This window comes from Zingiber officinale, chromosome 7A (assembly GCF_018446385.1).
Source record: "Zingiber officinale cultivar Zhangliang chromosome 7A, Zo_v1.1, whole genome shotgun sequence".
In the NCBI taxonomy this organism is placed as follows: Eukaryota; Viridiplantae; Streptophyta; class Magnoliopsida; order Zingiberales; family Zingiberaceae; genus Zingiber; species Zingiber officinale.
The window spans coordinates 90,878,097-91,022,275 of NC_055998.1; the positions used below are offsets into that span (position 1 = coordinate 90,878,097).

The 144,179-nt window shown below is 39.0% G+C and overlaps 4 protein-coding genes across 6 annotated transcripts; 2 read left to right on the forward strand and 2 right to left on the reverse strand.

The window, feature by feature from the left end:
* Window positions 1-55,868: 55,868 nt before the first annotated feature.
* Window positions 55,869-84,877, forward strand: LOC122001762. 2 transcript variants are annotated; one of them, XM_042556667.1, is made up of 20 exons: window positions 55,869-56,266; window positions 56,344-56,592; window positions 57,753-57,831; window positions 60,590-60,668; window positions 60,743-61,059; window positions 62,650-62,871; window positions 63,325-63,452; window positions 72,390-72,464; window positions 72,657-72,728; window positions 73,395-73,460; window positions 73,554-73,671; window positions 75,630-75,726; window positions 77,663-77,822; window positions 77,891-77,939; window positions 78,026-78,108; window positions 80,132-80,340; window positions 83,140-83,226; window positions 83,296-83,388; window positions 83,499-83,555; window positions 84,421-84,877. In XM_042556667.1, the coding sequence occupies exons 1-19, from the start codon at window positions 55,946-55,948 to the stop codon at window positions 83,506-83,508; spliced, it is 2,514 nt and encodes an 837-aa protein (XP_042412601.1). In that variant the 5' UTR covers window positions 55,869-55,945; the 3' UTR covers window positions 83,509-83,555; window positions 84,421-84,877. The 2 variants fall into 2 exon arrangements, with proteins under 2 accessions (XP_042412601.1, XP_042412600.1); XM_042556666.1 differs by having other exon boundaries at window positions 83,313-83,388.
* Window positions 84,878-86,034: 1,157 nt separating this feature from the next.
* LOC122001763 (la protein 1-like) lies at window positions 86,035-92,493 on the reverse strand. Its single transcript, XM_042556668.1, has 10 exons — window positions 92,336-92,493; window positions 92,190-92,268; window positions 91,925-92,077; window positions 91,375-91,517; window positions 89,444-89,592; window positions 88,651-88,728; window positions 88,099-88,480; window positions 87,301-87,445; window positions 86,578-86,656; window positions 86,035-86,452 (listed from the first exon to the last, which is right to left on the reverse strand). The coding sequence occupies exons 1-10, from the start codon at window positions 92,387-92,389 to the stop codon at window positions 86,347-86,349; spliced, it is 1,368 nt and encodes a 455-aa protein (XP_042412602.1). The 5' UTR covers window positions 92,390-92,493; the 3' UTR covers window positions 86,035-86,346.
* A 25,961-nt stretch (window positions 92,494-118,454) lies between these two features.
* Window positions 118,455-118,987, reverse strand: LOC121999521 (indole-3-acetic acid-induced protein ARG7-like). Its single transcript, XM_042554192.1, has one exon. The coding sequence runs from the start codon at window positions 118,857-118,859 to the stop codon at window positions 118,455-118,457; it is 405 nt and encodes a 134-aa protein (XP_042410126.1). The 5' UTR covers window positions 118,860-118,987.
* Window positions 118,988-121,905: 2,918 nt separating this feature from the next.
* LOC122000254 (probable protein S-acyltransferase 6) lies at window positions 121,906-135,128 on the forward strand. 2 transcript variants are annotated; one of them, XM_042554722.1, is made up of 3 exons: window positions 121,906-121,987; window positions 122,057-122,352; window positions 134,794-135,128. In XM_042554722.1, the coding sequence occupies exons 2-3, from the start codon at window positions 122,248-122,250 to the stop codon at window positions 135,010-135,012; spliced, it is 324 nt and encodes a 107-aa protein (XP_042410656.1). In that variant the 5' UTR covers window positions 121,906-121,987; window positions 122,057-122,247; the 3' UTR covers window positions 135,013-135,128. The 2 variants fall into 2 exon arrangements, with proteins under 2 accessions (XP_042410656.1, XP_042410655.1); XM_042554721.1 differs by lacking the exon at window positions 121,906-121,987 and having other exon boundaries at window positions 121,995-122,352.
* The last annotated feature ends 9,051 nt before the right edge of the window (window positions 135,129-144,179 follow it).

A 144,179-nucleotide genomic window follows, 5' to 3' on the forward strand; every position in this document is an offset into this window, starting at 1 on the left:
CTTCGAGTCCAGCGGGCGAAGCCGCCTAGGCACACGCCAAGGCTTCCTTTAGAGGCTTCCAGCGCCTCCCGCCGCCCGTCCAGCGAGTCTCGACACCTCTCCCATACTGCCGGCAGCGAATGTCTCCGCCGGCCGCGACTTCCGGTGGCGGTCAGCGCCTCCCGCCGGCCATGTGCCTCCTCCATTTGGCGGCCAGCACCTCCGGTTTCTCGACCGCCGATTCCGACGGCGGTACAGCCGCTGTCCTTGCCGCGTGCGGCACAGATCTGATCCAGTGCAGTGTTTCCGGCCATCGAGCCGTGTGGTGTTTCGTTATTCGGATTGTTATCATGTAGTCGGACCGTGCTCCGTCCTGCGGATCTATATCGCGTCCGGCTTCGAACTACTGGAGCCAGCTACGCGTTTGGTGGACATTTATCTACTATTCGGGATCGCGACGACTCCGTCAGCTCACTGATCCATCCGAGGGCGCCCCCCTGGGCCAGGGTACGTTCTCGTACTCGATATCTGTTTATTTTACTACTATTCTGTTATTATCTGGATACTCATACATTTGTGGGATTCGCCTCGAGCACCGAGGTACCAGAGACCGGGGGGAACCCGGTCGCTGGATACAGGTACAGTTGACCGGAGGAGGACTTCTGACGATCTGGTCAACGCAGCGTGTTGGTGCAATATCCCTCAGGTCAAGGGTGACCTGGTTAACCAAGCTGAGTCTTGGTTAGGGTTTAGATGTTTGACAATAAGATATTGATTGAAGAAGAGTCAAGTAGATCAAGGGAGTGACTGGATACTTGACTGGAAAGTCCTAGTGAGTGAAGCTAGGCAGATGGAAAATCCTGGTGAGTGAAGCCAGGCGAAAGTCCTAGTGAGTGAAGCTAGGCAGAAGGAAATCCTGGTGAGTGAAGCCAGGTGAAAGTCCTAGTGAGTGAAGCTAGGCAGATGGAAAGTCCTAGTGAGTGAAGCTAGGCAGATGGAAAACCCTAGTGAGTGAAGCTAGGTGAAAGTCCTGGTGAGTGAAGCCAGGCAAGGAAGGAAATCCAGATGGATCAAGGATGATCGGACATCTGGTGTTGGGAAGTCCAAGTAGGTCAAAGGATTGACTGGATACTTGGCAAGGAAGGAAATCCAGATGGATCAAGGATGATCGGACATCTGGTGTTGGGAAATCCAAGTAGGTCAAAGGATTGACTGGATACTTGGCAAGGAAGGAAGTCCAGATGGGTCAAGGTTGACCAAACATCTGGTGGAAGTCCAAGTAGGTCAATGGAGTGACCGGATACTTGGCACGACGAGTAAAAGTCCAAGTGGGTCAAAGGGATTGACCGGACACTTGGTTGGGAGTCCTGGCAGGTCAAGGGAGTGACCAGATGCGAGGCATGATGTACCAACAGGTCAAGGTTGACCGGATGTTGGTTAGGGAGGTTTGGGACTTAGTTTTGGGCAAAAACCAAGTGCTGGATCGATCCGTGGATCGATCCGATCCTGGATCGATCGGTGGATCGATCCGATTCTTCCAATGACGAAGCCGGATCGATCCGTGGATCGATCCAGAGGTCCCGATCGATCAGCGATCGATCGGACGATCTTGTCGATGAATGCCGGATCAATCCGTGGATCGATCCAGCGCGCTTCTGCACGCGCTCGAATCGATCCGTGGATCGATCCAAAGCCTCGATCGATTCGGAACATTCGAATCGATCGGGATCCAACGTTGCGTCGGGTTTAAAGCCGCAGCGAGCGTGGTCTTCGGCATCTCTTTACGAGCTCTTCTCAGATTCATTCCAGCTCCTCCACAGCTCTCTACAAGCACGTGATCGCCAGTTCTTGAAGGTTCTTGGAGGCTTTCCAAGTCAAGAGGCGGATCTATTGCAAGAGGAAGAAGTTAGGGTTAGGGTTTTTACTGCACATCTTGTAAGCTTTTGCTTAACTTGTATTTCCCTTTCTTCTTCTTGTATTGAGAGTGTTGTAGGGCTTCTCCGCCTTTGGTAGTTACCATAAAGGAGTGTTATTCATAGTGGAGGGTGTGTGCGTTGGTGTGGATCCTTGGATTAGTCACCTCTTGTGAGGTGGATACCAAGTAAAATCCTAGTGTTAGCGTTTTGTGTTTGTTTCTGTATTTTCCGCTGCACATCCAAGAAGAAACAAGCAACACCGAGCAACGAGCACGCGACGAGCTATTCACCCCCCCTCTAGCTACTTTTCGGTCCTAACAAGTGGTATCAGAGCGAGGTTGCTCTTCACCGGAATCATCGCCGGAAGGGTCAAGCATATCAAGAAAAGCTAGAGGGTGAAGAAGTTGGAGCAAATTCTTCAAGTTCAAGACTTTATCAAGCTCAACTTCAAGATGCAATTCCAAGATGGGCTTGGATTTGACACAAGGGTGGCTCCACCATACACTTCTACGAGTTTCGATTCTTGGAAATCAAGAATCGAAAATTTTCTTATGATGGAGATAGAGCAATGGTTTGCTCTAATGGAAGGCTTCAAGGCTCCAAGAAATTCAAAGGGCAAAGTTCTAAAGAAAAGCAAATGGAGCCCTGAGCAAGCCCAAAGGTGCGAGGCAAATGACAAAGTGACCAAGCTTTTGGTCAATTTATTGCCAAGCACCATCCTTTGCAAAATTGGAGAGTTTGAAGATGCAAAGGAGCTATGGAGCAAATTGGCCAAGCTTCATGAAGAGATCCCCTCCACTGTACAAGATCATGAAGAATCCAGAGAGGGTGACTCTTTGGAGCAAGACCAAGAGGAGGATTCTGAGGTTGAGAAATGCTCAACCTCCGAAGAAGAGGAAATCCAAGAAGCTTCATCCTCAAGGGAATGCAATGAAGGGAACAAGGAGGGAGCATACTCCTTGTTTCATATTCAAGATGATGAAGCCTCCACCTCTAGGATTGAGGGGGAGCAATCCTTGGTGACACCGGATCAAGAAGAAGGAGAAGCTTCTACATCCGGGTCAAGAGAAGAAGAGGAGGAAGAAGCTTCTATCTCCACAAGTCAAGAAAAATCAAATGGAGGAGAATCAAGGTCCGATCAAGAGGAAGCTTCTATCTCCGGATCCAAAGAAAAAGATGCCACCCCTACAAGCAAAGGTATAAATATTTCAATTAATAATAAATATCATATTATATGCTTTGAATGTAGGGAACATGGGCACTACAAGAGCAAGTGCCCTAAATTAGCCAAGAAGAAGGGCCAAGTGGCACAAAAGGGCAAGGTGAAGCCCAAGGAGACCATCCCCAACACAAAGAAGAGCAAGGAGCATATTATATGCTTCTCTTGCAATCAAAAGGGGCATTACCGGAGTCAATGCCCCAAGGGGAAGAAGGTGGTCAAGGCTCAAGGAGGCACTAGTCAAGGGGGAGCCTCCAAGGTAAAAAGGAAGGTAACTTTTATTGAGCCTATTCCCTTGCATTATGGTAAAAAGCATGATAACTCTAATTTTTATCATTTTAATGCTATTTACCATAAAAATAGAGAGCATGGTAAAATTAAGGAAAATCATGTGGCCCTACATGCTAAGACTATCACTCCTAGGGTTAGGAATGTAGGTAAAAGTCTAGACAATAACTCTAAGGATTTTAGATACAAGCCGAGAAACCAAAATACTCATGGACTTAATGAAAAACCAAATTCTAAGGATTTAATGATAGAAAATCAAGTCTTGAGATCAAGACTTGATAAAATGAAAAAGACCCTAAAAAGGATGGAAAATATCCTAAAAGGGCAAAATGAGCAAAACCTAGGGCTAGGAAAGTCAAAGCCATCAAATAGCCATAGAGGTTTGGGATACAAACCAAAGGCTAAGAAGGATGTGCCTAGTTATCATAGGGTTCCATATAGTTATGGAACAAACCCTAGGTTTAATGGTCAAGTCAAGAATACTAGGGAAGTCATCCCTAAGAGTATTTTTGCAACCAAGTGACTAAGACTTCTAAGAAGTCTAAGAAAGTCACTAACAAGGTCACAAGGAGGCTATCCCTAGGGTTGACCTAGAAAATGTGACCAAGGCTTCTAAGAAGCCCAACAAGGTCACTAGGAAGGTATCTAGGAAGTTATCCCTAGTGAGTACCTAGAGCATCCAAGGAGCACCAATAGGTGTTGGGTTCCTAGGAGCATCTTCTCTACCCCATAAATGGGTGAGAGTGTCAACTCCAATTAGAAGGGTAGTTAACCCAACTTTGAGGAAATTGACACTCAAGGAGCATTTTCAAGGTTTGGTTAACCTTTGAAAATGAAATGGAACTATTATTTACTCCTTGAAAGAGTAAAATGTGCCTAGTGGTGAAAATTTGATTTTAATCTTAAAAGGCACATATTGGGAAATTCATAAGAGCTACCAAGTTGGGATTTTGGTATGTTCTTAGGAAATTTTAAGGCAATCCGGGCCTTAACTTTAAAGTGCTACTCTTGTGGAAAAATGGAATATGCCAACATTTGAGGATAAGCTTAATTTCAATTAGCATAAATTAATCAAGAGAATTAGAAATGCCCATTTAGGTTTTGGCACTCTCTTGAAGCACCTTGGGCAATCTAGGGTTTAAGTTTTAGGATTAGCTAAGATTAACGATACTTAGATAGGTAATCTAGGTATATTTTATTTATGCTAAATCTTGCCATGAGTGTTTGCTCATAATATGCCATGACATCATATTTTATCTTATTTGTATTTTGCATTCATGACTTATCATGAAAAATACAAAAATACCATGTCATGCCATACATACATCATGTAGTTATAGGAATCTTTCTTTTGAAAGCTATTTCCTTTTGATGTATGCCATAACATAATCATGCATTAAGTTTAATTCCTTGTAAATTAAGGACAAATGGCATTTAACATCACTTATTAACAAGTGACATCCTAGGTGGATGTTTAATATCTTTAAAATGCCTATATAGATATGCATGATCCCTAGAATAGGTTAAAACCAAAATCTCACATCTCACAAGGACTATAAGGTGACTTGTATGTGTTTAAGTGCACATTAGATACAAGTGAGATGTTAGGAAGATGAACAAAACTCAAGATGTTGATTTAGTGCATTCTTCTGAGTTTTAGGTTCATCAAAACACATAGTTATGTGTTTTTCCATCATTGGGAAAGCTAATGTACAAGTCATGTGCATTAAGCCCAAGGAACATGGTGGGATATTGGTTTTGAAAATGTTTTTAAAATAATTTTGGAAAACCTTGGTGAAGGCTATCTTTTGATAGTAATCACCATTGAATAGTTAGACACAAACTTGAAGAAAACACTAAAGTTTTTGCAAGTTCTCAAGTTTGTGTAAATCTTTGAAAATATGATGTATTTTCATAGAAAACTATTTTTCCATGATTAAGTATGCCCTAAATAATGTCTACACGAAATTTCATGATTTTTGGATTTTTGTAGAATTTTCTAGGGGTTTCTGAAGTTGACTGAAATGGAATTTCAGCAACTATCAGAACTCCGATCGATCCATGGATCGATTGGAGTTTCTGAATCGATCCGTGGATCGATTCGAAGGTAATCGCGAGCAGAAGCTCGCTGGATCGATCAGTGGATCGATCCACACATACTGAATCGATCAGTGGATCGATTCGGTTGGTTCAATCGATTGGATCCCAACTCCAATCGATCCAAGTTGCTGATTTTGGCTGGGAAGGCCTGACTTCAGCATCTTTGAACCATGGTTAGTCTATGTAACCATTCCAAACCCTTAAAATACATTTGTATACATAAAAAGGGTGTTTTCGTGTTGAAAACAAGGATGGAATGGTTAAGGAAGACTTCATTGAAGTTTAGGTTGAGGTTTGTTTCAAATTTTAAACATTTGAACCTCAAAACTTCTAAATCTGGGTTTCCTAAAGGTTTAGGGATTCCAAGTCATTGTTGGTGCAATGACAGAAGTTACCACCATGTCTTTAGGGGGAGGGACTCTTTAAAGGCATGAAAATTTTTTTCATGAACCTTGGAAGGTGGTTAACCTTCTTTAAAGAAAATGCTCATGGTTGAGCATTTAAACTTGAAATGGGGATAAATGGGGAGTGGATATCCTCATCATTTCAAGTGGCAACTCAAGTGGTTGAAAATGCTCAAGGTTGGGTATTTATCAACATTGAGGGAGAAGTTTAAGGATAATGAAGGGTATGGGACCTTCAATATTGAGTTGATCACAATGAGTGAAATTGTGATCACGATGAGCAACTCTTCAGGGGGAGAGTCTTCAACAAATGGATTTGTTGAAGTGTGCCCAAAATTGGAGCATAGGTTGATGTGTGTCCAAAGACGGGTTGATGTGTTTTATTAGTAGGGGGTTGATGTGTGCCAATAGGGGGAGAATGAAAGGAAGTAAGTTAGGTTTTCATTACCTAGAGGGAGTTTGCCCTCTTAGGGGGAGAATGAAAAGCTTAATTTATGGGTTCATTACCTAGTGGCATGAAGAAGGAGGCTATAGGATTAGCCTAACTTACATGTGGGATTGTAAGTGTTATTGTGGTATTGTCAAACATCAAAAAGGGGGAGATTGTTGGTGCAATATCCCTCAGGTCAAGGGTGACCTGGTTAACCAAGCTGAGTCTTGGTTAGGGTTTAGATGTTTGACAATAAGATATTGATTGAAGAAGAGTCAAGTAGATCAAGGGAGTGACTGGATACTTGACTGGAAAGTCCTAGTGAGTGAAGCTAGGCAGATGGAAAATCCTGGTGAGTGAAGCCAGGCGAAAGTCCTAGTGAGTGAAGCTAGGCAGAAGGAAATCCTGGTGAGTGAAGCCAGGTGAAAGTCCTAGTGAGTGAAGCTAGGCAGATGGAAAGTCCTAGTGAGTGAAGCTATGCAGATGGAAAACCCTAGTGAGTGAAGCTAGGTGAAAGTCCTGGTGAGTGAAGCCAGGCAAGGAAGGAAATCCAGATGGATCAAGGATGATCGGACATCTGGTGTTGGGAAGTCCAAGTAGGTCAAAGGATTGATTGATACTTGGCAAGGAAGGAAATCCGGATGGATCAAGGATGATCGGACATCCGGTGTTGGGAAATCCAAGTAGGTCAAAGGATTGATTGGATACTTGGCAAGGAAGGAAGTCCGGATGGGTCAAGGTTGACCAAACATCTGGTGGAAGTCCAAGTAGGTCAATGGAGTGACCGGATACTGGCACGACGAGTAAAAGTCCAAGTGGGTCAAAGGGATTGACCGGACACTTGGTTGGGAGTCTGGCAGGTCAAGGGAGTGACCGGATGCGAGGCATGATGTACCAACAGTCAAGGTTGACCGGATGTTGGTTAGGGAGGTTTGGGACTTAGTTTGGGCAAAAACCAAGTCGGATCGATCCGTGGATCGATCGATCGTGGATCGATCGGTGGATCGATCGATTCTTCCAACAGAAAGCTTCTTGATCGATCCGTGGATCGAGGTCCCGATCGATCGGCCGATCGATCGGGACGATGCTGCTGCGCGTGATAGCCGGATCAATCCGTGGATCGATCCAGGCGCGTAAAGCACAGGCGCTCTAATCGATCCGTGGATCGATCCAAAGCCTCCCGATCGATTCGGAACATTCGAATCGATCGGGATCCAACCGTTGGGTTTAACGCAGGCGAGCGTGGTCTTCGGCATCTTTTTACGAGCTCTTCTCAGATTCATTCCAGCTCCTCCACAGCTCTCTACAAGCACGTGATCGCCAGTTCTTGAAGGTTCTTGGAGGCTTTCCAAGTCAAGAGGCGGATCTATTGCAAGAGGAAGAAGTTAGGGTTAGGGTTTTTACTGCACATCTTGTAAGCTTTTGCTTAACTTGTATTTCCCTTTCTTCTTCTTGTATTGAGAGTGTTGTAGGGCTTCTCCGCCTTTGGTAGTTACCATAAAGGAGTGTTATTCATAGTGGAGGGTGTGTGCGTTGGTGTGGATCCTTGGATTAGTCACCTCTTGTGAGGTGGATACCAAGTAAAATCCTAGTGTTAGCGTTTTGTGTTTGTTTCTGTATTTTCCGCTGCACATCCAAGAAGAAACAAGCAACACCGAGCAACGAGCACGCGACGAGCTATTCACCCCCCCTCTAGCTACTTTTCGGTCCTAACACAGCGGACAGCTCACCCCCGGGTCATGAGGATGCGGTCCACATTCCAGACACGTCACACCGGCAGGTTCGTCTTCTCAGCTTCCAGACAGGATCAATCCCGATGATTCAAGTTTGGGGATTCTCTAAATGTAAAAAAGTGGAGATGGGTGTGGGGATGTGACAGAGATGAAATTCGGAGAGAGGATGGGGATGACAAACTCATCCCCACCCAGTCTCATTACCATCCTTATCTGGAAATCTAAGGAGGGGTTAGGGCTTTCATGCCGAGACAAAGCATTATAAACTATGATCATATGTATACTTGGCACAGCGGACCATAAATTAAAGAAAAAAATTTCACATATATCTAAAATTAACACATGTACTTTCTTAAGTTATAAAAATTACATCAATCTATCCATCTTCCTCAATCAAGGTAAACAAGATGCATAACAAGAAATTTATTTCCCTTTCCATTCTCTTCCCCTGCCCCTAATGCTTTGTTTACTCCAAAGCACGGATGAGAAAGGGAAAGAAATCTATGGTGAAAAAGTATTCTTGAGAGAGAAAACAAGCTGAAAAAATCTCTTCCTTTCCATGCTTGTCTACCTTGATAAAGGAAGGTGGAAATATGGACATAATTTTATAAATAAAAAATAATACATGAGTCATTTTTTTGAGTACATAATATAATTTTATGGATTAAAAAGGGTGCATGTATTATTTTTTAATTATATGATGCAATTTTATGAATGAAAAGGGGTACATGCATTATTTTTTTTTCCATCAGTTGCTTCCCGTTCGATTTTAGCTCTAATACTATGTTTACTCTCAAGCGTGAATAAAGAAATGAAAGGAATATATGGTGGGAAATTATTCTCGGGGGAAGAGAAGAGAAAGGATAAAAAAATCACTTCCTTTGAATTATTGTTTATCTTACTATTTTATTAAAAATCTTCCCCCTTTATTAACTAATTTTGGTGAAGCCTAAAATACATTTACGTTAATGCCCTTTTTTCTATTTACACTAAAAATAATTCAAAGGTTTATTAGTAATTCCACAAGTGAAACAATCACTGATCTATAGTTCGAGACTCAGCTACAGCGTATTATTATGAATTTTTCTCATCATTAATTTTCTCTGGTTGTTTTATATAAAAAAAATATAGTTCTTTTTAGTCCCATATCTTAGAATTGAACACTATGATCAAAAAAACTTCTATAAATATTTTAGGCCGACGATATTAAAAAATATATTTTTCTTAGCTTTTTTTTAAGTAAAATAAGTATAATATTAAATTAAAATAATTTTTTTCATAGGGAAGCCTGGGTCTGATGAATCATACCCAAATAATTAATTTTTGGTTTATAAGGGTAATACAAGAAAATCTAAATAATTCAGATTTTCAAAGACCCAAATAATTTATATATTATTATATTGCACACGCAACGCGTGTGCACGATGACACTAGTCTTCATTGAGGAAGATAGATACATGCGACGTAATTTTATAAATAAAAAAGCGTCATTTTTTGTACATGGTGTAATTTTGTAAATTAAAAAGGGTACATGCGTCATTATTTTTGGGTATATCGTGTAATTTTATGAATGAAAAGGGGTACATGTGTTATTTTTTTCCCATCCGTTATTTTTCGTCCGATTTTAAGGTAATCAATTTTGGCTCCAAAATCATCCGTGGATGGATTGCGTTTCTCTTCCATCTAAAAATTTCAATGAAGTAAACGGTGGAAACTTTTCCTTAGTTTTATTTTCCGCTCTCTAAAGTAAACAGAGCATAAAACTATCTGTTGATAAATTGTATTTCTCTTTCCTCTAAAAAATTTAAAAAAGTAAACAATGAAAACTTTTCAACTACTAAAATTTTTCTTTAGTTTTACTTTTCATAAATTTATTTCGTCTATCTATCATTCACTCCTTATGATAAACAAAGCATAAGGACATCCAAGTGGAATCTCTCCATAAACTTTTTCATCACCACATCATAAAAAATCTCACATATCTCTCTATTAAATCTATTAACAACATTGTTGTACATTTTTTATTATATATATTTTTCATCTCTCCCTCCTATTTTATACTGTATATAATTAAATTGTTATAATATTTAAATTCATAAATTATTAATATGGAAAACATTAACAATTAAAAAAATTAACTAAATACTACGCCAGGCCATTAATTCTTTTTAATATTTTATTTTTTTAAAACATAAATAAAATCTATTGACATAGATATTTGTTAAGAGGTCATTTATCTTCATATGCTTGTCACGTCAAAAGCTCTTTTATCGTCACATACTTGTCATGTCAAAGAGTAAAGTATCTCATATATCTTTTCATTATAAAATATCTCTTAACAAATAACAATTCCTTCATATATCTGATACTTATTCATTATATATATTTCTTATATCTCATTTATATTTTATCTTAAATATAAAAAATATATTTTAATAATAAAAAAAAAATCAAAAAATAGCTCCGTAAATAAGGACCCACATCCTAATAATGTTAGCGTCCTCCACGTCATAGTGGGAGCTCTAAACATGAGAGAACTCCTTCGATGCATCCATATTATAGTGGGATGCTTATTGAATTATATTTTTTATTTTTAATTTAATATTTATTATTTTTTATATTTAATATGGGATGCTAGTGTTTGTTATTATAATTTCTCGTTTTTTGATTTATCTAATTTTTTTATATTTTTTATCCTTTATAAAATATATTAATATTTTACTTTATAAAATACTTTAAAGCATTTTCAAGTTCAACTATGTTTTAGTACTATAATTTAAGCCCTGAGCACGGTGTATCAGCAAAAGTGTTTCAGTAAATTCTCATGCATTCATGCTCGTAATTCTACTACAGCGGTCTGTACGGCATTTTCGTCGAACTAGTGAAATTTATCAATTTAACGGGTTTAAGTTATGCTTTGTTCAATCGTTTAACAACCTAAAATCAATGGTAGAGCTTTATTAGAGCATAAAGAGTTTTAGGTCGTAAGATATTAAGGATAATGTGTCCAATGGCTTACCACCCTAAAACAAGTAATGGAGCATTAGTGCAATTCGGACTCATCATTAACTACTTCATTTTCATTTATTATTTTATAATTATAAAAATATTAATTTCATCTTAATAAAAATACATGTTCTATAAAACAGAATTTATAATTTACTATCCTCTTACCTAATAGGCAAAGATTTACCACTAACAACTTGCTCATTCAATGACTTTGACATTGAACGTTCTCAAAATGAATCTGGGTATAGATGAATTAGAGAATAGAGGGCATTCCAATTTTCCTAATCTGACTTATCCAAAAGATAATTCAGTATATCTTAATCATGAAGATTTGAATAGGAGGCTTCAGAACAAATCAATCCATAGAGAATCACATGACATATGGAATGAGTTTAAGAAGTTTGGTGCATTTTAATGACTGGCATAGCTTGGATATATTGGCATATTGCACTAGTCGAGTGGCGTATAGGGAATACCTTGAAGATTTTAAGGTATAATTAAGAGAGTAATGCATTGAGAGACTAATTAAGACAGTAATACAATATTAAAACTATAGTCTTTAGGTCATCCTAACAATGTGGGACCTATCAGTTAGTTAAAAAAAATTTTGAAGGATTACATTGAAGGATGGAAAAGCACATTAGAGAGGGGTGAATAGTGCTATTTTTTTTCTACTTTTTTCATAAAATTTAGAAAAAATAATGAAGCAGAATTAAAATAAAGAAGGAAAATAATGCTAATGATTTTCTTTTACTTAATTTGAAGCATGTGACAATTCTTATTTCAAGGCTTGTGATCATTGATCACTTTTATTGGTAAATTTACTATCAATTCAAATATTATAAAACTTGAATACGAAGATATAATTTTTGTTAAAAAAAATATACCGACAAATTAATTATCTGCAATGAGGGGTAGTTATCAGAGCTACATTGAGGCATCGTAGTTGAAGTTCAGATCAACGCGGAGCTTATTTGATTATTGTTAGAAGTTGTGATTTGGCTACTACTTGTGACCTCTTTATATAGGTCAATCTAGGTGCATCTATGTCTTTGAGGCGCCTCAATCAAAACTGATCTGATTCGGACTTGTCGTAACTTTTCGACTTCGAGACGCCTCAATCCTTTTGAGGCACCTCAGTCATTGAAGTGGTGAGTGCTGAGTGAAACTCTCCTTGGTCGCCTCTTTCTTGTCCCAAATACCTCAATTCCTTTGAGGCGTCTAGATCTGACGTGTGCTAACCAACCAAAAGTTGTCACCTCATCCTGTTATGTGTGCCGAGGTGATAGAGGCACCTGAATACCTTGCAGGCACCTAGATCTTTCCAGGCATCTGGATCTTTCCAGGCACCTGGATTAACACTTCCAGACTAAAGAGTATTTTGCATCACAGAGTTAGCATAGAAAAATAATATAATATAAAATAATATTATTTGATAGTCTTGGACTGTCTAGTCCTGATTTTTAGGTTTTCCATGAAATCCTAGGTCGGACTGACTCCTACTATTCCCTTAACGAGGAACGGGTCCTCACTTTATTCCTCTCAGGAGAGTTTACATTTTGCCAAATACTTGTTGACTTTTGAGCAATATCTGATTTTGACCTCTGAGACTTCCACTAGACGTTTGATCTATGACCCACCTTGACTTCCGCCTAATGTCTATGACCCAGGACTTCCGCTCGATGTCCTCAATTCGCCAAGTCTTCTGCTCAGTCCAATCGACTAGGAATTCATGTCGAATCCCTTGACCAAGACTTCATGCTCTATCTCTTAATTAGAACTGCGTGCCTAGCCTCAACTAGGACTTACCTGCATACTCAGGTAAGCTTGTTAAATCACAACAACCCTTAATTTTGAATATTTGTCAATATTAAAATACAAGTTTTATTAGTTGGTGCTTTCAACACTAACAATCTCTCAATTTTTATTTATGACAATATAGTTCAAAGTTAAGTAAAATATAGCATTTGAATATAAGTGATCCGGCGGTAAGAATGGGGGGCCCATAGATGGGGTCCCGTCCGAGCGGAACCAGAGATTACCCAGCCAAAGGTTTGGGGTTTCCGACGCCAAAGCAGTAGAACCGGAGCCGAGTGGCCGAGCGGCCGGAATCATGGCGAGGAAATAGTGATTAGCCGAGCGGCCTATTCGCTCGGCCCGGGATATGGTATGTCAGCAAAGGCATGATGATTAGACTGTACGCAAGATGGCACTATTAAAGGCCCTACCTGTTGGAAATGGGGATAGTGGGGAACGTGGCCCATGTTCCCCACTACACATAATGGAAAGGTCCATTATGCCCCTAGTGTATTTCCCTATATAAAGGGGGTCCGTCCAAGGCTCAGGGGGTGTGATATCGCGATCGTGCGACGAGAGTAAGAGGAGAACATCCAAAGTGGCGGGATTTGGTTTGTGGAATTGCGGAGGGCTTTCTGATCCTGTGATCGCTCTTCCGATAGCGAGCTTCGTCATTGCCGATTGCGGATCTGCGGGAGATCGCTGTAAGTTTTTATCGCATTTAATTAATTCGTCTATCATGCATTTAGAACATATTTTTCAACATTGGTATCAGAGCGCGTAGTTATTTCTAAATGCTTAGAGACGAATTATGAAATCTCTATTTGGAAATTTTCTGTGTCGTTTTATCATTTCCCGTCGTTGTTTTGCACGACTAATATGTCGTAGCATACACGTTGTGCCAAATTTGTAAAATCGCTACCGTTGAATTTGCCAACGACGGCAGTCTTTGGCCGTTGTTGGCGTCCTGGCTAGCCGACTATGTGTTGGTGGCTAGGATGGGTAGAACTACCGTCGGCGATCTTGTCGAGCCTATAGATGACTGGTTTATGGTACCGGAAAGGATCGATAGCCACCGGCAGAAGGTAGGCATGACCGGCGACCGTGTTCGTCGCGGCGTGGGCGGTTTCCGCGGTGTGATTGAAGAAGGCAGCGTGGCAACGTGCACAACATTCACAGAATGCGTGGCGTGCGTGCGTGCGTGCGTGCGTGCATGGGGACGTGGTGGCGATGAAAACGGACAAAGATAAACATGAAGTTTTTTTTCTGTTTTGAATTTTTCTCAAAAACAAAAACGAAAAAAACAAAGGAAGTAGCGGGCGTGGGCAGCGTTCGTGAGGAAACATTTCATGAGGAAAAGTTTGATTTAAATAAATCAAAAATATATATATATATATATATATATATATATATATATATATATATATATATCTAAAGATGTTGCATGCAATTAAAAAAAAAATCGAAACCTTTTGATTTCGAATTGCTCTTCATGCAAAAAATTTTTTAAGCTTATGTGTTTAAAATAAAAAAATATTTATGCATGTTAAAATTAATTAAAATTATGATTGTTAGTCTAATTTTAATTAATTAGTTGGGTTTAAACTGGTTGGTCCAATTAGACCCAGTTTAGATTAAACCATTGGGTTTAATTAAACCAATTTGATTCAACCCCAAATTAATTTGGGTTGATTAATTAGAGCTTAGACCAAATATGATCAAATGACCAGATTTGTTCTAATAGGTCAGATTTGATCATAACAATTAGATTTGTTCTAATTGATCGGACTTAAACCAATGGGCATTGGTTTGATCAAACGGACCTGAGTTTGATCAATAGGTCTGAAATTGGTAGAAATGGACTTAGAAAAAAAAATAACAGAACATAGGTACAAAAATCCCTGTCCAATTAGATTAGTTCTAATTAAGGACAAAGGACTGAGCTTAGGATCTGGATCCCTAATCAACCGATCCAATGGATATAACTAATTAGATTAGTTCTAATTGTCGACTTAACTCCTGAAAATCGAGAAGATTTGTTTTTCTTGATTTATTATGTTGGTACTATGCATGTATAAATTGAAATAAGCCGGTTTTGTACTGGTTAGTCGATTTTGTACTGACTTATTTATTTTCAATTTTTCAGATGGCTAGTCGTGATTTACGACAACATGAGCTTTGGGAGGAGATTAAGGAGCTTGATTTCGACCCTGTTCTAGGACTCGGATGGCTTATTGGTCGGCTCGATCGGTTGTTCTGGAAACTCGAGCGAGAAGAATTCCCAGTAGAAGACACACACAGAAGATTTGCTCTAGTCTATTCACTGCCAGAAAACCTTAGGCAGATAGCATTCCAACTTTGGGATGATTATGATGGACACATCTCGTATTCAGAGATGTGCAGACAGTTGCTTCATCTCTATTGGGGTCCTGAAGACCCAGAGGAGGATCCAGATGAATCTGAAGAGGATTCAGAAGATCCTGAAGATCCTCCAGAGGAGGATCCAGAAGAATCTGAAGAGCATTCAGAAGAGCCTGAAGATCCAGAGGAAGATCCAGACGATCTGGGAGAGTGTGTGTGGGAACCAATTGAAAATCTTGAAGCTGTCCTGCCTGGGATTACCGCAAATGAGTCCAGGCTGAGAGGGATTATTTTGGCCACTGCACTAGTGTCTGTCCTAGTGGGAGTGGTAGTTGCCTATCTAGTTTATTAGAGTTCTGTTATTGTCATTTTGTATGAACAATAGTTAGTCCATTTCATTCATGTCAGTTGGTTATATGTTAACAATTTGCAGCATAATTTTATATTAATGATATGTTCATTTATTTATGCTGTTTGCTTGACATGATGCATGATTAGTTCATGATATATTAAATGATTAGTTCATTTAATTAAAAAAAAATACATGATATGTTAAATGATTAGTTCATTTAATTAATGAATTCATGATATTATAAATGATTAGTTCATTTGTTGGGATGTATGTAATAGAATTGATTAATATTAATTTGATTGGTCATACGGATGATGAGTGAAAACACAGTTGTCACTTGATTTTGTAAACCAACTCAAAGTAATATTAAGTCAATCATAAATTGCATACATATGATTTACACTGAATACTAAATAATGTGTTTATTTATGATAGATTATGACAACAAAAAACATAATAGCTGAACTCAACAAAGGTGAAAAACTTAATGGGGATAACTACAAAATCTGGCACCTCAAGATATAATATGTACTTGAGAAACAAGAAGTTCTAGAGGCTGTAAATCAGGTTATGGAAGTACCTGTAGATGGTCCCACTGCACAACACAGACGAGATCTTGATGCCTATAAGGCATGGAAGAAAAAGGACTCCACTGCAAAGGGTATATTGATTAGTTCACCTAGCTTTTGAATATGAGTCATATCTTACGGCTCATGAAGTCTGGGTTGCCCTTAAAGAAAAATACAGTGGAGTAAGTATGAGCAAGCTTCGACAGCTGACAATTAAATTTGACAGCTACAAAAAGCGTCCGAATATGTCAATGGTTCAACACCTCAGGGAGATGTCGAACATGATTCGGGAGCTTAAAACTGCTGGTCATGAGTTGACTAATGAACAACAGGTTCAAGCAGTTATTCGTTCACTTCCAGATTCTTGGGAGACCATGAAGCAGACCTTAACTCACAGTGAGAGTATCAAGACTTTCACTGATGTCTCACGCCATGTAGAATTGGAGGCGGAGAGAGTTGAATCCGCAAGGATTTCTGGACAAGCCTATGTGGCTGTAAGTTCTGCTGGATCATATGGATCCAAGAAAAAGAAATGGTTCAAGAAAGGGAAGGGAAAGAAGAGGGAAGCTGCTGTTGTGGGACAAGGCCCAATCAAGAAGATAGTCAAGAAGACTGGAAAGAAACCTAAAAACAAGTTGACTTGTTTTAACTGTGGCAAAAAGGGCCACTTTGCTCGGGAGTGCACTGAGCAGAAAAAGGTAAATCCAAGTGTGTCTTCTTTTCAAGAGCATTTTGTTGCTAGTTCAGTGTTGTTAGCTGATTCTTATCCTTTGTGGATTATAGATTCGGGAGCAACCAACCATGTAGCTCGGGAACAAGTTACATTTGTTGAGTATCGTCGGGTACCAGCTGGCAACAAGTGGATCTATGTGGGAAATAATGCAAGAGTTGAAGTCAAAGGAGTCGGCACTTGCAAACTCAACCTACGTGGTGGTAGAGTTTTATTTCTACATGATGTCCTGTATGCTCCTGAAATTCGACGGAATCTTGTTTCCGTTACATGTCTTCTTGATTTAGGGTATTGTATTAATTTTTACAATCGGTCTGTTGAACTTAAGATTGACTCAGTGTCAATCGGATATGGTTTTTTAACAAATGGTTTTATGGTTCTTGATGTAGAAACGTATGTCAATTATGCTATTGATGGTTGTTTTTCAAACATTGCTTTAACTAGTGATGCAGATATAACGATGAGGTTTGGCATGCTAGATTAGGACACATAGGACAAGAACGTATGAATCGATTAGCTAAAGAGGGTCTATTGGGCACTCGAGCTAAGATTCAATTGTCTATATGTGAGCATTGTCTTGCTGGAAAAGCAACTAGGAAACCATTTGGTAAGGCTATTAGATCTGAATCAACATTGCAGTTAATTCATTCGGATATTTGTGGTCCAATGAATGTGAAGGCTAGACATGGAGCTTCCTATTTCATTACATTTATTGATGATTTCTCTAGGTTCGGTCATGTGTATTTGATTTCTCACAAATCTGAAGCATTAGATTGCTTCATTCGTTATATGAACGAAGTTGAGAATCAAACGGAACGTAAAGTTAAGACTTTACGCACTGACCGTGGTGGGGAGTATTTGTCTGATATGTTCAAGACAATATGTAATGATAGAGGGATTATTAGACAGCTGACAATCCCTGGAACTCCACAGCAAAATGGGGTAGCTGAAAGAAGAAATAGGACTCTTCTTGAAATGGTTAGGTCTATGATGGCGCAAGCTAATTTGCCAATTTCCTATTGGGGAGATGCATTATTAACTGCAGCCTATATACTTAACAAAGTGCCTTCAAAGTCAGTTCCAAGACCCTGGGGGTCAGCTGCTTATGTTCATGATAGTTCTCACAAGTATGGAAAACTGGGGCCTAGAGGTAAGAAATGTATCTTTATAAGATATCATGAGACCTCCAAAGGTTATGTTTTCATAGGTGAGCAACTAGATGGAACCATCTCCGAAATAGACTCGAGAGATGCGACTTTTCTTGAAACAGAGTTCCCAATCAGAGGTGATGTTGATAAAAATGTTCCTCTATTTGAGGAGGATGAAATATTATCAACAAGAGAGGTGTCAAAAGGGATACCTGAGTCTAGTCAACCGAGTGGGAGTGATATGCCAAGTCATGAGTTGACTTCTCAACAGCCCAACTTACGGAGAAGTGTTCGTAAGATCAAACCTAAGAAGAGGTTTGATATTGAGAATGAGGCATTGGTTACACTTCCAATTGACGACGACGAGCCTCAATCCATTGAGGATGCATTGGGATGTAGAGTTAGAGAAAAATGGAAAGCTGCAATGGTTGAAGAGATGGAGTCCATGATTCAAAATCATGTTTGGGACTTAGTCGATCTTCCTCCGGGCCGAAGGGCTATTGGGAATAAATGGATTCTCAAAATAAAGAGGAAAGCAGATGGATCGATTAACAGATACAAAGCTCGTTTAGTTGCAAAAGGATATACTCAAATGGAGGGTATTGACTTTGAAGAGACATTTTATCCCGTAGTGAAATTTGTATCAATAAGAGTTATTTTGGCCTTTGTGGCACATTATGACTTAGAATTACATCAAATGGATGTAAAAACCGCTTTCCTTAACGGTGATCTTGACGAAGAAATCTATATGGTTCAACCAGAAGGTTTCATTGCTGAAGGTCAAGAGCAAAAAGTATGTAGACTTAGAAAGTCTATATATGGGCTAAAGCAAGCGTCAAGACAATGGAACATAAGATTTAATGAAGTCGTTTTATCTTATGGTTTTGAAATGATCAATGAGGATCATTGTGTTTTCCTGAAACAGGAAAAAGGAAAGTATGTCATTTTATCATTATATGTTGATGATATGCTGATAGCTGGAAATGACATAGGATATGTGAATGAAGTCAAGAAGTGGCTGTCATCACAATTTGATACAACAGATATGGGAGATGCTGAATATATCTTAGGGGTGAAGATCATAAGAGATCGTCCTAAAAGACTTTTAGGTCTATCACAAGAGTCTTATATAAATAAGATGTTACATCATTTCAGCATGTCTAATTGCAACATAGAACATACACCTATTGTGAAAGGTATTGTGTTGAGCAAGAGTATGTGTCCTAAAACTCGAGAGGAAATAGGTGAGATGAATAAAAACCATATGCCTATTAGTAGTTTGATGTACACTATGTTGTGTACACGTCCGATATCAGCTATGTTGTGTGCTTGGTCAGTCGCTTCCAGTCAAACCTAGGAAGGTAGTAAAAGGATATTCAGATATCTGGCGTGATTATTGTCTCTGTTTCAAGGATCGAGATATGAGTCGAAAGGTTATTCGATCTGAATGGAGACACGGATGATAGAAAATCCACATCGGGCTATGCATTCTTGTTGAATGGTGGCGCCATCTCCTGGAAAAGAAACAAGCTTGTGTAGCTTTGTCGACTATGGAAGCTGAATATGTGGCATGTGCAAGCGATCTGGTTGAGAAGATTTCAAGCATCGAAAATTGCGAGGATAGTGGGAGTCGATGGCTCTCGTGATCAGTACAATAGCTTTTCAAGGATCCCAAATATCAGCAAGCATATAGAAATTAAATATAATTTTGTAAGGGATATTGTGGCTAAAAGAAAAGTCATTCTTGAGTATGTCCCTACACGCTTGCAGATCCTTTTACTAAGCCAATGACTAAAGAGTCATTTAAAGGACATGTAAAGTCTTTGGGACTTCGTAGAATGTAACAATATTGAAATAACAATCAGACTTTGTGTTATGATTGTGTCATTTGCCATAATTTATTCAGTGTATATGTTGTATGTGTTACATTCATGTAAGATCTCATGTTGGCAGGTGGAGATTGGTCCACTCACATGGACAATCATCTCATTTGTTAAGTACAAATAGGGTAAGACCGTTACTTATGAAACAACTTATGTAGCTGAAATTAGAGACAGATTCATAAGTTGAGGTCACCTTGATAATTGTGTCAAGATGAGATCATTTATGTGTAAATAATGATCGAAGTAAATGAACCCACTATTTACTGAACCTGTTGAAAGCCAGATTAGAATTCATATGTTGAATTCAGGATTAGACGTTAAGTATGTCTAGATCGAAATCTGTACGATATTAAATTTGAAGACAACATGCACTCTTTTTAGTAAAGAGAATAACATCGTAGCATGTGATTCATACCACATGTGCTATTGCGACAATAAAGGTAGTAGGAGAATGAATCTCTGTTTCTCTACTATGTGAGACCTTTGAGATTATACGTTAATCTCAATTTTTGCCTTAGTGACTATTTAACTGTTTACTTGAAGTTTTAATCAGTGACTGCTACTTTAGCGTGTATCCTATGACTATGGATGATTCGGTCTATGGAGCATAACTAGGAAAGCGACTGATTAAAATAAATTGATTCTAGCTAAAAAGGAAGATTAAATATATTTACATCTTTTGTTGTTATTCACTGGTCGACCCATTTCTGTTATGTACGGAAATGATTGTGAATATTGGATATGGAACATGCTCATGACATAATGGTCATTATAAGGGATTAGAGATGTTCATATCGATGTAAATGAAAATTATTTAATCTGGGTAAATAGCAAGACATGGATATCTTCAAGATAATGACTGTGTGTCATTTAAAGATTGGATGGATCCTGAATAAAGGCTATGTGCCACCAGGAAAGTGGCTAAGTGCCATAAAGAGTGTGTCTCTAACTTATTTGAGCAGCTAAGCAAAGTGTAACAACTTTATTAGCATTGATTGCTCAACGAGCGGCTAAGTCAAGGTGTAACAATCTTCTTAGCAACTATCGCTCAGTGTGCTTGCTGTCGCACGAACCATTTTCTCTAAGTATGGATTGGATGTTCTCATATGGTCTATGTGACCAAACTCTCTAATAGTCTATGTGACTTATTAAGTCTTTGTGACTTACCTGAATGAACTAGTCTTTGTGACTTACCTGAATGAAAAAGTCTTAGTGACTTACCTTGGACGAGTGGGAGATGTTGGAAATGGGGATAGTGGGGAACGTGGCCCATGTTCCCCACTACACATAATGGAAAAGTCCATTATGCCCCTAGTGTATTTCCCTATATAAAGGGGGTCCGTCCAAGGCTCAGGGGGTGTGATATCGCGATCGTGCGACGAGAGTAAGAGGAGAACATCCAAAGCGGCGGGATTTGGTTTGTGGAATTGCGGAGGGCTTTCCGATCCTGTGATCGCTCTTCCGATAGCGAGCTTCGTCATTGCCGATTGCGGATCTGCGGGAGATCGCTGTAAGTTTTTATCGCATTTAATTAATTCGTCGATCATGCATTTAGAACATATTTTCTACACTACCATCATGTCACGGAAAGGTTGATACAGTAGTGGGATGGCCTTTTGGATGCCCTTCTGACAAGCCCACACCTAGGCATGGTCGAGAGCAGGCGATTGTATCAACAGTATGGTCTTATGGATGCCCTTCTGACAGGCCCACGCCTGGGCATGGTCGAAAGCAGGCGATTGCTTCGATTGGTGTGCCCAGGCTCCTTCGAGAGGTCTATATAAGGCCTCCACTTCTTCAACCGGAGGTACGCGAGTCTTCATCCTGTAGCCACCTTCTTTATCTATTCCCTCGCCTGACTTGAGCGTCGGAGGGCCGTCGCTGGGACACCCCCCCCCCCCGGCTCGGTTTTGTTGCAGGTTCGACGGAGCACTCGAGGATCCAGCAGGGAGCGCCACATCCCCAGCGTTCGTTGACCCCTGGTTCGGACAGGATCAATTTGGCGCCGTCTGTGGGAACGCTCCTGCATCCGAACGGGAACAATGGACGAGGTTGGACGACAACACACGGTGACGCTTTCCACGGAAGAACTCGACGCTCTGGTCGAGATTAGGGCCGCCAAACTTGTGGAGCAAAAACAGAAAGCAGCAGCCGAGCGGCCGGAGCAACAAGCAACGTCTGCGTCGGATGGCCGAGCGGAAGCACCTCCAGCCACCGTCGCATTCCATCGAGCCTTATTTCGCACCCCTGAAGCCGTACCAGCTCGAAGAGATAGAGGATCTTATTCAGACGAGATGCCTAGGCGAGATAACAGAAAGGGGAAAGCCCCCCGAGCGGACTCATCTCCCGAGCGGATCAATCGCCAATTTTCGGAGGCTATACTACGAGACCCTCTGCCCAAGCATTACGTGCCTCCAACGATCGGCGAGTACAATGGAACAACAGACCCGGATGATCATCTGGGTAAGTTTGATAACACATCTATGCTCCATCAATACACAGATGGAGTAAAATGCCGAGTTTTTCTTACCACTCTCTCGGGATCGGCTCAACGCTGGTTTCGGAGGCTGCCGGACGGATCTATCACCAGCTTCAAAGACTTCCGAACAGTTTTCCTCCACCACTTTGCAAGCAGTCGGCGATATCAAAAAACTAGCGTTAGTCTGTTCGCTATCAAGCAAGAAGCCCGTGAATCGCTCCGAGCTTATATCCAGCGATTCAACCAAGTGGCGATGGATATTCCAACGGCCACATCAGAGACCATGATGAATGCCTTCACACAAGGCCTAGTGGATGGGGACTTCTTCCGGTCGCTCATCCGAAAGCCGCCCCGAGATTATGATCACATGCTACGTCGGGCCAACGAATACATAAACGTGGAAGAAGCGCAAGCCGCCCGGAAAAAGGAAACTCCAACCGAGCGGGCACCTATTCATGCCGAACGGAAACAGCACGCCGCTCATCAGCCGCCCAGAGGACCGAGGGCCGAAGCAATCCGATCCCCCCACTCCAGATCACACGTACAAGAGGTGGCTGTCGCTCGGCCCAAGCCAAAGAAGAGATGGACCCCTATGTTCTGCTCCTTCCACCGGACGGATACGCACAACACGAGGGATTGTCGAAATCTTCCCTTCGTGGCTAATCCCGTTCCCAGGAGAGCTCTCCTCCCATCGACGGAGACAAAGGACCCATGAAGCCGACCGGACCCGCACCGAGACCCGATCGGCGCCGATCTCCAAGACAGGAGAATAGTCGGGCGTCTAGAGAACGGTCCCGACCGTCCACTCGGGAAGAGGAAAAGCAGGAGCAATACTTCCGGCGAGATCAGCGTTATTCGGTGGGCCGGAGGAGACTCAACCGAGCGAAAGGCGGGTGTCCGCGACTCGGATCCACGCGATCGGTTGCGACCAGGCGGGCAAGTGGACCGGAAATCACTTTCGCCGGGGACTTAGAAGGAGTTGAAGTGCCCCACGACGCTCTGCTCATTAAAGCGGTAATAGCAAATTACACTATTCACCGCATATTTGATGACAGGGAGTTCGGTCAACATTATATTCAAGAAGGCGTTTGACCAGCTGCAAATTCGAGCTGCTTCCATGACAACCCCGCTCTACGGGTTTACGGTATGAAGTTCGGTCAGACAGATCCGGTGGCTACCGGGAGAGGAGCCGCTCGGAGGACTAGGACAATAAATTTCGTGGTGGTCGACTCTCCTCGTCCTAACGTCATTTTGGGACGGCGCTCGGCGAATTCCGGGTCGTCTCAACCTTCCACCGAAGATGAAGTTCCCGTCGAACACAAGGTGGGAGAAATGCGGGAGATCGATTCGACTCGGCGATGCTACATAGAGATGGTCCGGGCAGAATCCAACTCCGCTCGGAAGGCGCCTCGAATCGAGGTAAATGCCATCAGAAAAGTCACCCTCTTTAATTTATGAAGAAAAGAGGAAGTGCAGATTCACCGGACCGATCGGAGGCCACAACTTTTGTTGCCTCGATCCGGGAGAAGCGAAGGAGGAGTTGATCCAATGCCTCCGATGAAATCATGATGTATTCATCGGTCGCATGAGTTGCGAATTTAGAGCATAGCGGACATGAGTTGCATGTCCGGGACCTCGGCGATAAAGAGAGAAAAGAGATTTGGTCAGAGCGAGAACTCCATCATCAGGCGGAGGTCGAGAAGCTTCTAGAGGTCGGCCATATACGGGATGCAGTTCCGAGTTGGTTGGCTAACGTAGTATTAGTCTCCAAGCCGGCAAGTGGAGAGTCTGCATTGATTTTCGGGACTTGAACAAAGCATGCCCCAGGACTTTTATCCCGGATAGATCATTGGTGGACTCTACCGCATTGCGAATTAATTTGTATGCTCGACGCCTACCAAGGCTATCATCAAGTGCCGCTCGCCCGGGAAGATCAAGAAAAAGTAAGCTTCGTAACGGCCGACGACACATATTGCTATAATGTGATGCCGTTCGGATTGAAGAATGTCGGGGCCACCTATCAACGCTTGATGAACAAAGTGTTCAGAGAGTAGATCGGGCGGAATCTGGAAGTTTATGTGGATGACATTCTTATCAAATCCGCCTGAGCGACCGATCTCTTTAAGGACATGGAAGAAACCTTCCGAACGCTACGCAAATATGGAGTCAAGCTAAATCCCCAGAAGTGCCTGTTCGGAGCAAAAGGAGGGCGTTTCTTGGGGTATATAGTGACCGAGCGGGGAATTGAAGCTAATCGCAGCAAGGTGAAAGCTCTACAAGACATGCCGCCTCCAAGAAATACAAGGGAAGTCACGTTTGCCTTGACAACCATTGTCCCGATTCATCTCAACTCCGAGCCTCTCCTTTCTTCAAAATTTTCAAGACCACTAAATTTCACTGGGACGAGGAATGCGATCGAGCATTCAAGAATTGAAGACATATCTTAATTCTCTGCCTATACTAGCCAAGCCGATCGGGGTGAGTCACTTTATATTTATCTGTCTTCAACCGAACATGCTGTAGGCTCGGCACTTGTAAGGTCCAGCAGGAACAACCGGTGTATTTTCCGAGCCACATTTTAAAAGATGCCGAATCTCGTTATCTGGCTCGAGAAGTTGGCCTTTGCTTTGGTTCTAGCCGCCTTCGACTATATTTCTTGGCTCACACCATCATTGTCCGGACGAGCAGTCCACTAGGAAGAGTATTGTTGAATCCCGAAGCGTCCGGACGGCTCATCAAGTGGACGATAGAACCGAGTGAATTTGACATCCAATACCAGCCCGCTCGGCGATCAAAGCACAATCCTTGGCTGATTTTGTGACCGAAGTGCAAAGGCCCGAGCCGGAAGCTATGTGGAAAATATATGTGGATGGGTCTTCCACTCGACTCGGAAGTGGGATTGGAATATTGCCTCTCACCCCAAGAAGAAAAGATGCACTTATCCGTCCTACTGGATTACAAAGCTACCAACAATGGCGGTATGAGGCCCTCATGGCGGATTATGAGCGCACGGCATGTGGGGCGGTCGGGTGACACTCTATTCGGTTCACGGTTAGCTCGGCAACTTTACGCACCTTTGAAATCAACGACATTTGGCTTAAACTCTCACGAGGCCTTTGAAAACTCAAAGCTACTTTCCGAGAGGTTCTTATTAGAAGATCCCGAACGGAGAACCAGCCGCCGATGAGTTGGCAAACTAGCAAGTTCTATATGGCGGCCGCCATTCGGAACCAATTGAAAAATCTGCTGGTGGCGCACGTCGGCCGGATGGAAGGCCTTACGCTTCAAGCGGGAGGACACCCATCATAGAGTACCTCCGCTCGAGCTACATCACCGACCGGAATGAAGCCCAACTGCTCGGGAGGAGGGCGGTCGGTTCACACTCATCGCGATCAGCTCTAGAAGGCTTTCTCACGTCCATTGTTGAAATCGTGAGCTCGGAAGACTCGACACATTCTCCAAGAAGTACATCAAGGATCGTGCGGAGGGCATCCAGTGGACGATCACTAGCTAAGAAGATCCTGCTATGGATACTTTTGGCGACCTTACAAATAGACGCCGCTCGGACAGTATCTCACGTGCCTTCGTGCGAAGTATCACAACTTCTCCCACCTAACGGCGGAGGAGATGAAGGCATCTTCCTGTCCGTTCGATCAATGGGAATGGATATTGTGGGTCCATTTCCGATGGCGGCTTTTATTGGTGGCGGTCGATTATTTTTCCAAGTGGGTGGAGGCGGAGCCACTAGCCGGGATCACCGAACGGATGGTCAAAAATTCATCGGCAACACATCATCTGTAGGTTCGGTATCCCTCGCCGATTGGTTTCCGACAATGGGCGGCAATTCACGAGGAAGGTGCTAGAAGATTGGTGCAAAAGCTACGGCATCGAGCAACACTTCACGTTCGTAGCTTACCCCCAAAGGGCAAGCCGAAGTAGCCAATCGGAAATTCTCCGTGCGCTACCGGCTCGACCACTTGGGAGGAAGTTGGCGGATGAAGTCAGGCGTTTTATGGCCATCCGACGACCTCTAAGGAAGGCAGGCGTCACACCTTTTCATCTAGTGTACGGGGAAGCGGTCATTCCGGTTGAAGTCGGCGTCGAGTCCGGGTCCAATGTTATGATGAAGGCAATGCCGAGCGGAGGAACATGGAGTGGATTTGGTTGATGAGGGCGGGAAGCATCCGCTTACGGTGATGGCGTGCCGTCAACGGATGAAGCAAAACTACTGACCGTGGCGTCATTCCTAGATCATTCGGTGGCGATCTTGTGCGAAGAAAGTCAAGCGGTCGGCGTAGGCAAGCTTGAAGCTCGTAAGCCGGCCCTTCAAAATCATCGAAAAGCTCCGCTCGGGCGCGTATTATTTGGAGGATGAGGATGGTCGGCAGCTAGATAGGCCGTGGAGCGCGAACCACCTCCAGCCTTACCGGGCGGGGTGAAAGGTGTGCCAATGTAAATCATCCTGTGTACTTTTTTCGACTGAATACTTGAAATGTAGAAATGAAAAATCAAGAGAACAAATATAAGGCATCGTCAACGAGGAACGAAGGCCCCGCGCCGTTCGGCCGGAGGTAAATTGGTCGAGCCGAGCGCTCGAGGATCGAAGGCCCCGTACCGTTCGGACAGAGGTAAATTATCCGAGTCAAAATGCTCAGTGCTGAAGACCCCGTGCCGTTCGGCCAGGCGTACGATACCCAAGCATCAACACAAAAATCGAAGGCCACATGCGGGAAGTAAAGTGGTGTAATATGGCGCTAATTCTTTGTATATTTTCTGTTAGCCTATATCCTCATAATGCAGGAAGCAAAAGTGATAAAAAGGATGGCAAAAAGCTTCACCGAACGGAAGCGTCAAAATTAGCCTTAAAGACCGTCTAGTCCAGACGTTAAACCGTAGAGACGAGCCGACGTCTATAAACTCTCCGAGCGGAAGACCGTCTAGCCCAGACGTTAAACCGTAGAGACGAGCCGGCGTCTATAAACTCTCCGAGCGGAAGACCGTCTAGCCCAGACGTTAAACCGTGAATACTGAGGTGTTTGTAAACCCTCGGCGGAAGACCGTCTAGCCCAAACGTTAAACCGTAGAGGCAGGCAGGCGTCTATAAACTCTCCGAGCACCGTTTCTAGCCAGACGTTAAGCCGAGAGGCAGGCGTCTATAAACTCTCGGCGGAAGACCGTCTAGCCAGACGTTAAACCGTGAGGCAGCCGGCGCTCATAAACCCTCCGAGCGGAAGACCGTCTAGCCAGACGTTAAACCATAGAGCAGGCGATCATAAACTCTCCGGCGGAAGACCGTCTAGCCAGACGTTAACCGTAGAGACAGTGGCGTCTATAAACTCTCCGAGCGGAAGACCGTCTAGCCAGACGTTAAACCGTAGAGGCAGCCGGCGTATAAACTCTCCGGCGGAGACCGTCTGGCCCAGACGTTAAAGCGTAGAGACGAGGCCGACGCCTATAAACCCTCCGGCGGAAGACCGCTCTAGACCCGGACGTTAACCGTGAGGACGGCGTCTATAAACTCTCGAAGCGGAAGACCGTCTAGCCCGGACGTTAAGCAGTAGACGGCGGCGTCTATAAACTCTCGAGGGCAAGACCGTTCAGCCCGGACGTTAAGCCGTGAGGCGAGGCGTTTATAAACCCTCCGAGGGAAGACCGTCTAGCCTGGGCGTTAAACCGTAGAGACGAGGCGTCTATAAACTCTCCGGCGGAGACCGTCCTAGCCGGACATTAAACCGTAGACGGCAGTGGCGTCTATAAACTCTCCGGCCGGAACCGTCTAGCCCAGACGTTAAACCGTAGAGACGAGCCGGCGTCTATAAACTCTCCGAGCGGAAGACCGTCTAGCCCAGACGTTAAACCGTAGAGACGAGCCGACGTCTATAAATCCCCGAGCAGAAGACCGACGACCGACGAGCTCCGTCGTTAAAAATCGAGAGCCGCACCGACCGACTATAAATATCCGCGCCGACGAGCTCCGTCGTTAAAGATCGAGAGCCGCGCCGATCGGCTATAAATATCCACGCCGAACCCGCGACTGCGAACTTACTGGACGGAACTAAGGACGCCAAATAATGAGCGTTCGCAAGTACTAAATTAATTAAGTCCGATCGGCCATCGGTTTGCCAATACTTCGCATTCACTGAATGCAAACAGTATAGCCAATCGATAAACGATTTCAAGGAAATCGAGTCAATTGATTGACCTGATCGGTCGTCTAGTGGGAAACACGTGGAGCTTAACTGACTCTACGAATAAGCACCAAACAGACAAAAGACGGCAATGAAGGGCAAACAAAAATAGAGGCAAAGGAAGACAATTACGCCGATCGGCACATGCAAAAATTTTACATCAGCAGATGAAATACAGAAAGTACTTGGAAGAACTCGCTTCACTCCGGGTCCTCAAAATTAAAAAAGGCGTCCGGGATATCGTCAATCATAGCCGCCAGATCTGAAGAGGGAATGCTCAGGTCAGCAGGAAGGTGCCCCCCCTTCTTCAAGTACGCCATGGTGACCTTGACCGCCTCGGCGAAAGTTGAGGAGACGTTGCCGTCGAATTTTGCGCCAAACCGTTCCGAGCGGAGGTATTCTTGGCGCGCTGCGGCTAGGCGACTCAGCTCTCCCTCCTTATATTTTTTGAGTACCGCCCGGGAAGCGGTTAAGGAATCTTGGACTGCCTTCAAGTCCACCTCAGCCTTTGTACGTTCTGCCGAACGGTCCTCCCGCTCGGCGTTCAGCTGGGCCTCCAGATCCTTGGATCGCTGATCTAGCGCACGGACATCTATTTTCATCTTGTCCAGATCAGCTATCGCTCGCTTCTTCCGGGCAGTAGCGCGTTTGGCATCCGCTTCGCGCTTCTTGACTTGGCCCTCTAGCCGAGCCACCTCTGTAGCCAGGTCGGCGGCCTTCTTCTGTTCGGCCTCGAGGGCTTGTTTCCCCCGCTCGGCCGATGGACCCCCCGAGACTTGGAGTTTTTCCATGAGATCCTCCAGCTCGGCTAGCCGATGGCTAGTGGCGATTTGCTCGGCCCAATGCTGTAAGGGAAATAATAAAATCAGGAACCTAACAGTAGCATGGCACAGGAAGAAAAATGAACCTACCTGAGTGGCCTGCTGCATGTGGTTATCGCCGACTTGCTTGGGCGTCATGAGGGCCACCCGAATCTGGGCGTCCTCGAAAAGTTTGGCGATCGGACCCGTCAAGGTTATTTCATGAACGGGGCTTGATGGCCGATCGGCGGACAATAAATATTCCTCCGATGGGAATCGAAGGGTAGTCTTGATGGTCGGGTGGCCGACATCCGCAGTCGCCTGGCCCGAGGACTCCCCTATGGTTGAAGTTTCGCCCAACCGTCGTAAGCGACGACGAGTCCGTGGAGGAGAGCCAGAGGGCTGTGCGGTGGGCGAGGCCACTGGGGTCCCGATCTTCGACGGCGTGCGACCTGGCGAAGCGATGTAGATCGGCGCCTGTGGTTCGCCCTCTTGGGTCAGCGGAAGGCTGGGGTCTTTTCGACGTTTCCGCCGAACTTCCAGTGGTGAATCCCCGGCCTGGGGGACTCCCAGCTCGGCTGGAGCAGAGGAAATAGGATCCGCCTCAACCTCCGTTGAAGCGGATTGGGTAACTCATTTGAGGATGCGTCCCCTCTCCACTGCATCTGTAGGCGGTGAGGATAAGACCCCCGCGAGTTCTTTTTGGTCGCCTCAATTTCCGGCCTTGACAAAGATCGGTTAGACTGAGGTCGCCAACCGTGAATAGTGCGATGGAAGAAATTAAAATAGATCAAGTGGGAGGTAACTGGGTGGGAGATTGTCGAGCATAAGGATAATGTACAACACCTTGAGAAAGTAGAGGTCTGACACCATTCAACCGTTTATGGCATGAAGCAGTTGTGAATTTGCCGAGCTCCGGCTGGGTCGGCACAACGGTCTGCCATTTGGTTCGGAATGCTGGCCGCTCGGGAAGTCGTATATAGAAGAAGAACTCCTTCCAGTGCTTGTTAGAGGTCGGCATATTATCAAAAAATTTGAAGCCTATTCTACTTTGGAAAATAAAAGTGCCCAACTCGGATTGTTTGGGGTAGAAGAAGTAGTGGAATATCTTGGGGTCGAGGGGGATACTGTGCAGCCTAAAGAGGACGACCACCCCGCTCAGTAACCTAAAGGAATTCGGCACAAGTTGGCCGAGCGGGATGCAGAAATAATTACAAACTTCCAAAATAAACGGATGGGTAGGAAATCTAAGGCCGCCCTGAAATTGGTCTAGAAAAAAACAAATGGTACCGATCGGAGGGTTATGGGGCCGGTCGGTCGGGTCGGCTATGACTATTTCATGGTCGTAAGGGATCCCGTAGGTCTTAACAACGCGCCGGGCGCACTCCTCATCGAACCTACTTTCCATACTCATATACCATGGACCGTGAACATGGGTAGCGGGTTCGGAAGAGCTCGCCATCTCGAAGAGACAAAAGGATAGCAACGAAAGAGAGGTAAAACGAGTAGGGAAGACCTGGTAAGCGAGGAAAGAAGACTCACTAAGAAGGAGATGGGCGGAGAAGATCACCGGTGAGATGGTAGCCGCCGAAAAACAGGAACTGGATCGCCGGAGGCCGCAGCAGCAGAAGAGTCAGGAGGACAAAGCACGAACAAACGTGCGACTGAGGAGGGGGACTGAGGCTTTATACGGCCGAGGCCGATGGGCCTCCACCGTCCGATCCAGGTCGCGAGAAACAAGGACGCCATCGGGCCGTCCATTTCAAACGGTGGCGTCCCATCATAAGTAACGCTGCTGCCACGCAATGGTCGACACGTGGCACTGAGTGATTCGGCGCATTTAATGTGCACCATACCACGCACGCGTAGCCTTAATGGAATAGATTGCCGTCGTTCCCGAGGGGATTCGGACAGCGGCAACGACGGCAGGCCGCAAGTCACATCTGAACGAGCGCCAAACGGCTTATTTCGGCGCACACGCCGAGTGACCTGGGGAATACTTTTAAAACAAAAGGCGACGAGCACCCGCTCGGACATACAGTCTAGTCAGTCGGACTCGCTGCCTCCTTCGACTAGACTTGAAGAGGAGGCAAGTGATCCGGCGGTAAGAATGGGGGGCCCACAGATGGGGTCCCGTCCGAGCGGAACCAGAGATTACCCAGCCAAAGGTTTGGGGTTTCCGACGCCAAAGCAGTAGAACCGGAGCCGAGTGGCCGAGTGGCCGAGTGGCCGAGCGGAGGTGTCCGCTCGGCCGAGGACAGAATGGCCGAGCGGGGGTGTCCGCTCGGCCGAGGACAAAATGGCCGAGCGGGGGTGTCCGCTCGGCCGGAATCATGGCGAGGAAATAGTGATTAGCCGAGCGGCCTATTCGCTCGGCCCGGGATATGGTATGTCAGCAAAGGCATGATGATTAGACTGTACGCAAGATGGCACTATTAAAGGCCCTACCATCACGTCACGGAAAGGTTGATACAGTAGTGGGATGGCCTTATGGATGCCCTTCTGACAAGCCCACACCTAGGCATGGTCGAAAGCAGGCGATTGTATCAACAGTATGGTCTTATGGATGCCCTTCTGACAGGCCCACGCCTGGGCATGGTCGAAAGCAGGCGATTGCTTCGATTGGTGTGCCCAAGCTCCTTCGAGAGGTCTATGTAAGCCCTCCACTTCTTCAACCGGAGGTACGCGAGTCTTCATCCTGCAGCCACCTTCTTCATCTATTCCCTCGCCTGACTTGAGCGTCGGAGGGCCGTCGCCGGGACACCCCCCCCGGCTCGGTTTTGTTGCAGGTTCGCCGGAGCACTCGAGGATCCAGCAGGGAGCGTCACATCCCCAGCGTTCGTTGACCCCTGGTTCGGACAGGATCAATAAGTATAAAAAAAAATTAAAGTATAATGTAAGGAATTTTTGAAAGAGAATTTTTTAAAAAATGCCCCCTCTTATAATAATAACTCTTCCCCTAAAATTAAGGAATGCTCCCCTTTAATAATAACTCTCCCCTGAAATTAAGGTCTTTTAAAAAATACTTAACTTTTAACGGTAAATTAGAGAAAAATCCCCCATCGCAACTTTAACTTTACATGCAATCTCCAATCACAAAAAATTTTGTTTCCACTCCCTACATGTAAAGTTTTATTTGCTTTAATTCATGCAAATATTGTTACCTAATTGACCCTAAGATTTTTTAGGTCCAAAAGGTCCAAAAATGAGTATAATTCCTCTTAAAGTCAGCACTTTACACTAGAATTGAGTATATTTTCTATTAAATTGAGCACGATTTTTTTCATACTTAATATATTTTCTCCTAAATTCAGCACCATTTAAAGAAAATATAGTATATTTTTTCATCCAATTGAGTACCATTTAAATAAAATATAGTATATTTTTATATCCAATTGAGGTGGAAAATGAATCGTGCTCAATTTGATAGAAAATATACTAAAACAAGTATAATTCTTAAAGTCGCCACTTTATACTAGAATCAAACCTATTTTCTATGAAAATGGCCCTCATATTTTTCAGGTATAAATAGTCTAAAAACGAGTATAATTCCTATTAAATTCAGCACTTTAAATTAGAATCGAGTGTATTTTTTATTAAATTGAGAATGAGTTTTTTCCTGCTTAATATAATTCTTTCTAAATTCAGCATCATTTAAAGAAAATCTAGTATATTTTTCATCTAATTGAGTATCATTTAATGAAAATCTAGTATATTTTTCGTGGAAAAAGAATTATATTCAATTTGATAGAAAATATAATATATTCTAATTTAATCTATTGAATTTAAGAGCAATTATACTTATTTTTAGACTTTTTACCTAAAAATATCAAGGGTAATTAGGTAAATATGTCTAGCTAGGGAGTAGAAATAAAATTTTTTATCAATGCGGACTACATACAAAGTTTTGTTTGCTAATGGGGGCTACATGTAAATTTTTCCAACTTTTAACTCATCTCTCCTCGTTTGACATGTATCAAAAAAATAAACACAGGGCTTAAAAAAAATATAACAAAGTTGGATTTGAACATGCTTAAGGGTTTAAAGAACTATTTCTAGTTCTTGAAAAAAAAACACTTAAAATTTTATTTTAAAACACATATATAATGTTCAAGCAATTTGTTTCAAATAAACAATGAGTTTCAACAATATTTTAAATTTAAACATTAGTTTTTAAGAATATTTTTAAATATATTTTGAAATTTGAGTAATACTTTTTAAAGGAGTTTTCAAAAATATTTTAAAATTCAGAAATAATTTTCAAAGAAATTTTTAACAATATTTTGAAATTTAAAATATTGTTAAACAGACATTTACAAATTTTAAGTACAAAGCATGTCTTCAATTTCAAATAAGATTTTAAAATAATTTTGTATGTAAGACTTATTTTTCAAAAAATATTTTTCAATTTAGAAGCAAGCTCCAAAAATATTTATCCTAATAGATTTTTCAACGTATGTATATAAGTGTGACTAGATCTTTATTACGCAAAAAAATAACATAATTAAAATATGACATAACTAAGCAAGTTTAATTTGGCCCTTAGAGTCTAAGCATATATATCATTTTTGTTTTATAAGCATATTTACATTATTCATTCTTTTCATAATTTGTCATTTCTCTTTTTCCTTAATTTTCACAACTTACTAGATTATTTTTAAAAAAAACTTACAAAGCATTATTAGATCTATTTATTTTTAACTTAGTCAGTGTAATGTTTAAGTATAGAGTTGCCATGATTATTAATTAATTTCAAGTTAATTTAGTTAATTAGAGCTATTCAATTTTAGTTTATCTTGATTAACTAATTTTCATTAATTAAATTAATTGAGTTAGCTAATTAGGTTGAATTAATTAAATTTTGGATTAATTAAATGAGTTTGATAAATTAAGTGGAGTTGATTAATTGAGATATGTTCAATTAATTAGATTAATTGGATTAATTAGCATTATTTTAATTGAGTTAAATGAATTTGTTAAGTTAGATCCACGGTCGGATTAATTAAGTTTTAATTAAATTAATTTAGTTAGTGATTTAGATAAATTTAAATTGATTAGAATTTAATTTCAATTTTGGGTTTAATCTCAGTTCATTAATTATTTAGTTTACTATTAATTAATTAAATTTGATTGATTAAAAGAATTTCTGATTAATTAATTAAGGTAGATTAACTAATTAAATTTGATTAATAAGTTCGATTAAATTATTTTTTTTTGAATTAGGTAAATGTACACAAATATGCATTAAGAGGTAAAACTCTCATACATCATACAAAGTATTAGGGGTGAGCAGTCAACCCGCCAAACCGATCAACCCGGTTATATCGATCCGAACCGAACAAAAAAAAAAAATCCGCCGGATATAGGACCGGATGTACAGTCCTGATATTGCATTATCTGATTTAGTAGGGCCGGATAATTTTTTATCCCAATAACTGAATTAATCCGATCCGCGATCACCCCTACTTGTAGCAACTACTGTCGATAAGTTGCTACACGTTGTAGTAGTTACTGCCGATAAACTGCTACACGTTGTAGCAGTTACTGGTGATTAGCTGCTACAATGTGTAATGAATAATGTCTATTATCATTTTAAAATATTTTATTTTTTTTGTTGTTTTATATTTATATTTTATATTTAATTGGATATATGATCGGATATCCAAATAACTGACAACCCGTCGGATATCTGATACATAATAACCGTCAGATATAGGATCGGATGTAGGTCCTGATATTGTATTATCTAATCTAGTAGGGCCGGATAATTTTTTATCCTAATAACCGAACCAACCCGATCCACGATCACCCCTACAAAATATCAAATAACTTAAACCTTAACAGTTGAGTTAAGCTCCACAATCAACACTCAAATCCTTATTACAATTATGCATCTTATGGGCACATGTCACCTATTGAGATGTCCACACTATCTATCTTGCATGCAACAACATAACCAATTCACAATTGACATTACACGGACATAAGTCCTCATCTGACTTTGCATGCACGCCTTAATCACCAACAATGCATCTCACGAACACAAATCAGACACCACGAAGCTTACAAAAACATATGAGCGACAATTGCATCACAACACTACAAAACATGCACGTTGAATTCCGGCAAAACACGGTGAATTCCAGCAACACATAACCGCTAGATTACAGGAGTGGCTACCTTTCCATGTAAAGATATGTGTTAGACTAGAGGTAAGTCCACGAATCGGTGCACATAAACCTGGATTTTGTAGAAAATCCAATCAATATATGGAGCAATCCCTTGATATTGGCTCTTATTATGAGCTTCCCATATGAAATGGATCATGCTTGAGATGCCTAGGTATCTAGCCTTTGTTTTTCAACTGCTACATTTGTAATTCCGGCTATGGACCTGCTGTAGTTTATCAAAAGAGTGAAAAACTTAATCTATGTCCCGTCATTGCTTCACTTTACTCCACAATCCACAAGCTATAGAGCATTCAAAGAACAAGTGATGATTTGATTCATCTTGATACCGACTCAAAACACATTCTTTGTTTGGCTCATATTCTATTCTATTCTTGGTTCTTAAACTACCATTTGCTAGCATCTATAAAATGAAACGATATTTTGGCATAATTTCCAATCTATACACCATCGAATTCCAAGCCACCTCCGAACCTCTTGGCATAAAAAATTGATAAGCATTTGTAACTCCTTTTGCTTCTCCAATAAACCAATCCATTATTGTCATGTTTGCCCTACCAATTCCATTTGAGGCTCTTAAGGTATTGTTCCAGATTTCTACAAGTCTCTTGATAAAGGGTAAATCCAAAACTTTGGTTTCCCATTCTCCAAAATCAACACCTTTCATATAATATTGATGCACCCATTTGACTCATAAGGAATCTATTTTGGTATTGATATCTCATAATATTTTGGTCACAAAGCCTTATTCCATGCGAGAAGCTCCCTAAGTCTATATCCTCTATCTTGCTTTGATAAACAAATCTTTGACCAAGATATAGGTGAGTGTTTTAAAGACCAAACAAACATGTGACAAATGACTTTGATATTGTCAATTACACCACCAGGACTCGAAAGCATTAAAAATCAAAAAAACATTAAGAAATTAGATGAGAGAAGCTACAACTTCTCTTTAGGATTTCTTGGTGCTCCGGTGAAGAACCTATTGTGGGCAACCACCAACCATGGGCGGAAGTGGCTTCCTCCCATTTCATCTATAGTAGGAGGCTAGGTGTTGTGTTCTGAGTGCTTTCACCTACTGTGAAGGTCACTCTTGGAGGTTTTCTAAGGTCTAAAGCTTTATGGTAAGTGCTTCTAGTTTCAGTTTCTCGTAATCAGTGAAGTTTTTGGCAGATTCTAGATCTCTCGGCTATTGGAAGTGTTTTCTGGCAACCTTTTGCCTTCTCCTATGATCTTCACTAGCCAAACACTAGCCACATTACCCAACAACTCAGTGACAAGTCTCAAAGGATCCTAGGCAGCAACCCACTACCTTGGGGCTAATAAAACATTAAGTGCCAAGTGCATTCATTAGATAAGTTAAGAGGTGGACTAATTCTCTAGGTCTAACTCGCTTCTTCTCATCCAACATGACAAAAAAGAAAAGAAAAGAGAAAGACAAATCAGGTCAAAAGGCTTCTAAGGAGGTGGCAAATCATGATGATGTGGCAAATCAAGTTTCATATGTGGCAGAAACGGTGGAACAAATGGACCAACAAAGTCACATTGACCTGGACTAGCAAGATGAGGTGGATAAAGAGGCTGATGTGGTTGACTTGTCACATGGAACAACTGAAATGCATCCCAAGATCAAACCCAAGGTGTGTCAAACCCACCACTGATGGTGGAGGAGAAGATACTACTGGAAGAACATCAACCTCCGACTAGAAACAATATGTCGGATGTAGTCAACATTACTGTTGGGAATAGAAGAGACAAGCAACCTTTATAAAAGAAAACTTGGGCCAACCTCTTCAAGGGCAATCGGAAGACGAAGAACACCATGAACTTGGATCAGTATGAGGCCAAGGGGGAAAGGTTAGCTTTTGATTTTGAGGATATTGATACTATGGAAGATGTAATGAGTTTTTATCTCGTTGGTTGTTTCATGGGCTAACACCCGGGCAGAAATGGAGTAGTTGCAATAACGTCTCAATGGAAAGTTCACTACAAGTTCTTCATGCATAAAAGTGGGTGGGTTGTGTTTTCGTTTGAAACAAAACAAGATATGAATATCACCTTACAAAGAGGACCATACTTTGCTTTTGGGAACCCCATCTTCTTGAAGGTCATGCCATGTTACTTTCTATTCAATGAGGATGAAAGGCTTGTCCTTACCTGGATCCAAATCCATGGCTTGCCACTGGATTGTTGGATGCAAAAGGTATTGAGCATGATTGGATCGGAGGTTGAAAAACCATTGTACATGGACAATTTGATAAGGACAAGGGAAAGGTTGGAATATGCAGACATGGTGGAAGTTCTGGTCGTGGGAGAAAGGGTTAACGAGGTGTTGATTACATTGCCCATAGGAGTACAATTAGAGCTCAAAATATTTTATGAAATTGTGTCAGATTTTTGTGAAGTTTGACGAAGAATTGACCATCATAAAGAGAATTGTCATAAAGGTGCATCCCCTATTGGACAACCCAACTGGCCAGAATAGAGACCTTTAGCAGCCCCAAATGTCTAAGAACCTAGTAGACCAAGGTCTCAATCAATGAGGGGTAGGGAGAGAATAAGAACGAGGTATAGAACTCATTCGAGACAACAATAGAGACCGACACAACAGAGAACAACTGTGGAGGTTCCGGAGGCAACAAATGATCTGACAATTATGGCTGTCAATAGTCGCATTCTGGTAGTTGTGGTACCTCCCTTGAACATGAAAGTGAGGCACATAGAGATGATGAAGCAGCAAATCAAAATATACCACAAGAGGAAGAGCCAAATCAAGAGGCAAATGCAAACATACCAAGCCAACCGGAGGATGGTGTAGACTAGTCTACATCATCTGAGTTAGGAAGCTCATCTTCTTCCTCAAATATAGTAGTAAGTGTAACTATATACTCCACATCAGAGACCTCAACATCCTCCCTTGCTACAACAACTTATTCAGGTGCAAAAAAATTGATAGAAACAACAATTCCTGTGCCTAGGAGTATCAGACAACCACGAGTGTGAGCAGCTCACAATGGTCATAAATGAAAATTGCTTCTTGGAATGTGAGGGGCTTTCACAAGTCCCTAAAGCATAGAGGGTATGGGTCATGCATATAATTTTGGATTCTCTAACCATGGTTGCATACTCATTTCTTTGGGACCTACAGAAAATTAATATGAATATTATTAAGACCACCAATCAGTATATACATTGTCATGTCCGATGTCACATTTCTAGCAGAAGCTTCTTGGTGACATTTGTATATGGGCTACATTCGATTGCTACAAGAAGGCCATTATGAGAGGCACTCAAATTTAGGAGGCACCATTTCTGATACATAGATGATTATGGAGGATTTCAACTCTTATTTATTTATTCATGAAAAGTAAGGAGGTTCTCCAATTACAACTCATGAAATGAGATATTTCCATATTTTTGCACAAGCATGTGGTTTAGTTGATGTTTAAGGGAGCTAAACAAGAATCACTTTGGACACATTTCGGAGAAAGCAAAAAGAGTAAAGGTAGAGTTAGAAGAAGTGCAAAGAGACATCCTAGATGGTAGTTCAACCCTTATGGAGTATAGTCATATAAGAAAGAAAGTTAACTTATTAGCAGAAACTGAAAAGCAATTTTATCAATAAAGAGCAAAGAATGCCTACTTGAGAAGTGCCGACAAATGTACAAAATTCTTCTATGACGTGGTAAAAAGGAACAACAAAAGAAATACGATCATTACACTCAGGAAAAGGAATGGAGAACAAACCACAAGCATATGGGAAGTAGAAGAAGAGTTTGTTGATTATTTTCATGGTTTGCTTGGCGAAAAGGACACATGCAACACCTTGGGCAACAATAAGCTCACTAGTAGGAAGCTCACCATGGATCAATCTAAAAACTTATGCAAGCTGGTTGACCTTGAAGAAATAAGGGCTGCTCTACATGATATTGGATGTGGGAAGGCTTTGGGACCGGATGGTTATGATTCGAAATTCTTTATCTCCTCTTGGGATATTGTTGGTAATGATTTCATTGCAGCTATGCAAGAATTCTTTCAAAATGATGAGCTACTCAAGCAATGAAACCACTCTTTGATATCACTTGTGTAGAAAGGAGATCATGTTGTGGGTGTCTCGGACTATAGGCCAATTTTGTGCTACAACCTGTATTACAAAGTTATTGCAAAGATCCTTACTGGTAGGTTATCTGAAATCTTGGATTTCTTATTAGATCTAGCTCAACACGCAAAAGGATATCCCCTAAATGCATGATCAAAGTAGACTTGAAGAAAGCTTTTGATATGGTTGATTGAGATTTTCTCATGTCGGCTCTTGTTGGTTTTGGTTTTACCCAACAATATTGTAATTGAATCAAGGAATGTCTCATTATGGTATCTTATTCAATTTCTTTAAATGGTGACATATATGGTTTCTTTAGTAATAAAAAAGGACTTAGGCAAGGGGACCCCCTCTCTCCCTTGTTGTTCGACCTATGCTTTGAAGTGTTGTCAAGGGAGCTTAAGACCACTGCTACATTGTCATCTTTCCATTATCATCCAATGTACAACGAGGTGGACATTATACATCTTGTTTATACGGATGATTTAATATTGTTTTGTCGAGCGGATAGATCATCTACACAACACATAGTGGAATGTTTGGACTTCTTTGGAGGGATCTCGGAGTTGTGGGCAAATCCTTAAAAGACAAGTTTACATGGTTGGTGTGGATGAAAGTTTAAAGAGCCAACTTCTCGGTCTCACAGGGTTCCAAGAAGGTTCATTTCCTTTCTGGTACTTGGACATTCCATTGGCTACGGAAAAGTTAAGGATTGCCAACTATAGGTCTTTCCTAGATACTATCATAAGAAAGATAAATGCTTGGCCTAAGCATACCTTATCATAAGTATGATGTTTGGATTTGGCGGGTACGATTCTCCAAGGTATGGGGTGTTTGCCAACTATAGGCCTACCCTAGATGTTATCACAAGAAGGATAAATGTTTGACCTAAGCATACATTATCATACGTCAAGCATTTGGAATTGGTGGGTACGATTAAATTAACTTAGCTTGATAACAAATTGAGTTTGATTAATTAAAGTTTAATTTTGAGTTTGACTAATTAAAGTTTAAGTTTGACCTAAGTCAATCTCACTCTTTTTATAGATTTTTAAACAAGGAACTTTATAGGTTTTGTGATATGGTTATTAATTTTATCTTTCTTGATTTATTTTAATATCTAAGGATTACTTGACATTTAAGTTAGATTCAGATTTAACCATTAATTAGTTAAATACATATTTTAAAAATTAACTTCTAGGTTGTGGCGAGACACAAAGACCTTCTTGGGTATCAGAGCAACGACTATTTTTAGACAAAGTTTTTTTTAATAAATTATATATTTAACCTTCTCATTGAAAATTTTTGATCTAATTAGTTTAAGATGTGGCGAGATAGCTTCGGTTAGTTTTACTTAACTAAGTAGACCAAATAGGGTACATCTTACCTTACTTAACTCATAGATTAAGCTTTCCTAACATACTATCATCTTGTCCCACCCTGGTACTAGATTGAGCAAGTCTCAATAAAGCCTAAGTTCTTATCTAACCTTTCTAAGTTAAGCATAAAAGTAAGTATGTAAAGAAAACTGAAAATCAAACAAACATGCAAATTTATCTAATTAAGAAAATAGTTTTTTATTGGCTCCTTGAATCATAGCCTTGATAAGGTCTATCTAGGAAGTGAATCTGATTCTTGGAGATCCAATATTAGTTTGGTCCAACTTGATTAATCAAGTTTTATTTAGGGACCCATGCTTGGACTTGATTTGTAGTTATTTGATTAACAATTAATAAATATGATTTATAATGAGACTTAGCCGTATATCATAGTTCGGATTGATTGTATACAACCCTTTGTTTTCCAAGAATCATATCAAGATTTTTGGAACCTAAAGTGAACCATTCCAATGAATCCTTAAATTCTTTGACTTGGGTTTTCAAAGTGAATTTTCTTTCTTAAGTTATTGAACTTGAGTTGAGGTGTCACTTTGAATTGGTTTAATCAAAGAACTTGAGTTAGTCTCCTCCATAAGGGCATTTACCTCCTTTTGGAGTGACTTGACCCGAATATTGGACTTGACTAACTTACAAGTTAAATATGAAATCATGTTATACAATTTATTTACTAAAACGGGACTTACAACAATATTGGAGCCTTTTGAACCAGATACAGATCTGTGGCTTGACTCAGACTCGGCTTCAGATTTAGTCTCAGACTCGACTTTAGATTTGATCTTGATCACTTGCACTTGCACTAGTAGTGCTAGAAAACTCACTTGTTCTTCCTTGTCATATTCATTAGAAGACTCGGTCCATGTTGCTTTTAGAGCATTCCTTCTTCTTTGCCTTTTGTTTTCCTTTATGTTCGGACACTCCGGCTTGTAGTGTCCTTGCTGATTGCACTCATAGCATATCACTTATGACTTTGGCTTTGTTGTTTGACTTAGACTCGGTTACTTTCCCTTAGATTGAATCATCTTTTTTTTTCTTAAGAATTTTTCGAACTAGGTTGACTAGTTCGAAGATTATTTTCTCAGCGTCTTCTAAATCTGATTCGTCTTCGGATTTAGGTTCGGTTCTAGGCTTGGGCTTTAACTCCTTATGCTTGAAAAATTTTTTTGGCAATCAAAACAATAACTTTCTTGGTCAGAGAAGTATTAGTTTGTTCATGTAATTTAAATTTAGAAAATAACTCATCTAATATAATAAATGAAATGCCCTTAGAAACACTGTAAGCATCTACCATAGATGCCCGTAATGTATTCCTAGGAAAGGCTTTAAACACATACCTTATAATGTCACGATTTTTGATTTGTTGGACAATTATGAAGTTTATTTAGGAGGTCCTAGATTTGAGCATGTAGCTGGTTTATCGACTCTCCTTCCTGTTGTGCCCAAAGGATGTCCACATATCTCCACAATAGTTTGATATTGTCCACTTTGGGCTACACCCTCATTGCTTTGCTCTTGGGCTCTACCCAAAAGACCTTATACCAATGAAGATATCCTACATCCTTTTAAACCCATGATCTTTACTAAATCTTTTCAATGTGAGACTTTGATTGAATCCCAACAATCCTCCGCTCAAACGAAGGACCACAATTACTCTCATAGTTTAGGCCCCCCATGAGCATTCAATCACCTTGAACTATTCTGGGCCTCCGCAAGCAGCTAGATCCGGTCACTCTTGACCTGTTTCGGGCCTATCCACGAGCATCCGGTCACCCTGACCTGCTTCAGGCCTCCCTGCAAGTATCCGGTCACCCTGGCCTACTTGTCTCCCCGCAAGTAATCGATCACCCTGACCTGCTCCCAACCTTCCCGCAAGCATCTGGTCACTTTGACGTACTCAGGGCTTTCCTTCAACTTTATTCAAGGCCGCCCCATATGACATCTGCTATAAACCATGAGTCTGATATCATTTGTTGTACCCAAAGGATGCCCACATATCTTCATGATAGCATGATATTATTCACTTTGGGCCTAGACCCTCATGACTTTGCTCTTGGACTCTACCCAAAAAGTCTCATGCCAATGGAGATATCCTACCTCCTTTGAAACTCATGATCTTTACCAAATCTTTTTAATGTGGGGCTTTGTTTGAATCCCAACACTTCTTACATTTTTATATTATACAATTTATTGAACAATAAATCACGTTTACATACCTCTGTGTCGGAAGTGCCTTCATGTAGATCGATCAACTTCTCCTATAGGTCCTTTGAGCTGATGAAGGATCATACTTGGTTTAACTCCTCTTTGGTTAAGCCACACTGGAGAGTTTGAGTCATTTATGAGTTGGCCTCAATTTTCTTTATTATTTGTGGGTCCCAGTTCTTTCATCTTGTCGGTACTCCATTTACGTCAATTAGGGATGTAAACGAGTCGAACCGAGCCAAACAATATTAGGCTCGAGCTCGACTCGTTTAAGTTATATTCGGGCTGGAGCTCGAATTGAGCATTTATCACAAGGCTCAAGCTCGGCTCATTTTAGAATTATCAAGCTCGCGAACAGTTTAAGCTCGGGCTCGTTTAGAGCTCATTTTTGGCTCGTTTTAGAGCTCGTTTTTTGTTCATTTTAAAACTCGTTTTAGAGTTCATTTTTTTGGCTCGTTTTAGAGCTCATTTTTTGGCTTGGTTTAAGGCTTGTTTTAAGGCTCATTTTTTTTGCTCGCGAACTTATAAACGAACATGTTCGCGAGCTCACGAGCCAAATATCTTTAAGCTCGAGCTCGACTCGATAAAACTGCCGAGCTAGAAATCGAGCTCAAGCTCGGCTCGATAAGATAAACGAACAAACTCGAACGAGTTTTTTACCGAATCGAGCTCCGAATAGCTCGCGAACCGTTTGGTTCATTTACATCCCTAACGTTGATAGGTAGCTTGAACCCTATTTGGATGATTATCCACATTTGCACCTAGGTCTTTAGGTGATATTCCATTCAATTTTTCCAGTAGCCGAAATCCTTGTTTGAGAAAAGAGATGGGCGGGCGGGTGGGCGGTGTTATAACCTTCTTGATGAGCCTTAAAAAAATCTCACACAACAAAAACATAAAATAAATGTACCAAAACTTGATCTTGAATTAGTAGTGCGGGAGAAAAGAAAACTGTAAAAAAATGGCTTGAGTAGTATTGCACCAACTTCAAGAAATTTAAAAAAAATAAAAAATTTGTCAGAAGAGAAAATTACACCAATTTTGACTCAAGACAAAAAATTGAAAATGAAAATCTAGAAAAAAAGTGTAAGAATATTTTTTCCTTAAATAAAAATTGAAAAAGCAGCAAAATGCTTTTATGGTGGTTATACCAATTCAAAGCTCCCCCACTATGATACCAATTGAATGATCGAAAAGCATGCGGAGGGGTTAATAGTGCTTGTGACTTTTTCACATTTTTCATAAAATTTAGAGAGAATAATGCAGTGAACTAAAAACAAAGAAGGAAAATAATGCTAACAGTTTTCTTTTACTTGGTTCGGAGTCTGTGACGACTCATACTCCAAGACCCACGATCCATGATCAATTTTGTTGGGTAATTCACTATCAATTCGAATATTATAAAGCTTGAATATGAAGATACATTTTTTTAAAAATAAAATATACCAAAAAATAAATTATCTGGAATAAGGCTAGTTATCGAAGTAGCATTGTAGTGTCATAGTCGAAGTTTGGAGCAGTGCGAAGCTTGTTTGATCATTGTTAGAAGTTATGATTTGGCTACTGCTTGTGACCTCTTTATATAGATCGATCCATGTGCCTCTATGCCTTTGAGGTGCCTCAGTCAAAACTGATCTGATCCGAGCTTGTCGTAGCTTATCCGCTTTCAGGTGTCTTAATTCCTTTAAGCTGTCTCGGTCACTGATGTGGCAAGCGCTGAGCGAAACTCTCCTTAGTGTAGAATTGGTGGGGTCGAGAGAAAGGGGGTGAATCTCGATTAATTACTTTCTTTGGTTTCATTGTGTGTTTATTCTATTAGAATTACTGTGCAACGAAATATATAAATAAAATAATAAGATAGAACATGCGAGATTTACTTGATTGCCAACCCTCTAGGGTCAGTACATCCAAAACCTAATCACAGGAGACACCCGTCCACTTTGTTGGAGCAATCTAAGTGTCATATGTTTTGATGTTTGGGCAAAGGTTTAAATTATGTTTATTGTTGTATTTGATATGCATTGTGAGTGTGCATGATACATGTGTTAGGACCAAAAGTAGCTAGAGGGGGAGGGGGGGGTGAATAGCTCGTCGCGTTCGCTCGGTGCTCGGCGTTGCTTGTTCCTTCAAAGATGTGCAGCGGAAATACAAAGAAACAAATCACACAACGCTAACAAGGTTGGTTTACTTGGTATCCACCTCACAAGAGGTGACTAGTCCAAGGATCCACACCTACGCACGCACCCTCCACTAATAAAACTCTCATTTATGGTAACTACCAAGGGCGGAGAAGCCCTACAAGACTCAGTACACGAAGAGAGGGAAAGGATACAAGAAATACAAGCTTACAATCTTACAATGAGTACAAACCCTAACCCTAGCTTCTCTTCTTGACTTTGATCCGCCTCTTGACTTGGAAACCTTCCAAGATCCTTCAAGAACCGGCGATCCGAGCTTTGCAAGTCTTGTGGAGAAGTGGCGAGATCCGGTGAATCGGTGAAGAGTTCGCACCAACGACGCTGCGGCTCAAATACGACGCAGCGGTGGATCCCGATCGATTCGAATATTCCCAATCGATCGGAGGCTTTGGATCGATCCACGGATCGATCCAGCGCCTATCGCGGCGCCTGGATCGATCCACGGATCGATCCGGCGCTTATCGCAACAGCGTCCCAATCGATCCATCGATCGATTTGGACATCTGGATCGATCCACGAATCGATCCGGAGGCTCGTTCGCTAGGAAAGGCTTGGATCGATCCACTGATCGATCCAGCACTTGGTTTTTGCCCAAAACCAAGTCCCAAGCCTCTCAGGCCAACATCCGGTCAACCTTGACCTGTTGATACATCATGCCTAGCATCTGGTCACTCCTTTGACCTGCTAGGACTTCCCACCAAGTGTCTGGTCAATCCCTTTGACCCACTTGGACTTTACTCGTCGTGCCAAGTATCCGGTCACTCTCTTGTCCTACTTGGACTTCCACCAGATGTCTGATCATCCTTGATCCATCTGGATTTTCCTTTGCCTGGCTTCACTCACCAGGACTTTCACCTGGCTTCACTCACCAGGATTTCCTTCTGCCTAGCTTCACTCACTAGGACTTTCACCTGGCTTCACTCACCAGGATTTCCAATCTGCCTAGCTTCACTCACTAGGACTTTCACCTGGCTTCACTCACCAGGATTTCCAATCTGCCTAGCTTCACTCACTAGGACTTTCACCTGGCTTCACTCACCAGGACTTTCACCTGCCTAGCTTCACTCACTAGGGCTTTCCAATCTGCCTAGCTTCACTCACTAGGACTTTCACCTGGCTTCACTCACCAGGACTTTCTTTCTGCCTAGCTTCACTCACTAGGGCTTTCCTTCTGCCTGGCTTCACTCACCAGGACTTTCACTTCTGCTGCCTAACATACCAGTTAGGACTTCCTAGTCAGGTATCCGGTCACTCTTGACCTACTTGACTCTCCTTCAATCACACTGATCAATCCCTGATCAGAATCTCCCCACATGAACAACTGCACCTGCATTGTCCATGTGTCTACATGTATTGTCAAACATCGAAACTATGACCAAGACCCAAGCTTGGTCAACTCAGTCAACCTTGACCTAAAGGATATTGCACCAACAATCTCCCCCTTTTTGATGTTTGACAATACCTTTAAGTTAGGACCATTCTGAGTTAAGCTAGTCCCATAGCCTTAACTCCATTCATGCCAAAAGTATGAATGTTGGTTCCCTTCATTCTCCCCCTATGAGCTCCCCCATAGGTAATGAAAGCCTAGCTTAAACCACACATTCTCCCCCTATTGGCACACATCAACCCATCTTTGAGCACACATCAACCCATGCCTCAATTTTAGGCACACTTCAACAAATGCCCCATTGTTGAAAACTCTCCCCCTGAAGAGTTGCTCATCGTTGTTCACAACTTCACTCGTTGTGGTCAACACGATAATGAAGGTCCCATACCCTTCATTAATCTTAACCCTACATTCTCCCCCAATGTAGGCAAATGCCCATCCTTGAGCATTATCCACTTGAAGCCACTTGAACAATGAGGATATCCACTCCCCATTAAAGTTCAAACGCTCAACCTTGAGCATGTTCTTAACGGAAGGTTGACCACCTTCCAAGGTTCATGAAAAATAATTTTAATGTCTTTAAAGAGTCCCTCCCCCTAAAGACATGGTGGTAACTTCTGTCATTGCACCAACAATGACTTGGAATTCCTAAACCTTTAGGAAACCCAAATTTAGAAGTTTTGAGGTTCAAATATTCAAAATTTGAAACAACCTCAACCTAAACTTCTACTTAGTCTTCGTTAACCAATCCATCCTTGTTTTCAACATGAAAACACCCTTTTTATGTATACAAATGTATTTTGAGGGGATAGGAATGGTTACATTGACTAAAATAGGTTTAGAGTGCTGAAATCAGACCTTCCCAGCCAAAATCAGCGTCCTGGATCGATTGGAGTTGGGTTCCAATCGATTCAACCTATTTGAATCGATCCACTGATCGATTCAGGAAGTGTGGATCGATCGGCTGATCGATCCAGTGAGCTTCTGCTCGCGAGAATTGCCTTCTGGATCGATCCACGGATCGATTCAGGCACTCCAATCGATCCATGGATTGATTGGAGCTCTGATAGTTGCTGAATTTCAAATTCAGCCAAGTTCAGAAACCCCTAGAAAATTCTACAAAAATCTAAAAATCATGAAATTTCATGTAGACATTATTTAGGGCATATACTATCAAAGAAAAATAGTTTTCTATGAAAATACTTCATATTTTCAAAGATTGACACAAACTTGAAAACTTGCAAAAACCTTAGTGTTTTCTTCAAGTTTGTGTCTAACTATTCAACGGTGATTACTATCAAAAAATAGCCTTCACCAAGGTTTTTCAAAAACATTTTAAAAACCTTTTAAAAACCAATATCCCATCATGTTCCTTGGGCTTAATGCACATGACTTGTACATTAGCTTTCCCAATGATGGGAAAACACATAACTATGTGTTTTGATGAACCTAAAAACTCAAAAGAATGCACTAAATCAACATCTTGAGCTTTGTTCATCATCCTAACATCTCACTTGTATCTAATGTGCACTAATCACATACAAGTCACCTTATAGTCTTTGTGAGATGTAGATTTTGGTTTTTGCCCTAATCTAGGGATCATGCATATCTATCTAGGCATTTTAGAAATATTAGACATCCACCTAGGATGTCACTTGTCAATAAGTGTTGTTAAATGTCATTTTGTCCTTAATTACAAGGAATTTAAATTTAACGCATGATTATGTTATGGCATACATCAAAATAAAATAATTTTCAAAAGAAAAATATTCTATAACTACATGATGTATGAATGTCATGACATGGTATTTTTGGATTTTTCATAATAAAACATGAATGCAAAACTAGACATGATGTCATGGCATATGATGGGCAAGCAATCATGGCAAGATTTAGCATAAATAAAATATACCTAGATTAACTATCTAAGTATCCTTAAAGTCTTAGCTAAACTTACAACTTAAACCTAGATTGCCCTAAAGTGCTTCAAGAGAATGCCAAAGCCTAAATTGGCATTTCTAATTTCCTTGATTTAATGTATGCCAATTGAAAATAAACATGTCCTCAAATGTTGGCATATTCCATTTTTCCTCAAGAGTGATTACATAAATCAAGGCCCGGATTGCCTTAAATTTCCAAGAGAATACCAAAATCCCAACTTGGTATTTCTCAAGGTTTTCCCAATTTGTGCCATTTTACGATAAAATCAATTTTTCACCATTAGACACATTTTACTCTTTCAAGGAGTAATCAATAGGTCCATTTCATTTTCAAAGGTTAACTAAAACCTTGAAAATGCTCCTTGAGTGTCAATTTCCTCAAAGTTGGGTTAACTACCCTTCTAATCGGAGTTGATACTCTCTAACCCATCTATGGGGTAGAGAAGATGCTCCTAGGAACCCAACACCTATTGGTGCTCCTTGGATGCTCTAGGTACTCACTAGGGATAACTTCCCTAGATACCTTCCTAGTGACCTTGTTGGGCTTCTTAGAAGCCTTGGTCACATTTTCTAGGTCAACTCTAGGGATAGCCTCCCTTGTGACCTTGTTAGTGACTTTCTTAGACTTCTTAGAAGTCTTAGTCACTTTGGTTGCAAAGATACTTCTAGGGATATCTTCCCTTGTATCTTTGACTTGACCTCTAGACTTAGGGTTTGTTCCATAGCTATATGGAACTCTATGATAACTAGGCACATCCTTTTTAGCTTTGGGTTTGTATCCCAAACCTCTATAGCCATTGGATGACCTTTGTGCTCCTAGCCCTAGGTATTGCTCATTTTGCCCTTTAAGGATATTCTCCATCCTTTTTAGGGTCTTTTCTAGTTTGTCAAGTCTTGACCTCAAGACTTGATTTTCTATCATTAAATCCTTAGGTTTTGGTCCATGAGCATTTTTGATCTTGGGCATGTGTCTATTTTCCTTAGTGTTCCCGCCCAAGTGTCTATCTACCTTCCTAACCTTAGGTTGGGTAGTTTTGGCATGTAGGGCCACATGTTTTTCCTTAAAGCCCTCATGCTTTCTATTCTTATGGTAAATTGCATTAAAATGATAAAATTTAGAACTATCATGCTTTTCACCATAATGTAAGGGGGTAGGCTCAATAAAAGATACATTCTTCTTTACCTTGGAGGCTCCCCCTTGACTAATGCCTCCTTGAGCCTTGACCACCTTCTTCCCCTTGGGGCATTGACTTCGGTAATGCCCCTTTTGATTGCAAGAGAAGCATATAATATGCTCCTTGCTCTTCTTTGTGTTGGGGATGATCTCCTTGGGCTTCGCCTTGCCCTTTTGTGCCACTTGGCCCTTCTTCTTGGCCAATTTAGGGCACTTGCTCTTGTAGTGCCCATGTTCCCTACACTCAAAGCATATAATATGATTTTTATTTTTAATTGAAATATTTATACCTTTGCTTGTAGGGGTGGCATCTTTTCCTTTGGATCCGGAGGTAGAAGCTTCCTCTTGATCCGATCTTGATTCTCCCCCATTTGATTTTTCTTGACTCGTGGAGGTAGAAGCTTCTTCAATCTCTTCATCTCTTGACCCGGATGTAGAAGCTTCTCCTTCTTCTTGATCCGGCATCACCAAGGATTGCTCCCCCTCAATCCTAGAGGTGGAGGCTTCATTATCTTGAATATGAAACAAGGAGTATGCTCCCTCCTTGTTCCCTTCGTTGCATTCCCTTGAGGATGAAGCTTCTTGGATTTCCTCTTCTTCGGAGGTTGAGCATCTCTCAACCTCGGAGCCCTCCTCTTGGTCTTGCTCCAAAGAGTCACCCTCTCTGGATACTTCTTGCTCTTGTACAGTGGAGGGGATCTCTTCATGAAGCTTGGCCAATTTGCTCCATAATTCCTTTGCATCTTCAAATTCTCCAATTTTGCAAAGGATGATGCTTGGTAATAAATTTACCAAGAGCTTGGTCACTTTATCATTGGCCTCGCACCTTTGGACTTGCTCTTGGCTCCACTTGCTCCTCTTGAGAACTTTGCCCTTTGAATTTCTTGGAGCCTCGAAGCCTTCCATTAGAGCAAACCATTGCTCTATCTCCATCATAAGAAAATTTTCAATTCTTGATTTCCAATAATCAAAACTCGTGGAAGTGTATGGTGGAGCCACCCTTGTGTCAAATCCAAGTCCATCTTGGAATTGCATCTTGAAGTTGAGCTTTTTGATATCTTTGACTTTGACAATTTTTGCTTCAACTTCTTCACCCTCTAGCTTTTCTTGTTATGCTTGACCCTTCCGGCGATGATTCCGGTGAAGAGCGGCCTTGCTCTGATACCACTTGTTAGGACCAAAAGTAGCTAGAGGGGGGGTGAATAGCTCGTCGCGTTCGCTCGGTGCTCGGCGTTGCTTGTTCCTTCAAAGATGTGCAGCGGAAATACAAAGAAACAAATCACACAACGCTAACAAGGTTGGTTTACTTGGTATCCACTTCACAAGAGGTGACTAGTCCAAGGATCCACACCTACGCACGCACCCTCCACTAATAAAACTCTCCTTTATGATAACTACCAAGGGCGGAGAAGCCCTACAAGACTCAGTACACGAAGAGAGGGAAAGGATACAAGAAATACAAGCTTACAATCTTACAATGAGTACAAACCCTAACCCTAGCTTCTCTTCTTGACTTTGATCCGCCTCTTGACTTGGAAACCTTCCAAGATCCTTCAAGAACTGGCGATAGATCTGGAGTGAATCGGTGAAGAGTTGCTGCAGCCAACGCACGCCTGCAGCTCAAATACGACGCAACGGTCGGATCCCGATCGATTCGAATATTCCCAATCGATCGGTGAGGCTTTGGATCGATCCACGGATCGATCCGGCGCTTATCGCTCGAAACGCAGCGTCCCAATCGATCGATTGGGAACCCCTAATCGATCCACCGATCGATTTGGACATCTGGATCGATCCACGAATCGATCTAGAGGCTCTCTGTTCGCAAGAAGGCTGGATCGATCCATCGATCGATCCGCTCCGGATCGATCCATCGATCGATCCGACTTGGTTTTGCCCAAAACCAAGTCCCAAGCCTCTCAAAGCCAACATCCGGTCAACCTTGACTGTTGATACATCATGCCTAGCATCCGTCACTCCTTTGATCCGCTAGGACTTCCCACCAAGTGTCGGTCAATCCTTTGACCCACTTGGACTTTACTCGTCGTGCCAAGTATCCGGTCACTCTCTTGTCCTACTTGGACTTCCACGATGTTCGATCATCCTTGATCCATCTGGATTTTTCCTCGGCTTCACTCACGGGACTTTCACCGGCTTCACTCACCAGGATTTCCTTCTGCCTAGCTTCACTCACTAGGACTTTCACCTGGCTTCACTCACCAGGATTTCCAATCTGCCTAGCTTCACTCACTAGGACTTTCACCTAGCTTCACTCACCAGGATTTCCAATCTGCCTAGCTTCACTCACTAGGACTTTCACCTGGCTTCACTCACCAGGACTTTCACCTGCCTAGCTTCACTCACTAGGGCTTTCCAATCTGCCTAGCTTCACTCACTAGGACTTTCACCTGGCTTCACTCACCAGGACTTTCACCTGCCTAGCTTCACTCACTAGGGCTTTCCTTCTGCCTGGCTTCACTCACCAGGACTTTCACTTCTGCTGCCTAACATACCAGTTAGGACTTCCTAGTCAGGTATCCGGTCACTCTTGACCTATTTGACTCTCCTTCAATCACACTAATCAATCCCTGATCAGAATCTCCCCACATGAACAACTGCACCTGCATTGTCCATGTGTCTACATGTATTGTCAAACATCGAAACTATGACCAAGACCTAAGCTTGGTCAACTCAGTCAACCTTGACCTAAAGGATATTGCACCAACAATATGTATAACAAGAAAAGTCCAAGTGTGATATTGGCAAAGGAAAAGTCTAAGGGTGAGTCTTTGCGGTGTAAGTCCAAGTATGTAGTCTTGGCAACGTAAATCCAAGTGTGGCTTGGCAAAGGATGAAGTCTCGGAGTGTGGCTCTTGGCGGTGCAGACCCGACAACAATGACAAGGCCGATGGAAGTTTCGGAAGGTAAGATGTGAAGGATAGGGAGACATCCGAGAGATGTGAGGCTGAATGAAGAGGCTAGAAGGGTAGGTCTAGGTTGTGCGGACAAGGACGTGTGCATGAGAGACTGTACTCAGGGTAAAATTTCAGTGTTACTGTAGCATCACTGTAGCAGTCGACTGGTATTTTCATTAGTCGATTGGTAGCCGATCATTGGCTTGTAATGGTTGAATTTCACTTAGGACCAGTCGACTGGTGATGGAAAAATAGCTTGGTATTTTTCTTCCGAACTCTATTTAATAGAGCTCAAGGTGCTTGGGCATGACTGACGAAATAGAGGTGGTTAACCCTATTAGAAGTCTACCCAATCCCTCTTGTGTGTTCAAGTGTTCTTGAGCAAGATTGTGGTGAGGTTTTTCAACTACAAGGAGATTGAGCTAGCCAGAGGTTCTCCGGGAAATCATCCACCGACGGATCAAGATCATCCACCTTACGGACAGACGTGGAGTATGACCTCTATCTCCGAATCATGTTAAATCAACGTGTTAGGTTTGCTTTTTCTTGTTAGTATTTATTTTTGTATTTCGTTGTGCGTACTAACCATTATATGAAGCGATGTTTTGGGTAAGATGATATTCACCTCCCCTCTAGCGGACATTAAGGTCCCAACACACTTGTCGTCTCCTTTCCGGAATTTTTCGGAGGCAGATAAATCTGTCGTATAATTTAGAGTTCGAGCACAAATAAGATATAAAAAATAAAGCGTAACTTGTAAACAGAAAGTACAAACAAATTATTACGACCGATCTGGAAGTCCTGAGCTCAGCACATCCTTTCTGGAACTTCTCTGATCGTAAAGATTCCTAGCACGTTCATTTGAGTGTAGCGATGAAGAATAGAATAAAGAATGAATTCTTAAACGTAGAGCTTTCGACTACTTTTATAGAGTTAGATCAGATCTTTATCCAGATCAACTCTTATTTGGATGAAACATATCTAAATCAAGTCTTATTTGAATTAAGCCTTATCTTTATCCATATCATCTAGTTTATCTTTATCCTCATTCATACCATAAAGATGAACTAGATCTTTTGCCACGTCATCTTCCATGTCAATATTTTACAACTCAATAATTTAGACCAAACCCATTCAATCTACTGAACATGCGAGATTTACTTGATTGCCAACCCTCTAGGGTCAGTACATCCAAAACCTAATCACAGGAGACACCCGTTCACTTTGTTGGAGCAATCTAAGTGTCATATGTTTTGATGTTTGGGCAAAGGTTTAAATTATGTTTATTGTTGTATTTGATATGCATTGTGAGTGTGCATGATACATGTATAACAAGAAAAGTCCAAGTGTGATATTGGCAAAGGAAAAGTCTAAGGGTGAGTCTTTGCGGTGTAAGTCCAAGTATGTAGTCTTGGCAACGTAAATCCAAGTGTGACTTGGCAAAGGATGAAGTCTCGGAGTGTGACTCTTGGCGGTGCAGATCCGACAACAATGACAAGGCCGATGGAAGTTTCGGAAGGTAAGATGTGAAGGATATGGAGGCATCCGAGAGACGTGAGGCTGAATGAAGAGGCTAGAAGGGTAGGTCTAGGTTGTGCGGACAAGGACGTGTGCATGAGAGACTGTACTCAGGGTAAAATTTCAGTGTTACTGTAGCATCACTATAGCAGTCGACTGGTATTTTCATTAGTCGATTGGTAGCCGATCATTGACTTGTAATGGTTGAATTTCACTTAGGACCAATCGACTGGTGATGGGAAAATAGCTTAGTATTTTCCTTCCGAACTCTATTTAATAGAGCTCAAGGTGCTTGGGCATGACTGACGAAATAGAGGTAGTTAACCCTATTAGAAGTCTACCCAATCCCTCTTGTGTGTTTAAGTGTTCTTGAGCAAGATTGTGGTGAGGTTTTTCCACCCACAAGGAGATTGAGCTAGCCGGAGGTTCTCCGGGAAATCATCCACCGACGGATCAAGATCGTCCACCTTACGGACAGACGTGGAGTATGACCTTTATCTCCGAACCACGTTAAATCAACGTGTTAGGGTTGCTTTCTCTTGTTAGTATTTATTTTTGTATTTCGTTGTGCGTACTAATCATTATAGGAAGCGATGTTTTGGGTGAAATGATATTCACCTCCCCTCTAGCGGACATTAAGGTCCCAACACACTTGTGGTCTCCTTTCCGGAATTTTTCGGAGGCAGAGAAATCTGTCTTATAATTTAGAGTTCATGCACAAATAAGATATAAAAAATAAAGCGCAACTTGTAAACAGAAAGTACAAACAAATTATTACGACCGATCTGAAAGTCCTGAGCTTAGTACATCCTTTCTGGAACTTCTCCGATCTTAAAGATTCCTAGCACGTTCATTTGAGTGCAACGATGAAGAATAAAATAAAGAATGAATTCTTAAACGTAGAGCTTTCGACTACTTTTATAGAGTTAGATTAGATCTTTATCCAGATCAACTCTTATTTGGATGAAACATATATAAATCAAGTCTTATTTGAATTAAGCCTTATCTTTATCCATATCATCTAGTTTATCTTTATCCTCATTCATACCATAAAGATAAACTAGATCTTTTACCACACCATCTTCCATGTCAACATTTTACAACTCAATAATTTAGACCGAACCCATTCAATCTACTAAACCGGTTTGGATCTGATTCGATCTGAATCAAATCTGATTCACTAATTTATATTTGTATGATATCTATTTTACTTTTAGCTTCATGTTCCTATAAAATAATCAAACAAAATATAAATAAATAACTGTGCTCGTGTAACAATAATTAATAGAATGATATTATAATTAATAATTACGATCCTATATTAAATTATTATTTATATGATAATAATTATGAAAATAAGAATATTTTTAGAAATTTAAAAAAATTGACAAAAAAAATAAAAAAAATAAAAAAAAATGCATCTGACACCCTTTTATTTATGACGTAATCTAAACCCCAACCGATCAAGCCCAAGTTCATCGGACTCCTCCTGCCACTCTTCGTCGCGGAAGCGAAGCGCGGATTGCGATCCCCTTCGCCCTGATGGCAGAATCCCTTCCCCTCCCAGGCCTTGTCGCCGGAGAAGCCCTCCCTCCCTCCCCCTCATACCGAAATCCTGACTCCACTCCCAACCCTCCACCTCTCCCTTCTATTTCACGATGCTCGGCGGCGCCACCATGGGAGGCGATGGCCCGAGCTTGGCTCGCCTCGCTCCCGATTGACCACTACCCTTCGGCGTCCGAAATTGACAGCTTCATCGACGCCAATTCCGCCTCTTTTCCTGTCGACACCCAGCTCCTACCCCGTTCCCAGCTTCACCTCTGGATTCTCTCCTTCCACGAGGCTTCCTCGGGTTTAAATCAGGTACTGGAATCCATTAACATAATTCTTCATAAAAGCTTGCAAGTTTCTCCGAGCACTTAAAGCTAGTGCCCTTGTAGGTCTCCGTGAGCGATTTGGCGGAGTTTCCATACAGATTCCAACGCACCGACCTGTGGAAACCTGCCTATAGATGGCTGGAATCGTTGGACAGAGATGAGCTGGTTAACGCAAAAGAGGTATCAGAATGGTTGACAGCGAACCCAGAGGTCGCGGAGAGGTTGGTTACCAAACATTCTCGCTACCATACGATGCATTACATACAGAGAATGCATTTGAAGTTGCTCAAGAAAAAAGGAAAATTGCCAAAGGTATTGAATTCAACAACTTAATGTAGTTAAAGTTTCCTCTATAATTTTTGTTTATGTTCCCAACGCCCAGAGCAAATGTGATTATTGAATGTCGCATGAAAATCTGTTCACATTCTATATCCGTTGGTAATGTAGCTATTTTCTTCAATAAAAATACAGATAATCACCTCCATGGGTGCAGGTCTTATGGTATTACAAGCAAGCTTAAAATATGGTTCGAAGTCTTAATCTCCAGACGAAATGGTACAATTTAGGTACTCTTCTGTGGTGATAATCAGCGCGCCTAAAAGAGTTCGAAAGTCAACTAAAATTCTCCTCCTTTATCCGGGCTTGGGACCGCCCATGACTGGTTCGTCATGGGCGGAGTTAAATTAGTTTTGATCTATAATGCCCTTTTACTTGATCAATCAAATTTAAGTTTTAGAACAACAAATTACAAAAATATAACAACAAATTGGAGAATTGATTCTCGTAACATTCTGTTAAAATTTATTACATAATTTTTCAAGAGTCATTAAAGAATATTGCCAAGACATCACATATTGGAATTAGTTTCACTACATGTCCATAAATATGTTTATGGGTAACCACTGAGAGATGGACTCGGACTAACCTAATTAAAATTTAGAACAAGTATATGCATAGGATAGGATATGTCACTGTTTCTGTTTCTCTTTCTGACTTGGGCTTCATTCCTTTTTGCCAATTCTAGTGTTTTGGTTGATGAATCTTCTTTTCACTGGAAACACTTTTCTATTTCCATTTCCTCATTTTCATTTTCCATATTTTTATATAGTATTATTTTCTTGTTTGTGGGGAATATCAAGTTTTTTCTGTGTGAGAAAATAATTTTTAGCATATAAAGGTGTCACTAAGTTGATTGCAAACATTTTTCCTTTTTCTTTTTAAATTTTTCATTTCAATTTCCAAATTTCTTTTTTTTTCTTTAAATGAAAAGTAGATAGAGAAAACTGGATACTGTCTTCATTAATCACTTATTTAAATCTGGTGAACCCCCTTACTTTCTAAGAATCTATGTTCTCTTTATATTATTTTTGTGCAATTACTTCAATTTTTTTATAAACTGTCTTCTCTGAAACTTTAGAAGCTCTTTCTTTACTATACTTGTATAAGAATAGTCTTTGTTTTCATGTGAACAGGGTTTACAACTATCAGTTGCAAAGGCGTCATTGAAGTCTGCAAATAATGGGGTGACAAGTCAAGAATTTGTTCTTCCAGGTTTGGCTTTCACTTTCTTTGTAGACATATCTTCTTATTCCACTATAGTTGGACATACATATGCAATTTACTAGGAGATTTGCACTGGATCTATTTACAGCTTCTTCAGTTGGAAGGGTGAATGACCAATCTATCTATTTGCACGTTCATTTGAGCGGACATGTGTATGAAATGACCAATCTATTCATCCATCCTTTACCTATATAGTTTGAAGAATAGGTGGCAGGATAACTAACAGTGAAAAAAGAGATAATAATACCCTTTTCTTTATAACTATTATTATCTCTTCTCTCCCATTCCATCATATGTCTTTCACACAACAATTTATAACCAACAATTCATGAAATGAACAATTGTAATTAACCAATGTAAATAAGATGTTATTTTTTCTTTGCAGAATATTAGCCATGGTGATTAATTAATGTATTTTTCTTACTTATATTGCTTTGCCTATTGAGGTGCTATGATTTGTATAGCGGGAGTTGATTCACGATGGTATGATGCTTAGCAAAGTTGGTTCATGTGGACTGTGTCTTGTGGGTGGCGAATAACATTTGTAAGTGGATGACTTTGATGTTGTGGGAGGCGAATGTTGGTGCTATGGTACATGGGCGACAAACGACATTGATGCTTGTGAGTGGCGGATGCGATGATGTATGTGACAAATGACATTGCTATATATAGGTTACAAATGACACTGTCGTGGGATGCCGGTTTTGCAAAAGTGAACATTGGCACTAGTTTTATGAAGACAATGTTGGTGCATATGTGATAACGCATGAGGGAACTCCTAATGAATCTACAACAAGTAAAGCATGAGGGAATTTCTCAACAAATATGTGGTTAAGGCTACGTTTGGTAGGGTGTAATCTGTAATGTAATCAAGATTACATTACAAGGCTGATTATTTTGTTTGGTTTAACTTTAAACTTGTAATGTAATGTAATCTTGATTACAAAAGGTAGTGAAGTTTTATAATCTGGATTACAAAGTAAATAATATGTAATTCGATTACATTACGAGGTCATTGCTTAACTAAAATTTGAATGTCGAATATACCCTTAGGCTGCGTTTGGTAGGGCGTAATCTGCCTTGTAATGTAATCCTGATTACATTACAAGGCAGATTATTTTGTTTGTTTCACTTTTAAACTTGTAATGTAATGTAATCTGGATTACAAAATGTAGTGAAGTTTTGTAATCTGGATTACAAAGCAAATGCTATGTAATCCGATTACATTACGAGGTCACCGTCCCACCAAAATTTAAATACCGAATATACCCTTAGTCCACCGTCGGCCCCCGCCCCCCCACCGCCGACTGCCGCCGCCGACAGCCGGTAGCTGCCGCAAGCTCCGGCAGAAGTGCGACGACCGTCAATAGAGGTGGTAGGACATTTTTGTCATTTTATAATAATACAAATTACATTCCTGATAAAAAATAATAGATACCAAACAAAAGAATGTAATCATCCTTGTAATCAAATATTACATACATTACATTTCCAAACGTAGTAATGTAATCAAGATTACATTACATTACATTACAAATTTGATTACATTACAAGCTAGATTACATTACACCCAACCAAACGTAGCCTTAGTCAGTCGCCGCCCCCCCGCCACCGCCTGTCGCCCGCCGCCCGCCGGCCGCTTGCCGCCTGCCGGCGGCCGCTCGCCGCCCATCGTTGGCCGCCCGCCGCCAACCGCCAACCGCTGGCAGCGACAAGTGGTGACGACCGCTAGTTGCCGGTGGCTGCCGCAAGCTTCGACAGAGGTGTGGCGGCCTGTCGGTAAAAGTCGCAGGATAATTTTGTCATTTTATAATAATATGAATTACATTCCTTATACAAAATAATGGACACCAAACAAAAGAATGTAATCATCATTGTAATCAAAGATTACATACATTATATTACCAAACGTAATAATGTAATCAAGATTACATTACATTACATTACATTACAAATTTGATTATATTACAAGCTCCATTATATTACACCCAATCAAACGTCGCCTAATTGTTTATAAAGTGAATACTTAATTTAGTAATTTAGTACTTAATTTAGTAATTAACTAATTGTTCACATTCACTCCTCCCTTTGCACATGCAATTTGGGCGGGCAAAAGACAAACTATAAATCACAATCTTTATCCCTTCAGCTTATCCTTTTTAATTATCCTTTTATATTGATCCATCCTTCCAATTGAACAACCAAGCAAATAAATATATGAACGCATCCTTCCCCTCATTCATCCATCCTTCAACTTATCCATTCAAACAAATAGGCTCTAGATTTACAGGTATTTTACTGAAAATAAAAAATCTGCAAAAATGCTATCTAATAAATTTATTCAATTTAATCCTAATAACTAGCGTGATAAATTTGATTTATATCTCAGCTGTTTATTTGCAAGTACTTATGAAATATCTCTCAACCTTTGATACTCACTAACACCTGTGTTAAACATAAGATTGCCAAATTCTTGAACCCTCTTAAAAAGTTACAACACTATGGGTTTCTTTGTCAGTGGGAATTTCTGATGCGCGGTTACTCAATGATAACTAGCTGAAGTGATGAAGTCCATTCTTCAGCACTAGATAATGGAGCATTATGAAAATTTCTTTTTCACAATATTATCTTGATAAATAATACTTTATTACTTATTTCTTGCAATCTGCTATTTAGTAATGGAAAGTGATCTATCAGAGTAATTCACATCTAACACATGTCTCTTCACCTTTAATTTCTTTTTTAGGTAAAATTTTGAACTATCCAATAAGGAAGGAAAAAATGGTACTGCACAAGAATAAAGAAGCTTTTCTTCGATATGAACTGTAAGTGACCAGCTATACTCAATAACCAATCATATTGTGGCTCTTTCCTTAAATAACCTTTTTGATATTTTCAGTTTAACGGATTTGCAGAACCAGCTAACAAGTGTTCTGTTGAAACAAAAACAAGCAACTGACTCGAAGGAGTTTCAATCTTCTTTTTGTGTGAAACAAAAGCCTGAAAATGTTACTACTCAGTCATCTGACATAGGCAAAAATGACACTCGTAGCCAGATTTTTCCTGGAGGTGCATCTCTCCCTCATGGCGTGGTGAATGTTCATATAATGCAAGTGTCAAAACCTACGGCACTATCTGAAATGATGAGTGGGCGAAAAAGGAAGCGGAACCCTGTCATTGTGACTCCTGCTTGGTGTTACAGTGAAGCATCATCTGGTATATTCCTTACCTTCTGTGGGCTTATCAGCTTGAGCTTATTGCTTCCCAACAGAACATGTTTATCATCTTACACAAGAAACTGTTCTGTAGTTGGCTGAACTGCAATTTGTGCTTGAAATAATGACAAATAGTTTATGTATTCATCTTCTGTAGGTGTAAATCATATGTGAACATTTTCAAGATGGACTAGTAGGCTTTGCCCATTTTGTGGTATTTGTAGGAGAAAATAATATAATCCAACTATGATGGATGCTAGAATGCACTTTTTATAATCTAGTAATACATGCCATGAATCAAAATACTCAATGCTAGACACCGCCAGAAATCTATTACTAGATTAGTAGAAACTGAAATCAGACAAAAACATCTCATGAGCAAGGGCAAAGGGAGACAAGCTCGACACTAGGGCTATGTTACTTGTAGGACTCAAGATTGAATAGAAAGGAAAGGGGGGAGAGGAGGGGGAGAGAAAAGATAAAATCATATTCACTTGAATGAGGTAAGGAGTGGGAATGATACATTCTGTTCACACCCTCGTCTCTTACCTCCTTAGTCCTTCCATCCCAAATTGGGAAGGTGGCAATGGCAACGATGGTTGGCAAATGGAGATGCCTGGTGATTGTTGGCAATGATGTTCGACAATTGTTGGCCTATAATGGTAGCTAACAATGTTTGTTGAAGAAATAGCATAATGGTTTTCACTGCTTTCTTCCCTCTCCACCTTTAATTCATTTGATTTTGGATGGACCAAGTTTTGTAGAAAACAAAGGTTAAGGGATCCCTCCTCAGTTGCCACCCACCCACTTACCCACTCATCCATACATCAAATTTTAGATTGAAGAGAAAGAAAGTGAGGAGAAGAGGAAGAGTAGGGATAAATCATGTTCATCACTGCAATTAATGGTTAGCATTGGTGATCAACAATGTTCATCAAGGAAAGAGCTACGATCATCTCTTACCTCTTCCCTTTCCCCCCTCCTTTAGTCCTTCTAATTTAGGACAAATTGAATTCAGTAAAACGGAGAGGCTTGGTGATCCCTCTTTGGTTAGTTTCACTCTATCCATTGGTGCCAAGGAAGCATTATTTCTCCTTCCCCTCCCACTCCTCCATTTTGGATCCCTGTGCTCCAAGTAAACACAACCTAGGAAAAAGGGAACACAATAATGCTTACATAATTCACAAGCGTTATATTGAATACTAGGAACATGTGTCAATGATAAAAGAGGCATCATCTAGACATCCACTGAGGAAAGTGGTGACCAAGTTGATAGTGCCACTAGTAAGGTGCAATATTCTCAACTTGAAATGCAAAAAAGTAAGAGTACAAGTCTATCCCTATGATAGTTGACACTAGTATACTATGACTCTCACTACCTTCGCGTTCGTGCTGATCTTGAAAGATACCAAGGGTAACAAAATTGTTATCAACAATCATAGAATGCTCTCATTTGTAATTAATTCTTATGTTTTGTTATTTCAATATGATTTTGATTTTTTGTTCACTTTTGTCAATATATCACAATGTTTATGCTAGTTCAATTGTTATCCTTAATTCATGATTGGGTTTCAAATGTCCTAACTTACAGATGCATCTGAAATTGATCAACTATCCAATTCACGTTTTGAAGAAGGAACTACCAATATTTGGAAAGGGGATATGTATTCTTCGTTCTCACGAAGTTCTTTCCAAAGGCAAAACATTCTCATGTGTTTACAGGGGCGTGAACAAGGTTTTAGCTGGAGATCTGCTCATCCTCTAGGTGGTAGTCCAGGAAGAAACCGAGAAAAATGGATTCCATTTCTTGAAGGTAGGGCTCTTGATCATTTTCTTACAGCCTTCACTATGTTTATACCTGTGGCCAGCAATGACTAGAATGTTGTTTTTTCCTTTCCATAACTTCTCTGCACCATAAACAAGCTTGCCAGTATGCAGTGTGTAGATTAACTGGGGTTTCCCTCCTAAGCTATCTGAACATAAAGCACTAGTAACCTGTTAGTTTGGTTGTGTTCTACCTTCCAGTCGTAAGATAGACTGGTCAGACAAACTGGTGATATGTACTTTATTGGGTGAAATGGCTGAGAGGGAGTCTTGTCAAGTGAATTTGATTTGGATTATAGTCTATGGTTCGTGTAAGTTATTTAATCTTTAAGCTTTTGGTTGCTTATCTTATTATTTATTAATTTTTTCTAAACTCTTAATTTTAAAATGATGTTGTGCCCCTTTTAAAAACATATATGGCGTTTGCTTTGTGGATGGAAAGGTTGGAGATCTCTTGGTAAACAGTTTGAAGGGCCTGCTGCATGGCTTACCCATAGAAGCTATTCATCATGGGTTCCTATATGGAGTGCTTATACGTCAAGTGTGGCTGTTGTGCAACCTATTGGCAGGGTACTTATTTATATTTGAACACACAAGTATGATAATTTAATTTGTGAAATAGCATGAAAAATGCTTGCATCTTTGTTTTCTGTCTTTGATTTATTTTTTCTCTTATTTCTTGCTGTAACTTACATAAGTCTAATGCCCCAATTTGTCTTGGTCATTTATTTTTCTGATTCCTTATTTGATGGCCAGCAGTATGGTAGTAATCAATGTGCCATGCCATTATTGCTCATCTGTATGTTGGTTTCTCCATTTGTGAAATGATTAGGTGCCGTGGAACTGTGAAACAAACTCCATGTTGCTTGAAATAGCAATAGTATGACTCCCCTTTATATTGGGTGGAGCAGGCCGATAGTGACGGGGAGGCCTTTAAGATAGGAGACTCAATGAATTGATATATAAATTAGGAGGGGTTGATCTTGGTTCCTTAGAAGTTATAAGTCATCATGATAGGAGCACCACAATCTGAAACAGGATCTTGTTTGCCTTGTCCTGTTCCAAAAGAATTGGTCTGATGGTGCCACTGTTTTGTGGGGTTCCCTTGATGTGCTAGCGACACCACTTGCTATCTCGGGAAAATTTGAATGTGGATGAAAGTCATTCACCCTAGAAAATCATTTGAGTATTTAAGTCTTTATGCTTGTGTCCGTGTGCACAATCTATTACTATGTACTTGTACTGATATCGGTATCATAATAATTTATTTTTTAAAGGAAAACCTAGCTATTGATGTCTACCTGCTTTTAACTAGTTTTTTTTTTCAAATTCATACACAAGAAAACCTGAAGGGGAGCCTTGGTGCAACGGTAAAGTTGTTGCTTTGTGATCAAAAGGTTACGGGTTCGAATTCTGGAAACAGCCACTTGCAAAAAGCAGGGTAAGACTGTGTACAATGGATCCTTCCCCGGGACCCCGCATGGCGTGAGCTTCGTGCACCGGGTTGCCCTTTTTTTTTTATACACAAGAAAACCTCCAAGATATTATTACTGGAAAATAACTTGGTTTAATTCATTCTGATCAATCCCACTTAAATACTTTAACAGATTTAGTGTTAAGTCTTGGTCTCTTTGTTGAAACTCATTGTCAAACGTTAATACATAAACTTGAACATCTACTTATACTTTCTTTGCAACAACAAAAATTAACAGTCGAAGTTTTAAGAAATCTTGACTACTTAAAAAACTCAAAAACGTTAAAACCTGTAACAGAAACAAATACTTATCAACTTTTACTACAATCAAATGACTTGATTAATCATAACAAAAACACAAATAAACGAAAAATTAGATAAAATTAACCATTTATTAGAAGAACTAAAATATAAATGAACAAATTGAAATATGAAAATACTCATTATGATGATGCTGTAGAATATACAAGACAATTTTCCACCACAAAAGAAGACGGTTATTGCCAGATTACTTTTCCTAGCAAAGGAGGTCAAATTCAGATACAACAAAATAATATCATTTTAGCTCTCCTTGCTTCTCTTCATTATCGTTTAACTTTGATTGAATCAAAACTTCTTCAAGTAGATAATCATCTTGCTGGTAACTTTGGATCTAGTGAGGTAAAAGAAGCATTTGCAAAACTAAATAGAGATTTTAGTAACTTATCTTTAGGAAAACCTCTTCCTAAAACACCACCAGTCACTTTTAAATTTTTAACATACAAAGCCAATGAGTCTGACAAAAACTGAGTCTTTCTCAGGACCGTCTAGAGCTGTTAGATCCATGGAAGCAAATACTTCTTCTTTCTAGTTAGATACCATAATTAGAAGAAATAGTACTTCTACTTTAGGCCCTCTCCGCCTAGAAGAAGTTATAGATGTGGATAAAGATCTGACAATTTTCTCAAATGAACAATTAAATGCATTAAATCCAAAAAAACTTTATAGTCAAGGAATCTTAAATTTCTCCACCTTTGTCTATAGACATCGTAGACAAGATGCTGTTCATCTTCTAGATTAAGGAGAAGTAAAACTAGGCCTTATGACTGAGGAGGCTGCTAAAAGTCTGTATCTAAGAAAACATAATTATATACATCTTGGACTGATTGTATTTGACATCAGAGGCTTAACTCGAGCCAAATTAGGAGGAAAAGTTTTAGTCGTATTACATGATACTCGCTTTTCTGACACTGAAAAAACCATCATAGGACTTATTAGATATGAATGCTAATTTAGGCATTACATACTTATGCCCTAATTTTAATATGACTATACGTGATTTTGTAAAACATATTCAAATTCACATCCAAGCCAAAGGGTATGGTCACTTCCAAGGGGATAACCTCCAATTAGACATTATCTTCTTAGGAAAAACAATGAATCATATGCATAATCATTTTAAAATCTCTGTTACAGACATGATTGAAGCCTTAACAACAAAAGACATGCACTTTTTAAAACCAAGAGAATACACTTCAGAGACCTTAGCAGGATTAGAATGGAATATTAATTTACAGAACCATGATTCCACTCTAAAATCCACTATCTCACTGATGTATAAAGATAGAAATAACCAACTTTCGGTTAGATTTTCCGGATATCAACCATCTTTAATGGCACCTGAAATAGAAGCAGAAGAAGAATTAGTACCTCATGTAAATTTTATGAATCAAGCAATCATTTACCAAACACATTTAAAAAGGCAACAACAAGTACTTAAATTACTAGGTAATAAACATTTACAACTTCTAACAAAGCAAAGAATGGTTAACACTAATTTGATGAATCCAGTAGAATTATCAGCAACCTCTAAGCCATATGATGTAAGATTACTAGAAAGTACTATGAGGACTATGGACTATGGTCAAGGACATCCACCTAGAACCAGGATAGTACAACATCTTTTCCAAAGAAAGTCATTTCTGGTGGTCTAAGTTTTCCGGTTGTTCTGACTAAAGGGTTATTATTTGTATATGGTACTATCCTAGTTCTAGGTGGATGTCCTTGACTATAGTTCGTACTTTCTGGTAATCTTTGATCATATGGCTTAGAGGTTGCCGATGATTCTGCTGGATTCATCAAATTAGTGTTAACCATTCTTTGCTTTGTTAGAAGTTGCAAATGTTTATTACCTAGTAATTTAAGTACTTGTTGTTGCCTTTTTAAATGTGTTTGGTAAGTGACTGCTTGATTCATAAAATTTACATGAGGTACTAATTCTTCTTCTGCTTCTATTTCAGGTTCCATTGAAGTTGGTTGATATCCGGAAAATCTAACCGAAAGTTGGTTATTTCTATCTTTATACATCAGTGAGGTAGTGGGTTTTAGAGTGGAATCATGGTTCTGTAAATTAATATTCCATTCTAATCCTGCTAAGGTCTCTGAAGTGTATTCTCTTGGTTTTAAAAAGTGCATGTCTTTTGTTGTTAAGGCTTCAATCATGTCTGTAACAGAGATTTTAAAATGATTATGCATATGATTCATTGTTTTTCCTAAGAAGATAATCTCTAATTGGATGTTATCCCCTTGGAAGTGACCATCCCCTTTGGCTTGGATGTGAATTTGAATATGTTTTACAAAATCACTTATAGTCATATTAAAATTAGGGCATAAGTTTGTAATGCCTAAATTAACATTCATATCTAATAAGTCCTATGATGGTTTTTTCAGTGTCAGAAAAGCGAGTATCATGTAATACGACTAAAACTTTTCCTCCTAATTTGGCTCGAGTTAAGCCTCTGAGGCCAAGTACAATCAGTCCAAGATGTATATAATTATGTTTTCTTAGATACAGACTTTTAGTAGCAGTCATAGGCTTAGTTTTACTTCTCCTCCATCTGGAAGATAAAGAGTTTCTTGTCTATAGACAAAGGTGAAAAATTTAAGATTCCTTGACTATAAAGTTTTTTTGGATTTAATGCATTTAATTGTTCATTTGATAAAATTGTCAGATCTTTATCCACATCTATAACTTCTTCTAGGCGGAGAGGGCCTAAAGTAGACGTACTATTTCTCCTAGTTATGGTATCTAACTTGGAAGAAGAAGTATTTGCTTCCATGGATCTAATAGCTCTAGACGGTCCTGAGAAAGGCTCAGTTTTTGTCATACTCATTGGCTTTGTATGTTAAAAATTTAGAAGTGACTGGTGGTGTTTTAGGAAGAGGTTTTCCTAAAGATAAGTTACTAAGATCTCTATTTAGTTTTGCAAATGCTTCTTTTACCTCACTAGATCCAAAGTTACCAGCAAGATGATTATCTACTTGAAGAAGTTTTGATTTAATCAAAGTTAAACGATAATGAAGAGAAGCAAGGAGAGCTAAAATGGCATTATTTTGTTGTATCTGAATTTGACCTCCTTTGCCAGGAAAAGTAATATGGCAATAGCTGTCTTCTTTTGTGGTGGAAAATTGTCTTGTATATTATACAGCATCATCATAATGAGTATTTGCATATTTCAATTTGTTCATTTATATTTTAGTTCTTCTAATAAATGGTTAATTTTATCTAATTTTTCGTTTATTTGCGTTTTTTTATGATTAATCAAGTCATTTGATTGTAGTAAAAGTTGATAAGTATATGTTTTTGTTATAGGTTTTAACGTTTTTGAGCTTTTTAAGAAGTCAAGATTTCTTAAAACTTCGGCCGTTAATTTTTGTTGTTGCAAAGAAAGTGTAAGTAGATGTTCAAGTTTATGTATTAACGTTTGACAATGAGTTTCGACAGAGAGATCAAGACTTAACACTAAATCTGTTAAAGTATTTCAGTGGGATTGATCAGAATGTAAGAGATGACCAAGTTGCTTACTTCTAATATAACATATATGTTTATTATGGTCTAGAGTTATTATATTTCTAGGGGTTTTACATTATTCAATTGAGGCTTAAGTCATTGAACACATAAGCAGAGGTTGTACTATATGCTATGCTTGTTTCTGAAAAAAACTTGAATGTCTAAAATATTGTTTTGGGTACTAGTTCTGCTGAATGATCAGAAGGGTACTGACTTGATTGTAACCTCATCCTGGATTCTCTTCTTCAATTCTTCTTTCCTCTTGTCCTACTACTCCCTTTGTGGGTGGCCTCCTTGTTTTTTTTCTTACATTTGTTCATATTCTCCTTTCTGCATTACCTCTTCTCTCTTGTTCTTCCTTAATATTCCACTTTTCCTAGGCTGAGACATGAGAACATGACCTCTGTTTGCTGGCACTCCGTTGCTGCTCTTTGGTGGATCCATTACATTCGATGTTGTACATCAAGTCTAACAATCTCAAACAGGATTTATGCTAAGACTGGTTATGTCCTGGCATGACTTTGAATGGATGTGCTTCTTGTATTAGGTAGTAGAGAGACAACTTCAATGAATGAATTGCAATAACTCCCTTGTACTTTTGTGGAATTGTACATGAATTCTTTGAGTTACAAATGACACCCCCCTGAATATGGTCACTCAGCAAAAGTAGAATTTCCTTACTATTTTGGGTTCAACTCATGCAATCAAAACACGTTTCTAGTTTCAAATAGGCTCTTTTTTAGAGTTTGTAGCCGTCTTGTCCCTTCTATGAGAAATCATCCACACCCACTGAACTTAATCTCACTTGGTGATCTTTGACTAAGCTTGGATCAACATAGACGGAGCTTCAACTATTCTTAGATAAGCTCCAAAGGTTGTTGAATAGGAAAAATAAATTAAATTAATATCTATATTGTTTATTGGAGTCATTTGACGGATAAAAAGGTCTTTCAGTTGACTATATACTTGAATGATACTGTACAATTTTGACATTTGAAGGATCTTATTATAGTTTTATGAAAAAAGAAATATTCTAGGGTTAGTAGTAAACCATTAGAACAAGGAAAGTTTTGTGAAATTTTCATCAACATGGATTGAGCTGTGTGCAGATGCTCTATTGGCATGGGAAAAACATCTTAATCTACTTTGGATGAATTTCTACCATTTAGATATTAGTTGAAAATATAAATATTTCTATGTTGCTTCAAGTTAGCAACTCTATGTACTTTAAAGTCAACACAAATGCCTGGTCCAATCCTTTCATTTGTAAGACTGTTTAGTTGTTATTAGTTTCACAGATGGCTGGTAATGCTGCTTTATCTCGGTAAGCAAGATAAACTAATGCTGCTAAGAGCAACTATTTTAATTTTCAACTATGTACTGAGCTTTTCTTAATACCCTTTTAACCGTTTAACATTGACTTTGCTATGGAAGCTAACCTTTGTGATCTCACATCTAAAAATCTGGGATTTATTGATGCCAATTATTGCTTGAATGCAGATTTGTGTTGTTATTGCCAGTTTTAAAAAAAGCCATGCGATAATGGAAAAAGCACCACTTTTTAGTCACACATTGCTAAATCCCCAAAGAGGATAGGTTCTTATATTTGCATAATTAGCCTCACCCATTAGTTATTTGTGATGTATGATCCTCATGCATCATCCTTTTTTAAATGGATGATCTACCTGCACCATAATGGTATCAGCGCTTGGAGGGAGTGAGGAATAGTTAAGTCTGAAAGGATGAGCTAGGTGTTGCCCTAGGATGGGCTATGATTTGAGCAAGAAGGATTATGTTGTCTCTTGTTTATGGTGCATTCCGTTTGTTACTGAGGCAGGTGTTGGGATATACCCGATGTGGTGTGTGCTAAAAATATTTTTCGTAAACATGCACAACGGAAGACTTAACGTAAATAAACTAATTTATTACAACACACACTACACGCATGCAGGATACAATTCCACAGACAAGATTATAAAACAAAACGAAAGGAATAACAATTATTCTAGGTACACCTTACGGATGACCTGTAACGAGAAGGGCATCAACCGTAGCGACGTTGTCGAACCTCGCCTCTATTCATATCCATGCCGAGCTCCTCAAGACAATTCTGTGAGTACAAGTCTCTCCTTCGGAAGTTACAGATCAAGAGGAAGAAGAGAAGCACACAAGGAAGAGATTTTTTCCATGTAGTGGTCACGACAACAAGGAGAAAGACGGCGAGAGAGAGAGGGGGAGAGGGGAGAGGGGAGAGGAGAGAAAAGTTGGGTTAAGGTTTCTCAAAACCCTATCAAGCCAATTATGATTTCATGTGTTAATTTTTCTCTCAACCATATTAATATATAGCCCTCATTAATGAGTTGGATTAGAAAGCTCAAATCCAACCCACCCTTAACCAAAAATTAGTCCATTAACTCCTTGGTTTGGTTCACAACTAAACCAAGTTGGTTCATGACTAATCCAAATAGGGTCTAACTCTTCCATAAAAGATGTGGTTTATCTGTGTTTCCATTCGATAAATATTTTCATATTTGTCTTATGTATGTTCCAACTAAATATTTATCTATTGATTTAAGAATCTTATTCTTTAACTTATTTTATGTCTTTTAGAGACTCATAGTGTGTGTGACCTAATATGTTTCCGATTTATCTTGGTCGTCCATAATTAACTACTTAATTATAGAACGATTATGAGTGACACCTAGTAGTACATCATGATCCCCAATTAGTCGGAAAATCATAGTTGATTTCAGAATTAATTCTGAACCCTTCAGCAACTACAATGAGTCGTGCTTCGTTCCTTTCACTCGTTGTATACCCACTTAGTGTAGGACATGGTCTATATGTCAGTCCCCACTAGGCTGACTACGTCACACCTAGCCCAAGTAATACTTTCTCATTTTGCGAATTCAAATTACTCGTTCATCTGTTTAAGAGTTTCGTACTCTTAACATGTGATGCTTTGGCCAAAGACTTTGAGTATAATTCTAACGAGTGGCCATAGGGTATACATCTCCTCGCAAGGAGTGGTGAATCCTTTGTGGATTATCCAAACACCTTTGGCCACTTCAACTTATACCAAATCATCCCGGGTCCACACCTCGATGAGATGCTTGCTTAAGATGTCAAAGTATAAGTCTCCATGACCAAGATGACTTGTATACCTCAAGTCGAAGTAAACTTGCACTCGAGCTGCAGTAAGAGCTTCACAGACATATCCATATATGTAGATAACCATATAAAGTCTTACAGCGAGTCACTTCAATGAACTAGTTACCATAACTAGCATCCACGTTTAACTCTAGACATCCCACTGTCTCCAACCAGTGAGAAAACAACTACTTGGCGAACCAAGGAGTATAACCCGTGCTAGTCTTACAGAATTGATGATGTCCGAATGCATCAATTCGACGACTAGGAAAATTCTAATACGTTCATAATTACACAAGTAGAGATAATCATAAGTTGTGATCCAATCACAAATTCTCTCATGCTATGAATTGCATTGCGAACATTCAGTAAATGAGTTTAAGACAATAAAAAATATAATATGCACTCAAATAGTGAATCTATATTTATCAAATAAATAGTAAAAATCATAAGGCAATTGCATTAGGACATCCCTCAAAATCTAATAGCAGGCACAACCCTTTTACCCCCACATTGCTAGACACGGAGAGGGAGGCAGGCATGATGTTTTTGTCCCATATTGTTTGGACCTGAAGGAAAAAGGTATTTGTATGTGGAAGAGAGCCCTGCCCAACTTGGTTACCCATTGATTGATGGAATTCATGCATCATTGGTTCTGGAATATTCTTAAGTTGATTAGTTGCTTTTGTTATGACTATGAAAATGTTTGATCTCTTTACTATAGTAATTTCAAAAAAACTATTTCCCTGTGATTAAACTTAATTTATATTTATACGGTTTCTTGCATGACCTTTAAAACTTAAATGGTTCTTGATTTCAGATTTCACCCAGAAGGGCTGTGTCAGCCAGTCCAATCTCCTCTCTCACCAGTTCCACTTGACTGTCCTCAATTATTCTTGTATTTATCTTATTGTCTGCATCTCCCCTTGAAATACTACATGACGTCACATCTTAAAATTTAGGATTTATTCTGGAGTCTTTTTAAGTTTGTTATATTGTTGTTTGATGCCAAGAGGTTAGTTGGGATCTGAACAAAATTTTCACTGTTTTTTAGCAAGGAGTTCAAAAGGTTCTTAATGTCAGATTTCACCCAGATGGGCTGCCTCAATTGGTTTGCAGTTCGAATCAGGTTAGTGATATTTACTTTATACATTTGGGATGCTTGTAAATGCAAGTTCTTTGTTGACTGTGTTAAGTTCATAGTCCTACCCTATATACTTTAGTTGTTTGTTATATTGGTTTATTATTAGTTTTAGATTAGTTTCATTCCATGTATCAAAATTAATTGTTTATTCTTTGCTTTTCTTGATTTGTGTCACAGGCTCCTAATGAATTACTACTCTATAATCTTCTTTCTGGCAAGGCAGCTCAACTTAATGGTCACAATTGTCGGGTATTATGTGATTCTATTTGCTAGAATTATTTTGATTTTCTTTGTATTATATAAATGCAGATAGGGTCCTTTTGTTTAACAGATTAAGGTTTTGGGATAAGGCTTTGCCCAGATATAAGAGTGAGTAGGAGCTCCAATATTGGAATTTTGAAAAAAAGGAAAAAGGAATATTCCATGTGGTTCTGTCAACTGTTTCATGTAGTATAGGAAAAAGGAAAACTCTTTATATAAATGCAGATAGGGTCCTTTTGTTCAACTGTCAAGGCAGTTCGACTTGGCAGCACAATAACCACATGCTCGTGCCATGTGATTCTGTTTGCTTTAAGCAATATTCCATTCCTTGTGTTTGAAAGTTAAGAGTACAGAATTCTAGATTAACATATTTTTCCACAGTCAAAATTAAGATAAATATGAGGGTTGGAGTTCGGTGTTCAAATCTTACTAATATTTATATTTAAAGAATATACATTGCTAGTTAAATCAATGCATCTGCTGTTTTTGGCCACTAGCTTCATTATACTTCTAATTTATGCTTAACTGTTAGTGGCAACTTGTCATACTAACGTCTAGGAATGCATTATTATTATCATTATTGGTGGTGTTGTCTTGCGATATTTTGATTGCTAGAGATATAATTAATTCGTCATGGGTTATTGTTGTTTACAGATCCAAGCTGTTGAATTTGCAGCAAGGGGTGCTAGTATAGTTTCATGTAGTTCCAACTTGTTGAAGGTGAATTAACTGTCCATGGTTGGTGTATGAATATATTTACAATCCATTACATATGTATTTTATTTTTTTTTTAAACTTTAAATTGCAAATTAGGTATGGGACTGTACAACTGGGTCTTGTCTCTTTAACTTGGGGTCAGTGAATGGTGATGGATCAACAGTTGGGCACAAGGAAAAAATCATTGCTATGACAGTCAATCGCTGGCAGTCATGTATGGAATTCATATTTTCATGCTGTACTTTTCTAAATTGCACTTTTAATTGTTTACAATCCATGCTTTGAATCCATGTCATATGACATACTTCCTTTTTTCATTCATCTCTTGATGACCAGTTATGGTCTTATAGATTATACGAATTGTTTACTTATGGATCAATTAGAAAGACCAAGAAAACACTAGAGTTCTAATGAAGGAGCCAAAATTTTGATAGCCCATTCATTGTTTATGTTCCTTATCCTTGAGTTAAAATAAAACAGTATCTCACATGACAAAAAATCTGGCAATACAAGCCCGTCAGTTTTATCCATTGTGGACCACACCCACTTCCTTGGATCCACAGCTAAGATTTGACAAAATTAATAATTGTTTAGTTACAATGTTCTAATTGGCTGTCTACAACTACCTAGTGGATCACTAATCCCTTAAATTAGGTTAATTATACTTGAACTTCCAACTATAGAATTTCCTTGGCTGACCCAAGGAGCACACCTTACTTGAGTATTGTTCTAAGAGTAGCATTTCTCTTGTGAACTTCTTTACTTGTTCTCTTGGGGTTTTTGAGCCACTAAACTAAGGTCCTTGTTCATTGGACTAAAAGCCTTTAAGTTAGTCACTGTACAAGACAATAAATCAACAGTAGTGCAAAGCATTACATTGATTATGAGAGAGTTTGGCCTTAATTGAATTTGTAGCTTAATTCCAATTGCTCATATCCTATAATTCTTGTGAAATTCGATGATTATTTGAGTGATTGTAAGAAGACTCAATAAATTCAAGTTTATTCTATTTTATATCCAGAAAGCTACGGTGGTAGATATTCTCTTGTAAACCTCTATTTGATGATATAATATGTTAGAAAGGTTTAAATTCTCATCTTGAATTCTGATGGTTTGCACTGATGAGATGGTTTTGGTGCATGCCAACATTCCCCATGAAGCTACAAGTTATTGACCAACATTGACTTGATGAGACGGAGGAATAGAAGTGAAGAGGAAGAAGAGAAGGGAGGGAGGAAGAGGACGGAGGATATGAGAAAGGCAAAGGAGAAGAGAAGGAAGATGATTATCTTATTGAGATCTCCTCCATGCGTATTTCCTGGTTTTTGATAATTTTAATAGCTTGCTAGTCCTTTAATTTTTGTTGGACACTTGACGCGATCCAAAGAAGTTGTTGATATGTGATTGGAGTCAATGTAACGGAGCCAGATATTGTGGATTCAAACTGCTTTTAAGGTTAGTACATAATTGGAGGGAAGAAAAGAGTGTTGAGGCATGGAATTGAATAATTTGGTTGCATATCATGACATCATCTGTCCATGACCTTCCTTGAGTGTGACAAGCAAAGAAAGGAATGTGATTTAGCAAAGACCAATGATCTGGTACCACCCTGAGTGGAAATTAGCTGTTGAATTGAATTGAAGAGTGATTAGCTGCACAATATAAGGTCCCCATGTTGTAGCTATTTCCCAATAAGGAATACGCCACTATCCTTGCAAGTAATTTGGAGGATGGGAAAATGCCAAAATAGTTGTAATATCGTTATTCCTCAATGGAATAATGATCATTTTGTAAGGATGAAGAGTTTGTTTCCATAGGCGAACTACTTGTACAAATTAAGGCATTTAGTGGATTCAACTTAGAGCAATTCAAGAATCATGTCATTTGGCATTCAGTTAATTTACTTGATTGTTCCCAGTAACATGTTGGCCTCTTAATCAATCCGAATAGCAGACATTGGTGAGTTCGTCTGACACTAGTCTAAGTGGTTGACTTGCTTCAAAATAAGTTTATGAACTTTATTTCTGTGGATAATGTAATACTCAATGTTTTTCTTGCATAAATGGATAACATTCTTTGGTCTTCTCTTTCTACTTCTGTAGGAAGTTTTTCTAGAAGCTAAGCTTATTAGTGTTAACAATATTGTCTTTTAATTTGCTATAAGTTGTTCAGGTCTTGTTGTCACCAGTGGTGCAAAAGGAGATGGAAAACTTCTATTATGGAATGCTTTGAGAGGTGAACTTGATGCTGATCTTAATTCAAGCTTGAGGTAATAGCTTTATTTCCTTGTTGGCTTCAACAAATTTGATACCACTTTCAGTTTAATGTCTACAAATTTACTAACTTAAAAGAAAAATTGAAGTCATTTAGTGACTTCTTTTTCCCTCAAAGTAATAATATGGTTTTCTAATGAAGTACATTTTCAGGAAATTTGCTCAACGGCTGAGTTTTCCTTAGTTTTCTACAACATTGTTAAATATAACCTTGTGTCTAATTTCCAAGTACTTGCACAATGTCTTTTTGTACTTTTAATAATTTCCCACTTGTATGTCTCGTTCTTTTCTTGAGGAAAAAAGATAGCAGAAGTGACCTTCCATATATATTAAAATAAATAAAGTATAAAGCCACTTAGCAAGTACATATGAGGTAAATTTGGTGAAATTTACCTTTAAGTTAGAATTACATCGGACTTTTATGATGCAAAAAGGTTGGAACCGCCAACCCAGCGGCCCCCTCACCCCGGCCCCACAAGTATGAGAGGGAGTAAATCACGGTGAATACGGGCCCAGCTATGACATGACGGTCTTAGGTGTTTAGCACGGACAGATATTGATGTTATCGCAATTGCTGCCGCAGACCTTCGACCTCCCGACTCATGATGCAAGAATACCATGTCATAACCGGCTGATCCCGCCCGTGGGGGCTACATGAGAGTGTCAGAATAATTCAATAAATAATTGGTACTTGTTCTTCAAAGGATTAATATTATAGCCTTTCCTCCTAATTGGTTGCACTAATAAAGAACAAGGTATGTGCAATATTTCTGATGATTCAATCTTTACCATCCTGCAGTTCTTTGTCTGATCTTCCTACCACTTGAGTTTAACTTCATTGTTTTTACCGGTGCATACCATGTGCATTATCATCTTGGCATTCCTTCTCTTGCCATTCTCACATATCAATAGTATTACCACTGATACCACAAGTAACAATGGTTGCAAACACATGCAGAAACAGGATGTTGTGATGTTGGTCATTACATTGCAGCCTCCTTATTTTTTTACACATATCATCTCTCTAGCACGCTGGTCATCTCGGAACTCAATTAGTTTTCTCTTGATGCTACTGAGCTGAATGTGCTAGTGTATCTATGACCTTGAGTGCATCAAGGGAGGTACCACATGGTGTGAATGTTATTTTGACTAACTATGGTGTATTATGATACATCGTCGAGGACAATTTATATGTAATTTCATTTATTTACTAAAGATCTGCAGTAAGAGAAGAATCTTCTTTCCTGTTTAAACTTGTATGATTATGGCATAAATTAATTCTAGTTATATCAACTGTTTTAACATCAGCAAAGATGCAGCTCAAATCTTTTAGCCACATATTAAAATGCTCATGTCTAGCATAAAAATTATAATCTACTGTTTTCCTCAATAATATTGGGTCCCTGTTGGAATATGGGCTCACGAACATTTAGAAGATATGATATTGCTGAGAACCATGTGATGATCGTTATGCATTTCCTTTTTCTCACCTGTACCATTTCTTAACAGATATTTGTTCTCATCATGTTAAATTTTTACGTTGTTTAGTATCCTTTAAACTTTTTATGATTAAAAGCTCTTTTTATATCTTCAATTATAAACATGTTTGCTCCTATTGTCGTGATGATTTTCCATGAATATCATTCTTTGAATTTCTATGCTTCTCTTTTTGTATCTTCAATTATTATTTAACTGTATAAAATTTGCCTTGTTTAGTAGTATTAGCCACTTTGATGTACTTTTGATATTCCAGTTTTCATCACATACTGGACTGGATCTGAACCTTCCTGGTCAAACTAGTCAGCTTGCTCTGGTTTTGAAAACATTGGAGTTTGGCTAGCGACAGTTCAATTTTTTTGTTGTTTCATTCAGTAAGCAATAGCATTTAGCTATTATGTGCTTCTGATGTCATTGTTTTTCTTATAATTGCAGACCACAAGATCAGGCTCATCCTTCAATTATTGCAATGGAGTTCTGTAGCGAAAACATGTTAATAGGTGGGAGTGACTGTGAGTATGGTGGTCCTGCAGTAGTGCAATTATGGGATATCGAGTCTCCAAAGACATGTTGTTCTTTTTCTGCACATGAATCTGTAGGTTATTTTTGCTTGCATGTTAAAAGTTTGTATGTTCAATTTCTGGTGACACACTTTGTTTACAGTATATTACTTCGTTGAAAACAAACCCAACTGGCAACACTATCATCACAGGTGCTATTTTCTCTTGTAATAATGGTCTAAATTCTGAGTGTTCAACAATCTATCTTTGTAACTTATATATCTTATTATGTTTTCAGGTGCGGGTGATGGGACTATTGGTTTATTTGACATCCGGACTTGTGCTACAATCAATCATCTCTCTGTGGGCCCTGGTTTTGAGGTCATTGTACCTGCTTGATAAATTACTGTTTTGCTACAATTGTACTTTTACCATCATTCTATTAATTAATTATGTGACTTTGAACTGCAAGCACACACTTGGATCTTTTGCCTACTGCTTCTATTCATCTCTTAATATCTATTTGCAGCAAATATGGTGTAGTAACAATTCCTACTAGTTTTTGTTTAGATGATGCATTATTGACTATTTATTATTTGCCTTTCTTGTGCATTAACTAATAATATTTCTGTTTAGTTGGATCATACTTCTTGGTTAACTGAGGTCATACCTTCAGCTTGGGAACATGCTGTTTTTTTCTATATTTATGCCAGGTGAACTCTGGTGGGAAGATTTAATTATTTGCAATAATAACCAGTATGGGTGTCGAGGGCAAACTGTTTGTTGCCTTTTTTTCCTTTCTGAGAAAGAGAAAAAGATGATATGTGATTATTGTTATGCCAGAGAAGCATAATATGGCATGGAGGGAAAATGTGTGGTTGAATTTTATATTGAACTGGAAAATGTGTGGTTGAACTTTATATTGAACCATAAAAGTGCTCCAAAATATGCTTGGTTTTTTGGTTTTTGCTAGGATGTTGTCGGAACAATTCCTTATGGATTCACATCCTATTTCACTTTAGCGAGTCCTACATCCAGACATTGATCAAGATATACTATTTAAAGTCTGCAGGATCTGTTTGCATGGTGAAAATCCCAAATTGATTGACATTTTACTTTTATCTCGATTGCTTACATCAAAAACAGAATTGTATGACTGAGATAGGGGCCAACACCCTTGGCCATCCTAGAGCAATGTGTCATCAAAAATCTCCTTTCATACCAGATGTCCTCGAGAATATGTGGAGACACTCAGGTTAGTGGGTGCCCTTACTAGGCGTATAAATAAGGCCATGGGGATCCATTCAAAGGCATGACAAAGGAGCCGCAAAACCACTTCCACTTTTCCACTCCAACACCTCTTCAAGCCTATTCAAGACCAGAATGGAACCTCACATGAGTGCATATTTCAGACTCCAGGCAATGCAGTCAACCTCATTTCAATCTCAAACAACTCAGCCTGACCTCATTTAGTATTTGTGTGCTTCTTCCAATAAGACTATTGCCTGTGCTAGCCACATGTCAGCAGCCACACTATCTTATGTACTTTAACCATAACAGTTGGACTGAGCTAAAGTCTTTGTTCCATCATTAGCAAAAAGTATTAGCTGAAAATATATTGAGATAATATACTACTTAATTAGCAAATGAACGGAATTATTGAAGTTGGGGGCTCCGTGCTCATAGTTGCACATGAGAGAGTATGAGGGTCCTTTTAGTGATTATGTGAAGGGTGTGTCCCCCCACCAAGATTATTCATTTTGGAATTGATTGGGTTCTGCCCTTATCAACCTCAACATAGTACCATAGCTTTTTTTCCGCAGGCATGAAGGCTATGTTGATTCAAGACTGTTACATGCTCATAGCCTCACATGGTAGAATGAAAGTGCTTAGGGAGCATACCATCTAAGGCTAGTCTAATTTGGACCGGATTCCATCCCTCTCAACAAAGACAATATGATAGATGACTTAATAAATGAATATGATATCAGGAATTCAGAAACATCTGAGGAGAAATGGCCATGCGAGAGCAAAAACTTGACTCTTCTAGCTGACCTTCAAGTTCATTGATAATGCATTTTTCTTGGTTGATTGTATTTTTTCACAAATTTTATTGTGTTAGTTTAGTTGACTTAAGTACTTGGGCCAACTATCTGTATTCAGCTTTTCAGTTTGGTTCATTCTCCTTATAAGTTTTGAGCACAAAATATCTGAAGTTGCAGAGAAAGAGCCTCTTTTGTACAATATTATTATACTCTATGTTAGCATTTAGATGTCAAAACTCTCCTTGTTTATCTATTGCTAAGTGTTCTCTAAATATTTTAGACTGCTCAAAAGATGTTGGTACTTTCTATGATATTCTTGGCAACTTCATAGATCCTTAACTCAATTTCCTTTGTCACAGGTGACGTCTGTTTCTTTTAGTAGTTGTGGAACCTATTTTACTGCATCTGGCACATCAAATAATACCTTGGTATGGGATACACGAGTTTTGCCAATGAACTGTGTCCAACTAGCCCATGAAAGCAATGATATGCGTTTCTTAAGGCCTTTGCATTGTTTGAGCCATGGGAAGCAAATGCCAACTGCTGAATATGCAGGTCAAGTTCCTGGGTGAGTACCCAAAGGAGAATCCATATTTTGTTAGCAAATGAACTTGAAAACTGAAATTGCATAAAAAATAACTAGAGTTCGTATCCTACTTGAAGTTCACTGTTCCTTTTCAATTGCTTTCCTTGGTAATGAATGTAGGCTTTGTATATGAACTCAATCACCATATGAAAATTCAATCCAACATAGTTATCCACATACTTGGCAATTTAGAAAATTATAAAATGTAACTATGTTATGGAGTTTCTGGAGCTTTGTGCCATTTTCATTTATGATCCCCCTGATTGTTCACACTTGACAATATCTAGACAGATGATTTTTATTATTTTGATTGTGTAATATAAGTTGTCCATATTTATGGGCTTAGCTAATCCTGTAGTGGATGTTATTTTGTTGTGTGTAATTAGGATGAAATATATATATTATATATATATATAATGGGTTGAATTACTTTTTTTTTCTTGCTTAGTAAATCTCCTCTTGGTCTCAGAGTTGTTTGTTTTGTCCTTCATAAACTGACACTCTTCCATTTCCTCTGTCCTCTCTTCTTATCTCTCCCTATCTTTTCTCATTCTATTTTTTTTCTACCTCATCTGATTTTTTTTCCTGATGCAGAATGAGAAAGATGAAAGAGAGATTGTAGGTCCGATAACTGCTTAAAATAGGGAAAGAGTAACAACAACCACCCAGCCTTATCCCACTAGATGGGGTCGGCTATATAGATCCTTCTACGTCATTGGGTTATATCTCCTATTATATCGTCATTTTTATTTAAATAAATATTATCTTGTTTAATTGTTGTTAACCAAGTTTTTTTTGGTCTCCCTCTTTCTCGTTTGATGTGCACATTTGGCATAGTTTCACATTGCCTAATTGGAATATTTATTGGTTGTGTAAGTACATGATCGTATCATCTTAAACGTGTCTTCCCGAGTTTTTTCTCAGTAAGTGCAACTCCAAATTAAAAAGAGGAAACAGTGACAAAGAAAATATTCTGATCAATAGAGGGCTACTTCAAGAAAAAGAATAATAATAAACAGTGTAGGTGATGAATTGAATTAATGTTCTTTTATGCTATTTCTCTTCTTTCCATCATCTCCCAGTTCTTTATCAATTCTTTCCTGCATCACTAGGATATTGAGTCTACTCTTAATTCAGTCCGTGGAAACTGATCAAATATGGAGTCTGGTAAGAGTTAGCTGATGTGCCACTAGAAAATTGGGAGTTCAATTAATTTGAAGTACTAGGAAAGAAAAGACAAAGGACTGTTCTGACTTATGATAGAACTTTCATGAAATTTCATGATGTTCCATAGTTAAAATTTTTGACCATTTGTCAAAGAGTTGTGAGTATTATTTCTATTTTTTAATTGTCTAATAAATACACGGCTGTCCAATTTCATTCACATTCCAACAAGTGCATGCATGTTGTAGGAAGATATTGCATACATTATAATAAGTTCCATTGACATAGATCTTGGTTGCCAAATTGATGTTTGTAACATGAATAGTTTCATAAAAAAATTATAAACTGTCAAAAAACTATTCTACTTTAGATGAGTTTTGGTATTTACAAGTATATAAGATAATATAATATTTCATTTAATAGCATGATAATAGGTGAAATTAAATGCAAATTCATAACAAAAATATATGTGCAAATTATTATATATTTTAATTTATTAAGAATTTAAATGAAATGAACTATTGAAATTTCCTCGTCAACTGCTTTTGGCATAGAAAAATTATTGTCATCAAATAAGAGACAACTTAGATATGTCATGCTTCTATGTCTATCAATTTTACTCTCGATAATTTAATCTCAATCATTGTTAGGTGTCAAATTCATATTGGTTGCACTCAACTCTGCCCCACTTACTACTATTTTTTCTTCCATGTTATTGTTAACTTCGAGATGTCACTTTGTTTTACTATTATATTGTTATCCTATAATATAAAATTTATTAATTGTTTCTTTGTTATAATAAATTCAGTTCAATTTGTAAAATCTTGGGCTTAATATAATTTCTTAATGGGTTAAATTTATTTTTTAGTTTGTTAAATTTTAATTTTAATGAGGTTTTTATTTTTAGAATCATATATAATGAGATGAATCAGAATGGTTCTTTCACTTCTGATTCATATGAAAGAACTATATTCTTTTATATGTGAATGGTATGATTTTGACAACTATGACACAGATATCTTCAGAATACACCAGATTAGCATACAAGGTCCATTTAAGAGGTCAGACTCTGTATAAGTTCCAGTGAAGAACTTATGAAAGTTAAGCTTTTAATTCTTTATTACCAAAACTATGGCATAGCCAACAAAGGTATAAAGTTTTGTTCCCAGTTGGGGTTTTGGTTTCTGGTTAGAATGAGATGGTGCAGGCGCCATACAGTGTGCCGACATGTAATGCCAATTGGTATCGATTAGAGGAGATACCGAGGAGAGGAAGAAGTACAAGAATAAGGGTTGTCATTATGTGGAGACAGTTTCACTACATGAAGAATAAGGACTATTCCTATGCAGGGATCTAGTTGCCCCGGAAAGTCACCGAAGAAGGTCTGCAGCTATGATACTAGCTCCAAACCCCAGCCACGTAATCTCTCTCAATACAAGTGAGATAGTACTGGTTTCGAAAACCTTGTGATTATCTGATTGGGGTTTTCCACACTATTGAAAATTCCGACTTGACATACTGTAATTATTTTACACTAGTTTCCAATTTTCAATTCCTAGTGGTTGGTTTATGTATCTCATGTAGAAACCTCAGTCATAACCCTTTTAATTGTCACAGCCATGTTGAGAAGGGTGATGAAGGAGTAAATGATGCTCGGTGGCTTCAGACAGAACCCGTATTAGTAACTGTCAGTGGTGATGGGAGGTTAGCAGATTACATTGATCTTCTTCTGATTTATTTATTTCCTGTATCCACCTTAGAGCGTTTCCTTAGTTGTTTGCTATACACAGCATGGCAATGTGGAATGTTACCCTTGGTCAACCTTGCGTCAGACATCTATTTAGTCATAAAAGATGTTCTAATACTGTAAGTTAATGTTCATCATCATTTTTGGGACATGTTCCATGGTCATGGTGATTTTACCACAATATGGCACATTTTTTATTTGACCTTGATTTAAATGTTATCAACTGCAGGTTGCTGTAGCCCCAAATGATGAATACTTGTGCACAGGAGGGGATGATCAAAAAATTGTGAGTTACTTTGGATAATGGCCTCTTTCGGTTTATTTGTAATAGTTGTCCTAATTTCCACGATAGGAGTCAATAAAAGATTTAGTTGACTTGATTACTTCCATTTAGGGTGAGATCAGACTCATCATTCAGGTTATACTGATGATCATCTATCGTAACTTTAAAATGATTTCATGCCTCGAGTTAATATAGAAGACATTTAACAAATGAACAATCAATAAACACAGATGCTGTCATAAAAGATCTATGCAATCTACAATCATCTTGTTTATTTCCTCACAGCTATGTTTTACGATGCTATGCAAATGTATCTTTATTCCACTGGCAATCTGAGAACACTATGACTCAATAACCTAGGACATGCCTTCAAATCATGGAGCTTTTTTTAAAAGATGTTATGTTATAGACAATAGAAGGGGAGCCTTGACGCAATGGTAAAGTTGTCGTATGACTTGGTGGTCACGGGTTCGAGTTGCGACAACCTCTTCCAATGCAGGTAAGGCTGCGTACAATAGACTCTTCCCCGAGACCTTACATTGGCAGAAATTTCGTATACTAGGCTGCCCTTTTATAGTATAGACAGTGTACCAGCAAACTAAGCAAGACTAATCACAAGATTTAATACCTTGACAATGAGGGATGGAAAGAGTTTTATCTCTTGAGCTTCATGCTACCACTAGAAAATTTTCATGTAGCAGTAATCCGGGGATCATTTGTACAGTGGAGGTTTTTCTTACTGGTATTAGGTTATGGATAGCGGATTTGCTTCAACATTACCTGTTGTAGCTTTAGGTTTAGGTTGATTCTTATCTGTACTATGTAATACAATCGTATTTGTCCCACAGTAACAGTTATGGGTTGACAGGTTTTGTATCACAAGAAAGATGGAGGTGCCCGCTTGAAGTGGCGACTGACTCATCCACTGCAGGACGATAATTAGAATGTTCTACTACAATGGCTCTTGCAGGCTCATGCTGACAGTCGAGTATCAAAGATGGGAACAACTTAAATGCCTATGAATGAACTTCATACGATTGCCACAGGAGCGAAGGCAATCAATACGCCTGGTTATAGCAAACTACTTGGAATCAGAGGCACTGATTGCAGCAAGTGGTGCTCCAGAATCACTGGGGGTCTTTTGATTTGGTTAACGACATGAAGATGGAAAGAGCGCTCAAGATCGACTCTAATCTAGAACAATCGAGGATGACTGGTCTGTTTGTTAGACTTCTTAGCTCTTTTCCCTATCAGAAATGTGTGTATTATTAATAGAACCATTGTGTTTTCTTTACTCTTTTATCTCAATCGACGAGCATTTGAAATTCTCATGATTGTTCTTTGCATTAGTTTTACAATCAGCAATGAGCATAAATAACAAATCGAAAAAAGATCCTAGATTTGAGAATGTCATGTGCTTCTTGGTACTCAATACTTTTGATAACCAAGATATCTACAAACATGTTTATAAAAACCCAAAATTGATTTTGCGTATGCCTTTGGTGAACTGAAGATAATGGATGTTTAGTAATACTATCCGTTGCCGACTCAAGTTGACTTGTCTGGCATGGAACTCCGGGTCCTTATTCGTTTTCTTTGCCTAAAGAGTTTCTTGGCCTCACTCTCTTAGAGCATTCCATTTAACTTCCCTAAAAAAGTATTTATCTTCAATTTTATATTTTACATAATTTTTTTTACATCACATATTTATTTCTTAAATTTAAATTTTATAAATAATATTTCTTAAATTAAAAAATTAAAAATTATTCTTTAAATATTAAAATATTATTTAATTTGAAAAGAAAAAGAGTAAAAAGAATGAATTGGATAATAAATAAATTTTACATCCGAAGAGAAAAATAATAAAAAATAGAAAAAAGTAGAAAATAATTTTAAAAAAATAAATATAATGAAAATTTTAGAATAGTAGTGAAGAATAATTATTTAAATTTAATAATATGAATAATTTAATTTAAATTTTAAAAATATTATAGAAAAATTAATATGGATGTTGGTAGTGGTAAAGTCGGATCTATCGGCTTCTATTTTTTTTTTTTTTTTATATAGCTTTGCTGTGCAATCAAGTTTAAGTCAACATCAACTAATAACATCGACCGATTAGGGCAGGCATAACACGATCTCAAGTTGTGTTGAGTTCAGCATGGACTCAACCTAGGCACAACTAGGATACTAAGCCCCATTAAAATACTTAAAAATAAAATAGAAAAAAAATTAAAAATATCAAATAAATAGAGAATATAAAATAAATTCACAAAATATATCTACTGGATTTTAGTTTTAATTTTCTTATATATATACACACACGTCATCTCTAGTTTACTAAAAAAAACCCAAGACTCACGAATTGCTATTAGTAACCCTTAACAATACTTGGAGTATACTTTTGCGTGTCACTTCCAAATTTTGCTAAAACTTACAAAAAAAGAAAAAAAAATAGTGAATTCCAATTGTTGCTTCAAAATTAAAACTTAAATAATACTCGATCGCATTCAAAAAATAGACTTGTCACAAGTTTGTATATCACATGATAATTCAGGAAGCTGGAATACTAGAAACATTAGACACCACGATCCAGTCAACTAAATAGATACTAGCATAACATTAGAAGTTGGTATATCATCACATACTATCAAGACTAAGGTAGTTATGTTTGCTCTTATAACTTACTCCATATGGGGAAAATTCCTGAGCGTGCAGGCTAGTTTAGCTAACTTGCCTCAGAATGCTGCAAAACTCGGAGAACACTTTGGCACTAGCACATCATGCAGAAGCCTCAAGCCTCAATTTTCTGAGCTTTATTAGGATGCTTTTCACCAGGATTTGTGTGGTGAGGGCGCTTGCCGCCGTGCCCTCTTCCTCCCCTATTAAATCTACCACCCCTAGGAAGGAGCCAATGTATCAGAAAAAGGCGAGCATGATGATAATGGAAAGATGGTGGTAATGAAAAGAGCATTGAATTTAATATAATGAACTGAATATAGAAAATTAAAAATAGGTGAAATACCTTCCTCTGTTTGATTTGTTTTCTTTACGCTTCTCCTGATTACCGCGGAGCAGATTCCAGTATTCCTTCTCTGCATCACCTGAGAAAGCGACTAAATATTAGCATACCATGATCTACAAGGATCTATAAGGGAACACAAGATACTGAAGAAAATACAAAAGAAATGGGAATGCATGTGTTACTATAATTGCTGTGTAACATTAGGAAACACTGACAAAAATACAGAAAAAAAAAGAACAGGAAATGTAAGAATTCACAAGATATCCCATTTACCATTCAACGAGAGATTTATGAGGATAGTGTTTCTAAGATAAAAGTAGGACTCATAAGAAGCTTGAAGAGGAATCTAGAGTTTTAAGTGATCATTGAGTGCCATTTTAGATACAAGTTTACAGACAATGTAAAAACCAAGCATATAATACGAATTGAACATTGAACAATTAAGAAATATGGCATCGAACATCTGTTGAACACTTGAACTTAAACCCAATTGTTAACAAATTGTATTTTTAAAAAGTAATCACTCTAAATAATATTGGTCCATCTTCTGATGCAAAATTAGGAGCAGACTGACTGACAGAAGGTTATTTGGCAAAAGCATATGGATATTACTTTGCAGCTAGATACAAGATAATAGTAATAATGATATCTCTCTTGCTATTCTTTTAACAAGTAAAATTAAGGTCAATTAAAAAGATTCTATTAAGTTAGCACAAATTATACCAGTCAATGCTTCCAGAGTAGCAACATAATCCTTCACGATGAAGCCACCTTCAACAAGGACTGCTGCAGCACGAGCTTTCGTAGCAGATTCAGGGTCCTCGAAACGAACATATCCCAATTCCTCACCCATTCTGAAATCAACAAACTGCAACCAAAAAAAACAATCATTTGTCAATGAGATTTTCAAAAGAAAAGGTGAGATCAATTCTGACGCAGGATGAACTTTTGCAGTTCTTAAAACATTGCGATACAAAATCATGCCTCTTTTGAGAATTTGCCAAAAGTACATTCAACAACTTAGATGGGATTTTCTCTTTCCAATGTTCTTGTGATTCGTCATGATATAATCACGATGTTGATTAATTGGTTATTTAATTGTATTTTTCTATTTGATTGTCCACTCAATTCAGCTGATAAATATTGCATTCAAATGTAGGATCCCATCGCTCTTCCCAAAGCATGGGTCACAGTCAGATCATATCATGTTTTAGCTTCATGTTGTGGTCATTAGTTGGATATGCATGAAATCGATTATGCTTGGTTTTACACATGCAATTATCAAGTGTGGTTATGCTTATTTATGTAGTTGCCTCCGGTTTTAGGAGTATCAAGTTGGTTAGACAGATTTTAAAGGACTGCTAGGGCTATTGATATAACACTAACAGTCAGTTTGTCTAATTACATGCATTTGGACAAAGTCAAATGGTGGTTAGATTTGACACTTGATGAAAATGGTACACTGAAATTGCATTTTAGTGAGGGAAATATGAGGAAATCATGGCTTGTTATGTGAAATACCTTAACAGTACCAAATTTCTCGAGAAGTTGTTTAATGTCCTCCCTTGTCACTATACTACCATCATTCGTGTTCTTGCTTTTATCCACTGGCAGAGATTTATCTTCCTTATCTTCAGTGTCATGTTTAACCTCATCGGTAGCCTCTTCTTCAATTTTCTCTGAGAGACATTCAGTCATATCTTCATCATTTTTTATGTTAACATCGGACAACTTGCCAGCCTCTTCTCCCTTCTCTTTATTCTCCTCATTCCCTGTGTCTTCAACCTCTTCACTGGTGGAGCCTCCTTTATTCTCATTAACTTTGTTTTCAGTATTCTGTTCAAGAGGTTTATCGTCTTGCTTTTTCTTCAACTTAAATGCAATAATTAACCCTTTTGGATAGCTATCATGAACCAGATACAGAATATTAGTCAGCAAAAAAAGTTAAATATTTGGATGAAAAATAAAGACTCAAAAAATATAGAAAGCCATTGGAGAATCTTTCATCAAAAGGACTAAAGAAGTGCAAGAAATGACAAGTCACAGAAGAATGCATAAGTTAATATATATAACCTTTCATCTGATGAACTTCTGTTATAAAACTTTTCAGCTTCTCCTCTCTTCTTCTCTCTTTGAAGATCAAAATCCTTTCTGCATTTAAATTTAAAATAGTAATTGAAAACCATAGTTTCATAGATGGAGTTAGGGAAACAAGCAAACACTACGATGTTAAATAGGAAAAATAATGAAGTATGAACCATGTCTTTTATGCTATCTACTAGACTGATTAGACCTAAATGGTTTTAAGCTTATCAAATTCAGACTATTGGATCCAAATATGATAGCTATTATACCATTCCATCATATGTTTTCTTTTCGCATTAGATGGTTGAATGGTATTTGTCATCAAATAGTGCTTGAACCACACAGGGACCTGGAGAAAATTGACTGAGCACAAGCAAACCCCTAGGTTTCAAAGGAACACTAGAAGTACCCTAAAAGAATTCAGAGAAAAAGTAATGTGCTGGATCTCCTATTGGTATATCATGCTGACATGCCATGTCAAGCAAAATTCAAAATCTTGCAGAAGACCAGTTTGTCACTTTTGACAGAAAAGCTACATTGGAAATGCTGATAATCTTAGGATAACAAACATTCATCACCTATACCCAAAGCACAAATTATATGAAATTTTTATATCATGACAGGAGAATCCTCTGTTAATCTATGCATGGGACTGATATGGCTAACTAGTTGGTTTGGATAGTTGAGAAATGAGCCTACCATGTACCGATTATGGTCAACATGGTAACCTGAAACATTTTTTGGCCGCCTAAATGTACAAGGAGCAGACAAGAAAACTTACTTAGGTTGTAATTCTAACTCCGCTCCAGCAAAAACAAGTTTCTCCTGTAAAATTTTAGTTGCGTCCACTTCTTCTGAAAATTCAATCAAAGCAGTGCCACAGATGTGTCTTTTGTCAAAAACATGACGAGGAAGCCTAACACTATTTACCTGTGTGGATTCATCAAAACATTGAAAAGTAATTAATGAAAAGAAAAAGATATAACTTTTGAAAATAACTAACCAGCAAGTAATGAATGAATTCTAATGTACTATCCTACACATAAGATGAAACCTTGACATCAATAAAAATTACAGCCACCTTTCTGATCCAATACTGTTGATGATAGATTGTATGAAGTGATCTAAATCATAGATGTATAATTAACTGTTAGAGTTTACAAATTTCAGCAAATAAGATCTTAAATTCTCTGCTACGACTATCAAATTTTGTACATTTAAAAATCTTCACCATTCAAATAACAAAACCTCAAATATGATATTCTTAAAACAGAACAGTCAAAAGGCTGTAGTCAAGTAGACAAAAGCAAAGTTATAACGTTTCAGCTTAAATTGTCACAAAAGCAGACAAGTGGAACCACTGTGGTCGACAATGCAGACTAAATTCTGGATTTTTAACTTAGTGTTCATATTTTCTACAGAAAATATAAATAAACTATTAAATTAAAGTCAAAAGTATTCATTTTATAGGAGTTCAGTTTCATAACTTGAAATGTACTGGAGAAGTCAAAATATTTACTAAAGTATCTCATGAAAAAACTAAGATGTTCTTCTTTCAACTGGAATTGGTAATGATTTACTACTGCTCTACCTTTCTTGTTTCTACTTTTATGCTCTTCCATTGCTTTTCAGTTGTTCTCTCTTCCACTCAGTCACCTGTTTTTTTAAAGGTATGTGCAACCATCTTGAAAATAAATCAGAAGCAACAAACTCTTTATTATTGTTATTTTTTTTCCTTAAGAAAAAAGGTCATTAAGTCCCTCGTAATAGCTTAGAGCATCCACAATAGAGGATATTTGGAGGGGATATTTCTCCAAATATCCCCTATTGGAAGGGGATATTATAGAGGAGATTTGAAATCACCAGGCATAGACTCTCTCTCTCTCTTTGTTTTTTAACAAAAAAATTTAAAAAATATATTTAACAGTGGAATTTGGAATATTTGATAGTGGAGTATTTAATAGGTGGACCCCATAAATATTTGGTTGGTGAGATATTTGATTGTGGGATTTGGGATATTTAAGGAATGAGATATTTGATTGATGATGTGGATGTGGGGACCACAAATATTTGGGAGAAATATTCAATCTTATTGTGGATGCTCTTAGAACACCAAATTCTTCAGGCCAAACTCCATGTAGATCAGCATGATTAAATTCAGAATCTAACATTTGAATATTTTAGGATAAAAGTAACTCGACATCACAACTTTAGTTTTTTGAGGTGCTGCTTCAGGCATGGCAGGGCTTGAAAATAAAGAAATAGAAATTTTGAGCTAGCAAAATAGGTTGTTAATTTATTTGTTCTTGCTAATCATGATCTACAATCATAGTCAGTTTTGCTAATCAAAGGTTAATGCCGTTCTTCAGTTCAACGATGGTTATCAATAGAGTCAAGGAAATAATTATTAGGTCTGGACAAAAATCTAATACCATACACATGAAATATCCAGGAATCAGTTCCATGCTATAGATATCACAACACAATGGGTCCTTTGTCTTTTCAAGGTCATGCATACAGGTGGATTGAGCACTTTTCAATCAAAATAAGCAAGGAAGGCAATCGTACAATTCCTAATGTAAGTTTTTCAATATGAGCAAAAGAGGGTATTGATTATAAACTCTCTAAGGGTTGTGAAACCAATCAGTTAGCAAAAGATTGTCACAACGTACAAAATAATAGTGCAGCAGAGCAATCAAATATTGATTATACCTTTCCACACTGAGCAAAGAAGGAATGGATGTCTTCTATCTTAACATCATAAGGCAATGGCGATGCAGCAACAGTCTTTGAATCCACAAGCTCTAGAATTTCTTCAGGTGCCACAAGGTTAGTACTCCTTCCAACTCTCTTTCCTAGGGAAAAAGAAAATTGGCCAGTGAAAAAAAAATATATCTCACTAAGGAACTCAAGATCAAACAGGAGGAAGAATCCACAATCCATAAAACCAATCAATGATCACAAACGGTGCAAAACTAGAACAAAAAGACTTTTTTTAAAGAAAATATATATCTTGTCTGGAAGACGAATCTTGTTTGGAAGACAAAAAATGTTATTGAAGAGGCCCAAAAAAAAGAATAATAATATGTAACGCAGGATACAAAATAGTATAGTCGTATGGGAGATAAAAGACTCTTAAATTGGTGTTCTCAATAAATATTTTTTCAAGGGCAGCAAGAAAAGCAACTGCAGCTGACACAGTAACAGAGATTCCTCAACTGCTCAACCAACCAAACAGCGATAAATATCAACAGAAATTTACCGTCTTCTGAGATTCGAAGGGATGTTGAGCTCCTTAGAACATCCGCCACCGCTAGCACTATCTCCTCTGGGATATTTTCGGGCTTCAGCGCCGCATCCAAGCCCAGATGGTTTTTCATACGAGTGAATGAGCATATTAATGACAAGCTCACCACTATTTCCAACAGTTAAGATAGACAAACCGAGTAGCAACATACTGACGATTGAAGGGGGGAAAAGACATATATCAAAGGAAGAAACAAAGAAACATCTTTAGCAAAGGATACGTCCATCCTCATTCTCCTGCACCGATTGCTTAAGAAACTTGTCGCGGGGCAAGTTGCTGTCGCTGAAATAGAACTCCACCTACGAAAATGGAAAGCAGAACAATCAGAGGAGTCGAGAGACGAAAGGAATAAGCCAAGCCACCAACCTGCCGTAGCACGTTCTTCGCCTTGGCCTCGTCCAAAGGGGTTGCCGCCGCCATTGTCGTAGGGATCGAGAGGGGGGGAGGCCGGAAGGGAGGGCGCAGAACAGGAGAGAAAAAGAGAGGCGTATCGGGGTTTTTCTAGGGTTTTTTTTGGAGCGTCGAAGGACGGTGGGCTATAATGGCAAGTGGTCCCACGTGCGGAAGTGCCTCCGATTTATACGGCTTGTAGATCGTGTCACTGTATTCGCCACGTTGACGGAAAATTTCACTTTGCCCCTCCAAAGTTTGTCAAATTATTCTTCTCTTAAAATCGTCAGTGTTTTTAATTAAAAATTAAAAGGCCATTTTAGTTTGTTGTCGACTCCACCAAAATTTATTTATGCACAAGTCAATTGAATAAATAAATTTAAATAATTTATTTAAACAAGTGCACGAACTTGTATCATCATGGTCCCCGAAGTCATGGTACCGGAGTAAAATATTCAGATTGTCATCTAAATATTCATGGTTCGAACCTCAACTAACCTCTGTATGTACTTTTCGATTTACCCTTCCATCGGATCGAATAGATCATCCTAGAAATAGTTAATGAGACTAATTGAAATTATCAAATTTTTTTATATCATATCAAAAAAAATTTTGAAATGTATATGAATAAAATTTATAAATTATATTCATAAGAAAACATCTTATGAATAAGGTTTATAAAAAAATTTAAATGAACAAATAAATTGAATTAAAAGTTTGAAAATATTTAAATAAATCAAGCTTTTATGCTTGCACTATTTTAAATAGTTTGATTCATTTTATACTCAACTTGGGTTGATTCAAATAAACTTAAATAACACCAGATCTAATTCGATTTAGCTCTTTTACAACCCTTATAGCATCTCCAATAATAATAACTTTTGGCGAAGTTTCTTGTACTCCCTACTAGGTCATATCAATATTATGACAAAAGTGAAAAATCTTAATCATCTTTTCACTATTAAAAAAAAAAAAAATCTTCCAACAACTTCTTTATGAGTCTTACTCTTTCATACAAATTATTTATGAAATATAGCATAAGATAATTAAATGTATCATAATTAATAAATTATTTTTTCATTGATCGAGGTCATAGTATGCCTAAATATTATAGGTCCACGTTAAGCCGACTAGAGAGAGGTGAATAGTCTGAAAAGAATGTTAGCTAAATATCATTTTTTTTTTGAGCTTAGTAAGGACACACAGATTAGATAAGAAATAATAATATAAAGAAATGTATAAAATAATAAGGAGGCAAGATTTACTTAGTTACAACCTAGATGATTGTTAATTCAAGACAATTGAAAGTTAACTAAAAGAATGCTCCTTCTTCGACAACAGTCGGAGGCGGAGAACCCCTTACAATAGTTAAAAACTTAACAATTAAGCATAGAAAATGATTCTCAGTGTGTTCTTTGAACTCCTAGCTCTATGGTGTTATTTATAGTTTTTTTGGAAAAAGTTATCATTTGCGGACGCGACACTGGAGGCACCTCCAAGGACATACGAGGCACCCTCAATGGATAAACTTTTATCCACGCAGCAACGGTCACTTAACGGTTCTGTCGTGTTGGAGACGCCTTCAATGTGCTTGGAGGCGCCTCGACACTGTTCATTTGAGGCGCCCTCAAGCATAATGGAGGCACCTCGGGTCTCGAATGCAGCAGCTTCATTGTCGAAGCTTGAGGTGTCTCCAATGGCTTGGAGGCGCCTCGAGCACTGTTCATCTGAATGGTCAATTGCCATATTGACCATTCTTTTCTTTGTGCTCGCTTGGGTGATACTCCGGTTGTCCGAATTGAACTCACCCGAACTCAATTCCAATCTTCTCCTTGAGCAGGTTTTCTCCCCAGCTTTTCATCCCTCGAATACGTCGCGCGCTTCTTTCTCTTCCGTCGGTGTATTCTTCCGGAACACCTCATTCCTCGGATGCACCGAGCTCGTCGATTCGCTTCCCATGTCATCTTTCTCGCTAGCTGCATCTTTCATTCAACTTCTTATGCTCCTAAGTCCTGCACACTTATACACAAGACATCAAAACCGCAGAGCCTAACTTAATTTTGTTGACCACATCAAAACTCATCTAAGGTACTTACAATCTTTCCTTTTTTTGATATGCATCAATCCAAGTTAAATTAGGATAAATAAGCAATAAAAAAATTTATGTTTTAGATTTTACAATAAGTATAAGAAATAATTTTACAATAAGTACAAGCAAAATATATCAAAATTTTGTAATTATTATCTACCCATAACTTAATCCCTAATTACTCCTCTTTTGATCACATAAAAAAAAAAGTTAGGGAAAATATGAAAAATAGTTAAAAAAATCTTAAAATTTTTTCTAGGGATACAAAACATAATTGTCAATGATATACCTTTTTATTGAAATTTATTTTCAAATAAATAATTTTTATCAATTAATTCTCTATTTTGGCAAGAATAATATAAAAAATTATTTTTAAGTTTCAAAAAAATATTAAAAATTTTGTCATGATGAAGAGAAAAAAATAAGATCAAGAAAAAAAATTCATGATAAATAATTTTTATTTTGACCAAAATTAATATTTCTGAGCAATAATAATCATTTTTAAATTTAAATAATTAAAAATAATTTTTTAATTTAAAAAATCTTTCTGATTTTTTTTAATGTTCAAAATATAATGTTCCTTAGTTGGAAAATCATATTTGTCAAAATTTATCTCCGAAAAAATTTTAAATTTTAAATTATTTTTTTATTAAAATTTTATAAAAGTTCAGAAAATGACCAAATAATCTCGAAAAGTTTTATTTTAATAGAAAACTTAACTCAATTTTCAAAAATAAAATTTTGAAATAATTTTAATTTTAAAAATCTAATTTTCATTAAAAAATAATATAAAGGTTAAAAATTTTCAATTTTTTTTTGTTAGCAGGTAATAATTTCATTTTTCATAGAAAAAAATTAACACAAAACATGAAAAGAAGAATGCGAAATAATTGATTTTAAACAATATTAAAAATCATAGCAAATACAATTTAAAACATGCATAAAAATTAATTTTAATCATAATAAGAATGATTTAGAAATATAAAATAAGTACCTACCTACTAATTTATCAAGTAATTTATATGAATATATTTTCTAATTACTTTTGTAATTTTACCGATTTCATAAATATCAACTAAATTCTTTATAATTTCTAAAATTCGTTTGTGGAGCATATAAGTTTGAACATGCATAATTTTCTAATAGTTTTATTTTATTTTTTAACTTTATATTTTCATCCTACGATTTATCAAATTCTTTTTTTAATACTGCATACGTTGTTTTTAATTTATACAAACTTCTAGAAAGCATTTTTATGAACTCGTACAATTTTTCGGGAGGTAAGGAATGTACCTCACTTACTATGTTGCTCTCGTAGTCTGGCACTTTCTCTTTATCGCTACTTTCTTCCGACGTATCTCCCCCATCATCAATGCTCATTTCAGAAGCACTTTCATCATCTACAGGTGGATATTAGGCTATTAGTGCTGTTCTGGCAAACTCCTCGATCTAGGACTCTTCTAAAGACGAAACGATGTCCATCAAAGAATCGAATTCTACTTGTCTTGGTTCTTCGTAGAGTTCCAAGAACTTTTCCCAAAGTTCTTTGGCACAATTGCAGTTGTCGATTCTTTCTAGTTCTTGAGTAGGCAACATGCTGAGAAGGTGAAACTCAGTCTGGCCATTTGCCATAAAGTTGTCGCGCTGCTTTTTGGTTAGAGGTGTTCTTTGAGTTCTTCTTCGATCTTGTCCTTTGGTGCTTCAACAATCATATTTCATTATTAATAAGATATTAAAATCTATTTTAAAGAATACCACTATACGACGCTTCCAAAATGTGAACTTCCCCTCGAATATTGGCAGATAGATGTTAGATCCGGTCATCTCCTTATTGCTTCAATTGGCGGTTAGTTCTTCTAAAGTGTCTTTGCTCTAATACCAATTGTAGGTCCGCGTTATGCCGACTAGAGGGGGATGAATAATCTGAAAAGAATGTTAGCCAAATCTCTTGCTTGTGAACTTAGCAGGGACACATAGATTAGATAAGAAATAATAACATAAAGAAATACATAAAATAATAAGGGGACAGGATTTACTTGGTTACAACATAGGTGGTGTTGGATCAAGACGTACATGAGAAGGGGGTGAATCATGTGGTTTTAAAAACTTATCTTTTTTTTTGAAAAAGTACTCAATGGAAACACAGAAATAGAAGAAAAACACAAGTATATGAACTCGGTTGATTTTGCTTGATTCAGAGCCTTTGGCAACTCCTGATCCAAGACTCAGGTCCCACAAACCTATCAATGGGTAATCCACTAAATACCTCTTCTGGAACCGCCAGAAGAGGGAGTCAAGTACAAAGCAAAGTCAGGACAAGTGTAACACGCTATACATTATATTCCTTTATGCAGAAATTAAGTATAATATGAAACATTCGTTACCCAACACCTTCGAAGATGATCGGATCAGGCTTGGTGTTGTACGACTCCTTAGCAGTAGTCAGGTGTAGCAGCATTGTAGCAGAGCAGTAGCGAAAAGTCAGAGCACTTGAAACTTCAAATGAGTGCATTGAAGCTTGTAAATAAGGTGTGCCTAATGCCTTGGTCAAAATGCTCTTTTATTGAGCACTAAAGGCGCCTTCAATGCATAAACTCTTATCTTGAATAGTCCGCTTATTGTTTATGAAGTCTGATTTTATCTGATCAAAGGTGTCTTTCAAGCTTCCAAAGGCGCCTTCCATGAGCAGTACTCAAGGCGCCTTAGGTACTATTTATCCGAGACATTTTGTGCTCTTTTGCTCTATAAAATGTGTTAGTCCAATACAAATAAAATATACATAGCAAGACAAAGTTAGCACAATAAAATTAAGTAGTTTAGTAATTAGATCATTCCTTCCAAGACTAGAAACTAGTCAAGGTCTCAGTTTAGGGTCTAAAATGAACCTAAATTGGGTCGACACCTACTGCCCCCTCAAATGAGATGGGTCCTCACTAAGTCACTCTCCTCCAGTGACTTACCTTCACTTACTAAATGTCAAGTTATTTCCTTGACGTCCAATGTGACCCACCAGGTCTCCCTGCTGGAATTACACATCTGGATTTCGTCAATCAGGAATCGAACATCCCGACCTCCTACCGAAATTGTACATCTGGACTTTAACTCATCGAGAATCGAACATCTCGACCTACTGCCATAATTTCACATTTGGACTTCGACAATCAGGAATTGCACATCCTTACTGGACTTCCTTCCTGGTGTTTGGTTCTCTTGACCCATCAAGTTAGTCAATCTTGCACACTTAGTAACAAGGTTATATCAACAACATATCTAACTTTAATTCACTTGTCATTCATCAAAACTTAGGTTCGATCATTGGTGCTAAATGCATCAATAGGTGGTTATTAATCCAAGATACACTAAAAGAATGCTTCTTCTTCGATAACAATCAGAGGCGGAGAAGCCCCTTACAACAGTTAGAAGCTCAGCAATTAAGTACAAAAAATGATTCTTAGTGTGTTCTTTGAACTCCTAGCTCTAGGGTGATATTTATAATATTTTGGAGAAAGTTACCATTTGCTGATGTGGCACTGGAGGCACCTAAAAGGACATCTGAGGCGCCAATGGATAAACTTTTATCTGCATAATAACGGTCACTTAATGTGGTTGGAGGTGTCTCGACACTGTTTATCCGAGGTGTCCTCAAGCACAATGGAGGCACCTCGAGTCCCGAATGCAGCAGCTTCACTACCAAAGCTTGAGGCACCTCCAAAGCCATTGGAGGCACCTCGAGCACTATTCATCCGAATAGTCAATTGCCATATTAACCAGTCTTTTCTCCGTGCTCGCTTGGATGATTCTCCGGTTGTCCAGAATTGAGCTCACTCGAATCCAACTCCAGCCTTTTTCTCGAGCAAGCTTCCTCTATGTCTTCTCGTCCGTCGGATGTGTCACAGGCTTCTTTCTCATCCGCCGGTGTACTCTTCTGCAGCACCTCATCCCCTGGATGCATTGAGTCCATCGACTCACTTCTCGTGTCATCCTTCTCGCTAGCTACATCTTTCACTCAACTTATTGTACTCCTAAGTGTTAGTCCCGATGCGACCGACAAGAGGGTGGCGAATTGCCTGTAGAAATAAAACAACCTCTTTCTAGTGCTTTAGACTTTGATTAGTAAGCACAATTAATTTAAAAATAAACCGAACAACTAAAATAAAGAAGAGACGAGGAATTACTTGGTTAAAACCTAGGTGGTTGTCAATCCAAGGCTTTGAAAGTGCTCTACTAGAAAAACTCCTTTGTTGAAGGCGGAGTGACCTCTTACAAACGTTGACAGCTCACAAGAAAGACTAGGAAGTGATTACAAGACTTGCAATTTAGTTGTTATTTATTTCCTAGCTCTAGGGGTCTTTTTATAGCCCCTAGAAAAACCTATCCGTTGCTTGGAGGCGCCTCTAACAAGATCCAAGGCACCTTTAAGAAGATAAACTTTTATTCTCAACTCAACGGTCACTGTTAATGGATATGTTCAGTTGAAGGTGCATTCAATGAGCTCAAAGACGCCTTCGCACTATTCATGCTAGGTGCCTCCCAAGTCATTGGAGGCGACTTCCATAAATCAGATCAGCTTTCCAGACGAAGGTGTGAGGGCGCCTCCAAGCCTCTTAGAGGCGCCTTCCATGAAGCATATCAGCCTAAAAGCTGATCTTGTTCATGTAGGTGATGCTCCAGTTAACTAAAGTTGAGCTTACTCAAACTCAACTTCGACCTTCTCCTCGAGTTGACTTCCTCCCTTGCTTCTCATCTCTCAAACGTCGTGCGCGTTCTTCTCGTCCATTGGTATACTCTTCCACAGTACCTCGTCCCTCGAATGCACCGAGTCCGTGGACTCCCTTCCTGTGCCAGCCTTCTCTTCTACTGCATCTTTTGCTCGACTTCTTATGCTTATAAGCTCCTGTACACTTAGACACAAGACATCAAACATAAACATGACCTAACTTAATTTGGTTGACCACATCAAAAATACCACGAGGTACTTATAATCTCTAACTTTTTGATATGCATCAACCTGAGCTAAAGTTAGTATTAAAACAAAATGTAATTTAATAAATAATTATTTTGCAAATAAGTATAGGAATAAAATTTCAATTATCCCATCTCATTTAACTTATACTTATTTCTCCCCCTTTGATCATATAAAAAATAGGGAAAAAATAAAATAAATAGTTAGAAAAATTTGAAAAATTTTCTAATAGTGTATAACAAGAATTACCAGTATGCCAATATTTTTTAGAAACAATTTTTAAAAATAATATATTTTTACTAATTTATCTTCTATTTTGACAAAAATAATTAAAAAAAATACTTTTTAGTTTCAAAAAATCCTAAAATTTTTTGTTGAACTTAAACTGAATAAGTTAGATCAGTAGAAAAATCTTCAAAGAAAGATATTATTTAATCTAATGGAAATAATTTATTTCAGTAGAATAACCTAATTTTCAAAAATATATTTTTAACTCTAAAAATTTTACTAATTTTCTAGGATATGTAAAACAGATTATTTAATAGCAGAAAAAATTAAAATTTCCAAGTTTCTATTTTCTTGAATTTTAAATATTAAAATTAACTTTTAAAAAAATAATTTATACAATTTTTATTATTTATCAAAAAATTCCTCAAGAAAAACACTATTGTCTTATTCGTCTAGAAATTTCGAACAAAAAATTCAAATAGAAGATTAAAAATAATTTTTAAGTCAAACAATTTCTACCCTAACAAAAAATTAGGAATTCAATATAGAAAGGATTACTTGCCTACTGGATTCACTAGAAATTTTGGTGGTCATAATTCTTAGAGATTTTACTTATTTTTCCTTTATGATTTCTAATGTACCAGTTAATTCTACCATAATTTCTAAACCTTAATTTTTGAAAGACATTTGAACATTCATAGTCATTTTTTAGTTTCTCTATTTGTGTTTTTTGTTTTTCATTTTCCATTTTTAAATTATCATACATTACTAAAGGACATGAATTTGCTAAGTTTAATTTTTGGTTAACATTTTCATTTTTCTAATTTTAGCATGTTTTTGGAAGGCTTTTTAATAAATTTAAAAGATTCTTCAGGAAGTAAGGCTAATACCTCACTTACCTCGTGGTCTAATACTTCGTCGTCATTGTTACTTTTTTCTGAAGATCCTTCTCCTTCATCGATGCTCATTTTTAGGAACTTTAGTTGTTCATATGGTGGTCTACCATCAGGGCTAATTTGGTATACTCTTCTAACTCCAATTCTGATGATGACGATTCGTCCCATATCGCCTTCAGGTTCTTGTACTTCGATCTTGTTGATCTTTTGCCCTTATTTGTCTCGTTCTTTAATTTAGGGCAATCGTCCTTGATGTGCCCTTCTTCTTGGCAGTTGTAGCATCGAACTTTCCTTTTGCTCCAAAGGTGCTTCTTCGCCTGCGACATTAAATTTATTAGCTTTAAGAAATAAACTAAAATTTCTTACCATTAAAGTTGCCTCATCCTCGTTGATTGATGCTTCAGAATCTAGATCGTCCTTTCTTGCCTTCAGGGCAATTGTTTGACTTGGCTTCTTCTTTAATTCTGCACATCTAAATTTATGAAGTTCTAAAGTTGAAAATAAACATTCTAATGAACTTACCTCTAGATCTTAGAAATATAGTAAGAGTCAACTATGGACGTTCATTCTTGTATTATAGGGAAAGCATTCAAAGCGTACCTTAAAGAATTTTAGTTTGTTAACTTTTTTCTGAGATTCGTGAGTCCAGTGATCATTTTCTTCAGTTTGACGTGCAGTTGCACTACTAACTTTCCTTCTTTCAACAGAGGTTCATCAATTGGTTCTGGAGTAGGTCCTGTCTAGCGAGTTTTACTTTGGACGTTCCTTCGTGTAACTCCAGGAACTTCTCCTAAAGTTCTTTTGTTGATCCATAGGCACTGATCCTACTAACTTCTTGAGGTGGTAGCATGCTTAGCAGGTGGAATTCGGCTCATCCATTTGTCACAAAGTCATTTTCTCCTTCTTGGTCCAAAGTGTTGGAGCAATCTAGGTGCCCTAGGTTTTGATGTTTGGGCAAAGGTTTAAGTTAGGTTTATTGTTGTATTTGATATGCATTGTGAGTGTGCAGGATACAAGTACAACAAGAAAAGTCCAAGTGTGATCTTGGCAAAGGAGGAAAGTCCAAGAATGAGTCTTGGCGGTGTAAGTCCAAGCATGTAGTCTTGGCAACGTAAGTCCAAGTGTGACTTGACAATGGATGAAACCCCGGAGGTGAGGAGCCTCTTGGCAAAGGAAGACCCGACAATATGGACAAGGCCGAAGGAAGCTCCAGAAGGCAAGACGTGAAGGATGGGGAGACATCCGAGGGACGCGAGGCTGATGGAGGAGGCTAGAAGGCTAGGTCTAGGTTGGTCGGGAGAGAACGAGTGCTGAGTGAATGTACTCGAGGCAAAATCCCAAAATTAGGGTTTACTGTAGCGTTACTGTAGCAGTACTGTAGCAGTACTGTAGCAGTCGACTGATGATTGTAGCAGTCGACTGATTCACTGTAGCAGAGAGTCGTTGAGATAGCCGTTGGCACCAGTCGACTGGTGCATTGACCAGTCGACTGGTAACGGGCAAATCAGCTTTCTGATTTGCTCCAAGCTCTATAAGAAGGAGCTTGGGATGGCCGGCCAAGGTGACGAAATTAGACTTGGTTAAAGCCTAATTAGTAGTCACCAAAGTGCTCAAGAGATCTTTGTGTGCCAAGAGGTCTTGGTTGGAGTTGTGGTGAGGTTTCTCCACCCACAAGGAGGTTGAGCTAGCCGGAGTTTGCCGGGGACTAATCCACCGACGGATTGAGGGATCGTCCACCTTACGGACACGCCGTGGAGTAGGAGCAAGTTATCTCCGAACCACGTACACGCTTTGTGTTAGGGTTTGTGTTTGGTTTGTTGTCTTCTTTCTTCTTGTTTTAGGTTAACTTTCGTATTTGTTAGTTTGTTTTTGTATTCCGCTGTGCACTAACATTATAGGAAGTAAAGTTTTGGGTGAGATGCTATTCACCCCCCCTCTAGCGGACGTCAAGGTCCCAACACAAAGGTACTCTTTTTTTTCTTTACCTTTTTGATCTTTTGGAGCTACAAAATAGTATTTGATTATTAATAGAACCTCAAAGTTGATTTTGAAAAATATCTCCATTCACTTTTTTCCATAGGGCGAACTCCCCCTCAAACTTTAGCGGATAGATACTTGATTCAACCATCATCTTGTTTGCTTCAGTCGAGGTTAGTTCTTCAGAAGCTCCCTCGCTCTGATACTAATTGTTGGTCCCGGTGTGGCCGATAAGAAGGGGGGGTGAATTGCTTGCAGAAATAAAACAACCTCTTTCTCGTGCTTTGAACTTTTATTCGTAAGCACAATTAATTTAAAAATAAACTGAACAACTAAAATAAAGAAGAGGCGAGGAATTACTTGGTTATAACCTAAGTAGTTGTTAATCCAAGGGTTTGAAAGTGCTCCACTAGAAAAACTCCTTTATTGAAGGTGGAGTAGCTTCTTACAGACATTGACAGCTCACAAGAAAGACTAGGAAATGATTACAAGACTTGTATTTCAATTGTTATTCAATTTTTAGCTCTGAGAGTCTTTTTATAGCCCTAGAAAAAAATCTATCTATTGCTTGGAGGTGCCTCCAAGAGGATCCAGGGTGCCTCCAAGAGAATAATGAGGCGTTTGATTCTCTCCTAGGAATCAGAATGAGAATGGATATCATAGTATTGTGGAATGAGAATGAGTATGAGCTTGGGTATCATTCTTAAAAATAATATTTGGTTAGTTGAATATTTTCAATCGGAATAAACTTAAATTTCCTTTTTTATCCTTAGAGAAAAATAAGAGAAAAAATTAGATGGAAGAGAAAGTTGAATGTGAGAGAAACATATGATGAGAGCGAATAATGAGAGAGAAAGTGTGATGAGAGAGAAAGTGGGATGGGAAAAAATGAAGAGAGGGAAAATGTGATGAGAGAAAATGAGGAGAGAGAGCAACGAGCGTGATAGGAGAGATTGAGAAGAGAAAAAATATGATAAAAGAGAAAGTGTGTTGAGAGAGAAAGAGTGATGGAAAAAATGAAGAGAGAGAAAGTGTGATGAGAGAAAATGAGAGATTGAGGAGAGAAAGTATGATGAGAAAATGTGATGAGAGAGAAAATGTGATGAGAAAAATGAAGAGAGAGAAAGTATGATGAGAGAGAGTGTGATGGAAGAGAATGAAGAGAGATAAAGTGTGATAAGAGAGAGTATGACAAGAGAGATTGAGGAGAGAGAAAGTATGATGAAAAAATAAGGCGAGAATGAAGAGAGAGAAAATAATGAGAGAGAATGTGTGTGTGATGAGAGAGAATACAGAGAGAAAATGATAGAGAATATGTGATGAGAGAGAATGAGGAGAGAGAGTGTGATGGAAGAGAATGAAGAGAGCGAAAGTGTGATGAGATAAAATATGGAAGAGAGTATGGTAGGAGAGATTGAGGAGAGAGAAAGTATGATGAGAGAGAAAATATGATAAAAAATTGAGGAGAGAATGAAGAGAGAAAATAATGAGAGAGACTGTGTGATGAGAGAGAATATAGAGAGAAAATGATAGAGAATATATGATGAGAGAGAAGGAGGAGAGAGAAAGTATGTTGAGAGAAAAAAATATGATGATAGAATGAGGAGAGAGAAAGTATGATTAGAGAGAACAAGGAGAGAGAGTGAAATGAAAGAAAATTTGAACAAATATACTAAGGGTATTTTCGTCCAAAACTTAATTCTTATTCTAATTCCATCAAAACCCAAGGGAGGAGGGGGTGGGTTTCAAGTTTCATCCATACCCAAATTTTTGGATTTCATTCCAAAATCTTGATTCCATTCGCATCAACCAAACATAAGATTTGGGAATGAATTCATTCTCTCATTTCCAAACATCTAAACCAAACGCCACCTAAACTTCTATCCTCAACTCAACGCTCGCTACTAATGGATATGCTCGGTTGAAGGCGTCTTCAATGAGCTCGAAGGCGCCTTCGTACTGCTCATGCAAGGTGCCTCCCAAGCTATTGGAGGTGCCTTCCATGAATCATATCATCTTTCCAGACGAAGGCGCGAGGGTGCCTCCAAGCCTCTTAGAGGCTCCTTCCATGAAGGTGATCGACCTCCAAGCTGATCTTGTTCGCGAAGGTGATGCTCCGGTTAATCGGAGTTGAGCTTGTAAGCATGAATATAGATTATTCTGGGGCGTGAAGTTATAGAGGGATTGAGAAGAAACAAGAGAGAAATAACGAAATAAGAAGTAGCTCAAGATAAGTTTAAAAAAAAAAACTTCTTGAGAAAATAAGAGTGGGAAATAAAGAACAAAAAAGATGTAGTCGTAACATGACTTAAGCGAAACCAATTTATTCAACATCAAAATAACTTGTTCCCAAACATCATCTAAGCATAGGTTTATATAGCTCTCAAAACCCTAAAAAAAATCTAAACAGAAAAATAACCAACTAGACTTATTCCCTAAGATTTAGGATAAATTAACTATCAAGACTCGATTCCTAAGATTTAGGACAAAATTAAATATAAAAATAAACTAAACTTAATTAACAGATAACTACTTAAAAAAACTTCAATTTTGGATTCTCTCTTGCATCAGTCGCCTGGAGTTGAAGAGAACTTGTCCTCGAGTTTAGGGTAGGTGTATCCGACTCCAGAGCACAGTGACTTAGGTGTTTTTCATTAAAAACATCAGAAATTTTTAAATGGCTAGGAATTCGCAATCTATAGGCATTGTCATTAATCTTTTCTAGTATCTCACGAGGTCTAATCTTTTGATCTTTGAGCTTGTTGTATTCACCAACAAGGAAATGGTCACGAGTTAATACAACCCAAACCATATCACCAATGTTAAAAAGAACCTGGCGTCGATGCTGATCTACCCTGATGTTGTATTCGGTGTTGCTTTCTTGAATAGTTTGCTTAACCTGCTCATGAATAACTTGAAGATGCTCAACCATCTCCTCAACCTTGGGGTTAGTTTGTGTGGGACGCGAAATAGAGACTAAATCCAATACCCCGGATGAGTTTCATCCATAAACAACTTCGAAAGGACTTAAACCAGTGGCCCTGTTCTTTGATCTATTGTATGAAAATTCTGCTTGAGTTAAAACTAGATCCCATTGCTTCGATTTGGTTCCTGTGAGACATCTTAAAAGATTTCCTAAGCTCCGATTCACTACCTCGGTTTGATCATCTGTCTAAGGGTGATAGGTGCTGCTGAAGTTGAGCTTTGTCCCTAGCTTTTCTCATAAAGTTTTCCAAAATTGACTGACAAATTTAGTATCACGATCTAAAGTAATAGTTTGAGGAATATCGTGTAAACACACAATCTCTTTGAAGAAGAAGGTGGCAATCCGAACACGAACAGTATCCATGGTTTTTTGCATGCCACAAAGTGAGCTATCTTGGAGAATCAGTCCACCACAACTAGAATAGAGTCTGCATTGGTGAGGGTTCCCTTAGACTGCTAACAAACCAAGCAACGATCCACAAAATGAGTATGCCACTGGTTAGCTTGGTCCAATAGAAGTTGGAAGAGATGAGAGCTAATGTCTTATCTCAATCAAAGTGCCCTTCATTATACAATTCACTGATAATGTGTTGTATATCTAAGAAAGATCCAAAGCTAATATCCTTAATGCTTATGGTAGTAAGCAGGGAAGAATGATAGCTTAGAGCATTTGCAACATAATTAAGACTCCTGGATTAATGCTTCAGTATGAATGTGAACTCTGGAAGTGCTAGAACGGATACTTCGGTCATCTTTTCCTTCACCAGTTGAAAACTAGTTGTAGCCGCTTCAGTCCACTTGAACCCATGCCCCTTAAGATACTTAGTGATAAGAGTAATTAAGGTGCTGAAATTCTGGATGAATCGACGATAGAAAGAGGTCAGTCCATGAAAATTTCAGATGTCGTGAATGGTTTTTGGCTATGACCACTCTAAAACTGCATCTATCTTTGATGAATCTACACGAACACCATAGGTAGACATTATAAATCCAAGAAACAAAACTGAGGTTGTGAAGAAAGAACACTTTATGTTGTTGATGAACAAGTGTTCCGCCTTTAGCTTCTCAAAAATAGTGCGAAGGTAATTAAAGTGCAAAGCTCGTGTCGGGCTATAAATGAGGATACCGTCCAAGTATACAACTACGAATCTTCCCATGAAAGGTCGTAAGACTTGATGTATGAATCTCATGAACATGTTGGGTGCATTAGATAGTCCGAAAGGCATGATCATCCACTCGCACAACCCATGTTGTGTCTTGAAGGCGGTCTTCTGTTTATCTCCGGGCTTGATTCGAATCTGGTGGTATCCACTCCTAAGATCAATCTTGGAGAAGATCTTTGAACTGGAAAGTTGATCCTGTAGGACCGTTGCGGCCGGTTAGGAGGGGGTTGTTGGATAGTCCTGTAAAATAAAAAAAAAAACAACTCTTCCTCGAACTCTTTAAGCTAACACTTGCATAAATAATAAGCAGAAAGTAAATAGAACATTAAAAGATGAGGCGCAAGTATTTACTTGGTTACAACCGATGTGGTTGTTAATCCAAGGAAGATAAAGCCCACTATCAATCTCCTTCAGGCGGAGAAGTCTCTTACAACATTGAAGTGCAGAAACAGAAGCTTAACTACAACTCCACAACACACAAGCGTAGGAATTACAAGTAATGAGTTCGTTAAAAAGTTTCTGGACCAAGGCTATATTTATAGCCTTGGTCGGAGCGCCCCGAAGGGGTTCCGGGTGCCCTGGGGGAATAAAACTTTATCCCCAACGTTCAGATCGAGTTTTGACTTGATCTGGTCAAATTCCAGGTCCGGGCGCCCCGGACTGTTTTGGGCGCCCCGGACCAGCAAAGTCAACTCATGTTGACTTTTTCATCCGGTACCACTGCTCTAGTTCGGTTCGGCTCGGTCCAGGTCTTCTACTCCGGATCCGCTCGCTTGGGTGATCTCTGCCATCCGGAAAAGGGCTCACCCGAACCCAACTTCCGGTCTTCTCGAGCAGCCTTCCGCTCCGGCTTCTTGTCCCTCGGAATCGCTGCGTGTTTCCTTCTCGTCCACCAACGTACTCATATGCAATCTTCGTCCCTCAGTCGCACCCCGTGCCGACCTTCTCGCTAGTTGCATCTCTTGCTCCCCGAGCAATCTTCCGCTTCGGCTTTCGTCCCTCGGAACCACCGCACGCTTCCTTCTCGTCCACCGGGGTACTTTTCCGCAGCACCTCGTCCCTCGGACGCACCGCGTGTCGTCCTTCTCGCTAGTTGCGTCTTCCGCTCGAGTACTTGTGCTCCTAAGCTCCTGCACACTTAGACACAAGGTTAAAACAACACAGGACCTAACTTAACTTGTTGATCACACCAAAACAACCTTGGGGTTCCAACAATCTCCTCCTTTTTGATGTGATCAACCCAAGTTAAGCTAGGGTTAATAATAGATATGAAAATTAACAGTTTATTTTGCACTAACGTGCAACAAGATAAAAACATTAAATTTCAAGATAGAAACATTAAATTTCAAATTTTTTAATTTTCTACCTCCCCCTAGACTTATATTTTTTCTTCTCCCCCTTTGATCACATAAAAAATTGGGGTTGCAAGAAAAATCTAAGGGTTGGCACTTAGAAAATTTATAAAGATCTATTTCAAAGATTTTCTGGAAAGTATTTCTAAGTTAAGAAAATTTTCTAAGTCAAAAATAACTTTTAAAAAAATTTCTAAGTATTCGTCATCAATAATTAAAATATTTCTAAGCCGAATTTTTTTCGATGATTCAATTTTTAATTCGCAAAAATCTTCAAGTAATTTTTCGATTAATTGAACCAATTGTTCAGAGGGTAGAGGTCATACCTTACTTACCTCGTCGACTGTTGGTTCTCCCCCTGTTGAATTATTTTCTTCCGAAGATTCTCCCCCTTCATCGATGCTTAGTGAAGAAGGGTTTTTTGTGTTCTCGAGATGTACTTCGGCTGTTGGTTCTGTCGGTGGTTCGGTATCTATTGAGTCGTCGGCTTCCAAAGGTTCTTCGTAGAGCTTTAAGAACTTTTCCCAAAGTTCTTTTGCGCTTTTGTATTCGTCGATTCTGTCTAGATCTTCATTTGGTATTATGGTTAAAAGATGAAATTCTGCCCGTCGGTTTGCCATCGATTCGTCATGTTGCTTCTTGTTCCAGAGGCATAGATCGAGTTCTTCTCCATTCGTTGTCTTTGGTTCTTCATAGCCACATTTCAATATTAAAGAAATACCAAAATCAGAATTAAGATATACCTCCATTTGTTTCTTCCATAAAGAAAACTCCCCCTCGAATGCTGGTGGATATTCGCTAGCTCCGGCCATCGTTTTGTTGCTTCAGACGGTGGTTAGTCCTTTTGAGGCGTCTCGACTCTGATACCACTTGTAGGACTGTTGTGACCGGCTAGGAGGGGGTTGTTGGATAGTCCCGTAAAATAAAAAAGAACAAACAACCCTTCCTCGAACTCTTTAAGCTAACACTTGCATAAATAATAAGCAGAAAGTAAATAGAACATTAAAAGACGAGGCACAAGTATTTACTTGGTTACAACCGATGTGGTTGTTAATCCAAGGAAGATAAAGCCCACTATCAATCTCCTTCAGGCGGAGAAGCCTCTTACAACGTTTAAGCGCAGAAATAGAAGCTTAACTACAACTCTACAGCACACAAGCGTAGAAATTACAAGTAATGAGTTCGTTAAAAAGTTTCTGGACCAAGGCTATATTTATAGTCTTGGTTGGGGCACCCCGAAGGGGTTCCGGGTGCCCTGGGGGATAAAACTTTATCCCCAACATTCAGATCGAGTTTTGACTCGATCTGGTCAAATTCCAGGTCCGGGCGCCCGAAGGGGTTCCGGGCGCCCTGGGTTGGTCCGGGCGCCCCGGGCTGGTGCGGGCGCCCCGGACTATTCCGGGCGCCCCGGACCATCAAAGTCAACCCGTGTTGACTTTTTCATCCGGGACCACTGCTCTGATTCGGTTCGGCTCGGTCCGGGTCTTCTACTCCGGATCTGCTCGCTTGAGTGATCTCTGCCATCCGAAAAAAGGCTCACCCGAACCCAACTTCCGGTCTTCTCGAGCAGCCTTCCGCTTCGGCTTCTCATCCCTCGGAATCGCTGCGTGTTTTCTTTTCGTCCACCAGCGTATTTATCCGTAGTCTTCGTCCCTCGGTCGCACCCCGTGCCGACCTTCTTGCTAGCTGCGTCTCTTGCTCCCCGAGCAATCTTCCGCTCCGGCTTTCGTCCCTCAGAACCACCGCACGCTTCCTTCTCGTCCACCGGGGTACTTTTCCGTAGCACCTCGTCTCTCGAATGCACCGCATGCCGTCCTTCTCGCTAGCTGCGTCTTCCGCTCGAGTACCTGTGCTCCTAAGCTCCTGCACACTTAGACACAAGGTTAAAACAACACAGGACCTAACTTAACTTGTTGATCACACCAAAACAACCTTGGGATTCCAACAGATTCAACATGTTATCTAAGCGAGGAATCGGAAATATATACTTCACCGTGATTGTGGTAATGACTCTACTATCAATACACATGCACCACGAACTGTCTTTCTTTGGCACGAGTAGGGAAGGGACTGCACAAGGGCTCATACTCTCACGAGTATAACCTTATCTCAATATCTCCACAACTTGTCATTGTAGTTTTTCAGCATCCTTAGGGCTAACACGGTATGCCGGTCGGTTAGGTAAGCTTGACCCCGGAATAAGGTCAATCTAGTATTGAATGTCTCTCCTAGAGGAAAGTCCTAGAGGAAGGTCTTCAGCCATCAAATTAGCAAAGTCGGATAGGAGTTGTTGCACCTCAGCTAGTAGATCCAAGTCTAGGTCTATTTTATCACTTTTGTAAGGAAGAAAAGTATAGATCATGTCTTCCTGCTTCATCTTGTTAAAAAATCTGGACATAGAAAGTAGTGTAGAGTTATTAATTACTAAATCTGAAGGGATTCCATCTCATCCAGACTCTGAATACGGTGCAACCACGTCAGAAGACCATGAACTCATCATCTTCCTTGTAAGTAGTCTCGATCATCCTTCTTCTAGATTCAAAAGGAAAGTTAGTAGCTTTATTTTCTTCTTGTAACAACTCCAAGGGGAACATAGTTATGTTGGATGGTACGAGATGATTGTGTCACTAGATGCTTCTGTATCAGACACCCTAGGTTGAAAAGAACTCATCCTTTTGACTTGGATCTATACTTTTCTTCCTTACAAACGCGATAAAACCTAGACTTGGATCTACCAGCTGAGGTGCAACAACTCCTATCCGACTTTGCTAATTTGATGGTTGAAGACCTTCCTCTAGGACTTTCCTCTAAGAGAGACATTCAATACTAGATTGACTTTGTTCTGGGGTCAAGCTTACCTAACCGGTCGACATACCATGTTAACCCTAAGGATGCTGAAAAACTACAATGACAAATTGTGGAGCTATTGAGACAAGTTTATACTCATGAGAGTATGAGCCCTTGTGCAGTCCCTTCCCTACTCATGCCAAAGAAAGACGGTTCGTGGTGCATGTGTATTGATAGTAGAGCCATTACCACATTCACGCTGAAGCATCAATCCAAGAGTCTTAATTGTGTTGTAGATGCTCTAAGCTGTCATTCTTCCCTACTTACTACCATGAGCATTAAGGTTGTCAGCTTTTGATCTTTCGTAGATATACAATACATTATCAGTGAATTGCATAACGAAGGACACTTTGACCGAGATAAGACATTAGCCCTCATTTCTTCCGACTTCTATTGGACCAAGCTAACTAGTGACGTAGCTCATTTCATAAATCGTTGCTTTGTTTGTCAGCAATCTAAGGGAACCCTCGCCAATGCAGACTCTATTCTAGTTGTGGTGGACCAATTCTCTAAGATGACTCACTTTGTGGCATGCAAAAAAACCATGGATGCTGTTCGGATTGCCACCCTCTTCTTCAAAGAGATTGTGCGTTTACACGATATTCCTCAAACTATTACTTTAGATTGTGATACTAAATTTGTTAGTCAATTTTGGAAAACTTTATGGGAAAAGCTAGGGACAAAACTCAACTTTAGCAGCGCCTATCACCCTCAGACTGATGATCAGACCGAGGTAGTGAATCGGAGCTTAGGAAATCTTCTGAGATGTCTCACAGGAACCAAACGGAAGCAATGAGATCTAGTTTTACCTCAAGCAGAATTTGCATACAATAGATCAAAGAACATGACCACTGGTTGTAGTCCTTTCGAAGTTGTTTACGGATGAAACCCATCAGGGGTACTGGATTTAGTCCCTATTTCGCATCCCGAACAAACTAACCCTAAGGCTGAGGAGATGGCCGAGCATCTTCGAGTTATTCATGAGCAGGTTAAGCAAGCTATTCAAGAAAGCAACACTGAATACAAAATTAGGACAGATCGGCATCAACGTCAGGTTTTTTTTACATTGGTGATATAGTTTGGGTTGTATTAACTTGTGATCGTTTTCCTGTTGTCGTGGTGGTTTTGATGTGATCAACCAATTCAAATTAGGTCATGTTGGTATTTAACCCCCCGTGTTTAAGTGTGTAGGAACTTAGGAGTACAGGAAGTCGAGCGAAAGACACAGCTAGCGAGAGGGACGACACAGAAGAGAGCCGACGGGCTCAGTGCGTTTGAGGTACGAGGTGCTGCAGAAGAGTACGCGAGCAGACGAGAAGGAGGCGCGCGACGTTTCTGAGGGACAAGAAGCGGAAGTGGAAGATTACTCGAGAAGGCCAGAAGTTGGGTTCGGATGAGCCTTATTCCGGATGAGCGAGATCACCCAAGCGAAAGGAGTTGGACCGAAAGACCCAGACCCAAGCAAGCGGAGCTGGAGCTAGAATGGAAGACCCGGACCCAAGCGAGCGGAGCCGGAGCACGAACCCAGACCAAACAGTTAACATTATGTTAATTTAGGTTTGGGCACATGGACTGAGTCTAGGCGCCCAGACTTAGTCCAAGCGCTCAGACCATGAATTTTATCCAGATCACATTTGATGCGATCCGTTGCAATGGAGATAACGTTTTATCCCCCTAGAGGCGCCCGGAACCCTTCCAGGCGCCCCGACTAGGGCTATAAATACAACCTTGGTTCAAATGATTCAGAACAATACTTGTAAATGCTTCTAGTTTATTCTATTATTTGTTTGTAAGCCATCAACGTTATATGAGGCTTCTCCACCTGAAGGAAACTATTTATTAAGCTTTCCAAGTAATCCCTTCGTGCCTCTACTCTTACTTCTTAAACTTATTTTATGCAAGTGTTAGTTTAATAAAGCTATAAAGTTCGAGGAAAGTTTGTTTTTCTTTGCAGGGCTATTCACTCCCCTTTAGCCGGCCACCAAGGGTCCTACAAGTGGTATCAGAGCGGGTTCGCTTCAGGAGGACTAACCGTCGAACGAAGCATACGAGATGGCCGGACCGAGCATCAATCCACCGAAGTTCGAGGGAGAATTCGCGAGCTGGAAGAAAAAGATGGAGGTATTTTTAAAAATAAATTTTGAATTATTAATCATTATAAAATATGGTTTTGTAGCCCTAAAAGACAAAGAAGAATATCAATGGACGAAGAAGGAGCAAGCTGACTTCGTGGCAAACGACAAAGCAGAGTTTCATCTGCTTAGCGTTTTGCCACCTTAAGAAGTCAGTCGTATCGGAGCCTAGGAGTTAGCTAAGGAGCTCTGGGAGAAATTCCTGGAACTACATGAAGGGACCTTGGAGGGAAAACTAGCGAGACGGGTCCTGCTTTGGAACCAGATCAACAACCTCCTATTAGAAGAAGGAGAAACCATTGCACACCTCCACTCAAGAATCAAGGAGCTCATCACCAGACTCACGAATCTCCGAAAAAAGGTAACCAATCGAGATTCACTAAGGTACGCACTTAATGCATTTCCTAGGACTCTGGAATGGTCAAACTTAGTAGATGTATATTTCATCTCTAAGGATTTAGAGGTAAGCACTTTAGAAGAACTTTTTTCAACTTTTGAAATTCATGAGTCAAAATGTGCATGTCTAAGAAAGGAGTGAAGGCAAAACATTACCTTAAAAGCCAAGATGGACGAACCAAATTCCGAGACATTACTTGACGATGATGAAACAACGTTAATGGTAAGGAGATTTAAAAAATTATTTAAATCTAATAAATTTAATCAAGTGCAGTGTAGAAGAAAGAAAAAAAAGGTAAAGTGCTACCACTGCAATGAAGAAGGGCACGTGAAAGATAACTGCCCAAAATTAAAGAATAAGAACACAAGCAAGGACAAGGAAAAGAACAAGAAGTTAGCTCAAACCGACAAGCATAAAACTCTCAAAGTGACTTGGGACGAAACGTCATTCGAATCAGAGATAGAAGCCCTCGCCAGACTTACGCTAGTGGCAAGTCACCAAGAAGATGAAGACGAAGCAAGCTCGTCTGAAATGAGCATCGAGAGCATCGATGAAGGGGGAGCGACATCAGAAGAAAGCAGCATTTCAGGGGGAGCTTCAGATTGCGGGATCGACAAGGTAATTTAGGTATAGTCTCTTCCTCCTGACAAGTCATTTCAGTTTATAAAACTATTATCGAAAAATTATTGTAAGTTAGAAAAAGAAAATAAGGAGTTAAAAACAACCTTAGCTGGTTTTTGTCTATTAGAAGATTTCGATAAAGTTAAAACTAAAAATTGAAAATTGAGAATGCAAATTTAAAGGATCAAATAGAAAACTTAAAATTTTTTTCATGTTTAAATTTGTCTGCTTCTACTTTAAGGAACTATAAAGGATTAAATTAGTAATTTAGATAGTAGAAGGGGGAAATTAGAAAATTATCTAGAAAATATATTCCTCAGAAATTTTTAATTAATCTAGTATGAAGGAACCTATATTGGGTTCTAAAATCATATTTAGATTGACTATTTTTTTTTAGACTTAGGACTTTCAGAAAGAAAGTTAAATATTTAATTTTTTAAAATACTTTGTCTAGAAAGTGGTTGTTGCTCCAATATCCAAGAAGGCGTAGTTCCTCGCCACAGCTTGGAAGTCAATTATTGAAATAAATATTTAATTGACTAACTGTTAAACAATTAGTTGTTATAAAAATGATTTCAATTGTTTTGTCAAAAATTTTGTTAGAAATTATTTGAAAGTTAACTTCTATGAGAACTTTATCACTTAACTATAAGAAAATTTTCAAATGTTAAAATTTTCTGAATGTTAATTTTTTTTTAATTTTTTTTAAATGATAAACTTTATATGATTTTTTTTTGCCTTAAATATGTTAAATTTTTTTAAGGCTTAAACTTTAATATTTTTTCCCTTAAGACTTTTTATTGTTGTTAAGTAGAATTTTTTTAATATACTCTATTTTTAATGTGATCAAAAGGGGAAGTAGTAAAGATTAAGTCTAGGGGGAGGGTAGTACAATTTACAATTTTTAAATTTTTGTACTAGCAAATATTTTATAACTGTTATTTTTATGATTTACCCTAACTTAACTTGGGTTTGCTCACATCAAAAAGGGGGAGATTGTAAGTACCCCGTGGTGGTTTTGATGTGATCAACCAAGTTAAGTTAGGTTCTGTTAATATTTAACATCTGTGTCTAAGTGTGCATGAACTTAGGAGCATAAGAAGTCGAGTGAAAGATGCAGTTAGCGAGAATGACGACATGGGAGAGAGTCGATGAGCTCGGTGCGTCTGAGGTACGAGGTGTTACGGAAGAGTACGTAGGCGGACGAGAAGGAGGCACACGACGTTTCCGAGGGACGAGAAGCCGGAGTAGAAGATTGCTCGAGAAGGACGGAAGTTGGGTTCGGGTGAGCCCTATTCCGGATAGCCGAGATCACCCAAGCGGAAAGAGCCGAAGTAGAAGACCCGTACCGAAGCAAGCAGAGCTGGAGAGGAAGACCTGGACCCAAGCGAGTGGAACCGGAGCAAGAACTCGGACTTGGTTCAGGCGGCCAGGCCATGAATTTTATCCAGATCGTGTTTGACAAGTTTTGTTGCGACGGGGATAAAGTTTTATCTCCTGGAGGTGCCTGAAACCCTTTCAGACTCCCCGACCAAAACTATAAATACAACCCTAGTTCAAATAGTTCAAAACAATACTTGTAAATGCTACTAGTTTATTTTACTATTTGTTTATAAGCCATCAACGCTGTAAGAGGCTTCTCCACCTGAAGGAGACTATTTACTAGGCTTTCAACTTCTTAGATTAACAACCTTCCCAGTTGTAACCAAGTAATACCTTCGTGCCTCTACTCTTAGTTTACTTCTTAAACTTATTTTATGCAAGTGTCAGTTTAATAAAGCTATAAAGTTCGAAGAAGGTTCATTTTTCTTTGCAAGATTATTCACCCCCCTCTAGCCAATCGCCAAGGGTCCTACAAAGCTCACCCAAACCCAACTCCGACCTTCTCTTCAAGCAGACTTCTTCCCCAGCTTCTCGTTCCTCGAACGTCATGCACATCCTTCTTATCCACCGATGTACTTTTTCGCAGCATCTCATCCCTCAGATGTACCAAGCTCGTCAACTCCCTTCCCGTGCCATCCTTCTCGTCTGCTACATCTTCTACTCAATTTTTTGTGCTCCTAAGCTTCTACACACTTGGACACAAGGCATCAAATACAAACAAGACCTAACTTAACTTGGTTGACCATATCAAAATTATCATGGGGTATGTACTATGTCCCTGAATACTTAGACACAAGACATCAAAATCACAAAGCCTAACTTAATCCAGTTGACCACATTAAAACTCACCCGGGGTACTTATAGTTATGCTCAACCAAGTCGGCTTGAAATGATGATATAGTTGACTATCACATAGCTTACAATTTCTCTGGAGATATTCTTAAGCGGAGTCCTGAAATATTTTGTGACGGAGGATCTCCTTCATCATCGAACTAATTGATTGCTACATCCCTCATTCTCAATAATCATGTTGTGCAAAATATTTTTTTTTATTTTAGTTGACACTAGGTATTCATTTTACGCTGACTAATTCGGGGGGGGGGGGGGGGGGGATCAGCCCGACCCCTAAATAATTTTTGAACAACCACCAGTGTAAATCGGGAAGCGCTCACAGTAGGCGATCTATCAGCTCGCTAGGGCGATGTTGTGCAAAATAATGCATGTGTACATGATGTTTTTCAAGTCATTTTTGTACTAAAATCATCCTAAACTTCTGATCATTATTGATTGAAATTGAAGCACCCTAAACGTCTGCTTGATATCCTTTCTCGTAGTCTCTTATTGTTCTTAAAAATTTTTCTCTTCGATCATAGAAGCACTAAAAGCTTCTGATGAAAATAGCCCATTCTAAATATATCTCAGCAGTTAAATAGTATCTTTTTGTATATTGTGTATTGTTTAATTGTAAAATTAACCTTTCCTGTATTTCCTTAAAGATATTATTGAATAAAGGTGATTCGTAAGTACATTGATATCATTACGTAATCCTCTAAAAAAGGTATGTCAGATATGCAAGTTCATAGATGCAACTGCTTCAAACAAAATTATCAAGACGTCATGATCTTCCTGAGTAAATTGGCCTTTCCAAGCGATGAAGTAATTTTTCTATTCAATGCATTTAATCAAGACTTACCCAACATGTAAAGATGTGTCTGCTAATGCATTTCAAGCAAATGTTGGATGTCAACAGTGCTTGGTCTTCTTAAATATTAGATTCTAATTATTTGAATTACACATCGACATAAGTTGAATAAGTATTCAATTGCAATTGTTTCAATAACTCGTATGTACTCATCGTAATGATCAACAAGACTTTGTACGTCAATTGACGGATAACCGTCGTGCATTTCTGAAGTGACAATAAACCTTTATTTCTCGTGGCATCGATGCTCCATTGAAAATATTTAGAATAATTTTTCAAGACATTGCATATGTGAAGAAATAACCTTTTTTTGTATCTGGAATCGGCGTCGGAATACATTATCAGGATATATTAACTCATTAGAAAAATAATTATTGAAAAGATGAGTAGTCTAGTTTAACCATCTTGATTCAAATACCTTTTTCTCGATATTTAATTGGAAGAATTTTAAAATCTTTGATGAACCATTAGTAGCCGAAGTATTATTTATTCATCTATATCATCTCTATTTTCCGTTAATTCATCTCTTCGGAATTTACAAATCATAGATTTGTTATATCGATATAGATTTTTAGACATTCTAACAACTCCTTTGAATAAATGAATTATTGAAGATATATTTATAGGTATTTTTGAAAATAAAAAATAGCCTAACGAGGAGTTGTTTTTCTATTTAATTGATTTTAAATTTTATTTTAAAAAACAAAAACTACCATTGTTGATGACTCTGTCATGAAAATATTAACACACTGTTCAATTTTATTTTTCATTTAAATATATTTTTATTTTAATACTATTAGAACAACTTTGATTAAATTTACTTCAAAATTATTGCACATAAAATACCTTATATTAAAAATATTTTTTAAAAAATGATTAAAATTATTTCAATACTAATATAACAATTTTGATTAAATTATTATATCTTATAGTAGTTTAAAATAAAATCTTTTTGAGAAAAAAGATCTTTTAGAATAATAACAAAATACAGAGGGCATCCTTTTATTTTTTAATAATTCAGATATTTTGATTAAATGGTGGTAAAAGGGTGAATGCGTTTTTAAGTCGCTGTCAATTCTCAAAATTAATACGGAAAAGATAAATAATGAATAATTATTAATTTTTGGAATAATAATTAGTACGTAAAAAGAGGATATATTTTGATTAAAACTAAATTGAAAGGTAGACGATTTTCTCGTGGTTCACCTCGAGTAAATTGGAAGTACAATTTTTTTTGCATATTTAAAGATCAACCCTTAAAATATTAGTGATTCATATTTGGATGCTCTCATTCAATCCTGGCTAAGATAAAAGAAAAGACACCACAAAAATTGTAACCACATAATTCAAACAATCCGGTTCACGGGTCGGGCCGGGCCGGGCTCAGGAGGAAGAATTCTCTAGCCGCGTGGCCGACGGCGAAGCTGCACCGGGGAGACCACAGTCGCTCCTCCGCCTCCTCCCGCTCCAACTCCCGCAGTACCTCGCGAAACAGCTCGACGCCGCAGGGGAGCTCCAGCGGCCCCGCGGTGGCGGCGTAGCCGAACTCCGTCTCCGCCTCAGCCAGCAGCCCTCTGAACAGCGGGTGGTTCAGCCACTCGGCGCGCACCGCAAACCGCTCCTTCGCCGCGCCAACGCGCACCGCCAACCACCCCTCAGGCGGCACCGCCGCCCCCCGCCTCCGGCTCTTGCTCCGCCACCGCTCCAGCGTCTTCCGCACCAACCCCTTCGCCTTGCTCTCCACCTTCCCCATCATCAGACGCATCGATCAGAACAGAGAGGTGAATCTCCACTGCTGCACGCCGTCAACCTCTGTCGTAGACTCGGTAACAGACGCCCTTTGCTCCTGGAATCTCTGAGCTACTCATGATCCACAACCACAAGAGGATCGCTCATTAGCACCTCTAAAAGATCAAGAAGATGAATTACAGCAAGAGATTAATAGGAGGAGGAGGATCATTCATGGTTCAGAAGAGCTCTCTCTGTGTGCAGATATAAAGAGAGGAAAGAGGATGAAGATTAAGGTTAATAATGTCTCTGCGTATTTCTTCTCATTAATTGATCGCTTTGTTATTTCAACTCTCTTTCTGTTTCCTCTGAACAAGCTTTTTAGTTGCGCATTTATTCATGGCTTCAATGTGTTTTTGTCCGGTTGAAGATAAGTCGCAAACCTTGACGTTTCACTTGGTTTGTTATAATTAATATTAATTAATAAAAAATAATTCGGTATCCTGCCAATAATGTGCTGTCAATGTGGATCCAATAAGTTACAAAAGTTAAAAGGCCTTTTTTTAAAAAAATCATTTTTATTTTGATTTTGAATTAAAAAAGTGTTTCATTCTCAAGTATCATTATTGAGTAAATCTTGTTGGTAATATATATATATATATATATATATATATATATATATATATATATGATATTACTAAAATATTTTTATACATCTATGCATATATGAATTCTAATGGGTCAGATTTTGACCATTTAGTATTATCCTACCATTATTACCCCATTACTTTCCACGATAACAACTTATTTTTATGATTATCTTTCCTATGTTTTTCCATCTAAATCAATATATTACAGAACTACGAACCCATATCTATTGTTACCTAGTTCAATATTTGACGAATCTATAGTTACTATAATTAAATTGTCATATAGTTACATCAGTTATGATTCTATAGCTCTTAGTATGAGATGGAACCGTAACGACTATATTTAAGCACCAAGTATTCATCCTTTTTTAACACCAAGTATTTATTTATTTATTTTGGTGTTTCTTGCTTTACAAAATCTATGACTATGGCATTCAAACAATTCTTATCTATTTAATGTATGCAATTATGAATTTGGATGCACAATACATGTGGTAAAAGCCAATTCTTATCTATTTAATGTAGGTAATTATGTATTTTTTTAATGCACAATACAAGGTTTATTTCAGAAAAATGGAATTGAGAGGGGTGTAACGAATAGTTTTAGATAACACGTAATCGTAAATCTCTTCAAGAGATTTATGCTTATTCTTCTTAAAAATTTCTCTATTATCATAAAATTTTTCTCTTTTAAAAAACCTTAATTATTTTAAAATCCTCTCTCTATTAATTTTTTTTATAAATCTGGTCATAAGATTTTAGGATAGGTATATAAAAAAATTATAAACCTCAACTATGTAGTGGGGGAGGAATTTATAATGAGAGGTTTATAGCATAAATCACATGCTATAAACCTCACATGCGCATGTGGCCTCCGGGGTTATGGTGTAACAGTAGGGTATTCAGGTTGTCATCCAGATATTTATAGTTTGATCCCCAGCTATGATAAATTTATTGAATTTTTTTCTCTAAATGGGGCGCGCAACTAAAGGATGTTTGACTTTTTGACCGCTCGTCGCAAGCATTTTTCGATTTATCCTGGTGGCCGATGGAAAAATTCCTTGGAGCCGGGCCGACCACCCAGGGCTAGCTGGATTTATCATTGTTTTATTTTCTAACAAGAGCATGCAGTGATAGTTAGTTTGGAGAAATTGGACTTCAAATCATTTTATCCGTAAATTAGAGCCGTCAATTTGGATTGGGTCCGTTGGGTTGGCCCGTCCCGCCAAACAATTAAAGCGGGTTGGGTTGGAATTTTATCAACCCAAGTCCGCCGTGGGACGACCCGCCTAGGCCCGCGACTCGCGTGGGTCGACCCGCTCGGGCTTGGGTTGTCCCGCGGGTTGAAAAACACATGTAAGCTAAGTTTTAGGCCAATTTATTATCTTTTTTTGTTATAATTTTGAAATAAAAATAGTACTTTTCATCCAACATAAGTACTCATTTGTGTTCATTTATATTTAAAATACATGTTTATGTATACATTTAATTGTAGAAAACTTTTTCGAAATAAAATGTTGAAGATATAAAATATTTTTTAATTTTTTTAAAATTTTTTTATGGGCCCGTGGGTTGGCCCGCCAAACTAGCAACCCGCCTTAGAATGAGTTGAGTTGGAAATTTCCCAACCCACCAAGTTGGCGGGTTGGCCCGTCTCGCCCCGCCAAATGGTTAGCCCGCCACGGGCCGACTCATTCCGCCACGGGTTGACTCGTCTGACAGCGCTATCCGTAATCCTTGGTCCTTTCCCGATCTCTTTCGTAATTTGCTTGTCGGATCACTGTTGGAATCACGTCAAAAATTGTTGTAATCTCTCTTAGATTCACCTTCCCACTCAAGTTATAGTTTAAGTCGAGCTAAGCGACTGGAGACTGCCAACGATGGACATGCAGCCCCCTTCTTCGACGTCACACAATCTATCCACAGCCTCCCGCCTTTGGCCACTTAACTCAACCTAAATTTTAACCTAAATGGAAAGACTGGTGGCAAAAGGCGAATACGCTCGCCCCCAGCACCCCCGCCAATCCGTCCCAGGGCAAACACAGAGGAGGTAAATCATGGGCGACTAATAGCCTTTGGAATAGTGACTAGCACATAAGAGAGATATTTACCTTGGTTTTGTCGAGATTCAAACCCTAGATTTCATTGGTGGCAACATCGAATGAATCTAAAGACCTAAATGGAAAGATGAATTAAAGAAGATTGTAATTAATTTTGATTATTGTAATTAATTTTGATCATATTGTGACCATGATTGAAATGGAGCAGGAGACCATATATTGCGGAATAGAGGATTTGAAAGGGAGAGGTTTCCGTTTTGTTGACACATCGAATTAATATGGATGAACGGTCGTGATACGTTATGTTCTTGATCGGACGGATAATGCGAGAGGAGAATCCAACAACTCAGGGACAGATCGTTATTTTGTACCTACAGCACCTGCGCTACGAACAGCAGTCGCATGGTAGCTAGGCACCACCTAGTTCTGTCCATTGATCGGACGAGTAGAAAAGGGTAAGTATCAAACTGTCCTTCCGAATACATTTTGCCATCCCACCCACTCCCTTGTCCAAAATCTGAAAGGTTGGAATTCGCCGTCGGAGGTGACGACGGCGGGGAGATCTGATGCGAGCCGGGCGGTGGCTGCCGGCAATGGCGTAGTGGAAGCCCGAGCCCTAGCGGTGACACCTTGTTTTCTTCCGCATCAGGCCTCCCGTGGCGATTGCCCTGCAGATCCGCGTTGTTCTGCTTGGAGGTGAGGGCGTCGACGGCCAATGATGCACGCCAGCACCGCTTCTCAGCCCTCCGACACGGTGGCCTTCGCCGAAATCGACGACCCAGACGCTCCCAGGGTTTACCAGGTCTGGAAGGGCAACAACGTAAGTGGATCCCTCTCTAACTATCAGTAATAGTTGGCATGTCTCACTAAGTTACAAGATCAGTTTTTTTTTTTTGCCCTTTTTTTCTTTTTTAAAATTTTGTTGTGCAATTATCGCCTTATCTAATGTAAAATTGAGGGATTTTCTGTTTAGGGGTTCCCTGATTTCTGTTCTTCTTCTCATCAATGAACTGGTGTTTGGAAATGGTTCTCCTAGTTTTGAAAGCAATGACTATCAGCTAAGCTCCTATGAAATTGGCCCTTAGAGACGATAGGACTGGTAGTGTTAATACGGAGTGACTTTACAGTACCACATACTTTTATCTTCTGATGGAGATTGATGCATCCTTTAATTTCATTGGATGTAAGATGCGAATGGCTTGTTCTTGTTCGATAAGTGATCCAAGTATCTAAACAACTTAATCATCATCTCATTCTTTTTCTTACTATTGAAATTTTATTCCATATATTCACTTTTAGTTCTACTCAATGTAAAACCTTTGATCTCTCAAGTTTCTCTAATACCAATGTGAAAGATATATTTAAGGGCATAATGCTAATACTTGATATGAATATATATTTATGTAAAAGATCATGTGTTCGACTTATAATAACTCTAAGGTTGTTAGCTTTGTTATTACAGGGCACATCTATTATCACACCTATAGAATTAATAGATATTTCTCATAAAACCCATTACAATGGTTGTCTTGAAACTTTATCATAATTCATAGTCATCTTTCTTTCTCTTTTTGTTGGTGATTTCCCACTAGTTATCTTGTTTAATAAATATCATTTATAGTCGATATTCTAAGCATATGACCAAATTGATTTAGATATTTTTTATCACTTGTTATCGCTATATCTGTTGATTAGTCCTAGGAAAACGTACCGGTTCCACTGTACAAAAATTTTTGTACAAGTATCGAACATTTTCTTAAATAACCTATTGTGTTCTTTAGAAGTTAAATTAGGAATCGCAGATGGATCTTAACATCATTGATTCCAAATTTAACTTATCTGTTTTTAATGATTTATATTTGAATCGCAAGCGGAACTTAACACTATTGATTCAAATCCACCTATGTTATTAATTCTATTAAATATTAATTTTCAAAATTGGCTTCCAAGACTGCATGGCGAGGCACATGACCTTCTTGGATATGAGAGCAACCACCACCGCCTAGACAAAACCTTTTAAGGAAAGCTAATATTTAATTTCCTTAAATAACTCTAGGTTAACCAAAAAGAATAATCAAATCACAAATTCGAAAAAGAAGAAAACACAAACTCGAAAAATAAATTCGAAAAACTAGATCTAATTGCCTCTTGTATTTAGAATTCTTACAAAAAAAAAAAAACTAGTATGATGCGGAAGAAAACTACTAGTTATACCTTCTCTTTGTAAGCTAATGACCTCAAGATCTTTTGCCGTATTCCTCGCCTCGCCTTGGACGTCGTGTGAACGACGATCCTCTAAGATGATCACCACCTAAAAACTTCTTCCTCTTCTTCTAAAATCCGGCCACCACCACCACCAAGGAGAAGAGAGCAAAAGGGAAAAGAGAAGGGAGAGGGCCGGCCACACCAAGAGAGTCTCCAAGCAACAGAATAAGAATTGTGTCTTATGAAGCCTCCTTACCCCTTCTTTTATTTTAGTTGGCCAAGGCAAATAAGGGAAGAATTTTTACAAAAATTAAAATCTTCCTTTAATTTTTTTTTCCCTTTTAATTTTTTCCTTTCCTTTCCTCTTGATTGAATTAATCACCAAAATTAATTGATGATGATTTTATTTATTTTAATTATGGGCGGCCCCTTCCTTGGGCACCAAGCAAGGTGGCCGACCACCTCATCAAGAGAAAAGGAAATATATTTTTTTTAAAAAAAATTTTACAAGAAGAAATCCTCTTATAAAATTTTGCAAGTTCTCTTTCCTAAAGTAGGAGTTAAAAAAGGAAAGGTCTAAAAATTAAAATCATGTTTTAAAATTTAAAACTTCTCTTATAAAATTTCCTTTTTTAACATGATGATAGAAAATTTAAATTTTAAAACTTCTCTTCTTTTTTTTTTCTCAACCATGAAGATGGTTAAAAATGAAAAGTTTTAAAAAAGTTTAAATTCTCTTTTAAAACATGCATGTGACTTAATTTAAATAAGGAAAGTTTTTAAATTTAAAATTTCTCTTTTAAAACTTGTAGTTTTCTTCAAAGAGAAGATTTAAAAAAATTCAAAATACCCCTCCTATTTGTATTAATCTTGGCCGGCCCCTACATGCTTGGTCACCAAGCAATAGGGCCGGTCCCTATAAAGAGGATGTGGCCGGCCCTTGCTTGGTCACCAAGCATTGGGCCGACCCCCTTCTTGGACACCAAGATGGGCCTTTCATTTGGATGGACTTGAGGCTATAATGAGCCTACGACAGGGACCTAGAGGAGAAATTGATTTTGACCTTCCGATGAGCTTGAGTATCCCGTGTTCGCCCCGAACACACAATTCAAGTTCATCGATAATAACTCATTCCACTAGAGAGTTATTATCGCACTACCGCACCAATCCCAAATTACATTATGAGCTCCTTCTTATTATGAGTATGTTAGTCTCCCTGTGTTTAAGATAACGAATGCCCACTAATTAAGTAAGTTACTGACAACTCACTTAATTAATATCTAGCTCCAAGAGTAGTACCACTCAACTTCATTGTCGTGTCGGACTAAGTCCACCTGCAAAGTTTAACATGACATTCCTTATGAGCTCCTCTTGGGGACATTCTCAACCTAGATAACTAGGACACAGATTCCTTCTATAATCAACAATACACACTGTAAGTAATATCATTTTCCAACTTATCGGACATATTGATTTATCGAGCTAAACCTCACCCTTTGATAAGTCAAAGAAATAAATATTAAATATATGTGCTTGTTATTATATTAGGATTAAGAACACACACTTCCATAATAACTAAGGTTTAGTTCTTTTACTAAGTTAGTACAAAAAGAACTTACCTAAATGATCCTACTCAATACACTTAGAGTGTACCAGTGTAATTTATTAATCAAGATAAACTAATCCTTAATTACACTACGACTATTCCGATGGTTTGTTCCTTTCCATCTTAGTCGTGAGCAATTGTTTATAATTTATAAAGAACTGTCAACATGATCTTCTGTGTGTGACACCACACACCATGTTATCTACTATATAAATTAATTGAACAATTACATTTAACAAATAAATGTAGATATTGACCAATGTGATTCTTTTATTTCAAAATAAATGTTTACAAAAGCTAGACTTTTAGTATACACTCCAACAATCTCCCACTTATACTAAAAGACTAAGCTGCCATATCTGTTGCCATACATCTGATTCCTATCCCCTCCACATGTCGATCAAAAGCTTTCGCCGGAAGGGCCTTTGTGAAGGATCTGCCAGGTTATCTGCTGATGCAATCTTGACGACGACAACTTCTCCTCGCTTGACGATGTCTCGTATCAGGTGGTACTTGCGCTCTATATGTTTACTTGCCTTATGGGCTCGTGGTTCCTTCGAGTCTGCAACTGCACCGCTATTATCACAATAAATTGTAATGATCTTGGGCAAATCAGGAATCACATCTAAGTCCATTTAGAAAGTTCTTGGGCCACACAGTTTAACACTCCTCCATGCAATGGCTCCACCTCCCAGAGTAAACACATAGCCTGATGTAGACTTACTATTGTCCCTATCTGATTGGAAGTCCGAATCCGTGTAACCTACAGGAAGCAAATCGTCTGCTTGGTAGACTAGCATATAATCTCTAGTCCTTCTCAGGTACTTTAATATATGTTTCACAGCAGTCTAATGTCCTTGTCCAGGGTTACTCTGATATCTGCTAACCATGCCCACGACAAAACAGATATCAGGTCTCATACACAGCATTGCATACATAAGGCTTTCTACAGCCGAAACATAAGGAACTGCCTTCATGTCCTCTATCTCCTTTGATGTCTTCCGAGACATCTCTTTAGATAAAGCTACTTCATGTCTAAAAGGTAAGAAACTTTTCTTGGAGTTTTGCATGCTAAAACGAGCAAGGATTGTATCTATATATAAAGCTTGGGATATGCACAACATTCTTTTCTTGCGATCCCTTATAACTTTGATCCCAAGAATGTGTGCACATTCTCCTAAGTCCTTCATATCAAATTGTTTGAACAACCATACCCTTACGTCCGATAATACCTTAACATTGTTGCCAATTAATAAAATATCATCTACGTATAGTACAAGAAATACCACCACGTTTCCATTACACTTCTTGTACACACAAGACTCATCCGGACACTGAATAAATCCATATGACTGGATTACTTCGTTAAACCGGATGTTCCAAGATCTTGAAGCTTGCTTCAGTCCATAAATGGACCGATTAAGCTTGCACACTAGATGCTCTTTGCCGTTTTCAATGAACCTTTCTGGTTGCTTCATATGGATGTTTTCTTCAAGACTTCCATTAAGGAAAGTTGTCTTGACATCCATTTACCAAATCTCATAATCCATATGAGCAACAATGGATAAGAGTATCCGGATAGACTTAAGCATGACTACCGGTGAAAAAGTCTCCTCATAATCGATTATCTTTTTCTGAGTATACCTTTTCGCAACAAGCCTTGCTTTGAAGGTTTCTACCTTCCCATCTATCCCTCTTTTCCTTTTGTAGATCCACTTGCATCCAATGACTTTTACACCATCAGGTGGTTCTACAAGCTCCCAGACCTTATTTGAATACATAGATTATATTTCGGAATTCATTGCCTTTTGCCAAGATACTGCATCTATATCTTGGAGTGCTTCGTCATATGTTCGGGGATCAGGTTCATGTTTACCTGGGATCAAGTCCGAAGACTCTCTCAAAAACATGAATATCTCAGGTTGCCTCACAACCCTCTCACTACGACGAGACAGTGTCTCTGGCTGTGTATCATGTGTGACACGTATTGCAGTTTCTTGTGGTACTTCATCTTGTATTGTTGGTATTAAAGTAGATGTGTCCTCTCTAATTTCTTCTAGAACTATTTCACTCATGGGCTTATGGTTTATTACATAATCTTCTTCTAAAAATCGAGCATTGGTGCTAACAATGATTTTCTGATTTTTAGGATTATAAAATAAACCACCTTTCGCTCCTTAGGATATCCCACAAACATGTAAACTTCTATACGTGATTCCAACTTGTCAAGATCTCCCTTCAGCACATGTGCTGGACTACCCCATATCCGAATATTTCTTAGACTGGGCTTACGCCCATTCCATAATTCAGTGGGAGTAGAAGGAACTGCTTTAGAAGGTACCAATGTTAAAATATACACTGTATGCCGTTTCCAGAGCATATCCCCAAAACGAATTTGATAATTCCGAATAACTCATCATCGATCTAACCATTTCCATAAGAGTCCTATTCCTTCGTTCTGCCACACTATTCTGTTGGGGTGTACCATGTGTGACTTCTGATAAGTAACTCCTAAACTCTCCAAAGAGGTATTCGCCACCACGGTCAAACCGTAGTGTCTTGATACTTTTACCAAGACGTTTCTCCACATCAGCCCTATATTATTTGAACTTGTCAAATAATTCAGATTTACGGCGCATCAGGTAAATGTATCCGTATCTTGAATAATCGTCTATAAAGGAGACGAAATATTCATAATCACCTCTTGCCTGGATTGATATAGGATCATACAAATCAGAATGAACCAGTTCTAACGCATCTTTGGCTTTATACCCCTTGGCCTTAAAAGGTCTCTTGGTCATTTTACCTTCCAAGCAGGATTCACATGTTGGAAAGTTTTCCAACTCTAATGAACCCAAGAGTCCATCGGCTACAAGCCTTTGAGTCCTACTTAAGTTAATATGACCAAGCCTTAGATGCCAAAAATACGTTTGGTTCATTTCCGAAGATTCTTTTATCTTATTAGAGTTAGAAGATGCGTTATTAATTTCCATATTTTGCTTTGTGGGAGAAATTGGATTTAAAGTATATAAATTGCCAACCAATGCATCAGAACAGATAATCACTTTATTTCTCTTTATAACCACATTGTTACTAAAGGCAATTGAATATCCATCCAAATACAGTTTAGAAACTGAAATTAAATTCTTTTTAAAACTTGGTACATAATGACAATTTCTTAAAATCAAATTTCTATTCCTATTAAAAAATAAGTAGATGTCTCCCACTGCAACATCCGCCACCTTAGTAGCATTGCCCATGTAGACAGTTATTTCTCCATCAAATAGTCGCCGGGTTTCCTGGAACCCCTGCAAAAAATTGCACCGATCGGTGACTCGATCACACACCGGTCTTGGTAGATAACACCGCTAAACATGTTTCAACTACTAGGTATGAGATATACCTTTATTGTTACGGTTCTATGAGGACAGTCAACCTTCCAATGTCCAGACTTCTTGCGGATGAAGCACTTGCCCTTCGGCTTCTTCATTTTGTCCTGTACCCCGAGGTTTATTCACCTTCTTTCTTTGAAATGACTGTTTCTTTTCTTCTTGCCTTCGACTTAAGTAGAACCATTTTCGGATAGTGAATCAGAAGCTGTGACAAAATATTCCTTCTGCGCTTGTAGTTACAGCCGGAAGTTCCTATGACGATACTCTCTTTGTTCGGTGAATCGCCAAAACTGGGTAGCGTTTGGAGAATTATATCGACCTGAGTTTCCCCATCGATTTCTCCTCCAAGGATTTGTATTTCATTCAAATAAGCCATCATTTTGAGGATATGATCCCTTACGGGTGTCCCCTCAGACATGGTGGCTGTCATTAATTTTCTTATTGCCTCTTGCCTAGCAATCCGACTCTGGTGCCCAAAGAATTCTTTGAAATTGTTCATTATATCATAAGCTGTTGGTAAATCTTGATGCTGATGTTGCAATACATTTGACATTGATGCCAAAATGTAACACCGCGCTATCTCATCAGCTTTTACCCATTTTTTATGATACTCAATCTCCTCTGGGGTAGAGTCACCGTCAGGTGCATCAGGGCAAGCCTCAGTCAGTACAAACTTATAGCTTTCAGGAGTAAGAACAATGTCCAAGTTTCTTTTCCAATCAATATAGTTGGGACCAGTAAGTTTGTTTTCTTTCAGTATAATGACCAGTGGGTTGAAAGTCATCCTAAGAATCACAAAAATAAACTTTGGTCAAGACTCTAAATTTAGAATAATATTGATTCCTCAAACAATACTATTTTAAATTAACCAATACCTCAAATCACCGTGAATATTGCATGCCACGTTAGTGTGGACGTATACAAATTCAACATTTGTAAGAAGAGGGTGTGCCCCATTAATTTTATTATCTTGTCATCCTAACTTTATAACAAATAAAATTAATAGTTGGTTTCACTTTGGTCACACAAAACAATAGCAGTGACTCCGTTGGGGAGTATACTATTGAATGCGTCTAAGTGTATAACATTACTTGATACTAAGTCCATTAAATAGGATTGCGCCCCTTCAGTTGGAGAAGATCACACGCTCCTAAATAATTTCCTATAACCATCCATTAAGGAAATTTGATCTAGTGATCCGCAATAAACCCATCCGTTGTGGAGGGAGGCACTCAGAGCCAACACGCAAGCTTGTTGCATCACTTACAAACCAGTAATGGAGACCATGAGGTTTATTAAAATCCCTCTCCCACTTAGTTATTTAAAAATGAGGATTTTAACCTATGCTAGCATACATAACATGTACATCACAGTAAATAAAAGCAATAAATTTGGAAATTAATTTTCCAACTATTATGACATTTTCCTTCACTGTCTTCAGTATGCTCCGACCCTAGCTGTTGCTATCTTTAGCCACCGCCATCGGGTCGAGTTGTCGCATCTATCTTACTTCTTATTCCGCTGCGCCTCTGGTCCTCCAATAGCACCACGCCTTGCAAAGATACGATCTGCGACAAATATAGAATTTTACAAATATCGATCCTATATTCCATAAAGGAATGTACATGTATTCTAGATCGAACAAAAATAAAATTTTAAAAATAATACAGCTTCTGCTGTATTTGATACATACAATCATGCACACAATATAATGCCCTTGACATGTCCAAGGGTCCAATCACACACAATATCTAAATGTCATAATAGTTGGAGCATGTAACCAAAGAGTTAGCACATCCTACTATTATTCTGCCTAAATTATGTATGACATGTGCATAACTTATTTGAATTCTAAACACACAGAGGCAAACCCTAGCTCTGATACCAATTGTTGGTTAGTCCTAGGAAAACGTACCGATTCCACTGTATAAAAATTTTTGTACAAGTGTCGAACATTTCCTTAAATAACCTATTGTATTCTTTAGAAGTTAAATTAGGAATCGCAGACGGATCTTAACATCATTGATTCCAAATTTAACTTATCTGTTCTTAATGATTTAGATTTGAATCGCAAGCGGAACTTAACATTATTGATTCAAATCCACCTATGTTATTAATTTCATTAAATATTAATTTCCAAAATTAACTTTCAGGACTGCATGGCGAGACATATGACCTTCTTGGATATGGGAGCAGCCACCACCGCCTAGACAAAGTCTTTTAAGGAAAGCTAATATTTAATTTCCTTAAATAATTCTAGGTTAACCAAAAAGAACAATCGAATCACAAATTCGAAAAAGAAGAAAACACAAACTCGAAAAATAAATTCGAAAAACTAGATCTAATTGTCTCTTGTATTTAGAATTCTTACAAAGAAAATAACTAATATGATACAGAAGAAAACTACTAGTTATACCTTCTCTTTGTATGCTAATGACCTCGAGATCTTCTGCCGTATTCCTCGCCTCGCCTTAGACGTCGTGTGAGCGACGATCTTCCAAGATGATCACCACCCAAAAGCTTCTTCATCTTATCCGACCATCACCACCATCAAGGAGAAGAGAACAAAAGGGAAAAGAGAAGGGAGAGGGCCGACCACATCAAGAGAGTCTCCAAGCAAGAGAATAAGAATTGTGTCTCATGAAGCCCCCTCACCCCTTCTTTTATATTAGTTGCTCAAGGCAAATAAGGGAAGAATTTTTACAAAAATTAAAATCTTCCTTTAATTTTCCTTTTCCCTTTTAATTTTTCCTTTTCTTTCCTCTTAATTGAATCAATCACCAAAATTAATTGATGATGATTTTATTTATTTTAATTATGGCCGACCCCTTGCTTGGGCACCAAGCAAGGTGGCCGACCACCTCATCAAGAGAAAAGGAAATATATTTTTTTTAAAAAAAATTTTACAAGAAAAAATCCTCTTATAAAATTTACAAGATCTCTTTTCTAAAGTAGGAGTTAAAAAAGGAAAGTTCTAAAAATTAAAGCCATATTTTAAAATTTAAAACTTCTCTTATAAAATTTCCTTTTTAACATGATGATAGAAAATTTAAATTTTAAAACTTCTCTTCCTTTTTTTCTCAACCATGAAGGTGGTTAAAAAAGGAAAGTTTTAAAACTTTTTAAATTCTCTTTTAAAACATGTGGCCTAATTCAAATAAGGAAAGTTTTTAAATTTAAAATCTCTCTTTTAAAACTTGTAGTTTTCTTCAAAGAGAAGATTTTAAAAATTCAAAATACCCCTCCAATTTGAATTAATCTTGGCCGACCCCTACATGCTTGGTCACCAAGCAATAGGGCCGGCCCCTATAAAGAGGATGTGGTCGGCCCTTGCTTGGTCACCAAGCATTAGGCCGCCCCCTTCTTGGACACCAAGATGGACCTTTCATTTGGATGGACTTGAGGCTACAATGAGCCTACGACAGGGATCTAGAGGAGAAATTGGTTTTGACCTTCCGATGAGCTTGAGTATCCCGTGTTCGCCCCGAACACACAACTCAAGTTCATCGATAATAACTCATTCCACTAAAGAGTTATTATCGAACTACCGCACCAATCCCAAATTACATTATGAGCTCCTTCTTATTATGAGTGTGTTAGTCTCCCTGTGTTTAAGATAACGAATGCCCACTAATTAAGTAAGTTACTGACAACTCACTTAATTAATATCTAGCTCCAAGAGTAGTACCACTCAACTTCATTGTCATGTCGGACTAAGTCCACATGCACGGTTTAACATGACAATCCTTATGAGCTCCTCTTGGGGACATTCTCAACCTAGATAACTAGGACACAGATTCCTTCTATAATCAACAACACACACTATAAGTAATATCATTTCCCAACTTATCGGGCATATTGATTTATCGAGCTAAACCTCACCCTTTGATAAGTCAAAGAAATAAATATTAAATATATGTGCTTGTTATTATATTAGGATTAAGAACAGACACTTTCATAATAACTAAGGTTTGGTTCTTTTACTAAGTCAGTACAAAATGAACTTACCTAAATGATCCTACTCAATACACTTAGAGTGTACCAGTGTAATTTATTAATCAAGATAAACTAATACTTAATTACACTACGACTATTCCGATGGTTTGTTCCTTTCCATCTTAGTCGTGAGCAACTGTTTATAATTTATAAAGAACCGTCAATATGATCTTCTGTGTTTGACACCACACACCATGTTATCTAGTATATAAATTAATTGTCCCCAGGGCGTAGCACAGATGGGGAGTGCATGGTTCTGCGGCTGAATGGTCCAGGGGTCGATCCCCGGGGTGTCACTGCCTGGGGTTAACGTCTCCGCTATGCACTTTCCACCTGTGTACCTGCATTTACCTCCCTCCATATCCGTGGGACCGGCTCTAGGGGGGTCGCTGATGTGGCGGTTCCACATTTTTTAGTATATAAATTAATTGAACAATTACATTTAACAAATAAATATAGATATTGACCAATGTGATTCTTTTATTTCAAAATAAATGTTTACAAAAGTTAGGCTTTTAGTATACACTCCAACAATATCAACCATCCTTCCTTATAGTTCATGACATGACTCATTTAGCGGGGGCGCTGGAGATGAACGTATTCACCTTTTTGACATCATGACATGACTCATCTACCAAATTTTCTTGTTGTTTATTTAATGTCTTCTTAGTCATTAACCTATCGAATAAGTTAGTTAACCAAAATATGTTTTTTTCCCTAAAATTTTTAATGGGGGCATCATTGGAATTTATGCTTTTTTGTGTGTAGATTTTCTTTTGAAGTTTATTTACCCTCATTTGATCATATACTATGAAGAAGTTTATTATTCTTAAATTTACAATAATTTTCTATTGAATGCAACTTGATGAAACCCGATGCCATCGGGCATCCAAACATTCCTTGTATGTCCTTCATCCTATCTTCTAAGCTCAAATTGATTGATTCCCTTCAAACAATGTAACTCTAGTTAGGGTTTCCTCTCTCGCGAATGATCGTTGGAACTTCCAATCGCGTGATTTTGAGGCAGCAACAGTCGAGTGATGAAGCGCCATGGATGATTCTCACGTGGATGGGACCTGCATGAATAGGAGACAGGTTAGAGTGGAAATTACACTAATACTATGTTGAGGAAATGACTCTCTACCTTTTTATGTGTTCTTGATGAATATGGGATATGACAACTAGCACCTTAATGTTGTTGTACGGAGAGTATTAAACAGTAGTAAATTATATTAAAATAATAAGTATGTAATAAATAGGTAAATAAAAGAGTAAGATTCAGAAATTTGTATCTTTCGGTTAAAACGTCGGCGTGCCGACTGTCTTTAGAGAATTTATTGTCGCCCACGGTGCAGAGGCTCTCCGACAAAATTCTCCCAAGATCCGACAATCACTCGCGTCCTCCGTAGGTACACTCCAAGATGAACGTCGCACTCGGACCCAACCTCATATCGCTAAAAACCAAGTCTCAGGACAAGGAAACTAGAGCACGTAGAGAGGGAAGGAGGAGAGAGCAGATTGCTCGAGAGAGAATAAAAAATACTGCTTGAGTGCGCAGGTATTTATTCACCCCGAAGTGAAGCACTGCTTTGCCTCGCGTTGGTTCACGGGGGACAGAACGCGTTGGTTCCCTAAACCCTCATTTGCGGGCTAAAACCAACCCAAAGGCACCCCCCTGCGCGCGATGATCGCGTGCATCGCGCCCGGTTTATGGATTTCCGACTCGAACCCCCCGAAACCACCTGATTTGGGCTCGGCCCGCGCATGCGTACAGGTCCTCTTAACATTACTAAGCAAGGATGGAAGAGCTCCATATATAAGCTCTTCCAACCATCTTGACTTAGCAATGTAAAACTAAATACATACACATATACATTACCAAAATAAAAAAAATAATTTAAATTAAATACACAAAACTCAACACTTAACTCTTACTTAGCCTCCACATATTCATACCTAATTCCCTAACAATCTATCAATAAATATTGTTGTAAAAATTATGTTTTTTTTTTTTTGCATTTATGTTCTTTTGATTGATTTGCTATTCCTATACTTGTTGCAGATATTTCTTCGAGAAGGAAGGGTTATTTTTGGACCTGATGCAAGATCGCTATTTCTCACCATTTTCCTCATTGTGGCACCTGTCTCCATGTTCTGTGCATTTGTTGCCAGAAAACTGATGGATGATTTCTCACATAACTTGGGAATATCGGTAATGATATTGGCTGTTGCTTTCACGTTATATGTGAGTGCCAATAGCTCCTTTTATTCAGTTTTCTAGTAGTTGCTTATGTTGAATAGAATGTAAAGAATGCTATGTTTATGTTGATTGTGAAGAACAAGACTATATTTGCATAGGATATAATGAAAAGAACAACATTATAATTTGTGATGAAATTCTCGTTTGTTGTGTCAAATATATTGTCACCCTCGTTTTTTGGCAGTCAAGGAGCTTATCGTTTGCCCTCTTGTAGTAAGGATGGGGAGGATATTATTAGACGTGCCTAAGTATTTATCATTACTTGACAGTTAGTCCATTAATAAGATTGTGCCCCTTCCGATGAGGAAGATCACATGTTCTTGATTAATTTTCTATAGTCATCCAAAATGAAAGTTTGATCTAGTGATCTGCAAACAAACTCATCCGATATGGAGGAAGACACTCAAAGTCAACGCGCAAGTTTGTTTGCATCACATACAAACCAGTAATGGAGACCGTGAAATTTATTTAAAAATCTTTCTCCCACTTAGTTATTTAAGGTGAGGAATTTTAACTTATGCAAGCATACATCACATGCATATACACACATCACAGTAAATAAAAGCAATAAATTTAGAAATTAATTTTTCAACTATTATGGTCTTTTCCATCACTATTCTCCGTGTGCTCCAACCCTAGCTGCTGCCATCTTTAGCCATCGCTATTGGGTCCACTTGTCGCATCTATCTTGCTTCTTATTCCGCTGCGCCTCTGGTCCTCCAATAGCACCACGCCTCGCAAAGATACGATCCGCGATAAAAATAGAATTTTACATATATCGATCCTATATTCCACGAAGGAATGTACATGTAATCTAGATCGAAAATAAAATTCTAAAATCCTAGGGCTAATACAGCTCCTGCTGTATTAGTTACATACAATCATGCACTCATAAAAATAATGCCCTTGACATGTCCAAGGGTTCAATCACATACAACATCTATAAGTCATAATAGTTGGAGCCTGCAACCAAAGAGTTAGCACATCCTACCATTATCCTGCCTAAATTATGTATGACATGTGCATAATTAATTTGAAAATCAAACACACAAAGGCAAACCCTAGCTCTGATACCAATTGTTGGTTGGTCCTAGGAAGATCGTACCGGGTCCACTGTACAAAAATTTTGTACAAGTGTCGAACCTTTCCTAAACAACCTATTGTGTTCTTTATAAATTAAATTAGGAATTGTAAATGAAACTTAACATTATTGATTCCAAATTTAACTTATCTGTTCTTGATGGTTTAGATTTGGATCGCAAGCGAAACTTAACACTATTGATCCAAATCCACCTATGTTATAAAGTTAATTAAATATTTATTTTTAAAATCGGCTCCCAGGTCAAACATGGCGAGACACTAGGCCTTTTAGGTATGAGATCATCCACCACTGCCTCGACAAAGCCTTTAATAGAAATTCAATATTTAATTTCCTAAAATAACACTAGGTTTAACCGAAAAGAACAATTGAATCACATATTCGAAAAATAAAAAAAACACAACTTCAAAACAAATCCGAAATTCTAGAATCATATGCCTCTTGTGTTTGGAATTCTAACAAAGAAGAACTAGTATGATCTGGAAAATAATTACTAGTTATGCCTCTTCTTTGTATGATAATAACCTCGAGATCTTCTGTCGTATTCCTCGCCTCATCTTGGACGTCGTGTGGGCGACGATCCTCCAAGATGAACACCATCCAAAGCTCCTCCTCCTTCTCTAGTATTCAGCTACCACCACCACCACCAAGGAACAAAAGAGAGCAAGGGGAAAAGAAAGAAGAGAGGGGCCGACCACAATAAAGAGCTCCAACAAGAGAATAAGAATTGATAATTCATGAAGCCTCCCCTCCCCTTCTTTTATATTACTTGCCCAAGGCAAATAAGGAAAAGATTTTTTAAAAAATTAAAATCTTCCTCTTGTTTTTCCTTTTCTCCTTTTATTTTTCCTTTTCCTTCCTCTTGATTGATTCAATCATCAATCATTGATTAAATTGATTGGCCGGCCCCTTGCTTGGGCACCAAGCAAGGGTGGCCGGCCCTAAGAGGAAAGAAATAAAATCTTTTGTAAAAATTTTATAAGCAAAGTAGAAAAACTTTTATAAAATTTTACAAACTCTCTTTTAATTTCCTAACATGGATGTTAAAAAAGGAAAGTTTTAAAAATTAAAACCAAGTTTTAAAATTTAAAACTTCTCTTCTAAAATTTCCTTTTTTAACATGGTTACAAAAATAGAAAGTTTCAAATTTAAAACTTCTCTTCCTTTTTTCTAAAAACCATGAGGATGGTTAAAAAAAGAATGTTTTAAAACTGTTAAACTTTCTTTTAAACCATGTGGCCTAATTCAAATAAGGAAAGTTTTATATTTTAAAATCTCTCTTTTAAAACTTGTAGATATCTACAAAGAGAAGATTTTAAAAATTCAAAACACCCCTCTTAGTTTGAATTTTATTGGTCGGCTACTTCTTGCTTGGGTACCAAGCAAAGGGTCGACCCCCTTTGAGAAGTAAGTGGCCGCCCCCTATGACTTGGTCACCAAGCTATGGGCCGACTCCCTCTTGAACACCAAGATGTACTTTTCATGAGTGGATTTAAGGCTTCATTGAGGCTACGATAGGGACCTAGAGGAGAAATTGATTTTGACTTTCCGACGAGCTTGAGTATCCCGTGTTCGCCCCGAACACACAACTCAAGTTCATCAATAATAATTCATTCCACTAAAGAGTTATTATTGCACTACCGCACCAATCCCAAATTACATTATGGGCTCCTTCTTATTATGAGTGTGTTAGTCTCCCTGTGTTTAAGATATTGAATGCCCATTAATTTAATTGAGTTACTGACAACTCACTTTAATTAATGTCTTAGTCCAAGAGTAATACCACTCAACCTTATCGTCATGTTGGACTAAATCCACCTGCAGGGTTTAACATGACAATCCTTATGAGCACCTCTTGGGGACATTCTCAACCTAGATAACTAGGACATAGTTTCCCTCTATAATCAACAACCACACTATAAGTAATATCATTTCCCAACTTATCGGGCCTATTGATTTATCGAGCTAAATCTCACCCTTTGATAAGTTAAAGAAATAAATATTAAATATATATGCTTGTTATTATATTAGGATTAAGAGCACACACTTCCATAATAATTAAGGTCTAGTTCTTTTATTAAGTCAGTATAAAAAGAACTTACCTAAAATGATCCGACTCAATACACTTAGAGTGTACTAGTGTAATTTATTAGTCAAGATAAACTAATACCTAATTACACTACGACTATTCCAATGGTTTGTTTCTTTCCATCTTAGTCGTGAGCAACTGTTTATAATTTATAAAGAACTGATAATAACTACACTTAACAAATAAATGTTGCAATTTGAACAATGTGATTCTTTTATTTCAAAAATAAATATTTACAAAAGCTAGGCTTTTAGTATACACTCTAACACCAGGAGGACGCCGCTCGGACAGTGGCCACCTGCTTATCTTGCCAGAAATACCACAACATGCCACACCGACCGACTGAGGAAATAAAAGCGTCCACGATAGCGTGCACATTCGATCAATGGGACATGGATATCGTGGGACCTTTCCCTATGTCAACCGGCCAGCGAAAATTTATGCTCGTCGCGGTGGACTACTTCTCCAAATGGGTCGAAGCCGAGCCCCTAGCCAAGATAACTGAGCAAATGGTCATGAAGTTCGTATGGCAGAACATCCCTCGCCGGCTCGGCATCCCTCGCCGGCTCGTCTCGAATAATGGAAGACAGTTCGCCGGTCAAAGGCTCAGGGAGTGGTGCGAAGGATATGGTATCCAATAGCTCTTCACTTTTGTGGCCTATCTACAGAGCAACGGGCAAGCAGAAATCACCAATCGGGAAATCCTCCGAGTCTTGTGCGCTCAACTCGACCATATGAGAGGTAGCTGGGTCGATGAGCTCCCGAGCGTGCTGTGGGCCCTCCGCACGATACCAAAGGGACCGACTTGACCCCCTTTCACCTGGTGTATGGCGGCAAAGCGGTCATCCTCGTCGAGGTTGGAGTAGAGTCCGATCGGGTGCAACATTATGATGCAAGCAACACCGAGCAGAGGTTTTTAGAGCTGGACTTGGTGGACGAAGTGCGTGCCAAAGTAGCCATTTGGCTTATGGCGTATCGATAGCGGATGAAGCAAACCTACAATCGAAGGGTGATCCCAAGGTTCTTCCAGGTTAGCAACCTTGTTTGGAAGAAAGTCAAACCAGTTGGGGATGCGACCAAGCTAGAAGCTCCATGGGTAGGGCCTTTCAAGATCGTAGAAAAGCTCCGCTCGGGTGCTTATTATCTGGAGGACAATACGGGGAGGCAGCTCGAACGACCGTGGAGCGCAAACCATCTCCAACCCTATCGGGCAGGATGAGAGGTGCGCAAGTGTAGGAAGTGTATTTATACATTTTTGTACATCCTCTCTGAATGCAGGGTCAAAATAAAAGATTTCTAGGCTACATACCAAATGATTACATCAAACCGTCGAGCAGTGACGTTAAACTCTAGTCTTCGTCAAATCATTGAGCGGCGATGTTAAACTCTGGTCTTCACCAAACCGTCAAGCGGCGATGTTAAACTCTAGTCTTCGACAAATCGTTGAGCGGTGATGTTAAACTCTAGTCTTTGTCAAATCGTCGAGTGACGATGTTAAACTCTAGTCTTTGTCAAATCGTCAAGTGACGATGTTAAACTCTGGTCTTCACCAAACCGTCGAGCGACGACGTTAAACTCTGATCTTCACCAAATCGTTGAGCGGCGACGTAAAATACGTGTCTCAATCAGCGGTCGAGCGGCGACCTTAAACCTTAGTCTACACCAACGGTCGAGCGGCGACCTTAAACTCGAGTCTCCATTAACGATGAGCGGTGACCTTAAACCCTAGTCTACACCAACGGTCGAGCGACGACCTTAAACTCGAGTCCCCATCAATGGTCAAGCGGCGACCTTAAACCCAAGTCTTCACCAAATTGTCGAGCGGCGATGCTAAACACATGTTCCCACCAACGGTCAAGCGGTGACCTTAAACCCGAGTCTTCACCGAATCGTCGAGCGGTGACGTTAAACGTATGCCCCCACCAATGGTCGAGCGGCGACCTTAAACCCGAGTCTTCACCAAATTGTCGAATGACGACGTTAAACGCGTGCCCTCACTAATGGTCGAACGACGACCTTAAATCTGAGCTTACTCTTACGGTCAAGCGGTTACTTGTAGACACAAGATCAAGAGCATTTATAGTCAAAGACAACGCTATGAAAGGAAATGCTTCGTCGGATGGGCGCACATATATTTAAACCAAAATTTCCAAAATTACATATCAAGATTACAGTGGCCAGCTAAAGATAAGAGCTTCGTCGAATGGGTGAGCTTACATTAGGACTTCAAAAATTTACAACGTTCAACCTAACTCAAGATAATCAAGAGCGTCATCGGGTAATGACTCAGTCATCTTATCCCGACTGATAATGCTATCCTTTAAGGTCTCGGGAAGGTGGTCGCACGCCTTGAGCTGGTTGATTGTCTCATCTATTGCAAGGTTGCAGAGCTGAAGATAACGGGCGACGACTTTATCATTGAAGGTGTCCGAGCGGATATAATTCTGTCTCATAGCTGCAAATCGGCTCAGCTCGACGTCCTGATAAATCTTCATCGCTGCTCGGGAACCCTCCAGCTCGGTCTTCACCTTCCTTAGCTCATCTTGGGCCAGCTTCAGTGTTGCGTCCTTAGCGGAGAGCTATCCATGGAGCTCAGTTTCCCGCGGCTATCGGCTCGCTTGTTCGGTCACCATAAAATCTTCAGCCTCCTTGAGCTTGCTGGCGAGGTCTCGAGCCTCCTTGTTCATCAGCTCCAGGTCCTCGATGGCCCGATTCTTCCTAGCAGTGGCCGACTCGATCTTTTTATCAAAGTTGTTGACCTACTTCTTGAGTCAGCCCAACATCTCCTCATGGCCAGAGGATTTAGCCCGTTCGACCTCAAGGAGCTTGGTCATCTTCTCCAGGTCGGCCTTCAGCTTGGCCATCTCCTGCGGATCGGCGGGGGGCTGGCTGCTTGAGACTCTTAGTTTCTTGAACTCATCCTCCAGATAAGCTAGCCTGTGGCACATGGCCAGATTCTCTACCCAATACTGCAAAACAATGAACGAGGTTAGAACCGATCAGAAGAAAGATAATAACAACAAAGAGCTTACCCCAGTTGACATTTGGGTATGGTTGTTGGCGAGCTCGCTAGGAGGCATCATCGCGGCTCGGGCTCGGGCTTCTTCCCAGACTTAGGCGAGCGGACCCCGTTTGATGACTTGATACTCAGGAGTGCTCGACCGGGCGCTCGGCTCGCTGTACTCCTCCGTTGGCAGATGGAGAATCACCATAATTGATTTTGGTCGCCCGGGGCCGAGTGGGCTGAGGCTTCTAGAGTGGTTGATTGGGACGTAGATGCCGGGAGGATGGCTGATCGCCGAACTCTTGATGGATGTGATGGTGGCATGGAAGCCAGGGGCTCTGCGGCAATAGGCTGCTACGACAGCTCTGCCACCGAAGGAGTCCGGTCGGAGGATATCTCAGGCAAGGTCTCAGGAACCACGGAGGGATTCGAGGTGCCAATCTAGACCCTTTCGGCGGAGCCCACCGCGACGCAACAGAGCACGAAGACTCTGTTCGACGCCTCTTGCGCCTTAACAACGGCTCGCCAGAGGAGCCTGAACTCTCCGATCGGACGATAGGCACTTGCTCGGATGGTTGCTTCGAGCCGCCAACAACCTCAACACTAGGGGCTTGGCTAGCTGCCCCCATACTCGCAGGGTGGGAGTCGCTGCACTCTCATCTTGAGAGTCGACCGGCTGTAGGCCGCAGTTCACCAATTCCTCAATAGCAACCACCTCGATCTCGATGTTCTAAAGCTTCACAAGGTTGGACATCCAAGCACGCAGCATGACTTCGGCTGTAAAAGAAGCAGAAGAATCAGTTAGAATCAAAAGAGAAATATATATGGAATCTTTTACCTAAGCTAGTCGGGAGCCCAGTGCGGATCGGACTCAAGCCAAAAATATACAGCACACCCTCAAGCAGTAGCTTGTGGATGTCATACTTCTAGCCGACTAGCATGGAGGCGGCATGAAAGTAGCCCGAGCGACTCTCTTATATTTCTTCAGATCGGGTTGAGGTGGTAAGCCGACTTGCCAGCGGGTCCGGAAGCTCGGCCGTTCGGGGAGGCGTACAAAAAAGAAATATTCCTTCCAATGTTTATTGGAGTCGACATTTTGTTAAAAAACATCAGCCCGATCCAAGACTGAAATAGAAAGGCACCCAGTTTGGACTGTTTGAGGTAATAGAAGTAGTGGAAAGCTCGAGGAGTCAGAGGGATGCCGTGCAGCCGGAACAACACGATGACGCCGTACAGAAGGCGAAAGGAATTTAGTACAAGTTGAGGAACGGGAACACGGAAATAATTACAGACTTCAATAATGAAGGGATGAAGGGAAGCGAAGACCGACCATAAATTGGTCCCTGAATAGACAGATGGTGCCGGTTGACGGATCATTTGGCCGATCGGGTGCGGAAGCTAAAATGATCTCGTGATCAGGGGGAATCTCAAAAGAATTCCTGAGGCTCTCAGCGTCGCCCTCATCGAACCTGGTCTCCATGATGGTGTACTAGAGTCCGGGAGGGGGGTCCAACTGCGGAGAAGAACTGACCATTGCAAAAGAAGCAAAAACGACGGAAGAAAACACGAACGAAGAAGCAAAAAGGTCACTGGAAAGACAACAGGAACAAGGAGAGGCCGGAGACCGAAAGCGAATAAGAGAGGGAAGCTTACGGGATGAGGATCGTCGGAGCAGAAAAGGAGAAGTGGCCGACAATGCGTAGAAGGTTGCCGAAGAACACGCACAGAATCATTGGAGAACACAAGCGCAAAAGCACGAAGGTGAAGAAGGCGGTGAGACAGTGAGCTCATATACCCCGGGCTCGACCGACCGGAGCCATCCGATCTAGGTCGCGAAAACCTATGTGAAGATCCGACCGTTGAATTTAAACCGCCAAATGTCGCCATCAATGCTTGTCGCGTCAGGCATGCGGTGGCTGCGGGTTTGACACTTGGCATGCTATCACTTGACGACAATTAAGAGCGGCATGGGAACCCGCTCTGCCTTAATGAAAAAAGATTTGCATGCTTCCCAAGAAATTGGGATGACGTCATCCTATCTGCGTTCGCCCAGGATAAACGGAGGAAGAAGTCTTCTAAGTGTAAGCCTTTGCTTTCCCGACCGGATCAAAAGAGCATGCTTGACCGAGCAACTAATTTCAGAAGGTTGATCGATGAAATTCAGGTACATCTGGATCAAAGTCTATACAATGATGAAGGTCGATCGGCGCACACTGGTCCAGTCAATCGGACTACAATCTCCTTCGACTAGACTTGAAGGGTATGCTTGTGATGCGGTGATAAGGGGGGAGGCCCCACCCCGCTGTCATGGTGGAGGTCAGAGTCAAGTGTTAGTTAGAGCCCTAAAGTCAATCATATGATGATTGCTGTATGGACTCGATGTATCATATTCCTATATATTTATAAAAGTATTTCTTTATGGTTATTATACTTACTTGTATTGGTGCCAAATAACTAAGTATAATAACGTCCTTGTATAGAAGGTTCTTATCTATATCAATCGATTGGTTGAATCGATAATGAGATGATATAGAGAACACTACTCTTAATTATTCCTAGTCAAGTATTAACATTCAAGGACAATGTTAATGCGACGAGGCTAGCATGTAGATCAACTCGATGACTTGATCTGACAAGTCATGGATATAGAGATATCAAGTTGACACATGGGTATGCATTGGAGAATGTATACTGAATGACCCGCCATGAGAAAGTATCATGAATTGTTATATGAGTATCATATACTTTTTCATGTGATTATTAATATGACTATGAGTTATTGGACCTGGAGTCATCATGGTTCCCTACATAAGGAGTTGCATACTTTGGCTTCGTCAAACGTCACCCGTAACTAAGTAGACTATAAAGGCAATTATTGGGTATGTAACAAATTATGCGGAGGGATGTGAGTAATGTAGATGGGATCTATCCCTCCTATATGACAGGGGTGACATCATCATTCTTGATAGAGTGAGACCACTAAGTGCATGACCATG

Excerpts from the sequence above, each read along its gene's own strand:
- LOC122001762 (XM_042556666.1), top strand. The coding sequence starts at position 55,946 with ATGGCAGAATCCCTTCCCCTCCCAGGCCTTGTCGCCGGAGAAGCCCTC. Across the intron at positions 60,669-60,742 it reads GCTTTTCTTCGATATGAACT|TTTAACGGATTTGCAGAACC; the intron begins GTAAGTGACCAG and ends TGATATTTTCAG. Across the intron at positions 63,453-72,389 it reads TTGTGCAACCTATTGGCAGG|CAAGGAGTTCAAAAGGTTCT; the intron begins GTACTTATTTAT and ends ACTGTTTTTTAG.
- LOC122001763 (XM_042556668.1), bottom strand. The coding sequence starts at position 92,389 with ATGGCGGCGGCAACCCCTTTGGACGAGGCCAAGGCGAAGAACGTGCTA. Across the intron at positions 92,269-92,335 it reads CGAAGAACGTGCTACGGCAG|GTGGAGTTCTATTTCAGCGA; the intron begins GTTGGTGGCTTG and ends CCATTTTCGTAG. Across the intron at positions 92,078-92,189 it reads GCAGGAGAATGAGGATGGAC|TGGTGAGCTTGTCATTAATA; the intron begins GTATCCTTTGCT and ends TGTTGGAAATAG.
- LOC121999521 (XM_042554192.1), bottom strand. The coding sequence starts at position 118,859 with ATGCGTCTGATGATGGGGAAGGTGGAGAGCAAGGCGAAGGGGTTGGTG.
- LOC122000254 (XM_042554722.1), top strand. The coding sequence starts at position 122,248 with ATGATGCACGCCAGCACCGCTTCTCAGCCCTCCGACACGGTGGCCTTC. Across the intron at positions 122,353-134,793 it reads AGGTCTGGAAGGGCAACAAC|ATATTTCTTCGAGAAGGAAG; the intron begins GTAAGTGGATCC and ends TACTTGTTGCAG.